This window comes from Tripterygium wilfordii, chromosome 4 (assembly GCF_013401445.1).
Source record: "Tripterygium wilfordii isolate XIE 37 chromosome 4, ASM1340144v1, whole genome shotgun sequence".
Classification (NCBI taxonomy): Eukaryota; Viridiplantae; Streptophyta; class Magnoliopsida; order Celastrales; family Celastraceae; genus Tripterygium; species Tripterygium wilfordii.
This window is the reverse complement of record NC_052235.1, coordinates 8,757,676-8,901,854: the sequence shown is the minus strand read 5'-3', so window position 1 is coordinate 8,901,854 and position 144,179 is coordinate 8,757,676. Positions and strand designations below refer to the sequence as shown.

At 36.1% G+C, this 144,179-nt stretch overlaps 14 protein-coding genes and 1 pseudogene across 29 annotated transcripts; 5 read left to right on the top strand and 10 right to left on the bottom strand.

Moving 5' to 3' along the window:
* Window positions 1-5,237: 5,237 nt before the first annotated feature.
* LOC119997926 (SKP1-interacting partner 15-like) lies at window positions 5,238-8,932 on the bottom strand. Of its 2 annotated transcripts, none has more exons than XM_038845159.1 (2): window positions 7,696-8,932; window positions 5,238-5,664 (listed from the first exon to the last, which is right to left on the bottom strand). In XM_038845159.1, the coding sequence occupies exon 1, from the start codon at window positions 8,827-8,829 to the stop codon at window positions 7,720-7,722; it is 1,110 nt and encodes a 369-aa protein (XP_038701087.1). In that variant the 5' UTR covers window positions 8,830-8,932; the 3' UTR covers window positions 5,238-5,664; window positions 7,696-7,719. The 2 variants fall into 2 exon arrangements, with proteins under 2 accessions (XP_038701087.1, XP_038701088.1); XM_038845160.1 differs by having other exon boundaries at window positions 5,238-5,595.
* Window positions 8,933-16,191: 7,259 nt separating this feature from the next.
* Window positions 16,192-23,205, top strand: LOC119997436. Its single transcript, XM_038844461.1, has 4 exons — window positions 16,192-17,683; window positions 19,786-20,047; window positions 22,012-22,189; window positions 22,377-23,205. The coding sequence occupies exons 1-4, from the start codon at window positions 16,363-16,365 to the stop codon at window positions 22,968-22,970; spliced, it is 2,355 nt and encodes a 784-aa protein (XP_038700389.1). The 5' UTR covers window positions 16,192-16,362; the 3' UTR covers window positions 22,971-23,205.
* A 10,864-nt stretch (window positions 23,206-34,069) lies between these two features.
* Window positions 34,070-39,780, top strand: LOC119995917 (transcription factor VIP1-like). The gene is made up of 4 exons (XM_038842393.1): window positions 34,070-34,709; window positions 35,716-35,848; window positions 38,661-38,745; window positions 39,187-39,780. Exons 1-4 carry the CDS (start codon window positions 34,171-34,173, stop codon window positions 39,426-39,428), a joined length of 999 nt encoding a protein of 332 aa, XP_038698321.1. The 5' UTR covers window positions 34,070-34,170; the 3' UTR covers window positions 39,429-39,780.
* Window positions 39,781-41,169: 1,389 nt separating this feature from the next.
* LOC119997802 (abscisic acid 8'-hydroxylase 3-like) lies at window positions 41,170-43,743 on the top strand. Its single transcript, XM_038844999.1, has 9 exons — window positions 41,170-41,448; window positions 41,524-41,842; window positions 41,917-42,069; window positions 42,157-42,420; window positions 42,501-42,587; window positions 42,683-42,761; window positions 42,846-42,952; window positions 43,041-43,159; window positions 43,326-43,743. The coding sequence occupies exons 1-9, from the start codon at window positions 41,240-41,242 to the stop codon at window positions 43,414-43,416; spliced, it is 1,428 nt and encodes a 475-aa protein (XP_038700927.1). The 5' UTR covers window positions 41,170-41,239; the 3' UTR covers window positions 43,417-43,743.
* A 333-nt stretch (window positions 43,744-44,076) lies between these two features.
* Window positions 44,077-47,409, bottom strand: LOC119996193 (serine decarboxylase-like). The gene is made up of 6 exons (XM_038842736.1): window positions 47,269-47,409; window positions 46,844-47,161; window positions 46,087-46,318; window positions 45,786-45,979; window positions 45,525-45,661; window positions 44,077-44,828 (listed from the first exon to the last, which is right to left on the bottom strand). The coding sequence occupies exons 2-6, from the start codon at window positions 47,142-47,144 to the stop codon at window positions 44,259-44,261; spliced, it is 1,434 nt and encodes a 477-aa protein (XP_038698664.1). The 5' UTR covers window positions 47,145-47,161; window positions 47,269-47,409; the 3' UTR covers window positions 44,077-44,258.
* A 6,195-nt stretch (window positions 47,410-53,604) lies between these two features.
* LOC119997867 (stemmadenine O-acetyltransferase-like) lies at window positions 53,605-55,094 on the bottom strand. Its single transcript, XM_038845090.1, has one exon. The coding sequence runs from the start codon at window positions 55,066-55,068 to the stop codon at window positions 53,719-53,721; it is 1,350 nt and encodes a 449-aa protein (XP_038701018.1). The 5' UTR covers window positions 55,069-55,094; the 3' UTR covers window positions 53,605-53,718.
* A 16,790-nt stretch (window positions 55,095-71,884) lies between these two features.
* Window positions 71,885-72,913, bottom strand: LOC119996912 (stemmadenine O-acetyltransferase-like). The gene has a single exon (XM_038843692.1). The coding sequence runs from the start codon at window positions 72,911-72,913 to the stop codon at window positions 71,885-71,887; it is 1,029 nt and encodes a 342-aa protein (XP_038699620.1).
* Window positions 72,914-76,659: 3,746 nt separating this feature from the next.
* On the bottom strand, window positions 76,660-78,177 carry LOC119997889 (stemmadenine O-acetyltransferase-like; the record flags this gene model as incomplete). Its single annotated transcript, XM_038845115.1, is given in 2 exon segments — window positions 76,660-77,219; window positions 77,221-78,177. Coding segments are annotated over 2 exon segments (1,188 nt in total), but the record flags the coding sequence as incomplete, so codon positions are not given.
* A 10,414-nt stretch (window positions 78,178-88,591) lies between these two features.
* LOC119997741 (eukaryotic translation initiation factor 5B-like) lies at window positions 88,592-95,275 on the bottom strand. Its single transcript, XM_038844926.1, is given in 7 exon segments — window positions 88,592-88,823; window positions 88,908-89,027; window positions 89,142-89,261; window positions 94,342-94,602; window positions 94,604-94,927; window positions 95,052-95,111; window positions 95,265-95,275. Coding segments are annotated over 7 exon segments (954 nt in total). The 5' UTR covers window positions 95,268-95,275; the 3' UTR covers window positions 88,592-88,757.
* Window positions 95,276-96,036: 761 nt separating this feature from the next.
* On the top strand, window positions 96,037-98,094 carry LOC119997400 (glutathione S-transferase T3-like). Of its 5 annotated transcripts, XM_038844389.1 has the most exons (4): window positions 96,037-96,073; window positions 96,197-96,500; window positions 96,600-97,210; window positions 97,466-98,094. In XM_038844389.1, the coding sequence occupies exons 3-4, from the start codon at window positions 96,818-96,820 to the stop codon at window positions 97,955-97,957; spliced, it is 885 nt and encodes a 294-aa protein (XP_038700317.1). In that variant the 5' UTR covers window positions 96,037-96,073; window positions 96,197-96,500; window positions 96,600-96,817; the 3' UTR covers window positions 97,958-98,094. The 5 variants fall into 5 exon arrangements, with proteins under 5 accessions (XP_038700317.1, XP_038700318.1, XP_038700316.1 ...); XM_038844390.1 differs by lacking the exon at window positions 96,037-96,073 and having other exon boundaries at window positions 96,080-96,426; window positions 96,816-97,210; XM_038844388.1 differs by lacking the exon at window positions 96,037-96,073 and having other exon boundaries at window positions 96,080-96,426; window positions 96,810-97,210.
* Window positions 98,095-98,283: 189 nt separating this feature from the next.
* LOC119996911 lies at window positions 98,284-99,576 on the bottom strand. Its single transcript, XM_038843691.1, has 2 exons — window positions 98,991-99,576; window positions 98,284-98,777 (listed from the first exon to the last, which is right to left on the bottom strand). Exons 1-2 carry the CDS (start codon window positions 99,574-99,576, stop codon window positions 98,284-98,286), a joined length of 1,080 nt encoding a protein of 359 aa, XP_038699619.1.
* Window positions 99,577-99,771: 195 nt separating this feature from the next.
* Window positions 99,772-109,201, top strand: LOC119995983 (annotated as a pseudogene).
* Window positions 109,202-110,232: 1,031 nt separating this feature from the next.
* LOC119996378 (cytochrome b-c1 complex subunit 6-like) lies at window positions 110,233-114,251 on the bottom strand. Its single transcript, XM_038842974.1, has 5 exons — window positions 114,126-114,251; window positions 113,900-113,933; window positions 112,830-112,914; window positions 110,589-110,678; window positions 110,233-110,459 (listed from the first exon to the last, which is right to left on the bottom strand). Coding segments are annotated over exons 2-5 (210 nt in total). The 5' UTR covers window positions 113,902-113,933; window positions 114,126-114,251; the 3' UTR covers window positions 110,233-110,426.
* Window positions 114,252-120,193: 5,942 nt separating this feature from the next.
* Window positions 120,194-124,004, bottom strand: LOC119997661 (protein WHAT'S THIS FACTOR 1 homolog, chloroplastic). 10 transcript variants are annotated; one of them, XR_005468056.1, is made up of 6 exons: window positions 123,777-124,004; window positions 122,293-123,607; window positions 121,878-122,155; window positions 121,620-121,778; window positions 120,755-120,822; window positions 120,194-120,652 (listed from the first exon to the last, which is right to left on the bottom strand). XR_005468056.1 is itself a non-coding variant. In XM_038844818.1 (3 exons), the coding sequence occupies exon 2, from the start codon at window positions 123,571-123,573 to the stop codon at window positions 122,305-122,307; it is 1,269 nt and encodes a 422-aa protein (XP_038700746.1). In that variant the 5' UTR covers window positions 123,574-123,607; window positions 123,777-124,004; the 3' UTR covers window positions 121,877-121,970; window positions 122,293-122,304. The 10 variants fall into 10 exon arrangements, 2 of the variants coding, with proteins under 2 accessions (XP_038700746.1, XP_038700744.1); XR_005468057.1 differs by having other exon boundaries at window positions 121,878-122,150; XR_005468058.1 differs by having other exon boundaries at window positions 121,878-121,974.
* A 2,505-nt stretch (window positions 124,005-126,509) lies between these two features.
* On the bottom strand, window positions 126,510-138,640 carry LOC119997322 (ubiquitin carboxyl-terminal hydrolase MINDY-3-like). 2 transcript variants are annotated; one of them, XM_038844253.1, is made up of 7 exons: window positions 138,020-138,640; window positions 135,702-135,780; window positions 131,972-132,123; window positions 130,774-130,882; window positions 129,532-129,717; window positions 127,871-127,942; window positions 126,510-127,710 (listed from the first exon to the last, which is right to left on the bottom strand). In XM_038844253.1, exons 1-7 carry the CDS (start codon window positions 138,427-138,429, stop codon window positions 126,892-126,894), a joined length of 1,827 nt encoding a protein of 608 aa, XP_038700181.1. In that variant the 5' UTR covers window positions 138,430-138,640; the 3' UTR covers window positions 126,510-126,891. The 2 variants fall into 2 exon arrangements, with proteins under 2 accessions (XP_038700181.1, XP_038700182.1); XM_038844254.1 differs by having other exon boundaries at window positions 129,532-129,663.
* Window positions 138,641-144,179: the final 5,539 nt, after the last annotated feature.

The window sequence follows — 144,179 nt, the reverse complement described above, 5'->3', positions numbered from 1 at the left end:
AAGTTTGATTATTATTAAGTGTTTCTTTATAAACCGACAGTTCAACATTCAATCTCAAATATCTTAATTCTTCATTCAAGACGGTTTGATACATCGTTTGGTTTTAAAAACTATGACTATATTTATTGAAATGGTGGCTTTCTGTTTGTATCGAAAATGACCTCTAATCATCTCTTGACACGTGACAGTGTGGAACTCACAATCGACGACGGTCAATCAATCATCAAAGGACACGTGGTAAGGGCAATGAGATTTTAGATTAATATTTGTCGATGTTGCATGTAAATCCGGTGTTAATTAAGCTAAAATCCAGGAGGCAGTTGCTAGTTTTTAGGATGTCTGAAGATTGATGTCCAAAAAGACTACAAACAAGGGATTCGTTGTTATAATTGTTTTAATCATGATTTAAAACAGTTTGTTAAACGTAAACTAAGATTTCAGCTGGATAAGTACAAGAAGGGTTCAGAAGAAATAGGAGTTTGAAGCCTGTACGTTCCTAAAATGTCTCAAAACACGTTTTTAGCAACTGCACATCAACTAGAGACCAGAGGTCCCGAGCCATGATCGTCCTGCACTTTGAAGAACGAAAAACCTTCCCAAGTTCAAGCATACAGGAGCACTGACAATATGATGATTGTTAGCCATTTTCCTTCAATCACAAGCATAAGGCCTACGATCCAGGAAAGGTGAGCATGGTGCATGTTCCTAGTACCCCCCACATCCACCCTAAAGAAGAGGCACAACCAGGGATTCCTGTCATGATGCCCATCACCATGAAGCAGTTGCGATTATCAAGAGTTTTGACTCAACAACAAAGAATAAGGTTGTTTCCCACGTTCTCTCATAATAGAACATGTCAAGGACGTGACAGGGAAACAAGAGATGAAGATCACCATGATCACCATAAAAACTATTAAAGGAAGAAGAATAGAGACTTACACTCACCCCGCGTCAAACACAGACTCCACATCTACAAACTTTTACTGCTTTCTTAGGCAATGACTTTAGTTACTTATATGGGGTTTTTACTCATAAGGACAAAAATTAAAAGTAGTATTCAAACAATGACAACCTAAAAAAAACTTTAGAAAAAAGAACAAAACCTACAAACTTACAAAAATACCCTCCCTCCCTCCTTCTTCCTTCTTTCTTCTTCTTTCTCCTCCTTCCTTGCTCCACCATATCGAAAGTTGATCGTTCGTCCATCGTTTTCAACAAGCCAACTACCGAAATGAAGCTCTAGGTTAGCCCGATCAAAGCCCAACCATCACCCACAGTTGGTTATCATTTGATTTGTCGGAAAAGCTTTATGAAATCACAACCACCGTTTGAAAAAGAGCTAGATCCGGCCTATATGGCCAACATCGGTGACTATCAACACCCCCAATCAACTCCACAGACCAAGATGCATCACCTGTGAGGTTTTATTGCTTTTTCAACCTCTTTTTTTTCTTCTGAAATCATATATGAATTTACATATATAATATTTTTTTCGGATCTGTTTTAATATGTTATTTGTTTCGAAACTTCAAACATATAATATTTCATTAAAGACAGATAATATTTTAACAAGACATAACATTAAGCAAGATAGATAACATTATGACAGATATCAGATTAATCGAAACAGATAACATATCACCTGCAGTTTGCAGATCCTAAAAAACCACGAAAATCACCACGGAAAATGTCGAAAATAATGATGTGATGACAAATCAATGAAAACAACAAGATCTATAGGTCCCGTGAAGAGTATGAGTAGATCTAGTTCGAATACAACAAAAATTATGATGAAAAATCATGTGCAGAAGGCATGTGTCATGTTTGAGGATGAAGATGAGGGTATTTTAGACAATAAAACCATATATTTTAACTTTTTATCTTTTTTTGAATATTAGTTCAAACTACATTGACTTTATGGAATAAAACTTTTAAGAGTGTCATTTTTGGAACAAAACTCTTCAATAAGGGACTAATCTTTAATTTTCCCTACTTATATTTACGATTTGCATGGCTTAGGCCAACTAGTTTTTAGATTAGCCCTTTACCTTTCAAACATCCAAGTTGTTGCCTCTGCGGCTATGTTTGTGTTTTACCTTGTAAAGCACACGCCAATACATTGTAGGATGTATTCTCAGCTAATTAAATTTCTGATATATTTCAATAATGTGTTGTGTTTCATTTCATTTCACTAGGAGTTGCTTATTCCGGTGTCAGTCTTTTATCTCATGTTTTTTCTGCTTGACACTAATTAGATTCTAAGTCTTTTTCTCATAAGGCAACCTCGAACCAGTAGTCTTGTGTTATCGAACTGCACACAACTCATTTGGTGAACAAGTCAGATTTGGTGCAACTCCATATCAAAATCTTTGGAATGACAGCAAGTCCTGACACTACTGAACACACACATCATCCGTAACTCAAAACATGTATATCCCAACAACCGGAAATGACATTTAATCTCCCCTGTTCATTATATTTACGATTCTTGATGGTCAGTAGTTGCGGAACCAAGGGGAAGATTGGACAAGGCCCACCACTGTCCGAGAAGTCCTCCACCATCCGATATTCAAAGGCACGAACATCGGAGCGTTAGGATTCAACGTTGATGATAGTGTAGATGATGATCTATGAGAGAACACCCATTGTTAATATCAAAGAGGGCTTTAGAGTTGCAGAGGATATAAGTATAGGATTTTTAATCCTAGTATGTATGACAGTTGCGTGATCATACAAAATTTTGTCTAGTTTAGGTGAAGGAAGTATGACTGCTTTACCAATAATTGAGACAGGGAAGTAACCTTGTGATAGTTTACTCTGATCGGATCTAAACTAACCAATTTTATTTGATATGTGGGTGATTATTTAGACGCGTGGTTTATGTTTTCGTTGGACATATTCTTATCTCGTATACTCTGTCTAATTACCGTATAATAATAATGTGAATATAGATCAACCTTATCGTAAAAAAATGGATAAATCATGAAACATATTTTTTTAAGATAATTTTCTTCTATTTATCTGTTTTTCTTTTGTTAAAATCTCTGATGCAGTGAGGCTGCAGGTTCCCTTATCCCACATCGGGTAGATGGGAGCTGGAGAAGTGCTTTATATGGGTGGGCAATCCTCAACCTTGCAAGCCGGTTTTCAGGGTGTGAGTTAGGCCCACGCCATCAATGTGGTATCGGAGCCCAGGCCCATGCTAACGATGCGGGTGCATGTGGGTCCGCGGGGTGGTGCTCTACGGGGTGGGGGCCACACGTGGGAAATTGATGCAGTGAGGCTGCAGGTTCCGCCGGTTCGGTTTTCAGGGTGTGAGTTAGGCCCACGCCATCAATCTCTCTAAAGTGACAAGTATAAGAAATAGATCTATCCTAGATAACTTTTTGTTTTATTTATCACTTGGTAACTGAATATAGATAAACATATTTAAAGAGATTTAACTAGCTATTTGATAAGATGGATTTAATTATGATCACATTACTTTAATGATCTTATCTCTTAGTCACAGGTTTGATAAATACACAGCAAAAGCTCTTCAAATAGGTGATCGAAGCAAGTGAAGATTATCTCGAGAGTAATACAGATTCTTTGACTTCTTTTTTGTTTCATGCTCTCTTGTACTTGAGTGAAAAATAGATCAATGTATAAGTAATTAAGGGAGAGTTTCATTGTGAGTGAAAACACCGAATATACTTGTGAAAATTTATGGTGACTCAAATTTCGAAGACGTACACCGTGAAAACTATTGATAGATTCCAAGGTTGGTTTAAGTTTGGTGTATTCTAAACGAGATCGTCTCAACACAAACCCTTGATAGATTCCAAGCTAAAATACAACAAAGATGGATTCCCGATGTGTTGAAACATACACTCGATCAAGATGATTCGTGGATTCGAGCAAATGATTAAAGTGAGTAGGTGTTGAAACTTGAAATCCTTTGTAATCTTTATCAAAGTATAATAAATTGTTTTAAAGGCTAGTCACCATATAAACTCAAGGTTTTCTCTCATTTGAGTTTTTTTTGTAAAAATTACGATGTTCATTTATTATTACATATTCTACACGTTTCCATATCATTTGACTAACGATATTTGTGAGCACACAAACTATCAATAAGGACGAGGGATGTAGTGTTTTTTTTTTTTTTGGCCCAACAAGATGAGGGATGGATGGGCTAACAAACGCCTCTGGGAGCAAATATCTGCCGACAAACACCGACTTTGTGCACCAACAAGTGGAGGGGGGAGGCGGAGGATTAATCCCGATTTTTCCCAAAATATATGTAGTGCTTAGACCACCACCCCCTCCATTTTTATCAAAACGGAACAGGGTAAAATATTAGTTGCTCCATGTGAAGTCCATAGACCTAATGCATTCCCAGAAACTTTTTTTTCCCAACAACATATCATGTACAGTTCAGACATAATTTGCACATGACCTTGTATGCAAACTTAATAGATGCAGAAAAAAATGAAAGAATTCCCTATGCACAATTCAACCATGATTACAACCTTCAAAAAAATTCCGTTTGTATCAAATCTCACAGCTTTGCAAAAACAAGCGATGAATTAGACGAAAGCCTTTCAATGTTGCCCTACATATAAGAAACATGAAGGAAGTAGGAAACATGTCTTTCAATTCCCAGCAAAAGCTTCAATCTTTCATCATAAAATCCAATCTGGTCAGCTATTTTAACACGAACTGCCCGGTTTAGTTTGAGAAATTTTAGAACTTCAATTCGATATCATTTGAAACGTAAAAGAACAAAAATCCTTCCATTTGGTCAGTCAGAAAAGCTAAAATCTGAAATTACTTTCTTTTCATTGAAAAATATTCAAAAATAAAACAGAGAGAACCACACTCGAGGAAAGTAAATCAAAACTCACAGAAAAAGAAGAAATGCATGTGCATAGAGAGGGAGAGGAGCAATAATCAAATTTGGATATAGCACTCTTAAATACCGTCAGCAGCAACGATATAAAACCCAACAGCATCAACTCTGCATCCAAATTACCCTGAATATCTCAAACCTACTTTTGAATACACCATCCACATCCACCCATATACCCATCACAACTTGTAAGACCTAAATCTTTATTTCAGTCCTCACAACTGTATATCCTCCAAAGTCCAAATTGCAAGGATGTAAGAATATGTCATCCATCAGAAGAACAAATTCCTCAACAACCAGATAAAATGCACAAATAAATCGGTTGCTAAGATGCATAAAGGGGTTGAAGAAAATATAACCCTCAAACCCCATGAAAGACCTTCGGTAACCAATATATTATCAGAGAAATTAAAGCAGAGCCAAAAGAAACCTCAAAATCCCAATAAATATAACACCAATTGAAACAGAGCCGCAGAGAAAAAGGAACAAGAGTGGCTTACACTTTGGAGATGATAATCCAATCACTTGAGAACAAACCAGCTATGAACTCAAACAATAGCCTAAACCAGATGTACCTTTGATTGTACGATCGTCCGTGTAAGAATCCTCCGAGCAAACCAGAGTGAAGACAGTGGTGGAAGAGATATGCAGTCCTCCTTAGGATTTTTCACGAACGCGAGTGAAGTAGGCTTTGGCCGGAGCTGAGGCGCAGCGGAAGGAGAGTGTGTGAGTCGAGACAGAGAGTGAGAGTTCAGTTGCCTTTTAGTGCGCTGGAAGTAGCAACAAGATAGTCTAAAGTATACAAACTTAGCTCAGATACTGATGCAGGAAGTAGTTTGTTCAAATCTGTAATTTTCAAGCTCCATTTTACATACTCATCAAGTTTTACAGATATGCGACTGCCCTTCGCCAACACTTTGTACCCAAAAATTACTGAGTACTAATATACAGAATAATAGAATATAATTTAAATAAAAGATCTCCGTGCGAGAGGGGTTTTACTCCCACATGATATGTGCAGACTGTTTACAGGAACCGGACATGTGACCTATAGGTTGGAGAAACTCATTTTCGCATAGACTGTACCAACATAGGTCAAAAACATTATATGACAAACCACATGGACTTTTGTCTTTGACCCTAAAACTGTTGGATCTTTACGTTAACTTTATCAAAGACGGAAAGACCCTGAGGCATGTCCAACCAGTTTAACAATTAACAATGACAGGTTGCTAAAATTTCCTCGGATATACATGTCGATATTTGGAGTGTGTACACAGAAGAGACACCACAAGAATTATTCAACCTCTGTCGTTCCACGATAAAATTAAAAAAAAAAAAATTTCAATAAGTCAAAGTTAAACGGTCTCTTTCCTAGTATTTGAATTCTAGTTTTCTAAAAAGGTTTAAGTTGTAGTGCAGACAAATCACAAAAAATGCACATCTTTTCCAATGTTGCATGCATGACTTTCAAGCTTATATACACACATTCGAACAAGAGCAGCAGCGTATTTACAAAAACAGCTGTCTCAGCAACAAATTATCCCTAGTCACACTCTATTCATACTCACCAGCCTTTACAGCCATCTACTTGCAGAAGATAACCATATTTCCACTTGACATACATACACAAAGATGTCTTTTAGCCAATTTCAACTTCACTGTCATGCCTAGCTCCATAAGTGACAACAATATCAAGTTCAACTAACAATAGCATTAGAAACATAGCTTTATAAGCTACTCATAACATGTTTAAACGTGACTAATACCAATATAAGTCAGGGTACGAAAACATTATCATGTCATGACAATGGTTTAAAAATACATCACCAAAAGAAAAGGAAAAGGAAAAAGAAAAAATAAACTAAGAACAGCAGCTGCTGCTCTCATTTAGCTTTTTTCCTTTTTTAATGCAAACGAAACTATGTTAGAGGCCACAAAAAAGGCAAATGCTACATAAACAGATACAATAAACAAAAAGGAAACAGAAGTCCATAAACAAAGTGCAGCAACTAATTTACAGCAAGGCTAATTGACACAAGGAATTTGTTACAATGTCTAGAAAGCCAGGAATTTGTAGTACTATGAAAATTATCCATGAAAATGTCTGAGTCTATCTCCATTCAAGGAAAAGAAAAAAAAAGGTTTCATCCCCTTTTAAATCTCAAAATTAAAAGTCACAATCCCATAGCACAATGGTCATGAGAACAACTTCATCCATTGGGAGACCAATAGGGTTCCTTTAAAGTAGTCCCAAAGGCTATATAAAAGCAATAACCTAAATCATAAGTTTTTGAGGTCCAGATAAATTCCTTTGATGGATATGTAGAAAGATAAAACCTGAAACAACATATATTGTTTTACTCTCAAGAAAAGACTAAGAGATTGGTTGCAATACTTCGAAGAAAACATTAACAAAAAAATTATAAGGGTACTCATCACACAAACCATGATCAATTGATCATCCTTAAATTAATAAAATCACAAACAATATGTTAACACCACTTTGCCTACTACTTCTAACAAGTCAAATCAATGTGGCAGCCACATGAAAGTGAAACAAGTAGATGAGTATAAAGGAGCCTTACATTACTCCCTCATTCAGACAAGAGACACAAGAAGATCATCAATACTTTCATCTGTCTTAAGTCCTAAATCCTACACGTAGAAACAAAGTTCAAGTATTGCTTGCAGCTAAGTACGTAAAAGAGACATGTTCAGTTCTCTACTTTCATTTATATTGAATGAAATACAGTAAATGACAAATACAACAACAATGACAACATTGTTTGATAGCATACCAACGTCGCGCAATCATCATCATCTCACGGCAAAGCATTAAGCTGTGCTTCAAACACAAAGCCTCTAGAGAGTCCATCACCATTTCCTGGCATCTCATCAATCCACCTCCAACCCTCTCCGCTATCCCAAAGTGCCAATCTTCCAACCCTCTTCGCAGAGAAGCATACCTTATCCCCGCCACCAAACACCTTGAACTTGGTTGACTCCTGAAAACACCTGTACATATCCACAGGCATCCGATCTGCCTCCTCCCACTCCAAGCTATCCAAATCCAACTTCAGTATCAGTAATGTAGAGCATGCTGGGTTTAGTGACAACGTTGATTTCAGGCCTCCGATCATCAGAATTTCGTTACTCCCACTCCCACGAACCAAACGCGGCCGTTTTATGATATCGAATATATCTCCCCACTCGGGTTTTTCAAGACGGACCCAATTGTGATGATGATCGTTCGAGCTGTTAAGACTACAAGTAAATAGCTTCCATCGATTTCTCCACGGAGACCCAACATCGCACAGAGCATACACAGAGTTCGAAATTAACATTGGGCTTCGCGGTTTAGACGGTAAATTCGAGGAGAATTTGAGCCACTTGTTTGAGGAACCTGAGAAGTAGAGGGCAGCGAGTTCGGTCAGAACCATGATCCGGTTCACCGAGTCAACGAGGACAGAACCGTGACGCGACCAGGCGGAACCCAGCTGGGGAAGAACTCTATACTGACGAGTCAACGGGTTACAGACCACGAGCGACTTATTCGACTCGGTAGAGTTCGTCGAATCGCCCCACAAATACACGAGTCCACCCGCCGATGCGACCGGGTGAGGTGATCTGAAAGGCAAGAAATCGAGACTAAATCTGAGCCATTTATTGTGGCAGGAATCGTACACGTGGAGGGAGGGCTGGAAGGACTCGTGGCAACGGTGGCGGTGGCGATGATGATGAGGAGGAGGGCGAAGGGCGAGAAAGTGGAGAGGGGGTCGGGTTGAAATGAGGTCCATGAAGGACGATGACGTGAGCGTCTGATTGAAGGACTTGCAGACCGATCTACAGGCAATAATGTCACGAAGAGGGAGAGAGGAGAAGATTAGCTGCAGCGTGTCCTGCGGAAGTCTGTTCATCTGAGACCCATCCATGTTTCTCCGAGGCGGCTCCGCAGATACAAAGGAAAGAAGAAGATGCAGAGAGGGAGTTAATGGGGTTTTTTTCTAAACTTGGAGGCTTGTTTGGTGACGTTTTTGTTACAACGTGTCATATGCAATTATGCACAGTTTGGATTTGATGTTTTGAAAATTAAGTAAAGTAATGTTAAGTCACTCAAAATAAGAAAGAAATCTATGTAACGTATAAAATTGTCATTGATTACAAAAACATATTAGTCAAAATCTTACGCTATGCATAACTTTTTTTGTTTAACTCATATTTTTTAGATGTTGCATTTTATATTTTATGGTTTGTTTCAATTTTTTTACTCAAAGTGTTTTTATAGGAGAGTAATTATTTTGATTGTCGATTTGATTTTTAGTAATTATTTACAAGAAATTGTATCAAATATAATTGAAGTCATCCAATTGTCCGTTACAAACTCTATTATTTTTTAAAATTTATTTATTTTTTATTAAATCCACTTTGAGTTTTTTATATTTTTAATCACATTTCATTGTCATTTTTTCGTTTTTAGTTGACCAAAAGTTATAGCCCTTCAATATATCTCTTTTGATTTTTATTGATTCTATTATATTTTACATTTTTATTGTTGTTCTATAAAAAGGCTAGTGTTGATTTCATTTTACATTAAAGTAAAATGTTAAAAGTATTCATATCAAAATTGTTATTCTTTTTTTAAATGAGATTTAAAATTTTTATAATACGCATATTTATAAAATTATATAAATATAACTTTACATATTTCATATTTATAGTGTAATTAAAGAGAAATTTATATTATTGGTTTTAAACGGTTTTGTAATTGAATGTGCAAATAAATCTTTTTTAAAAAAATTCAATTTCAATATGAAAATTAATGTATATAGAGCTTTTTTGAAATATGAGAAATAGAGAATTCTTATGAATCCACGTGACAATTAATCTTACAAATAAGTTATTCAAGTGTCAAATAAGATACCAATTGGCTAGAGCCTTCCCTTTTATATATAGTATAGATGTAGCGTCTATGATTTGGAAGCTGCAAATTTTAAAATAGTTATTGATTATAAACATATATATAGCGTCTATGATTTGGAAGTTCCGCAATTCATTTAAAATTGTAGAGTCTACAATTTTAATCCAATGATTTGAGAGATATGTCACATCACATCACATCACATTTTTGTTTTTCTATATTAAAAATATGTATGACTTTTTCCACTCAATTATCTTGAAATCCGTCCTTTTAATTTTTTATAATATATCCAAACAAATGAATTGGAAGGAAAAATGCATTCTTAGAGAGTTAAGTAAAGAGGATTAAGGGAGAAGAGTAATTTCACCTTGTTTGGATTGTAGTAAGTGAGTTGAGTGGAGTGGACAAGGAAGTTCGCACTCACGTAACTCTCGAACGCAACATTTTGTAATCCCCCAATTTAAGGGTTTGTGAGGTAAGAGAATAGTTTGTTTATTATTTTTTAAATCATACATAAAATTTTTTGCTTCTTTCAACTTTAATAAGGATATTTTTGTATCTCATGTCACTTAATTCTTCTTAACTCTCATTAACTTGGGAGTAGGGGTCGACATCGGGCCTAGCCGACCCGATCTGGCCCGGTTTTTTCGGACCGGGCCTGGGCCTGATTTTGAGAACCGGGCTTCGGGCCAGGCTTGGCTCTCAAAATGAGGCACAGGCTGGTTTGGGTTGGACCCGACTTTTGACTATATAATATTTATATATGTATTTTTTTTAGGGAAATGTATTATATATATGCATATGTGTAATATATATGTATATGTATTATGTATATATATATACACATACATTGCAAATATAATATATATGTATATATATATATATATGTATATATATATATATATATGTATATATATATACAGTATGTTGCCTAGTAGGGCTCGAGCGGGGCCAAAATTGGCCCGAGGTGTCAGGATTCGGGTTGGGCCCGATCCCAGAAATGAAGCCCAGACCCAGTATAATTTTGGGCAAGGTCGGGCCTAACCCCGCGAGCCAAATGGTGACCCCTACTTGGGAGGGGGCTGAAATCCATCCCTGAATTTTTTTTTAAATTTCAACCATTTATTTCATTTAATGATCATAGTAAGTGCCACGCAATCAGGAACCCATTTTTCTTCACGTGTTTTACTTCTAAAAACTAAGGGTCTATTTGGAAACAATTTCCAAAACAATTTTCTATTTTCAAAAATTGTTTTGGCTTTGAAAATTCGTTTGGGTGAGTGTTTTTAGAAATTATTTTGTAAAATTGCAAACTATTTTTGGTTTTCAAAAACCAAAATTATTTTTTGATGTTTTGTAAAATTCTTTCATGTTTTCTCTTTCCTCTATCCTCTTTCTCCACACAAAAAATCAAAACTATTTTTAAACGCACCCTAAAATTTCGATTCACTTCATAAACCCTATAAAACATTCAACCAGACAATTGTTTTATTTACCATATAATAGTTGTCAGATATTAATGATGTGTGTCATAACTGGGATTACGACGCAGGTGCGCACTCAGATGTGTCATTACAACTCACCCAAATGTATATGAAGCCGCCACCAATTGATATTTATAGATGCAATTGGACGTATGACAGTCAATACATTATCTACATATATACCTGAGATTCGTAGGGACTCGAGAGTATGATTATGTGTGGGAAAGGTATTAAACACCCTACAACACCTGTCCAAACATGACAATTACCATTTGAGATCTGAGAGTTTCGGGTGCTATCATTGCTATGAAAAATATATATATACACACATGTATATATATATATACATGTATATTCATAGTATAAGATATATAAAAATGGATTGGGGATCGGTCGGACCAAATGTTCTACTAGCAGTCTGTGCAACCTTATAGAGAAAGCACATAAAACTTATAAGTGGTGGCGTAAAGCCTTGCTGTCGGATGAACAATATAGTGTGTAAAGGGATAGCAAAGAAAAAGATGCATGGTATGTGAATGATGTAAGGGACACTAGTGAGTGCAGTATGCATAAGACTCTGCCTATTTTCAAATGGATAAATACGGGACACACATGAATAACTACGTGTGAAATGCTACCTACTATGATATGGATGGATAGGGAACATGAACAAATACATTACGTGTGAGACACTACTTATCGTGATGTGGATGAATATTATATGAGTACTCCCATCACCGTTCTCATGTAAAGGTTGCAATGGCTACGTGGAGGTCTCATGAGTGATGACTACAAAGAATATTGAAAAATGATTTTTGTGACCCCCGAAATGATATCAAGAAAAAATTTCCATGGGGTCTCAAAAGATGAGGGTTTGATCTCATGATGATTCCTAAGATGCATGACCAAGAAGTTTCACCCGACTCTGACTTTCATGGTATTATCCAATGGTCGTCGAGGTATGGTCCCTCTTACTAGAGAGGTCCATGCCTTATTGTTTTAGAAAATATACCTGAATGTGAGGACAGATGGTTGCAAGCTCAAGGTCTCGTTGTCGGCTTCCTTCTATTTCCTTCGAGTTTTTTCCTGATTCTCTATCTCATCCTCTTTTCTCGTATGCCCTATTTTCTTATTCGTCCCCTCCTCTATGTCGAATTGCTGGTCTGCCTTTTCACATTTTCCTTTTCCTATCTTTTCAACTCATTGTCCTCCATTTGCCTCATTTTGGCCTCCTATATCATGACCCCCCCTTTTGCGTTTGAGCTCGAGGACATCCATTTTGCTCTCTACTATCACACTTATATCAGATAGCCTTCATGTGGTCCAGCTTGCTCCCATGAATTGGTAATAAACTTTACTTTCTTCGGAAAGAATGGAAATCGGTTAGGCATGATTCTTATTGGGCCGAATCTGGATTTGATGAGCAATTGGCCAGACATAATCAAGAGGCTTGGGTCTAGTTGTTTGGCTCAGTCGAAGAGTCAGTGAGGACCATTATCGTCTTTCCCAATTTTATTCAAAAGTCTCATTCATCCAGAAGCGCGGAGAAGGTAAATAGATGCCTCATCGATTCCCCGACGTCTGACGACTCTTCATTCTGTTGGATTTCGTTAATGTTGGCCAGCCTATAAGAGGAGGGTTTTTGCTTGATTACTCAAAACACCAGAGGTATGACAGAGATAAAAAGAAAGCGACCAGACTCTATATGGCGCCAATGAAGAATGTCTTATGTTTCTCTTCTAACGACATTCCAATTCCTCTAATCTGATAGCGTCACGCTGATTCCTCCAACTCTTAGCCATGGACAGAGGGTCATCTTATCAATCCCAAGACCTTACCTTTGACTCTAGTCGGGCACTGGCATTGGCGATCAATTGGAATAGTGTGTATATGCGTCTCCCTTTTTGAGCAAGACAAAGAGTTATTGTTAGTATTTTTTGATGAAAAATTGATAAAGATATGGGACTCATGGAAGAAATTGTAGTTGAATGGGACAAACATATATATATATGTGTGTGTGTATGTGTATGTATATGTTGTGGTGTTCAAAATCAAATTGAACATAGAATATAGAAGTCCTATTTACTTTATGAAAGGAGACGGCACACGCAAGGTTTGTATGAGTGGTGAAGATCACGGTAGAGAGAAATCAAAGGTTTATGAGAAAGAGCAAATGGTGATAACTTTGTGGTGTATCTTTCGGGTTTAGTCTAGGTTTCTGTCAATAAGAGATTAAGATGTAGGGTGTTAGAGATATAGGCTAGATTGGGGCTTATGTAATCTCTTGGACTCTTGAGTATTCTTAGGTTTCTTGGTGAGAGAAATTATCGGTTTACGGTTGTACAAATTTTCTACATAGTGAAGTTTTCTCTTGATTGTCTTTTGACAACGGCCGTGGTTTTTGCTCCGGGCTTGGAGATTTTCCACATAAATCTTGTGTGTTGATTGTTGCTTTTCTCAATTTCCATTTCTCTATTCTCGTGTTGATTTATCTGTCAAGGAGGAGAGTGAGTCTAATTTCCCAACAGTTATAAGGAGATCTTCTACTATTCAAATATGGGGCACATGGCGACACCTTCCTAGTCTTTGCTTTTGTCGGACAAGGCATCATTAGGATTTAGGTTTGTTAGTGGTGAGCAGATGAATATCAGATCTTCGAACACCATCTCTGAGACCAGAGAATCATATGGGTTCTCATCAAGAGGACCGATCGACCGAGCGCTTCCTTGTAATCAGTTTCGCAGAAGAATGTAATTATAACATTATTTCAAAATTAATAAAAATTTCAATTTGAATATATCTTTTACTTCTACTTAACTTCATTGATTTGGGTATGAACTACTAACTCTCTGACTATGTCCTGACCATGAAGATAGGAGTTGGCTTATTCAAGATCACGTCTATACGACTTTGCTCATGATAAGTCAAGTTCAATGCTCCAAGGATTCGGAGTAGGCACCACCCAAAGTAAGGTCTCTACTCATATAGATGTAATTCGGGCCAAACCGAAATGGGGTACAACAACGTGACAATTCATATGATCAGTATATGAAATAAATGGTTGAGATTATAAATATTTCACGAATTTCAACTAAAAGAGATTTTTACCCCCATCCCCATTAACTCTACCTTCTAGTTAAGTAAGGGTGAGTAAAGGTAGTCCCCTCTCATAACTCCCCATCCCACAACTCTCCCTCCTTTAACTCTACCTAGCGCTTCATTTTTCAATCCAAGAAAGCCTAAGTTTTTCCTTAGTTAACTCAATCTCAATGTTTTATAAACCCTCTTTGGCACTTAGTGAGATGAGAAAAAAAAATTTATTTGTTATTTCTAAATTGTTCATAAGATCCTGCTTGGATTGAATTTTTTTTTTAATGAAGTTAAGTGAGGGGAAGTGAAATAGAGCAAGTGAAGGGAGAGTTTGAGAGAGTAGTAATCTTACTTTGGAATAAACTCAAGAAGTATAGTTAATAAGAGTTAATAGATATGTGACTTACAAAAATATACTTAAAATTGAAATGAGTTAAAAACTTTTATGGAGATTTAGGAAATAATAAATAAATTTTTCTTCCACCTTAGAAAACTCCAAATCGAAGGTTATAAAATCTTAAGTTTGAGACTTAAATGAGTGGAGACTTTCCTACTCCTTCACCCTACTTTACTCTATCTTCTACATACTAAATAAAATGAAGTTTTTTTTTAACCATTGGGGAGCCACCACAAGATCCGGTCCTTTGGGCCAAGCCCTATATTGTAAACCCTAAGGGGGGAGTCTAGTTACCCCCACCGAATCTCCGGACAAGTCACTTGTTGATCGTAGAGGACCAAGATCCAGCAGGCCACTAATCCACACCTATCTGAGCGTCCACGACGCATTAATACGAATGTTTCGACTCGAACCTAAGGTGGACGGGTATCCCGTTAGTCCTCAAACCACTGGACCAAACAAGCGGGATTAAATAAAATGAAGTTACTACTTAATCATTAATGCTGCTCAATTAACTTTCAAAATCATCAATCCAAACAAAGCCTAAGCATATGCTTGGTTAGATTGGCCTTTATGGTTTTGGTTGGTGGACGACTTGCTGACCGGCTCAAGTGGGCAGTAAATCTAGCTTCCATTTATGTTCATGGTTCATGTAGGTTATGTCTAATGTCGTTGTCCTTTTTTTTCCTTTCCAACTCTCTTTTTGGGTGGTTGTTCTTTTTCTTATTTTGGTGGTAATATGAAACTTGCACAACCCACTCCAACATATGGTAGAAGCAATTTTCAGTGAAGTTGTATTACTTGAAAGGAAAAATGAGGAAGTAGTAAATTTTCACCAATAAATTTGTACAAATACTTTCTCATTTTTTCCTACCATTACTTAGCTTTTTTTTTATTTGATAATAAAAACACACATACAACACAAATGTATCCCTCAAACTCACACATGTAACCCTATATACACTCAAACAAATACACACAACACACTGTTCGTAGGGGTCGAACCCCACATATCGGACATATATTACTAGCTAGTAGGAGAGTCAAACGGTCGGTTCAGTCAGGTTTTTTTCTTCTGTTTTTGACATAAATTTAACCGACTGTTCGATCATTTATTGACGATTTGATTGATTTTTTCGGGTTTTCGATCGGTGCTCACTAACATATATTTTATAATAATTGACCAATTGATTGGTTTGACGGTCGATTTGGTTTGCTTAGTTTTTTGCACAACCCTGCTAACTAGCTTTTGTATGTGTTAGTGTTACCATTTACTATTTACTAAGCATATTTAATTATTTTTTTTTAAATTTTTGCGTACTATATGAGAAATGTTTATATAAAATCCTAACAATGGCATGTCTATACAACTATACTCTATATATATATCTTCTGCAGTATTCACTATTCACTGTTGAAGTCCCTTTTTTAGGTTTTTTGGTCTCTCATCAAACCGCTCAGAAAAAAGAAGAAAAGAAAGTTCTCAATTAAGCTCTCTCCTCGGTCGGCTAATCAATCTTTCGTTTTCGGAATTAGCACGAATCTCACTCCATTTTCCGTGACAACACAATCGAAGATGGCTGATGCTGCGGACTCTGATACCTTCGTTGTTCTCAAACGAAGAATCACAGAGATCGAGGAAACTGTCCAGCAACAACCAGAGTCTTCCTCCGACTCCCTCTATTCTATTATCGTACCGGCAGAATCGCAACCATCGCCCGTGGTTGTTTCTCCTCCAAAAGAAGAGCAAGAAAGCATGCGCAGTTCCCCCAATTTCTTAAAGAAGGTCAAGTGTTCTTCTAGTGCGTCTGAGTGCACTACTGGGGGAGCTCAAGAACTGGGTTTTGAAGAAAACGAAGAGAGAGTCGATTCTGTGAGGAGCAGGATCACTGGTTGTGATACCGAGTGTGGGTCTGGCGGAAGTCAAAGGAATAGTGATAGCTTTGCAAGAAAGATCGAAAATCTCGGTTCTGATGTTGAAAAAAAGGACAATTTTAATATGGGTTTAGTTTCTGATGGTGGGCTAAAGATAGAAGAAGTTGAAGACAGTGCCAATGGTATGAAAAGAGAGAAAGGTTTTGTGGAAACTGAAGTGGGTTTCTGTGGAATTCAAGAATTTTGCAATAAAGTCGTGTCAAGAGAGCTGAAAATCGAGGAAAATGAGAAATGTGAAGGAAAAGTTGAGATGGATTATTCAATGGAAGGTGACAATGTGGGGGGCTGTGCTACTTCTTCATTGGCTCATCTTGCTGAAGAGGAGGAGTTGTTGGTAGGGACTGGAGCAGAATCAGGGGGTATTTTGGAAGCCAAAAAGAGGCAACTGTTGGCAGAACTCAAAGGAGGATTAATCTTTGAAAACAGAAACAATGTGAATAACGTTACTGGTTCTGAGAATACCAGTGTCAAGAATGATGTATACAAAGCAATTGATGGTACTGCTGTATGTTCCATCAAGATTGATGGTACAGCATTGATTGAAGCAGTTCAAATCCCAAAAAGTGGTAATGGCAATGGAAAGAATGTGGAGAGGAATGGGAAGAAGAATGAGAAACAAGATGGAGCTTCCAAGAAGCCAAGAAGGACACGAAAGAAGGCAAAAGATGTCAAAATGGGTTCAGACATGAGTGTGAGGCAAAGGAACATGACTCAGTTCGTGGTACCTCAGAAAGATGGGAATGGAATTAAAATAATGTACTCCAGAGAGGAGATGGAGGCCTTAAGGTTTGCTAATATCATGGAACAACACCTGGTGTGGAGAGATATATACACTGGGTTTGCACCTGATCTGGTGAAGGAATATGATGAGTTGGCAAGAATGAAGCATCCGAAGAATATCCACTCCAATTTTAATCCTGACAGACACTTTGGAAGGAAGACAGAAGTCCCTGTGTTCCGTCGTAAGTACATGATCCTTATTTGGTGTTTAAATTTTATGTGACTTTTGCTGTTATTTTTGAATCTCATGCTTTCTAACATATTGCAAGAAAAATATGGAAAAAGACACATGGACTGTAATAATTCATGCCATAATGGCCAATGAGGATCATCTGCACAGTTGGAATTTTCTTTGATGTAGATTGGCTTCATCATGTGGTAATGAATATTAAGGTGCTCCCTGACCTGTATAAATTTTGACGGTTCTTAAATAATTAGATGGGATTTAAGTATAGGAGTTTGCTAATAAATTCTTATTTATCCAAGACTAATATTTTGTTTTAATGGTCATGTATAAGATATTTGAAAGTATCTCTGCAGGATAGGATATGCTGGAGAAATCATTTCTTGGAATTGAATGTTCACGTTCTTTTATGTCATCAAAATTCTTAGTCTTGCAGAGTCAAGCTAGAATAGCACGACATGAAATTAAAACTATTGTTGGGTCCTGGAAAATTTTATTATGCTCTTTAGTTTTGTGGGAATGTTTGATGTTTGTGATACAGTCTATAATTAGTTATAAATGAGCGTCAAACATAAGAGGAGTGATATTAGCAAATGTTGATATGAGATGTTTTGGGGGGTCAAATGTAACACACAGAATAAAAGGGTCATGGTTGGGATCTTATTCAGCATTCCCTTTCATTTCCTTCTTGTTTTTATTTTTTTAATGTTTATATATTTTTTTCTCTGAACAATGCAAAAGAAACATGAAAGGTTTTCATTTTTCAATCTCTCTCTCCCTGTTCCAGCCCTGGATATTGGGTCACGGTGGGTGGCTGACGAATGGGGAAGCAACCTGATACGAATCCCACATGGCTCTGTCTTACTTTTTCTTTCTGACCTTTAGTTTGTTTTTGAAGAAACCCTGGTCCTACCGTCATTCTTCAGTTATCCTTCTTCCTCATCTTTGAGGTTGGTTCTGAATCTTTTGATTATATAGTATAAAAATCTGACTATGGTGGTTTTCTTCTCTTGGGAACCAACATGGGATGGGGGATTATTTTAACATAGTTTATAGATGTTTGAGTGTTTCCTTTTGACAGACAAACATTTGACCCAGTGGTAGAGTTGCAAGGGTGCAACCTAGAGGTCACAAAAGTTCAATTCCGGGAAACCACCTCTCCACATGTTATGTGAGAGTGAGTCTACATACATCATGTTTTTCCCTGACCTCGCCCACTGCAGTGCACGAGAGTTGTGCTTTTTTTTTTTTAAAATTATAAATGTTTCCTTTGCAAAGACATTTGAGCCACATCCTGTTGCGCTCCCTCTGGGTACATTTTCTCTGGTATTCTGCCATTTAGCTCACGAGGATAAGATGAATCGATTGCTTGGAGCTTCTGCAAGCGAATCTGGGGCAATAAGCACCTTATTTCTGCTGTTCCACGCCCATCCTTCTCCACGTGATTCCTGTCCGAGTTCCGAGATATTTTCCAGAATTATAATCTTCGTCACTTATTTCTCTTTCATCCTCTACTGTAACTACTTTTCCTTTTATTTTTGGCCCCTTTTCCAGTTTTGCTCCTAACTCCTACGTTTTCAGTTGCTCCTAACTCCTAAGTTAAGTTAAAGTGTTCTGAAATCCTTCTCTTTTTCTTTTTGTCAATTTGATTGGCTCATTTTGTGTTGTGTACAGGTGTTTTGGCTGCAAACTGAAGAGGGATTGAATTGTATTTCATCAGAGAATGGACTAAAGCAATCTGCAAAGTACCTTTTGTGCAAACATATTCACCACATCTCTTGAGCCATATACTTAGGCAGATGTTGTTGTTACTTGTATATTGCCCTTGTAAATGGAAACTCTTCCTGCTAGCTAGTTCAAATTCTAATTTTTTTTACAGTCGCGGTTTCATAGAAATGATGAAATGATGCTTTTTGTGATTAATAAAGTGGTCATACCCATTCATGTTACTGAATGCTTTGTTCATGAAATGGAAAGAGATTCTTGGACCTTTTCACTGTTGACCGTGTAGATGTCTGATTTTCACTTTTGTTTTCCTGGTTAGAACTTCTATGCTTATAATTTGGTACAAGAATTTATAAATTTTATGACTACTTTCAGGAGAAACAGGTCCTCAAAACGTGGATAATGAATTAAAAAACACTGAGGAAGATGAACTGGAAAATTTAAATGCCTTGGATGCAAGTGGTGGTCTCAGCTTTGAAGTTGAAGATGCCTACAATTATGTTGAGGAATACACTGAAGATGAAGACAGTGATGAAGATTATGCTAGCATACAGAGACCGGCTTTCCTCGTAGAAGGAGAACCTGATTTTGATTCGGGGCCTCCAGAAGATGGATTAGAATATCTAAGGCGTGTCAGGTACTATCCTTAAAATTTGTTATTCCTTCTTTGGAACTTCCTAATTAATAATCTACTTTGACCAACAAATCAAATTATTTATTTATTTTTACTTCTCTATGATCTTCACAAAGCTTTTATTATGATCTTTAACTTCTTTCTTTGGCTGGTGAGCTTAAGTGTGGTTGGTAACTATTTTAGGCAAATATTTTACATCTTATTGTTCTACGTCCCAAGGATATATAAATAACTTTTAAAGTGCTTTATTTTCAATTGGTTCTGTATTTGGTTTGACAAGTCACAGATTTTTATGAAGAAATGAAATTTCAATGTCAGATTAAGATAGGTATTGAATTTCTCTAGTTTTGGAAGCAACCTTGGTTGATCATTTTCTTTTTAATCCGCAAAAGTAAATGATTGGAATAATACTGTACTGTTGTTGGGAAAAAAATAACGAAGGAGGTGCCACATGTACAAAAACTCGGTAATAAGGGTGGTACAAGCCCATTTTGGTCAATTGCAGATCTATATACTAAACCTCTCCTTGATCTTTAATCAGCATAAACAATCAGAGCCCTTTCCTAGTAGTGCTTCATTAAAAGATACGGATGATTTGATCCATAGCCCTCCCACATTAATGTTATCCTTCTGTCATCCTTCATTTTCATCGATAGGTAGATGAACACCCAACTGGGTTCGAGATTATCGATATGCATAAAATGGGGAGATTGAGGAGGCTACTCATTATGAGAGTATCTTTCCCCTGCCTCTGCTGTATTAAGAAAAGGCAAGATTTTATCATATAAAAGAATGTATACTTTACTATTATTGTCACTATTAAGTCACAATGAGCGTCCTGCCTCTGCTGTATTAATTTTTTGTTTTATTGCATTGGGCTTTAACAATTTTTTTTTTTTGAGCTTATAATAATACATGGACGGTCTTATGAACACCCAACTGGGTTCGAGATTATCGATATGCATTAAATGGGGAGATTGAGGAGGCTGCTCATTATGAGAGTATCTTTCCCCTGCCTCTTCTGTATTAAAGAAGACCAAGATTTTATAACGTAAAAGAATATATACTTTACTATTATTGTCACTATTAAGTCACAGTGAGCGTCCTGTATCTGCCGTATTAATTTTTTGTTTTATTGCATTGGTCTTTAACATTATTTTGTGTTTTTGAGCTATAATAATACATAGACGGTTTTGCTGCTTAGCATCTTAAACTGTTAGCAATGAAAGGAATTCATTTTCCGTTAGTTCCACCAACTAAGGAAATTTATTTGTTGATGATTGCTGGAATTTAAGTTTCTTTCGCAGCTTGGGTGGTGCTCATATGTTCTTTTTATGATTATTATGGTTTTTCGTTGAGCATACTAGTGTGAATGAAGTATATGTTTGTTGCATGTTTCAGAAGATGAAATAGTGAACTTTCGGGGTTTTTGGTTCTTGTAGTTCGGGGGATTTTGAAATGGAACGAATTGTAGTTGATTTGAATTTTGAAACTTTAATGAGAAAAAGCAATACTGAATATGTTCGTAAACTGTACGAAAGAAATCAAATTATGAGGGAGATGTGTTTCTCAGACTACCACTCTGAGTAACATTGATGTAAAGGAACATCAAAACATCAAAAATGATGTAAACAAATAGCACATCCTCCCACTCAAATTGGTTTTTTGTTTTAGTAGTTTAAGTTGCTTCATAAAACTTAATGTCTTCGAGCGTATACATTATGGGGATATCCCTGTTTTTCTTGTGTTGTAGAATATCATGGAGCTAGAGAGTGTATATCCTCTTTGGATCTTTCTATTTAAGTTTGTCTTTCAGCTCTGATGATACGAACTTTATTTTGTCTTATCATCAATTTCAGATTTTACCTCTGACATGGGCATGTGACTTTTCTTTAAAGGACTGGGTCATTTTACCACTGAGCATTGTAATCTGAGTATTAAACTGAACGTTCTTTCTTCTATTTTAGGTGGGAAGCTGCAAACATTCCAAAAGTAAAGGTGGCCAAACTTGACGGGAGTAAACTTACTAAGGAGCAAAGTGTTTATATGCCCCAGATTCCTGATATTGCCAACTGTGCTGAACACCTGCTGCCCTCAAAACACTGGGAGGATTCATTTCTTGCTGATTTTAGCAATCTACGACTGGTACGTTCTTGGCACCAATCTTACATTATGTACTGTTTTAATTTGATATGAAAACAGGGGCTCTACAAGAAACGTGAGGGCCCGAGGATGGTTCTTTTTATTTGAAAGTGTTGTCCTCATATTGCACGATTCCATATTCAAGCAAAATAACTATATTTTCTTCCATCTCCTGTTTACTTTTTCTCAGACTCTGTCGAGTCTCGACGGTTCTAGTGCTAAAGTTTCTGGTAACCTGCAATCTATTATTGAAGTCCAGAAGCAGCAACAATCTGTTCAGCTCCCCGAGGATATTACTTTCACAAAATTGAAGGACCTTGGAACCGATGATGCCGATTCTTATCAGCATATAGATAGCTCAAGTCGCAATAACTCTGTTACCCAGCCACCTAGATTGCCTAATGAAGATGTTGAAATTAAAACCACTCCATCTCTGAGCATTTCAGCTCCTAGTAAATATCCCATTGTTAATTTATCTGGAAACGACCCGACATTATCCACAATCCTAGGAATGGACTATGTTTCTCGTGCTTCAACGCTGAGGAAACGTATAAGCTTGATAGAGAGCATGGACGAACTGTCAAGGAATGATTGTTCCTGGCTCTTTGCTCTATGTGCAGCGGTCGACACTCCACTGCATGCCGACACCTCTGCTGCTCTCCGTTCTCTGCTTCGGAAGTGTGCGAACTTGCGAGCAGGGAAGTCTGAACTTGATGATGAGGTTGCCATGCTGAATATCCTGGCCACAATTTCTGGCAAGTATTTTGGGCAGTCTGAAAGATGAAATCTGGATGTTTGCTCAACATTTTTGCTTTTATGACAATTACAGTATAACTTGAAGACGATGTATGGAATTTTGACTAAACTTTTACCGCTTGTATTTACAAGGTTTCTGTTGATTTTCATGTTCCTTTCGTTGCTGTTGAAGCATTAAGGTTTCCCATCCTTACAAATGCTGATGGACCAATATACTTTGTGCGTGTTCCTTTGTGTTTGAATTATACTGTTAATATTGTTCCATTTTCTTCTTTAATATTCGAAGTCTAGTATGTTATGATATGAGTTTTGATGATGAAATGTGTATTCTATATGTTGATCAAAACATGTGTTCTATGTTTGCTATGCATTCTTAATTATATTCTGAACTTGTTTCTATCCTTTAATACTTTAATTTTCAAGGCTAACAAAGATCAAGACATGAAGCTTTTAATCAAGCTTACAAGTCACTAAGTTTCAGGTTCCAGATTTCACTATGAATTGTCTTGTTGTTTTGGCCTTTGCTACTCTTACACAAGTTAGCATATAACAAGTTGTCATCCTATAAAGTCAAAGCTTGCTGAAATTCAATGAATGAGTGCAGAAAAGAAAGATTAGCAGCTAATTTGAAATAACAGCTAACAAAGCATGCTAAAAATTAAATTATGAAGACTTTCCTTGCACCTACAGACATCACATGATCAAAGAGTTAAAGATAGCTGGAATTGTTGAAAAGAAAAGCAATGAAGTAGGTGAAAGAGATAAGAAGTCAAAGGTGGTTGTAAAAGAAATAAAAGAGATGACATAAGTTGTTTGAATTATTGAAGAGATAAGAAGAAGAAATAAATGGAGAAGACAAAAAGTAAAAGACAGCTGCAAAAGAAATAAATGGGAGCTGAAATCTTTCATATCACAGAGCTTTAAAGGTCAAAAAGGTATAGCTCAATGCAACGGACATATTTAGGAATTCTAGTGCATATAAATGCTCATACATACTTCATAGAAAAATACAGAACTTCATTCCAATTCTCTGAGAGTTTTACAAGCATTCAAGCCTTCATTCTTACTCAGAAAATACTCAAGCTTCATTGTACACTCCTTGATCATTATAGGGTCACTTTGTACACACAATTAAGAGTCTAAGTGTTTGTGGTTAGCTTACAAAATCACAAGAAAGTGAGGCTGGCACTTGGTAAGCTAAAACAGCCATTGTAAAGTGAAGTTGACACTTTAAACAACAGCTTGTGTAAAGAGAGAGGCTTGGTTCTTCAACAAGCAAATCATAGTGGATTCAAAATCTCAAGGAGGAGCCTTGAGGAGTGGATGTAGGACTATACAAAGCCGAACCACTATAAATCTGTTTGCACTCTCTTACCCTACTCTTTACTAATTTATTTGTGTGTGTGCTTGTTGTATTTAATTCTAGTACTTGATTCCTACTTGAACTAACCTAGACCTCAAGCTTATATTCACTAATATCAACTTTCTATAAGATTTAAAGTAATATGAAATCAGCAGGTTTAAACTCAAATTTGACATATTTTTAAAGGGTAAAACAATTCACCCCCCCTCTTGTGTTACCTAGAGTCTTTCAATTGGTATCGGAGCAAGGTTTTAAATTCTCATAAGAACTAACATTCTAGAGAATTAGATGGCTGAAGAGTTTGGAATGTCAATCAATAAACCACCATTCTTTAAAGGAAAAGACTATGCTTTTTGGAAAAATAGAATGAAGATTTTTCTACAATCAAATGACATTGAGTTATGGGAAATTGTAGCAAATGGACCATATAAACCAACAAAGCAGATCAAGAAAGGTGAAGAAGAATCAGAGATTGATAAACCTAGAAGTGAATGGAGTGAAAATGACAAGAAGTTAGTGTCCTATAATGCAAAAGCTAAAAACATATTACACTGTGGACTAAGTAGACAAGAATATAATCATATTTCTACATGTGTAACAGCTAGAGATATATGGAAGAAATTAGAAATTAAGCATGAAGGGACAAGTCAAGTTAAAGACTCTAAAATAAATATTCTTGTTCATAAGTATGAGTTGTTCAAAATGGAACCTCATGAGTCAATATCTGATATGTATGGAAGGCTTACTGGTTTAGTAAATGATTTAACTGCTCTTGGTAAAGTGTTTTCAGATGCAGATCAAGTACAAAAGATCCTAAGATCTCTACCTAAAAAGTGGGATGCCAAGGTGACAACAATTCAAGAATCAAAGAACTTGAAGACATTACCTCTTGAGGAACTCATTGGTTCTCTAATGACTCATGAGCTAAAATTGAAGGATAGAGAAGTGGAGGAAGAAGAGGACAGCAAGAAAAGAACTACTGCACTTGTTGTACAAAGTTCCCACGAAGATAGTGAAGATGATAGTGATACTGATACAGCTTTGTTGGTTAAAAATTTCAAAAAATTTATGAAGTACAGGAAGAAGTTTCCTAACGGAAGCAAAAGAAATGAAAAAGGTAAAACAATTGATGAAGTTGTTTGCTTTAATTGTGGCAAAGCAGGACATGTTAAAAATGAATGTCCAAGGAAGAAAAGAGCACACTACAGAGATAAGAAGAAAGAAGATAAGAAAGCACTTAAATCTACTTGGGATCCAGATTCTTCAGAGTCAGACCAATCTGATAATGAAGATATCAGGGCAAACTTTTGCCTAGTGGCTAAGGAAGAAGTTCATTCTTCTGCAGAGGTTAGTGAATCTGATTTGGACTCTGATTATGATGATATTTCTGTTGATGAATTATTTAAATCTTTCCAGGAAATGTGCAATCAGAATGAAAAACTTATCTTTGTAAACAAGAATTTGAAAAAGGAAAATGCTAGCTTGAAAGATAAAGAGAAAGCATGTCTAGAAGAAATAAGTAAATTACAAAGCAAGCTTAACAACTTAAATATAGAACTAGAGGAGCTGAAAAATTTTAAGGACATTATTATGCCTGATAATTCAGATTTGCTAGAAGAACTTAGATGTCTAAAAGAAAAGAACAAATGCTTAGAAGAATCTTTTAAAAATTTTTATGCTAGTTCAGACAAGCTTGATAACATCCTATCTATGCAAAAACCATACATAGATAAAACAGGGATAGGATACAATCCTACTAAATTGAAGGAAACATTATTAGAAAGAAGCAAATTTGATTTTAATGCCTCCACCAGCTCAGTAATTAAAAATTCCAGATTCAGGTCAAGAACTACAAATAAAAAAATTGTCCAAATTTGGGTTCCTAAAGGAACATATGTTGTTGATACTAACCACCAAGGACCCCACAAAGTGTGGGTACCTAAATGAACACAAATTCTCTGCAGGTTTGTCTAAAATCAAGCCTTAAAGCTTGTGAATGGTTTCTGGACAACGGGTGTTCTAGACATATGACTGGAAATCCAAAATTGTTTTCATCCTTCACAATGAAAGAAAATGGAGGATATGTAACTTTTGGAGACAATGCAAAGGGTAAGATCCTAGGTATAGGGTCTATAGGTAATCTCTCTTCATTTTGCATTGAAAATGTGCTCTTGGTAGATGGTTTATCTTACAATCTATTAAGTATTAGTCAATTAACAGATAGAGATCTTAATGTGTGTTTTTCTAAGAAAAAATGTCTTATAACAAGTGTTGAAAATGTCACTGCCCTAACTGGTTTCAGAAAAGGTAACGTTTATAAAATTGACTTGAAAATGTTACATGCAAGTCCTGTAAAATGCTTAGTTGCATCTGAATTAGTAATTGAAAATTGGCATAGAAGACTTGGACATATAGGTATAAGCACCTTAGCTAAATTGACTAAAAGAGGGCTAGTTAAAGGAGTTCCAAATCTGAATTTTGTCAATAATGGTGTCTGTGATACTTGCACAAGAGGCAAGCAAGTGAAATGCTCTTTTAAACCTAAAGATGTAGTTTCTACTTCAAGGCCATTACAACTATTGCATTTGGACCTTTTTGGTCCAAGTAGAGTCAAAAGTCTTGGTGGAAAATCTTATGCTTTTGTTCTAGTTGATGACTATACAAGATTTACATTGGTTCTATTTTTAGCACATAAAAATGAGGCCTTAACTGAATTTTCAAAACTAGTAAAGAAATTGCAAAATGAAAAGAGTTGTTGCATATCTAGAATAAGAAGTGACCATGGAGGTGAGTTTGAGAACAATGAATTTGTAAAATATTGTGATGAACAAGGTATTTCACATAATTTTTCAGTTTCTAGAACACCACAGCAAAATGGTGTGGTGGAAAGGAAAAATAGAACTTTACAAGAAATTGGAAGAACTATGATGCTTAAAAACAATTCACCTAAGTATTTTTGGGCTGAAGCAATAAATACAGCTTGTTATGTCTCAAATAGGTTAACAATAAGACCTATTCTTAAGAAAACCCCTTATGAGTTGTGGAATGGAAGACCTCCTAGAGTTGACTATTTTAAAGTTTTTGGATGTAAATGTTTTATTCTAAATACCAAGGATAATCTAGACAAATTTGATTCCAAATCTGATTTAGGTATCTTTTTAGGCTACTCACTGGTTAGTAAAGCCTATAGGGTGTTTAATAAAAGAACTAAATGTGTTGAAGAAGCAATACATGTTAAATTAGATGAATTATCTACTCTAACACCTTCTTGTGAGAAAAATGTGGATATAGTAACAGAAATTGCAGATTTAACAAACAAGGAAAAAGCTGGTACAATTTCTCCAGAGAAGGAAGATGACTCTGAAGAGGAAGTTGACATTTTTGGAACAAAGAAACAAGAAGAGAAAAATGAGTATGAAACTCATGAAAGCACAACTTCAATACCAACCATAGTAGTGGATCCAAAGAAACCAAGGTACACAACATATCATTCACCAAAAGAAATAATTGGTGATGTACATGAAGGAATTCAGACCAGAAATTCCAGGTTATCATCTCTTAATGTTTTCAATTTTGTTGCACTCATTTCTAAGATTGAACCTAGGAATATAAGTGAAGCTATAGATGACAATGATTGGGTTATTGCCATGCAGGAAGAATTAGATCAATTTCAAAAATGTAATGTATGGGAACTAGTTCCAAAACCAGAAAATAAATCAATCATAGGTACTAGATGGATTTATAGAAATAAAATGGATGAAAGTGGAATAGTTACAAGGAATAAAGCCAGGTTAGTTGCACAAGGTTATAATCAACAAGAAGGCATTGATTTTGGTGAAACCTATGCACCCGTAGCTAGAATGGAAGCCATAAGACTATTAATTGCATTTGCATGTTACAAAGGAATAAAATTATTTCAAATGGATGTTAAAAATGCTTTCTTAAATGGAAAAATTAATGAAGAAGTGTATGTTAAACAACCACCAGGGTTTGAAGACTTGAAACATCCAGATTATGTTTTCAAATTAAATAAAGCTCTTTATGGATTAAAACAAGCTCCTAGAGCCTGGTATGAGAAGCTGTTCAGCTTCTTAATTCAATGTGGTTTTAGCCGTGGGAAAATTGATAACACTTTGTTTATTAAGATTAAAGATCAAGATATACTACTAGTACAAATATATGTTGATGATGTGATTTTTGGAGCTACTAATGAATGTATGTGCAAGGAATTTGCTGCAAGAATGCAGGGGGAGTTTGAGATGAGCATGATGGGTGAACTTACCTATTTTCTTGGCTTACAAGTGAAACAAACGCCTAAGGGAACACACATCAATCAAACCAAATACATAAAGGATCTTCAGATCAAATTTGGAATGGACAAAGCTAAACCTTCTCCAACTCCTATGGCAACTACAACTAAACTTGACATAGACTCAGAAGGCAATGAGGTAAATTCAAAACTCTATAGATCCATGATTGGATCTTTGCTATATTTAACTGCCAGTAGACCAGATATCATGTTTAGTGTATGTATGTGTGCTAGATTTCAATCAAATCCTAAGGAATCACATCTAAAAGTTGTCAAAAGAATTTTTAGATACTTAAATGGTACCCCTACTTTAGGACTATGGTATTCTAGAGAATCAAACTTTGATTTGTTTGGTTTCTCTGATGCTGATTATGCAGGCAGCATAATTGATAGGAAAAGTACCTCTGGCACATGTCAATTTCTAGGAAGAATGTTAGTTTCCTGGTATTCTAAAAAGCAATACAGTGTGGCTCTATCAACCACAGAGGCAGAATATGTAGCTTTAGCGGGCTGTTGTAGTCAACTATTATGGATAAGACAACAACTAAGTGATTTTGGACTCACATATTCAAAAATCCCAATTATGTGTGATAACACAAGTTCAATCAATCTATCAAACAACCCTGTGCATCATTCCAAAGCCAAACACATAGATGTTAGGCACCATTTTATCAGGGACCATGTCATAAAGGGTAATGTTAGCATAGAATACATTGACACTACTCACCAACTTGCTGACATTTTTACAAAACCCTTGAATTCTGAGAGATTTAAATTCTTAAGACATGAACTAGGATTAACTCCAACATCTTAGTTTCTACCATGCATCATTTCAGGGGGAGCATTCAATATTATTCTTTTTGATTATTCCAAAAAGGGGGAGAAACATTGACAAACATCAAGACTTAAATCTGATTTAAGTCATACATATTTTGGCATCATCAAAAAGGGGGAGAATGTTATGATATGAGTTTTGATGATGAAATGTGCATTCTATATGTTGATCAAAATATGTGTTCTATGTTTGCTATGCATTCTTAATTATATTCTGAACTTGTTTCTATCCTTTAATACTTTAATTTTCAAGGCTAACAAAGATCAAGACATGAAGCTTTTAATCAAGCTTACAAGTCACTAAGTTTCAGGTTCCAGATTTCACTATGAATTGTCTTGTTGTTTTGGCCTTTGCTACTCTTACACAAGTTAGCATATCACAAGTTGTCATCCTATAAAGTCAAAGCTTGCTGAAATTCAATGAATGAGTGCAGAAAAGAAAGATTAGCAGCTGATTTGAAATAACAGCTAGCAAAGCATGCTAAAAATTAAATTATGCAGACTTTCCTTGCACCTACAGACATCACATGATCAAAGAGTTAAAGATAGCTGGAATTGTTGAAAAGAAAAGCAATGAAGTAGGTGAAAGAGATAAGAAGTCAAAGGTGGCTGTAAAAGAAATAAAAGAGATGACATAAGTTGTTTGAATTATTGAAGAGATAAGAAGAAGAAATAAATGGAGAAGACAAGAAGTAAAAGACAGCTGCAAAAGAAATAAATGGGAGCTGAAATCTTTCATATCACAAAGCTTTAAAGGTCAAAAAGGTATAGCTCAATGCAACGGACATATTTAGGAATTCTAGTGCATATAAATGCTCATACATACTTCATAGAAAAATACAGAACTTCATTCCAATTCTCTGAGAGTTTTACAAGCATTCAAGCCTTCATTCTTACTCAGAAAATACTCAAGCTTCATTGTACACTCCTTGATCATTATAGGGTCACTTTGTACACACAATTAAGAGTCTAAGTGTTTGTGGTTAGCTTACAAAATCACAAGAAAGTGAGGCTGGCACTTGGTAAGCTAAAACAGCCATTGTAAAGTGAAGTTGGCACTTTAAACAACAGCTGGTGTAAAGAGAGAGGCTTGGCTATTCAACAAGCAAATCATAGTGGATTCAAAATCTCAAGGAGGAGCCTTGAGGAGTGGATGTAGGACTATACAAAGCCGAACCACTATAAATCTGTTTGCACTCTCTTACCCTACTCTTTACTAATTTATTTGTGTGTGTGCTTGTTGTATTTAATTCTAGTACTTGATTCCTACTTGAACTAACCTAGACCTCAAGCTTATATTCACTAATATCAAGTTTCTATAAGATTTAAAGTAATCTGAAATCAGCAGGTTTAAACTCAAATTTGACATATTTTTAAAGGGTAAAACAATTCACCCCCCTCTTGTGTTACCTAGAGTCTTTCATAGTAGTGTAGAAATCTACCTCAAGAGATCATAGCCGGTAGAGAGAGGGGGGATCGTGAAGGCAACACGGCCTTCTTTGAGAGATTTCTCACCTTAAAGAGTGGACACCGTGCTGATGAAGCTTCTGGATATTTGGAGATGACGGAATAAAGAGAGGGAGGGGGAGAGGGTAGAGAGATAATGAGGGGATGGGTGGGGATCAGAGACAATGTTGGAGTGAGAACAAAAAGAGAGAAAAAAATTGAAGAAGAAAATGAATGATGCGAGAGAAGCGGTAAACTAATTGCAAGGTTTTTTGATTTTTTTCCCCTTATATAATCTATGTGGCATGTTGAGTTGACATGTCATATAAATTATGTAAAATTATGGCGGTCACTCACTGGCTATGCAATCGTCTTCTATGATATTAGATATATCTTGGTTTGCTAGATATATCTTGGCTTGTTTTATGGACACCATAGGTGGATGGCTAGGTAAAATTGAATGTTGATGGGGCTTTGTTCAAGGAGTGTAATGCTCTAGGGTAGGGGCGGTGCATAGGAATGCTAGTGGGGAGGTTAGAATGGTCATGGCTGAGAGTATAGCTGGTTCGGTAGAGCCATTATTCTGTGAACATAATGTTATTACCGTGGCGCTCCTTGTTACAATGGATAAGGGTGTGTCAAAATTTTTTTTGGAGGTGTACTCAATTATGGTATTAACAAGCGAGAAGTATGACGAATCACCTATGACACACTTTATTCAACAAAGCCAAATAGTTAATACGCATGTTGGGGTGATAGGATGCCAACAGGTGCGACGAGAGGGGAACTCGGTTACTCACACCTTCGCCTATTTATCATGAAATTTACGTGGTTTAAGAGTTTGGTCACATGACTACCCAACGAAGATTCACTCTCTAGTAGAGAAGGAATTCATCCACGGATTGTAACATTTTTTTATGAATGAAAATTAATTTTTATTCAAAAAATCATTGTTATTTATCATTTATTATCTTTTGGAAATTTTTAGAAAATATTGATATTAAAATGTAAGGAAAGTGAGGGCCTCAATTTTGTTATTAGTCGTCGGATATATCAAGAAAAAAATGTTGCACATCGAAAAATTGAGGGAAAGTAAAGTGTTTTATAAGTTAAGATATAACACCTCTCATTTGCAGAGAGCCTACAAAATTGTGTGGGCCTTGCAAGCCCAAAGTAAACAATACTTCAACAAGATATTTAAGTACTCATAAAATTAACCTATTTTTTGATTTTTTAAAGGGTAAAAGAGTAATCAATCAAAAATATAAATCCAACGGAGCATCCATGTTTTTTTATAGGCAACAGAGTAAATTATATTGAAACAGAACAAAAGGACATACAATAGGGCATCGGAGGATGGCCTATGATAAAGTACATAAAGATGGCATAGGATGAGGCCAAGCATACAATAGAGCATCCACGTTTTAATCTTCACTCCATCGACTAGACCAGAATTCTCACTCGCCCCCATTTTCCGTTCATAGTTTGACCAAATAAATAAGGCTTAATAGAATATGTGGTCACAAAAGATTGATCATGTTCCATTTTGATCGTTGATTGTCAAAACATTCCAATTCAGTCACTTAAAAGTCAAATTTGTATCAATTTGATCACTTGCGTAGAATTTATCAATTTCAGTGATGTGGCAAGTTGATTGTTAAATCAACGTTATATTTCGATGATGTGTCAAGCGGCGTTTCTTAGGTGGCAAACGTTGCTGACATCTTAATAGGTTGACATGTCAATAGTTATTTCCACTTTGAGAATTATTTTCGACATATAACAATTGTTTAATGGTTAACCTGCCACATCAATATATTGATAGACCGAAATTGATAAATTATGCCCGAGTGATCAAATTAGCACAAATTTGATTTTAGATGATTGAACTGAAACATTTTGAATGTCAGTGATTAAAATAAAATATTACCAATTTTTCAATGACCACATATTCTAATAACCCAAATTTATAACGAAGAAACACACATCGATTTGATCCAATACTCAGATTCATAATGATTGCATCACAGATATCAGGACTGCCTTTTGCGGCATCGTCCCCCAAGAGCATGGTCAAATTCCTCTATAGTTACGGTAAAAAGATAATGCCACGCCACGCAGATTGCCACCTCAAGTATGTGGGCGAAGAAACCCGCGTCATCGCTATTCTCCACAACATCAAGTTCTCTGGTACATCATTCTTATTCGTTTCATTAGTTATCCAATCCCCAATTTTCAAGCCCTAATCATTGAGTTGATAATGTCATTTATTCTTGTTTTATGCCCACTGAAATTGGCAAGTCCTGGTATCTAAACAATATGAATTGTTTTGAGCTGTTTGTGGTAAAATCTAAATTTTGGAATGAATGGCGCTTTAGTTTCGATTGGAGCACATGCTAGATGTAACTAATTAAAATCCGATTGCTTGCTTTCAGTATTGACTTGTAGTGAAACTATTGATATTTGTAATTGCTTTAATTTCATTTCTGTTAAGTTTTTTTTAGATCTTTTAAACTTTTCAGGTTTTGTTTGTTTTGATTAATTTTGACTAAAAAATATCTTTAATGGTGGATTCGCTATAAAAAAATCACAGAGAGTATTCAGATTTGGGTTTCAGAAGCAGCTTGATGGAACTCATAACCGACACTGACGGCCAGTCCGAAAGATGGGGAGAGACTGATGAGGTTGCCTAAAATGGCATGTGTACTTTTTAGAAAAAGTTCTTATAAAATTTATACGTATACACTTGTTAGTTAAAAAATAATTTTTTCCTTATTTTTTGTTGTCTTGGTAGCACATTGACTTATTGAACTAATAAAAAAACTTACGGTAAAATGATTCAATAAAGTCAATAATCAATTTACAACATTTGGAATGTGAGTCGTCAGGCACTCCGCACTCAGTTGTAACAAGGTTTAATTGTCAATTACTAAAAGTAACATTTACTCCAAATAAAATTCTATTCAAAATTAGATATTATGTAAATTGTATGTAAGATTTCTCTGCTTTTAATTTAGGATCTTATTATTTTATTAAATATTTTATAAATAATTAATCAATAATTTGCATTAAAGGATAAATTTATAATTTCATAATAAACGAACACTAACTAACTACAAACAAAGAAAGTAGGAGAGTTTACTCTCACCGACTAATTTATATATTTCTCATGCCCCCTTAACTAATGAATCATCTCCACCAAAACACACCCCCGGTGACTGTGAGTGGTGATTCTCTCTCCCTTTGTCAACACCGGCCACAACCACCACCTCCGAAATGGATCCAAACAAGTACTTGGAGAAGCAGCCGAGTGCGATGGACGTAGAGCAGATGCCGGAAACCCCAAACCACCAAAGAGGGACCCACCACCGTCGGGCCCACTCCGACACCTCATTCCGATTCGACGACTTCCTCCTCTTCGACCCTTCCGAGCTCGACCTCTCCTTGCTCGACCTTCCCTCCAATCCCTCCAATACTACTCCACCTACCGCTCCTGTTGTGCTCGGTAACTCTTCCGATGACTCTTCCTCCAATAACGCCCCCAAACCCAAACCCATCAACCATTTCCGGAGCTTGTCCGTGGATTCTGACTTCTTTAATGGGTTGGGCCTCAATTCTGGAGCCGGAGATGATAAATTTGGCGGGAAACCTGCTACTGCGGCTCAAGGGGAGAAGAGAGGGTATCATCACAGGCATAGTTATTCGATGGACGGATCGTTTGATGTTGACTCAGTTTTGGGTGATGAGACTAAGAAAGCTATGGCAGCTGACAAACTCGCTGAACTTTCTTTGATTGATCCCAAGAGAGCTAAAAGGTTAAGTATTTCTTACTTTATTTTGTTTGTTTTATTAGTTCTTAATTTTTGTTTGTTGTTGCAAGTTTTTGAGCTTGGTAGTTTTTTGTTTGATGTATAGTTGATTTTATGATAAGTGTGATATGTGGTTTTTGTAGATATTGTTGCTTGAATTCTTGAATTCGTGAATTTTTTGACCCAACAGAAAGAAAATAAATAGGAATTTCTGTTTAGATTATGAATTTCTCATACTCTGGTTCGGATAATTGTTGTTTGAGCTATTGAACCATAAAATGAATAAACCACTCCTTTAAGAAGCTAATCTTCTTGGAAAACAAAAATGTATGCTAAAAACGAGCCCCAGTATAAAAATCTATCAACTGCACTATATTTAGGGTTTTTCCTGGGAGAGAAACCCTTAAAAACGCGTATAATATATATAAAAGAAAATCAATGGGAAGTTTGAATGAAATAGATTGTTTCAAATTCAAACTAGTAATTGAGGTTACACAAAATCTTAGTAAAAAAAAGAAGATACTTTCTAGTAAGGTACCCTATCAAAGTTATTATGTTAAATTCATTTTGTATTGTACAAATTCCATTTATATACGTGTTTCCGACAAACATACGGTACTCTATTTTACATTACAAGACGTTGGAGTAATTGAAAATGCCAGATCCCCAGTATGGTATTATTTTGCAATGCAGGGATATATTTGTTTGTTTCTGTGGATTCTCTGCAGAGCATGTGTTTGAATTCACGAGTTAATCATTTCAAGTGAACACACTGAATTCTGGGGAGAATTGTTGGTTTTGGATTCAAATTGTTATTCATGATTTCGTTCTCTTGGCTGTTTAATTTCTCGGCCTTTTTTATTTGTTATCTATGTACATGTTTCTATGATAATATTTTTGCCTAATAGTGGGAGACGTTGATTTTGTTCAGTGAAGGAAATTGGGTGTATATGGATGAAATAGAAAGTAATTTTTTTCCTCTCATGTATTATCTTTCCTTTTTTTGTTGCAGGGTTCTTGCTAATAGACAGTCTGCTGCACGTTCTAAGGAGAGGAAGATAAAATACACTAATGAACTGGAGAGAAAGGTGCAAACACTTCAGACAGAAGCAACCACCCTCTCTGCACAGGTCACGCTGCTCCAGGTACTAACTTGCTTCAATGCAGCATGGAGACCAATTAATTCTTGAAGGTAGATTAATATCTAGTTCATTGGGAAATCTATATATGTGATTTTCTTATTGGAATTGATGACTCAAGGTGCATTTGGTGTATGCTTTTATAAATCCTTCTTGCATTTCTTTGGCTGGCCTTACCTTTTGCTTTCTTCTAAGATGTTAGTAAGTCCTTTATCAGCTTTGCTACAGGATACCAGAAGAAACATGACCTTCTAAATATTTGTGGATTGGTCCAAACTTCACGTTAATCATTTGTATCTCACCCATTATGGGAACTTTTAATGAATGTGGTTGTAATTTCTTGTCATATTTTATATTTGTCGAGGCTCAGAAATATATTTATTTCAATTGAAGCTGGTGAAGCTTCTTTAGTGGTGCCACACCAACCATGCCTATACTATATCAAAACATTTAGATGTAACTCTAGACCATAGTTATTCAGACATCTTAAATGCAATTTGGATGACATTGAAGGTTGTGATTTGACAACGCTGTCTAAGCTCAACCTAATTTCTTCTCCAATGCAGCCTAGTATTTGGAATGATACATCTAACATCTGACATGTTTGTATATATCTTGTGTGCGTATAGGCACTTGCGTGGGCACATTTATATATCAATCCAACTAACTTCCTCTGTATTACGTAAGCATAAGAGGATGGTTCCGTATTCCTGTAACCTTTTCGTGGACCAAAGTCTCAAACCCTGTTATATTTTTGGTAATCTCAATTTAAATTGTTGGGCCTGTTGCATTCAACCAAAATTGTTGTGCCTGTGTATCTTTATTCATTTTACAGTCTGGAACTCTCCAGCCACAGTTTTTCGGGATTTCCAATTGTAATTGGTTTTTGGTGTAAGCGTCGCAGCATTTATTAAGCCCATCCACATTTGAAATGCGAGAAACTTGACTGTAAATCAATATTTGAAAGTTCATAATTGCATTCTGATCTCTCTCTCTCTCTCATATATCTTTATATATAGACACATATTTCTTAATGTTTTGGTCTCTTGTGATTATAGACTCATGAGACTATATGGTTCTCCCCACAAATGCCTTGAATCCCCTGGAAGATTTCATAAGCACTGGAACAAGCCTCTCTAAACTTTTCTAATAGACTAGCTTGACGCTCACGAATGTTTGTAAAACACTCCAGAGTTGGCAAGGTTGTGAAACATCCTGGAGTCCCTATGGAGCCATCAGCAGTTAAGATCCAATAATTTATGTGACAATCATAGGCTGTTTCAAAACCTTGAATTTGAATGGGTATGTTAGATTAGGTGCCTAGGTTTACTGGCTTCCTTGAAATACCTCTGGATTAACTTCTACATTTGACAACTGACCAAGTTGCTTTGAGATTTTCAAATTTCCTCGTCAGTCTATTCTTTCATTGCTTGTATAACATCTGTTTGTGCTAGGATTTTCTGTAAGAACTGTTCACGTGTCAGCTATTTTTTGCTTTGTTGTCTAATACTAATGCAGATTCTAGATGCACCCAACTCATAAATGCATGGGGAATAGTGGACAAATTTTTTTTTTTGATCTAGTATTTTTCATTTCAAAAATTTCATAACCTTTTGTATGTTACTGATTTAGTACATGTCATGTGCCATATATACTATGGGTTATATCTTTTTTTCTTGACACTACGTGAATATTTATCATGGGGGATGTGTATCTTATTCGCACATACAAGGGTTCAAATCTTCCCCTCCCCCAAGATTTCGTAAGGAAAAATTGGCCTACCATAGTCTACTGTGCTCATCCCTATGTGAAATTACTTCTTGATGACTGTCAATGCTTCAAGTAAATGTTCCCAATCTAATCTTGTTTCGACTTTGACTATCTTACTTATTCTGTATAATTTTTCTCTCAGTACTTGTATGCCTTTGTTGGGACTTTCTAAGTATGGTGGAACATTGGGAAAGACTGTGCAACACAAACATTCTCTCTTAAAGCACAAGAGAGGAAGTATCTACCTACATAGGAATGTCACACACCATTCATTGCTTATACGAGTCTAAGACACTTTTAGATGCACTAATGCAGTAATGCCAATATACGTGTCAAGTTCTGTCAACAAAGATAACTTCAGTGGTTGACCAGTGTAATCCTATGCCTTCTAATAATTCCTCGTATCTACCTAATAAATCCTTGACTGGCGAGCATGTGGCCGAATGGTAGAGTTGTAGCGGTGTAACCTAGAGGTCACTGGTTCAATTCTTTGAAATAGTCTCTCCACATATTATGTGATGGTAAGATCTACATGCATCCAGCCTATCCCCGACCTCGCCACTGCGGGAGCTTTTTGCACGGGAGTTGTTTACCTTTTTTTGCCTACCTAATAAATCCTTGAATTATCAACTTTTTTTTCAAAATCATTTTCCAACTTTTAATTGGTTTTCCCATTTTGCATAAGTTTTTGCTTTTGCTTTTCCCTTCCTTTGGTCATTTTTCTGCTCCCTTGCTTGAAATACTTCGAATTTTTTCCCCACATTTCTTTTCTGTGGCTGCTGCTCTTCTTTGGGTTGGACCCTGGCCACCCAATTTCTTTTGCCTCACTGAATTTTAGCTCACTCTGGTTTTAGAGGTTGAAACACTGGTGAGAAATTTTCCCATCTTGATGCTTTATGCCCCCAAAGTTCAAACATTTGATATCTAGTTACTTTAGAATATGGGGGTTATACTGTGATGCATGTTACTGGCTCCTACTTGAATTCCACTGCGTAGAACTGCATAGTCAAATACAAACTATTTACATATAACATTTCATGTGATGCAGAGAGACGCCACTGGGTTGACTGCTGAGAATAAGGAACTCAAATTGCGGTTAGAGGCTATGGAGCAACAAGAACAACTTAGAAATGGTATGTTGGTGATGGGAATGCTTATGCTATTTTATTTATAGTCTTTGGAATCATGTGATTGAATTTAATTTATTATTATCACTCATCATTTCAAACGGGGTAATTATCTACTTTATTAACTTTTAGCAATTAGAAATCTCAACACTTTTAGGCACAGATCATGTAGTACATCAAAGAGCAGAAGATTGTTTCTCTGCCATAAATTACCGATATTTAATTCTCATTAGTGAACATTAATTTTAATGACCAAAGGGCAGGAGTACATATGATGTATGAGCAATAGGTAAAGATTGTAGTGGTTTTCTTTTGTATATGATTTTGATTTGCTTGTCTGAGTACCGACATCCAACTGTGCGATTGCTTCTTATTTCTTTGCAAATGTTCTAGGAAATGGAATTTTGTTTCAGGGATTCTTAATAATATTTGCTCTACCACCCACAGCTTTGGATGAAGCGCTGAGGGAAGAGGTGCAGCGTCTCAGGATGGCAACTGGCAAAATTACAGCTATGAGTAACAGAGCATTACCTCCTCAGTTTCCTGCCCAGCCAGGCTTGCAGCACTTTGGCAGCCACCAAATGCAGCAACACCAACAGCAGCTTCACGTTTCTCACAGATCCACCAACGGTCAGAAAGTAAATGGTCAGCCCCACCCCAGCTTCTTGGACATTAACCACCGGACCTAGTGAGGCTCTGAGAAATTTACATTGTCACGCCATGAATCCAGTGGTGGGAAATACAAGGTAATTCAGTCTAGTAACATCTTTGTAAATATAAAATATTTACACGTAGCAGGTGGAATGTTATGAAGAGTGTTGTTCAGATATCTTCTGTGTATCATCTATACATAAGGCTGTGTTAGTCGTAGGACAAAAACTGATAGTAACATGTGCCGGAGGTTATTAGAATCTCTCATTGAACAATTGATTGACAACTTATTGTTATAGTGGTTGTATGTATAGAACAAATAGCTCTGTAGCTAGTTTCAGTAAACTTAAGACATATGTTTCCCGGCAAACGATCTCCCTTGTAGAGTTCGGAAGTTTCTTCTTTTTTTTTTGGCCAGTGCTTGATTTACCATGGTTAGAATCTACAGTTATAGGGACAGGGAAACAAAGATTCTCTCCCCATAACTAGAAACTTAAATATCTAATCTTATACTTGATCATAATTCATGATGAGGAGTACTTCCGTTGCATTTTCCTTGCGTGCGTTTGATGAGGATGAAGATGACGCTGTGGCTTGGGCATAATTGTATAAAGCATGATTTTGCTCTCAATTGTTCTTGTTTCTAGTTTATACAGTTGCTAGACTTTTGCATCTGCCAGAGGTGGTACTTGCCAAAGTTGTCGTAATCTGTACGAATTATGGAGTACTTGCCAAAGTGTTGTGCATTGTTGTCAATTTTAATCACAAGAAACTCTTTTCCTGCCATGTTTGATTTAACGTCTTTTTGGTTGGGGATCAACCCTTGAGACAAAGGGAGATTGTTACATCAAGGATTACTTACTGGTGACTAGTCATATTGCAAAAATACCCATTTTTCTACATACGTGAGTGAAGCTCGGCTCATTTAGTAGACCGAGAACTCCCTTAGAGTTCCCTTCGATATCATGTTAAAAAAAGTTCAGTTCAAATATTATAAATCAATATTATATCGAAGGGACACATGACTTTGTTCTTTTTGAGCCATCATCATTGGTTATTAGGCCTAGAAAATACGTTTATGTGAAAGGAGCTAGTCTTGACACAAACATAATCACATTTCCATGAGAACATATCTCAAAAGGTCTATTTATAAAAATGGATTGACCGAGTATATATTTGTTTTTACTTGTGTAAGCAATTTGAACCATTCCACACCTAGAACTTATAGTGTTCCCTACCCGTGTTTCCAATATGATCTGATCTTCTCACCACATCCACATCAAGAAAGACCTCTCATTCCTCTTTCATTTCTCGGGTTTTCAGTATTCTGTGTATATCCAAAGACTCTTGGGACATATAAATACATTAAATAAGACAGGATATATACTCTAAATAAGACATTTTGCAACTCCCCTTTTGTCGGCAACAAAGTTCTCATCGTCATCAACGAAACTGACCATGACTATACTTGGAATTTTCATTTCTGGATTTAATAAAAAAAACCAGAAACTTAGGACGGCAAGGAAATGATGAATATATCAACCCTTTGAATCCAAGAACTTACACCAATTAAGTTTAGATTCTGCCATTTGTTTACTACATTTACATAAACAGACAATCATAAGATGGTTGATTTTGCAGAACGAATCACCATAGGTATATATGTATACATAAACAAATCCTTTATAAATTAGTTGGAGATGAATCTTAAGAACAAAACACATACATACATACATACTTATACATACATACATACATATATATAAATAGGTGCTGATACTTTGTTAAGGACACCATCACTTCTGGTTACATAGACATTGAGTTCTTCATTCGGAGTTGGTGATTAGTGATGGAGATAAGCATATCATTGCTAAGCTTAGTCCTCTTCTGCATTTTTATGCTTTCAGTCTTCTTCTTGCTGTATTGGGCATCCCCAAAACCAATGGATGACATCCCAGGCAGCCTTGGTTGGCCTGTAATCGGTGAAAGCATTGCATTCATCTACGAGTTTTCTAGCCCATCCGGGATTTTCAGCTTCATGAATAAAAGACAGCAGAGGTAATTAATTCATCACCTTAACTGTCTCTGTGCGTAAAATCGTCGTTGGTTTTATATTCATGAATTGAGTTGTAGGTATGGAAAGGTGTTCAAGTCCTTTGTGTTGGGAAGATTCACTGTTTTCTTGACTGGGAGAGAAGCAAGCAAGATCTTGTTAACAGGAAAAGATGGTATGGTGAGCTTGAATTTGTTCTATACAGGACAGCAAGTACTTGGTCCAACCAGTTTGCTCCAGACCAGTGGAGAAGCACACAAGAGACTCCGACGACTGATCGGGGAACCACTATCAGTTGATGGCCTCAAAAAGTATTTTCAGTTCATCAACACTCTTGCAATTGAGACATTAGATCGCTGGTCTGGACGAAATGTCAATGTTCTTGAAGAAGTCTCTACAGTAAGTATCTATTCTTCTGTCAAAAGAAATTAAGTCTCTGACGATTTAACCGATAAGTTTTCGGTATTCAACAGTTCACTCTTCAAGTCATAGGAAATATGATAATGAGCTTAGAGCCTTCTGGGAGGGAGCAGGAAGAGTTCAGGGCGAATTTCAAACTCATTTCATCCTCTTTTGCATCCTTGCCCTTCAAAGTTCCCGGAACAGCCTTTTATCGTGGTATTAAGGTAAGCTCATTTGCTATTCAGATTTGCTTCAACGATAGTCGAGTGCATACCAACAAGATTTATGATTGATTTGGGTGTGTTTACCAGGCTCGGGATAGGATGTATGCCATGTTAGATGTTGTAATATCTAGGAGAAGACAAGGAGAAGTCAGACAAGATTTCTTGGAATCACTGATAATGAAACAAGCTAAAACAGCAGGCGGAGAAGAGAACGATGACAAACTCACCGATGCACAGTTGAAGGACAACATACTGACATTGCTAGTTGCAGGTCATGACACCACAACTGCTGCTCTCACTTGGCTCATCAAATTCCTCGAAGAGAATCCGCCTGTTCTGGAGCAACTCAGAGTACTATTTTAACACATACTATCTCAGCGCAATATCGCAACCAGAAAAATCATAAATGGTGTCTGATGTTGGATTTGCAGGATGAGCATAGACAAATTCAAGTGCAAAGAACAGAGGGAACATCTCTCACTTGGTCTGAAGTTAATAACATGCCTTATACAGCTAAGGTGAGCACTGTAATTTGCATAATCACTCCATTTTTCAGCATAATCCGTCAGTGACAGCTTCTGAACTATTTTATTGTTTTCGCATAAACTTTAAGGTAATAAGTGAGACTCTCCGAAGAGCCACGATACTACCATGGTACTCAAGAAAAGCAGCACAAGACTTTGAGATCAATGGTACTTATCAGCAAAGCCAGAGATAATTAACCCCCAATAGATATAAATATATGTGGCACTGAAACTTCATGTTTTACATCTCAGGATACAAAATCAACAAAGGCTGGTCCGTCAACTTAGATGTTGTCTCCATTCACCATGATCCAGAAGTCTTCACTAATCCATATAAGTTCGATCCTACAAGATTTGATGTAAGTTCTTTCCAAGATAGTGAATTATCAATTAGATTCTCCATCCTAAAATTATCTGCAGGTATATAATACGAAAAATCTATTGCAGACACCTTTAAGGCCTTTCAGCTTTCTTGGATTTGGTAGCGGGCCACGAATGTGCCCTGGAATGAACCTAGCGAAACTGGAAATCTGCATATTCATTCATCACCTTGTTTGCAGATATAGGTAAGACGTATATCTAACAATCTCAGTACATCTAATGAAATAATTATGGAACCACTACAGAGTGCTAAAGACTAGACTGTTTGTGCATAAATATGGTCAGCTTGTTAAAACTTCAATTAGACAGAAGCTACATTTCTAAAAAATAACATTGTAATTACCAAAACAGGTGGAAACCTCTGGAGAAGGATGATTCTGTACAGCCAACGCTCGTCAGGATGCCAAAAAACAAGTATCCAGTTGCAGTCGAACCACTCTGAGAGAACTTGCTAATCATACAAATATCTGAGAAAGGAAGGAAATATCAAAGCGTTCACAGAAACACAAATAAAAGAGATAACAGATGCTATGCCACAGAAACTAAGTTTTACACAGCGTGAATAATGTAGACATGTAGTTATGCAGTTCTGAGTTACTATTTCTTCCACACATGATGCGCCGCCAAGTATTTTGTAATAGTATGTTAACTAGGGAACTTCAATCCTTCAATTTCAATAGCATCCTGCATCGCAGTACTAAGCTAGCATATAACATTTGCTTATGTTTCGCTATATTATGAAGGTATCATACCGAAAATAAACAAAAAAGATATTCTTGTTCAAGGGTGGGGGGACCTGTCCAATGAGTAGTCAAAAGAGAGTCAATTAGATTTGCATTATAGGGGGGAAAAAAGACAGGACAACCAAGTTTATGACTTCATTGCATGATTTGCAAGCTACCTGATGACTTCGACTATCATCATCAAAGATTTGAGTTCTGATTGTTCTAAACATTCCAAAACATTTCAGCCAAACACCAATCCACACACATCAACTGGGACAAGGGTTCTCCTGCAGTTCTGGAAACAACAGACACCTCTATGTCAATACCATTTAGGAGAGGCATCTGAGTGCATAAGACAGACACCAAAGCAACTCAAGTATTCAAAAAATGCTGAAACTTTTATTGAACAAGAATGTATAAGCGAGCGTACACATGCCTGCGTGTTTTTGTGTGCAGAATGATGCAGAAACAAGAAAATCCTCGTAAACAAATCTAGATTCTACCGAACTTTATTCTGATACAATTAAGACAACAGACTGAAAAGATTCACCGATGAAATTTATGACTTGTGCAACGGGCATACACAATTCTCACTTCCTACATCTTCTGCGAGACAGGGAGGCTGTGCTTTCCCATCCTCATACCAAGTGAGGCGATTTTCAATCAGCTCGTTCAAAAAATCATCCAGCTTCTCAATGGTAACATTGGGCATCACAATGACATGAGCCATGTTTCCTTGGCAAGCTAGCTGCCACCTACGAACAAACTCCTCATCTGCGGGCCTTTCAAACACGACCGTGCTACTGAGCTCATTCAACATTGCACTAATCCCAGCACTACGTAGGCAGTCCTTCAAGTAGTGAGCATTTCTAAGACACTTCTGAACTTCTTTCTGAAACCCTTTGTAACCCTTCCTGTTGAGGGTGTACCAGAGGAAGACAGGAGCATGACCATTTCGGCTTCCCATGATAGTGGCATCCCTTGAAGCTAGGTACTCGACATTCCTTGATAGGACATTAATGTGCTCCATTCTTGTTATCTGAACACCACAAGGCATCGGACATCCCACGAACTTGTGGCCAGAAACACTGACACTTCCAATTGGCTTCTTAAATGTAACCTTTGGTGCCTGCTCACCCCCAAAAACAAAGAAGAAAAAAAAAATATTCAGGGAGGAGAAGGATTTATAATATTTATTTAAAAATGTCTATACATGAAAAAATCAAGCCGACATAACTGAGGACAATTAAACCACTCATCAGGTGAATGTCAAATAAATTTGGCCAAGGCAAGACGTAGAAGCTGTTTAAATTACTCAACACAATCCACATATGAGAGTTAAAATCTAGGGGAATTGCTTCCGCTATATATGTCCTCAACTCAAGCTAAGGGTTTCATACTTTCATGTGAAGATTACATATACTTCCATAAAAGCATCAGAGAGTTTCAAATTAAATGGCCATAAAAGGAACAAGGAGACTTCCAAGTGGACAACCCTGCAGAGGGTTAAAACCAATATGGCATTTCTGTTTAAGAGTGCAGCAAATCAATCACAATGCACAAAGCAGTATAGATGATTCAGTCTTTCAGTTCTCCATCCTCAGCTGCATAAATAAATAAATATATATATATATATATTTTAATGGAGTATATATGCATCCTTTTTCTTTACTATAATGCATCACAAGATGACTAGTCTCTCTAGCACAAGAAACCAAACCAATCAAGATCGTGCAGGATGAGAACATTAATGGTGTGCAACAGAATCTAAATCTTCCTAAAGTTCTTACTTCTAACCAGGGGTCTAGGAAATGGTATGACTTACACATTTCACAAAAGGCATCATAAGTCCAAACAGAGCGCCGTCACAATGAATGTAGAACCGATCATGATTAAATCCACAGTATTCAAGGGTTTGTATAACAAGATCAAGGTCATCAACAGCCCCTTTCACTGTAGTGCCTGCAACCCATATAACAAACTGCATGAATTTCACAAGGTAAAATGCCAAAAACGATTAAGCCTACAACTATTTGTGCAGCCAAGGGAATGTAACGCGCACACACAATGAGAGAGAGAGAGAGACCTATGTTAACATTGAGGATGGCTGGTTTGTCCTTGTTAGCAAGAAGTTTAATCCTGAGGTCGGCACAATCAATCTCCCCAGAGAGAAGAGTGTCAACCTTCACACATTCCATTCTATACATGCGTGCTGCTTTAAAGACAGAATAATGTGAATCTCGTGAACCATAAAGAATTCCATCAGGAAACACTTCCCTCCTGCAAAAGAAAGTCATTGTCATCCCCTTTTCCTTTCCCAGCTGAAAATATTAACTCATTGAAAACTAACAAAAAAGTATCACATGGCCAGGTCAAACATAACTAACCCAACTAAAATCCCGTGAAGATTCCCCTCAGTACCGCAATTTGTCATGTAACCCCAGTACTCATCTTTCTCAAGTTCCCATAGACGGGCAAACCAATCTAACACGCCAACCTCAAATTGTCTAGAATGGACACCATAATTACTCTCAATAAAGGGGTCTCCAAGATTATTGATGGAGAAGTGCTGCAGTTGTCCCAGAGCACCATAATCGAAGTCCAAGTTATAAGGATAACCTGTAACAGATGATCCATTCAAAAGTAAGAAGAACAAAAACATTTGGAAACCAAGAACATACGGCATCATTAGGGCATGCTCCAATAAACGAAAAATGCATCAATGTACAAGTAAACTTTTATGCCTCATATTATTCCATCAATTTAAACTCAGAACTCAGAAGTATCAACCTAATAGTCAACTCCACTGATTACAGAATCTTTTGAGTTCCATGAAATGAGAGTTAAAAGAGTGCAAGCACTAAAGTAAGGAATAAGTCAGTTCCGAGGAACCAAAAAGAAGGTAATCCCAGCCTCCATACTGTAAATAAACCTTCACTTTCCTCTATATCTTCCAGCATTTTCTTGACTGCTACCTTCTCGAAATGAATTATTTATGCACAATTATTCCCTGGGCTAATATTGACGTATTAAGTAACCAGAAACCTCAAGCTTTTTGGATAAGATAACACCTTTGACATTAAACTAATAAGTTTAACATGAGATCAGCAATATAAAATGAGACCAAACAGCTTTCAAGTGTACCTAAATGGTGCTTAGTCCGTTCCATAAGATTCTTCCTGTACCTAGCTAGGACGCTAGCTAGGTAAGCCTCTTTATCTCCAGTGAAATCATCATCGGACTCTGGCTCCGTAACCTCCAGGCACATGGTGTGCACGTTCTTCCCTAAAATGATCTCCTTTTCTTCCTTCTGCTCATGTCCTGCACCTCCTAATAACTTCCCATTCTCAGCCACAAGAGGCGGCAGAGGCTCGGAGGCCACCACAGCCGTCGGATCGATGTCCTTCGCCACCCCGTTTGCCTCCGCTTCAATGCTTGCTACCATGATTTCTCTCGTCACACCTTCAAATCCAAACAAAAACGGCTCAGAACAACAACTCGAAAATGCGTTCGTGATTGTGGTTCTAAAGTATGATTGAAATCACAGATCAGGAATGGGAGGGAAGTACCTGAATTGTCGGCGGAATGATAATGGGAGGTCAGTGATGCTACGATCGACGGTGGAGATCGTTTGAGGAGATTCTCCGAAAGAATTGGTTCGGTATTTATAGGGGCCTCTGCTGTCAATTATGATAAGTTCACGATTTTTTTTGTCACCTACCATCCCTACAACTATTATTTCTCAATTTAACATCCGATTCTAAATATTTCTCAATCTATTATTCCAAACCTACGTACCATCCCTACAATTATTATTTCTCAATCTAGCATCCAATTCTATATATTTCTCAATCTATCATTCCAAACCTACGTGACAAACCAACCCTGGACACTTGTTTACTTTTCAAGATTGATTTGGAGTGATAGATTAGGAAATATTTGGAATCGGATTCTAGATTGGGAAATAATAATTGTAGGAGTGGTACATAAGAAAAAAAAAATCTAAGTTGACATGTAAGAAAAATGATTCACCTGCGAACGATGTCGTATGGTATTCTGCATAAACTAAGCAAATTTCACACTGTCCACGTGGTCACGTCAAAGTTAATCACGTCACAGGTGATTAATTAGATGATGAATCTTTTGGTATAAAGGAAGAGCCAAATCCAAATCTAGATCCTTCATTGTCCATATCAGCATTTAAGCAGGTCACATGGCGGGACAACAAGTTTGTCTCTTACTTATCGCCACATGTCATGTTTTTCTGTCGTTTTAAAGTTTTTAAAATAAGAAACGTGGAAAATGGAGGTCGTGTTTTTTTTTTTTTTTTTCCCTTCTTGTTTTCTTCCTCGCGGGGCCCCAAAAGATTCCTCTGCCCATTTAGAACCAAAACAAGTCGAGTAATAAATGGTCCGTTCCGAGTGTGATGTGTTTTCATTTCTTGTAATTGGATGAGTTGGGCAGTCATTAAAAATATTATAGTGAGTAGTGACGGATCCACCTTAAGGTTGGGGCCACGGCCCCCTAGATTTGTGAAAAACTTTATATATATATATTTTTTTATGAATTAATTTTAGTAGAAAATCTAAAAAAATTAATCGAGGGGAAAAAAATTAAAAATCATATTTTGATGCCGAAATGCGGTCAACTGTGTTGTTGAGAGTATAAACAGATCTATGTGATAATCCCATAACCCATAACTCTGTCAAACTCTTTTTGTTCGAAAACGGTACATTTGAGCCAAAAACAATACTTTTGGTGTGTTCAAAACACTACCAAAAACACCTTACATAGCCCGAGATTGAACGTTATACATTTGTTGGTTTAGGTGATACTATCTATATCCAACTTTTTGAGTAATCCAAAGATCATATATGAATATAGGATTAAAATCATCCATCTGGTGGTGGAGCCAAGAATTAATATTGGTATGGACTAATTCTAAAATGCTATCAAATTAATCCATTCAAAAGATTTTTACAGGGTTCAATAACAGAGCTCCCGAAAAAAAAAATTTACGACTATTTACAATAGCACAACAACTTAAATGTAAACAATTTTAACTATCAAATTAAATATAATGGAATGTCACTAGCACGTATGAGATTAACACAAATTATTTATGAAATTAAAATGCAATGACAGACTATCAAATTTAAGGACTTGGACATAAAAGCCCATTCGTTGGACCCATGTACATTAGGACCTTAATGAATAGAAACATGTGTTAGTTTATAGTTAAGGACTTAAACGTAATTATATAAGTCTTAATCATCAAAAGAGATAGACTTGAGACCAAATTAGAGTATGTATCTAGAGTATTGGGCTCCATATCAAGTAAGATAAGCTTATATCATAAATAATGTTAGTGTATTTAAAAAAAATTATATTAAGTATATTTTTTAAAAAAAACTGCACTGGGTTGTAGCCCAATGCAGTCCCCCTCCCTCCGCCATGCATCCATCTGTAGTAGGCAAGCTATTTAGTGATATAAAAGGCCAAAAGACAGGGAGATAGAAAGGTAAGCAACACACAAATCCTATCATCTTCTTTTTTGTGGTAAGTCCCTAGTCATCTTTATCTTATCCTATAACACAGACATGTCTTTTAGTTAATGTAATCCGACTTTTCAGAAATAAGAGTTTTCCTTTTGCCAATGATTCCTATGTTTGATAGGGAAATTCTTGAAATCTAAAATTTCAAGGAAAGTTGGATTCCTTCTATAAAGGATGAATTCTCCTTCTCCTTCGTCTTCATCTTCTCCTATCACACAGAGGTGTCGTTTAGTTCATCGAATCCAATTTTTTAGAAATAAGAGTTTTTCTCTTGCCAATGATTCCTATTGTTTGATAGGTGAAATTCTTAAAATGTAAAATTTCAAGAAAAGTTGGATTCCTCCCAAAGGAGGAATTCTCATTTTCTCCCAAAAAGAGAGTAATAATTGGAATTCATACTTATTTTTAATTAAGTACCTATAATGTCATTTTGGAAAACACGTAATTTGGACAATGTCTCACAATTATGTATTTTAAATGTCATTTAATATTATTTCATTTCTCATTGATTAAATCTCATATAAAATATTTTTTTATTTTTACAATTTTAATTTGGATTTTCAAATTAAAGTGCTTCTTATTTAAATTTGTTATAAAATGTGAAATAATTATAATTTTTACTCTAAACAAACATAATTAAGGAAATCAAACATGCCACGAAAATAGTATAGCAGTATGATCCAAACATGTCATCTCCAAATCTGCGAACCAAATGAGCCAAAAAATTTCTCATAGTTTCTCAAGAAACAAGAAAAAATCACGAAAAACTTGTGCATTATTGCATACATCAAGGCTTATTTATAAGCCTATAGCCTAAACTTAGTGCATGTTAGTTTCCTTTGCTTACATGGACAACTTGAATATATATTGCACATCAGCTTTTGTAAGCAGCGTAAGAGCGTTACGGCAATTCACAAAAGTTTTAAGAGAATCATTTTTAACATTATTAGGGCGATATTTATTCTTTAGTTGTGTTAAAATTCACGTCTCCTTATTAAAAATAAAAATAATAAAATACAGAGAATCTAAACGTGATGGATTTGGTGTCGTCTAGTAGAGCCTATTTTTGAATTTTCAACGCTACCTTATAAATCGTGAAAAATAAAATAGTTTATAAACAGTTTTTAATTTGAAAAAAGAAAATAAATCGAAAAATTGATTGAAACTATTGAAAACACAATTACAAAAAAGAAAAAAGAAAAAAGAAAGAAGAAAAAAGAAATAGTGTACACTCATAACCTTTAACACAATTTCGTAGGCGAAATTGAATGAATACATAGCAGCTCTCTTGAGATATGTTCATGAAAAAAAAACAATAAAATTATGTCTGTACTCATTGTAATTGGAATATGTATGAATATAAATACAGTGTAAAGTCACAATCAAATCAAAAGCAATTGAGCTAAACAAAGGTATGTTGGATAACCATAACCAGGTCGCTTTATGTAACGACCAGGTGTTTTGTGTAACTTAAACCCATTTGGAAAGCCATTTTGAGTTTGTCAATTGCACATTTAAACTAGCATTTCAAGTAGAATAAAGGTAGTATTTTTCGAATTGTTTATAAAATATAAAGAAAACCCCTTCAATTATTTGTCCCCCACTATGCTATTAACTTCGTAACTATTTATATATTTAGAGAAATTATAATATGTAATATATACATATGTAATAAATTAATAATATGTAAAAATTTATTATTTTAATTTTTAGTGTTGAATATGTCCCTAATTCGTTTGAGATGTGTAACAATTTAATAATTAATTGCTTCTTTTTTATAATTGATAATGGCCTTGTATATAATTTGTCACGGCATTTAAAACAACATATATGTTACCATAAAAATTGAACCAAACAACCATGATATTTGAAACAGCATATATGTTAATTCTCAAATTGTTTCCCAAATGTACCCTTATAACTGACACTAGCTTATAAACTATGCAAAAGTATGTTATGTTTAGTGTTTAGTTTAAAAGATAGAATAAAACTTAAACAAAAATATGATAACTATATATATTATTGTAGTTTGTTATTTTTAGTAAATTTTGTTTATTTTTATTATTAAATTTAATTTTAAGTTCAAACTTATAAATTACAAAATATTTTAATTTAAATAAAATTGAAATTAATATTCTAAAATTTTTATAATATTATCTTAGAAAAAAGTGAAAAAAAAAGAGAGAAGAAAAAAAAACTAACAAACACTTTGAAACAAGTTTCAACTTGAAGTTCATTCTTGGAACATTTTGGAATTTATAAGCTAGTGTTTATAGGATTTTGTTATAGTTCCTATTTTTTTATTGATCAAAGTACCCTTAACCCTTGCTTTACTTATAAATTTGTACAATCAAATATCTTTTCTAACGTCAATATGATCAGACAGCCATAACTCACTTGTTTCAGTTTCGATTAAGATGATTGTTATGACGTTCTAAATAAGACTCGAAGACCCAAAGAATTATATGTAATATATTTTTTTTGATATTCGAACATTTTAAAGGTCAAAAAATTTATACTAAAAGTTTGAGCATCGGAGTTGTGTTCTAACATCAATGTTTTTGGATAGTCATAACTCAGTCGTTTGAGCTATGATAAGACGATATTGGTGGCGTTAGAAATAAGACTCTAAGAACCACATAATTGTGTCTAATACATATTTGGATAATCGAACATTTTAGAGATCAAATAGAGATTAAAAGTTTGCACATTAGATATATGTTTCTAATATCGGTGTGTTCGAACAATCATAACGCACTCATATGAGCTCCGATCAAGAAGGCATTGGAAAGATATTTGAACAAATGTGCATTGAAAATGATGCTTTTATGTCATGTTTCATTTAGTGATGGTACACTTTTTCAGATTGATTGTGCATCGATGGAACGATTTCATTGGAAGTACATGGATAAATAGAATTCGATTATTATTGAAAACACTCTTCGGACTTTGCATCCACATGTCCAAGGAACTACATCTGTGCACGACAACGTAACTGAGTAACTTTAAGTCAAGACAGCTACCTTAGAACTCAAACCATGTGTAGGAGGTTGAGTTTTCTTGTCATTCTTCACCATTTTGTCAATACAGGAGTGTGAAATTTTAATATGAGCACTAAAATTTTTAACATTTTTCTTATTTAATGAAACATTAACCGTGGACTAAACCAGTAACTTAAAATCGAAAGAAGACTCTAATATCCATCAAATTCTATCGAATATATTTTTGAAAATTCGAATATTTTAGAGTTCCAATCAAGACTTAAAATTTGTGCATTGAAACTATGAATCGTATGACGCAATTCTGCATTAAATTTATCTGTATTATCTGTTTTGATTTTGTTATTATTAGTATATATTAAAACTTATCTAAACTAAATTTACCTGCATTATCTATTATGGTTTTATTATATTGAAATTTATCTACACTAAATTTATTTGCGTTAATTTATCTACATTTTCTGTTGTGATTTTGTTATGGTTATTATATATTGAAATTTATGTACACGGAAGATAAATTATATGCACTACACTAAATTTATATGCAAGATTTTTTTAATCTTATAATATATCGACAATTGATCTTTTTTGAAAGAGATTTCTACGCTTGTTTAGAATAAATAATTTCTTTCATATATTTTGTGAGATCGTTTTGAAATTTCATTTAATAAAAGGAAAAAAAAGTCAAAACTGATAATGTTATGTGTGTGGAGACAAAGTGGGAGAGAAAATGCATCGATTGTTCTGCAATTTTATTAAATGAAAAGGGTTATATAGGTAATTTAATGAATTGCGTACTTAATAATATTTTTTTTGAAAGATTAAATTGTGTACTTATTGGTTATTGTCCCACGATTATATTAGTTTAAAGAAATTAAAGAAATTATCCTTTTTGTCGCTTGTCCCTCCATTCCTCCTTCACTTCCAACACCAGAACACACACTTCATGACTTGAAGAAACCTTTTTCAGGACTCAAAACTCTGCCAACCCTTGCCTTTTGCAGGAAATTTGGGGAGGAGAATTTGCAGTAGAATTGGTGGAAATTGGACTGGGTTTGGGTCATCCATAATGGGCTTGGCCCGGCCCGGCCCACCTTAACTTTCCAATGTTTGAACTGGAGAGGTATGGATCATCAAATATCCCCAGTATTTTCCATTAATCCATTTGAGACATCAGGACAAGTAAACTTCTACTACAACTTTATTGAAAAACCAACTCAATTTCTAAACAGACCAAATATCAAACACTTGCTGTGCATCTACTGACACCACACAAACTTTTTTCTGTTGACGAGGGAACCCACCACCGAGAGCACAACCCACCGGACTCCACCCCAGATGGACACCAACATACAATAACGGTAGAATCACTTCTTCAAGTCTTCAAACAAACCATACAAGACTACAAATTCAGAGCATATAAATAGAGTAAAACCAGAATTCATAGAGAGAACATGAACATCACCTAGAACTGTATATCAGGATTCAAGGTAGCATATTCTAACAGTTCAGGGTCTTTCTCCAATATCTCCATTTCATGATCCTCTAACAGAATCAACACTTCAATTCCATCACCACATCTGCTGCCCATAATGTATATCGCATTAATTTGTGCTTCTTGAATAATTGGTCCAATAGTCATCCACACAGGCCTTCCCCACCCGAAATCCGCTTCATAGAATCCCATCTTACCAAGACTAGATGCCACAAAAGTTTTTCCTGACTTGGAAAAAATCTCTCTCTCTTCTTCAAGTAAATTGCAGATTTTCTTGAATCCTTCCTCACCTTGCAAATCTTGTAAGTAATCAGAATTGACTTCCTCTATAGACCTTCTAAGGAGTTTTACTAAGCAAGGAAGAAGTTCTTTGGTTATTTCATTCATTGGGTCATAATTTGCCACTGCTCTCCAGAGAATATTCCCTATACAGAACTCCGGCAAAGGAGGATTCATTCTTGGCCTTAAATTGATTAAGTGTACAAAAGAATTTGGGTTCTGGGTGCCTGATATTATTGAAGAAACACTGATCAGGCATTTCCATACAAGTCCAGTGACCGCCTCGACGCGAGATGGGTTCGGAACATTTTCACTTCTTGCTTTGACCTTGAGAGAAGATATCGCAGTTGCATCAAACACAAACCTCCTCATCTTCCTCCTCTCCGGCTCCACCTTCGGCGTGATTTCGTCGAAAAATGGCATTTGCGCTGAAAAAAGTTCGTCCGGTGGAAAAAGTGACGCTGCCACGCTATGCGGACACACTTCTTTATCGATGTTTTCACGAGCAGTCGTCGCCGCCCAAGCTTTGAAGAATGAACTAATGGTGGTACCATCAACAAATTTGTGGTTGAAAGATACACCAAAAGCTATACCACCACAAGTGAATATATTGGCCCTAATGCCTATCTGCACAGCCTTATCAGGGGAATCAAGAAAAACAGGTTTGAATGGAAGAAGCTTTTTGGCCAACTCAAGATTTGGTGGTTTAAGGCAATCAACCATGTCACAACTTACTTTGGCTACCATAAACAGAACTCCCTCATCATTACAATCAATGGTGGTGGAGTCTTTTTCCTGTCCGGCTAACGGGTAGAACCGAGTTAGGGTTTTCGATAGCGAGTCTTTGAGTTTATCCAATTTGTCTTCGACGGATGTATTGAGACTACTGGAGGAGTAAAATGAAAGAACTGATTGATAAAATGTGGGGTAAAGTTGATCAAAAATGCAGATTTTGAAGGATTTTAGGTGAGGAGGTGTTGGTGAAGATGGTTTTATGAGTTCTTGTGAAGTGACATGAACTATTATTTCTGCCCCTGCCATTGTTTCTGCAGCACAAGGTCTTTGTTGATTGCTAATGGTTGTGTGTTCTTTATCATCTTTACACCATGATTAATATATATAATCCTCAACTTCAAAACTAAATATAAAATAAAAATAAAAAAAACTTCAAATGTACTTTTACTTTTAACACCATAAATTAGGTTCTGAAGATGAATCCTTCTAATTAGGAGAGATATTGAAACGATCAAAAATTTACGCAACATGAAAACAATAAAATATATAATGGACCTAGTATGTTATGTGTAGAAGTGGTACCAATGAAAGGTGGTTTGGTTGGTCATCGATTGAGTTAGGCATATGTGTGCCTAAAATTCAATTCCAATGAAAAATATATTTCTTAATGGTATTTCTAAAAAAAAAGTGTTGAGGTGGTATATTGGGACGACTAGAATAATGTCAATCCATGAGATTAAAAAAAAGGTAAATAACTCTCTTAGCATAAAGCTCTCGTAGTGAGGAGGTCGGCGACAGGCAGAGTACACGCAGACCTTAGTCCTCAAATATGTGAAAGAGACTATTTCCAAATATGATGATATTAATTCTTGAGCAGTTGAAATTTTTTTTAAAATTCTGAATTGTAACTACATGCTTAATTTCCAACCATCCATGAATTATCGTTATTGTTATGAATTGTTAGACATGTGAGTGTACAGTACGTCACATCAGGCCATGACATGTGAGTGTACGAGACTACCAGTACCACTTATTTTTTTCTCAAATGAAAATGCTAGTCATCTCCATTAAATATGATGATAGATACCACTTGTCCAGTAGATGGCACACATATAAATTTGTGTATCAGCCAAAATTTTGGAAGAACGCCGGCCCTACGCCAAAACATCTATAGATAGGGCTTTAGGCACCACAATTATATTATTAAAATAAATTTAGTATACCCAAAAATCAACCCAGTCAAAGAAGGACATGTGCTTTGTTGCAGGATAGATATTTTAAGTTCTTCAACCCTCTCTTTTCTTATAGAAAAGCCTTTAAAAAGGTGGCAGAAAGTTTCAACATGGAGAATTTAGATATGTATTTACATATTAACATAAGCTGATAGGGGGATTAATAGGTAAGATATGAGGACATAGAACTCTGATCATGCATTACATAATATAGATGTCACTTGCAATCTTGCATATTAGTTCAAAATTGTGACAGCTCGGGGATATTATTCTTATTTTCCACGACACATGCTACCGTTCTTATACAATTATGGTTTTGATACTTAGGGAGATGTAGTTGCAAGATTCATAATTTAACTACGGTTCCACTAAATTATATGAAGCACTAGCCTAATATTCTGATATTGGGACTTTCTAGAATGATATAGTTGCTATTTGTTTTGGTAATAGGACACTATTATATCGTTCTATTTTAGACACCGAAATAATTAGGGCAAGCAAAAAGAAGTTTGGCACCACATCTATTTATATTATAATAATGATGAAATGAAATTGCCAATATAATAATGATGAAATGAAATTTCCAAAAACGGTGGAATGGTGGCGGGTTGAACGATGACAAAATTATATTTATTTTTTATTTCTCGAAGGAGTAGTGCTTGGTATCTCAAGTTGAGACAGATTTTGGTGTCTCAAAAGGGGTGTCCAATGGAAAGTTAAAAGTATTTTTGTATTAGTATATCGAAAATGTTAATCTTCCATAGATATTTTTGTTCATAAAACTCCATAATCTACTTGGTTGTACACATCGGCTGCCAGTTAGATATTTTTTCATACAAAACCCTTATCGCTTCTTTTATCTCCCGCTTCTTCCGTTCCTCCCGCTTTTTTGTGAGACATGACCACTTTCTCTGTCTTCTACCACTTTCTCTCTCTTATGTATTGTGACGGAAAATAAATTTCCGTCACTATATTTTGGAACGGAAATGATTTTTCGTCGCAAAAAAACTACTCCTCTGACACCCTTTGGGCAGGCTGTCTTTTCAAAATATTCGTGACGGATTCAGTGATGAAAATTTTTGTGTCACTAATATTAGTGACGGAATTACGCTACCGTCACGTATCCGTCACTAAATTACGTCACTAATCCATCACTAAATTTGATGGGATTTCGAGCTAAAATTTGTCACAGAATTAGTAATGAAATATTTTAGTGACGGAAATTTTCGTCACTAAATCCATCCCAAATTGATCATTAATAACATCATCACTAATTCCGTCACTAACAAAAAATATCAATGATGGAATGAAATCCGTCACTAATTTCCGTGACAAAATTAATAGTTTCTTGTAGTGTGAGTAACTTAAGTCAGACAGTGACTGAGTTTTCTTGTCATTCTTCATCATTTTGTCAATACATGAGTGTGAAATTTTAATATGAGCACTAAATTTTTAACATTTTTTTTATTTAATAAAACATTAACCTTGGACTAAACCAGCAACTTAAAATCGAAAGAAGACTCTAATATCCATCAAATTCTATCTAATAGATTTTTGGAAATTCGAATATTTTAGAGTTCCAATCAAGGCTCAAAATTTGTGCATTGAAGCTATGAATCGTATAGACACAATTCTGTTCTAAATTTATCTGTATTATCTGTTTTTATTTTGTTATTATTAGTATAAATTGAAAATTATATAAACAAAATTTACCTTCATTATCTGTTATGGTTTTATTGTATTGAAATTTATCTACACTAATTTATTTGAGTCAATTTATCTGTATTTTCTGTTGTGATTTTGTTATGGTTATTATATATTGAAATCTATCTACACCGCAGATAAATTATATGCAAGATTTTTTTTATCTTAGAATATATCGACAGTGGATATTTTTTGAAAGAGATTTCTACGCTTGTTTAGAATACATAATTTTTTCATATATTTTGTGAGATCGTTTTGAAATTTCATTTAATAAAAGAAAAAAATTAAAACTGATGATGTCATGTGTGTGGAGAATAAGCGGGAGAGAAAATGCGTCGATTGTTCTGTAATTTTATTAAATAAAAGGGGTATATAGGTAATTTAATGAATTGTGTACTTAATAATATTTTTTTTAAGATTAAATTGTGTACTTATTGGTCATCGTCCCAAGATTTTTTTTTTTTGAAATTGGGTTTTCGAATCCATAACCTAATGGGTGGGTGATCATTTACATGCAATGTGATTGCCGTTCAACCAACGGCTCACTTGCGTCCCATGATTATATTAGTTTAAATTTAATCACTCTAATAGATTAGCTTATCTTTTAGTTATCAAAATTAAAGAAATTATCCCTTTTGTCGCTTGTCCCTCCATTCCTCCTTCACTTCCAACACCAGAACACACACTTCATGACTTGAAGAAACCTTTTTCATGACTCAAAACTCTGCCAACCCTTGCCTTTTGCAGGAAATTTGGGGAGGAGAATTTGCAGGGGAACTGGTGGAAATTGGACTGGGTTTGGGTCATCCATAATGGGCTTGGCCCGGCCCGGCCCACCTTAACTTTCCAATGTTTGAACTGGAGAGGTATGAATCATCAACTATCCCCAGTATTTTACATTAATCCATATGAGAATCCATTGACGAAATCGAGTCATCAGGACAAGTAAACTTCTACTACAACTTTATTGAAAAACCACAGAAAAACTCACTCAATTTCTAAAGAGATCAAATATCAAACACTTGGTGTGCATCTACTTACACCATACATACTTTTTCCTATTGACGAGGGAATCCACCGAAAGCACAACCCACCGAATTTCACCCCCAATTGGACACCAACATACAATAACAGTAGAATCACTTCTTTTAAGTCTTCAAACAAACCCATGACACATTATGAAAAGACTGATTCAGGTTTCTTCTCACAACCCACAAATCAATTTCACAACTACAAGGTCAGAGCATAGAAACAGAGTAAAACCAGAATTCCTAGAGAGAACATGAACATCACCTAGAACTATATATCGGGATTCAATGTAGCATATTCTAACAATTCTGGGTCATTCTCCAATATCTCCATTTCATGATCTTCCAACAGAATCAACACTTCAATACCATCACCACTTCTGCTGTCCATAATGTATATCATATTAATTTGTGCTTCTTGAATAATTGGTCCTACAGTCATCCACACAGGCCTTCCTCACCCGAAATCCGCTTCATAGAATCCCATCTTACTAAGACTAGATGCCACAAAAGTTTTTCCTGACTTGGAAAAAATCTCTCCCCCTTCTTCAAGTAAATTGCAGATTTTCTTGAATCCTTCCTCACCTTGCAAATCTTTTAAGTAATCAGAATTGACTTCCTCTATAGATCTTCTTAGGAGTTCTACTAAGCAAGGAAGAAGTTTTTCTTCGGTTCTCTCATTCATTGGGTAGTAATTTGCAACTGCTCTCCAGAGAATATTCCCTATAGAGAACTCTGGCAATGGAGGATTCAATCTTGGCCTTAAATTGATTAAGTGTACCAAAGAAATTGGGTTTTGGGTACCTGATATCACTGAACAAACACTGATTAGACATTTCCATATAAGTCCAGTGACTGCCTCGACCCGAGTTGGGTTCGGAACATTTTCACTTCTTGCCTTGGCCTTGAGAGAAGATATCGCGGCTGCATCGAACACAAACCTCCTTATCTTCCTTCTCTCCGGATCCACCTTCGGCGTGATTTCATCGAAAAATGGCATTTGCGCTGAAAAAAGTTCATCCGGTGGAAAAAGTGACGCTGCCATGCTATGCGGACACACTTCTTTATCGACGTTTTCACGAGCAGTAGCCGCCCAAGCTTTGAAGAATGAACTAATGGTGGTACCATCAACAAATTTGTGGTTGAAAGATACACCAAAAGCTATACCACCACAAGTGAATATATTGGCCTTAATGCCTACCTGCACAGCCTTATCAGGGGAATCAAGAAAAACGGGTTTGAAAGGAAGAAGCTTTTTGGCCAACTCAAGATTTGGTGGTTTAAGGCAATCAACCATGTCACAACTTACTTTGGCTACCATAAACAGAACTCCCTCATCATTACAATCAATGGTGGTGGAGTCCTTTTGCCGTCCAGCGAACGGGTAGAACAGAGTTAGGGTTTTCGATTGCGAGTCTTTGAGTTTATCCAATTTGTCTTCGACGGATGTATCAACTCAAATTTGTCTTCCACGGATGTATCGAGACTACTGGAGGAGTAAAATGAAAGAACTGATTGATAAAATGTGGGGTAAAGTTGATAAAAAATGCAGATTTTGAAGGATTTTAGGTGAGGAGGTGTTGGTGAAGATGGTTTTATGAGTTCTTATGAAGTGACATGAACTACTATTTCTGCCCCCACCATTGTTTTTGCAGCTCAAGTTCTTTGTTGATTGCTAATGGTTGTGTGTTCTTTGCCATCTTTACACCATGATTAATATAGGGTTTTTTGGAAATGTAACACTTTTTAAAACCCAATTTTGAAAACTAACCCACTTTTTTAAAAACATGAAATCTAACACTTTTTTGCTTTTTTCTGACTGAAATACCCTCATCCTTTCCCTCGTCATCCTTTTCACCCTCACCCTCACCCTCATTCTCATCCTTTTCATCCTGATTTCCATCCTTGTCCTCCTTTTTCTCTCAATTTGCATTTAACATTGCCAGACCTTCGTAAATTGTCTTGGTAGTCTCAAAAAAACCAACAATGCTTTCAGCAATTTCCTTTTTCATGTCCAAAAGTTGACCACCATGCTCTGCCAACTTCTGCTCTATGGCATCAAACTTGGCCATCAATATCAAATTCCCTCCAGCTTTATGTGCATGTGCATGCTCGATGTGATCATCCCTTCTCTTTGTTCTTTTCTCTTTTCTCCTTTTTTCTTCAACATTAACATTGTAATCCCTCCTTCTCTTGGTTCTTCTCTCTTTTCTCTGTTTCTCTTCTTCATCTTCTTCAGACTTATCTCTGCTTCTTTTAATTTCTCTTTTCTTAATTTTCTTCATAACCTCCCTAACATAATCCTTCTCCAGCTCAGCCTCCGTTGGCATTAGAGCATCATAAACCTCAATCTGAGAAGATTAAAACAAAGTGATGAGTGAAATTGGAACACCAAAATACAAATACTCGAACATCAAACTACAACTACTCGAACATGTTACTCGACTATAAAACTACAAATACTCGAACATGTTAACTATAAATACTCGAACATCAACCTACAACTACTCGAACATGTTACTAGAAATACTCGAACATCAACCCACAACTACTCGAACATGTTACCATAAATACTCGAACATCAACCCACAACTACTCGAACATGTTACTACAAATACTCGAACATGTTAACTATAAATACTCGAACATCAACCTACAACAACTCAAACATGTTACTATAAATACTCGACTCTAAAACTACAAATACTCGAACATAAGACTAAAACTACCCGAACAACAAATATTATTAAACATTTTAACTTCACTAACCTTTATCAGTTCAAATATATCTGACACGATGTCATCTGAAGTAGGGGTTTGATTCCCTGAGTACTTGAGTATTCTGGGGTGTGTTTCACCACATTTGGTGGCATACCTCTGGGCTATAATGGGTACAATTTCATACGCCCAAATCTTCAAATAATCAAAAAAAAATGGTAAACTATTATTACAATAAATAATAAATAGAACACAAATAGAATGATCTATTTTTTTTTACCTGGAGTACTATTGGCATTCCATAAAGGCTATATGTCTCCTTTGCCTTACCCTTACTCAAGTATTTTTCAGCCCTTCCAATCATGGCAGATGCAAGAGAGGTAGCAGTACGTTGGTAGCAAACGCTTCCCCATGGATATTAGTTAAAGGCATCCAAATCATCCACAAGTTGGAGCCACTGAATATTAATGGCATTTCTTCTCTCTCTAGGCATCAAGACAGACTCAACAAAATACACCAAAGCTAACTTCAAAGCATCATGAGCATTATCACATTTATCGAATGCCTCTTCCAGCTCAGCTCTGCTTACATTGGTCCCCTTCCCCTTACCCTTGCCCTTTCCACATTTTTCTTCAAAATAAAGGGATTTTAGCCTATTAACAGATGTATCAACCAGACTTGACACATCGGGCATAGATTCAGTACATAATAGTCTGGTGATAATCGCAAAATCTTCAATACCAAATGTGCACTTCTTTCCACCAATATTGAAATGCAATCTTTCTCCAAAATCACCCTGGGGAGAAACAATTTGACGTAGTAGAAGCTGATGTATCAGTTGTGAAGAACAACTGATGTCATGTACATCCAGCATCATGCCAAAGCATGATTGCCTAAAAACCTCAAGTTGCTCCTCATTCAACTTCAATTTAATTGAAGTGGTAACAACTGATATGTTTGAAAAGGTGGTTACCCGGGTGGGGAAATGTTGCTCCTCACTTATCAGATAGTCTGCATGAGACAATTAATTAAAACACAAAATTAATAATACTCGAACAGGAACCCATATTTACTCGAACAGTCAAACTAAAATACTCGAACAGGAAATCATATTTACTCGAACAGTCAAACTCAAATACTCGAACATCAAACCATATTTACTCAAACAATCAAACTCAAATACTCAAATAGGATAATCTATTTACCCGAACAGTCAACCCAGAAAACTCGAACATCAACCAATAAAACTCGAACATCAACCCATAAAACTCGAACACCAACCTATCATACCCAAATCCACTAACAACATACTGGAACCCTAAACCCATAAACGCTAATGAAATATGGAAACCCTATAGCAGGAAAAACTAAAACCCTAAGCACCCACCACTGCTAAAATCAAAAACACAAACCGTGATCATTGCTTACTGGAACGAACCACAAATACAACATTAAATAATACATAACATACCCATGCTGTTCCAGGTCGAATGTGGCAGAAATCGTATATAACAGTGTATTCGAGAATGGAGACTATCGGAAATCGTCGAAAAAGAACGTGAAAAAAGAAAGAATAAGGTGAAGGATGTCGCGGGAAGTGAAGGCCGGCTTTTGAACCAAAACGATGTCGTTCCAATGTCTTGAGGGTATTTGTGTCAATTCATTTGGAAAAAGTGTTAGATTTCATGTTTTTAAAAAAGTGGGTTAGTTTTCCAAATGTGTTATTGAGAGGTGCTACTTTTCCAAAAAACCCATTACTATATATAATCCTCAACTTCAAAAGTAATTATAAAATAAAAATAAAAAAATTTCAAGGGTACTTTTATTTTTAACACCATAAATTAGGTCCTGAAGATGAATCCTTCTAATTATGAGAGAGATTGAAACAGTCAAAAATTTACCTGACATGAAAACAATAAAATATGTAATGGACCTACTATGTCATGTGCAGAAGTGGTACCAGTGAAAGGTGGTTTGGTTGGCCATCGACTGGGTTAAGCATATGTGTGTCCAAAATTCAATTCTAATGAGAAAATATTTCTTAGTGGTTAATATAATCCTCAACTTCAAAGGTAACTATAAAATAAAATAAAAAAACTTCAAAGGTAATTGTATTTTAAGTGTTAACACCTATAATTTAAGTTGCATTTCACTTTCATAACTGAGGAAGAATCCTTCTAGTTACGAGAGATGTTGAAACAGTCGAAAATTTACGCAACATGAAAATGATACTCCCTCTGTCCCATTTTTTTAGTCCTCCTTTCTATTTTGGGTTGTCCCAAAACTAGTGTCACTTTTCTTCATTAATTAATAATTTTGTTGTTGTATTTCAAAATTACCCTTATAACTTTAATGACCCTTATTTCAGGAAAAAAAAAAGTACCACCATAAATAAGGATAAATTTGAAATAACATGATTATTTGTGTAGTTGAATTGTATTAAATCATGTCTCCTTAGAAACTTAGATTTCCAAAGAATGACAAACAAATTGGGACAAACGGAGTAAAATATTTAATGGCTTTAGTATGTTATGTCATGTGCTGAGGTGGTGTATTAGAACCACTAGACTGAAGTCAATCCATGAGGGAAAAAGAGATAAACAACTCTTGGGCATAATGCTCTTACTGTAGATGGAGTTGTGATGAGACCCTTTTCAGGCAGTATGATGTTAACTCACAAGTAGTTGATAAATTAATAAAATTTTGAATTCTAAACTACATACTTCAATTTTTAACTACGATGAATTGTCACCATTCACTTATGAATTGTTATCATTACATTCGTCTTAGTACACCACATCAGTCCATGACATACGTATCAACACCACTTTTTTTTATGAACATTATTTGCACCCCGTTTTTTACTAAGCACCCTATTAACCCTTTAAAAACACGGTGTACTTAGTAAAAAATGGGGTGCAAATAATGTTCATCTTTTTTTTTTGCCTCAAATGAAAATACATTAGTTATCTCGATTAAAAAAAATGAAGATTGGTGCACATAGCACCAGTCAATAATCCAGTTACTCAAATTATTAATTAATTTGACATCTCTTTATATTATAATAATGATGAAATGAGATTTCCAAAATTATATTTATTATTTATTTATTCCTCGAAATAGATGTTTTTGTTTTTATTTTCTTTTGGTTTTGTATGAAAGATTCCATTCAGATTAGGTTGGAAATAATAAAAAGATGGTGGGAATGGGATCATAAAATAAAAATAAAAATCTTTTTTGGTCCCTACAAATAAGATTTCATATCAACACTAACGTGCATGTATTTTATTATGGAATAATCTCTTCTTCTTCTTTTTTTGATGTAAAATAAGAACGATTAAGATATTATTATAATATTACTGACAGAATGGTTTATGCTAACTTTGACTTTGATGGGGTTATGGTCAGGGGCGGAGGGAGGAGACCGCTTGAAATGATGTGCCTGTTTGGTAAGGCGGCGGCGTTAGCGGTTCCGCGGTGTAGGCCGTTGACGTCGAATGCCTTACCAAACGGGTTAGCGTCTTCAGTGAAATCACAGCTCAAATGAGAGCGGTTTCATTAGCTTTAAATAAGCTCCATCTAAGAGCTTATTTCCTCTGTATATATATATATATATTTAAAAATTGTGAGACCCACACAATTATTATATTTCCTTCGTCTTTTCTTAAAAATTATCAGGCGGACCCCACTTTTATATCTAAATAATATTTTTTTAAAATCATAGGCTCCCTTATAATACTTTTTTTACTAATATATTACATTAAAAAAATTTCTTTATTAATTTCTTTATACATTTATTACATATATTAATTTTACTTAAAAGAATTTATATTATTATTTTACTTAACAATTTTTTATTAACATTTCCTTATCAATTTTACTTAAAAAATATTTATATTATTTTTTTTACTTAACAATTTTTAATCTCATATTACATAAAAATCATATTTTTAATTTTAATATATTTATTAATAATAAATTATATTTGTTGGATTAAATTTAATAACAAAATGATTAAAAAATTATGAAGATAATATTTTTACTCAATAACTTTTTCGCTAACGTTTGCTTTTAGTTTACCAAACATCTCACAGTATATTTTACAGCTTTAAACTCAATTTTTTTCATAACTTTTCCGCTAGTATCGAAAATCAATATAACCGCTCTACCAAACGGACCCGATATTTTAATGAACACATCTTTCATACATGATATTACAACATTTGTTGGTCATGGACTCAAAAAGGGTTTCAATAGAGTCAATTTGTTGGCTCGATTTTGCTTGCACCAACATGGGGGAATGGCAAAGTCCATGCCCCATGTTTGCTCTACATGTGGATCCCGCCACTAGCACGCTCACATTTTTACATAAAAATAAATATCGACCCCACCTCTATCACACAAATTAAGTTAACAAATTTACACCATTGTACTAATACATTTTGTTGGCTCAACCACATCAGCAAAACGCATCCCTCAATACAACCACATCAACAAAACACAAATCCCCATATATTACTCATGCCATATCAAAAAACCACCGTTGTGGTTGCGATAGAAATATAACCCACATTTTTCATACATGATACGCTACCCCCGAATCCCTATAAAAATGTTTTCGGTTGGATTAATGATATCAATCATCAATTTATATATATAAAATGGAAGCCTCAAGGATGTCTCTCCTTGAATTGTGGAGAATAGCTAAAAGAGGGGTAAAAAGCTTCCCCTTAATTATAGGAAAACCATCAATACTAATAATAAAGACCCACCAAAAATTAAATAAACATAATATTAAATATGTTAATTATTGGAAAATCATTGTTATTTCAATGATAACCAATTAAATGTGCATAAATACTATTAGGAACAACAAAAAATGATAAAAGATGTAAAATAATGAAAAGTAACGGCCAAACACCAATTAAATGTACATAAATACTAATAGGAACAACAAAAACTCATTAAAAATGGTAAAATAATGAAAAGTTACAGTTAAGCAATTGACCAATCATAATCATAATCATATAATTAAGATAAATGTATTACAAAATACTTAAGTGCTTTAGAAGCTGCCACATTTGCTTCTGTATGGCTCAAACTCTTGCCACATGTAAAAAAATTAAATTAAATTAAATTGAAATTGTATTAAGAAACGCTTTCAATAATCATGTCTTTTCTATCTCATGTGATAAACCATATGTTACAATTCAATAATGTCATGTTATATATAGCAGTGTTATTATCTTACTACTGAATGTACTCACATTATAATTAAAATCTTTGTGAAGTGAGTTGTACTTCAAACTTTGTCACTTTTAAAAACCTTTGAAAATATTTTAAAAGGTATTGTAGTTATTTGTTCATCTCACAATTATCTCCATTTTCTATAATTCAAGCTCTGTTATTTATTATGTTAACAAAATATAGAAAAATTATCAAAAATCTTTATTTTTCAAATTAACTATGGGTCGCGCGAAGCGCGAACATGCAACTAGTTATTATAGAATAACCCACCTCCAATATTAATTTCTTGCTCTGCCCTTAGGTATGGCGATGGGCTGGCCTTTCAGGCAATAATTATGTAGTATAGTTAATTAAGAAGAAAATTCAGAAATGGAATACCGGAACACCATATTCTTTTCTTCGGTCTTTGTATTTCCTTTTGCTTTTGGAGTCTCGGTTGAACTCTGTGCGATTCTAAGTCTATTAGCGTGTTTCTGTGGCATCCCCAATTCTGCATTGAGTTTCTCTTTTCTATGTATGTTCTATCAAATTGACACTTATATTCTATTTGCGGGATGTTAACATTTGACACTGCAAAATTGGCGAAACAGATGATCCTGCAATGTATAGAAATCAAAAGGATGATCTGGTTATACTTCTAAAAATTCTTGCCTCTTAAAATTATCTGCCAATTAAACAGCTATATGTAAGTAAAAGTGAAAATTTGGTTCTCATCTTCTGTATTTTGTATGTATTTTGTGCTATTGTAGGAATTTTCCTTCAAGATATATGAATGGTCTGGAAAGAGCTGGGAGCCATATGTGACCAATGATGTTTAGACCAATATCGATAACTCCATTGATAATGAGAAACTGTTTTGTCGGATGGATAGCCAAATATATCTATTATCTATTATCTATCTATCTATTATTACTATATCTAAAATTGTAAGTGTAGGCGTGATTTGGCGGCGAGTTCCCTCCTCACTTTGTACTCTCGCGTGTGGATGTATATATCTTCAAACGTACCGTTGGATTACTGTCTTTCTTCTAATAGATGGCTATGATGGGCAGTTGCTTTTCATTTGTTTGTGTATATAGTTTTGTCTTTTTTGGTCCCAGTTTGTGCACATGTCAACGCAAGGGCAGTAAACATCTGAAATCTGGTGCATGCACCTGCTCTTTACTTCGCTAAGGCCTTGTTTTTCTTGGGTTCATGCACGGGTATTGGAGTCTTGCTTTCTTCTCCCCTCCCAATACAACTCAGCGACCCATCGTTGATCTTTCTTGGGTTCATCGTTCATCTTTGCAAGGGTTTTTTTGAAAAATAACCCTCGCTAATAAACAATTTTTAAATCTAACCATTCTTTTCAAAACACTTAAATATAACTCATTTGACAAAGGAAAAGACATTCATATTCTTTCACGTCTTTTCATGCATCACCTCTCTCTTAAACCCTAAAAATGGTTTTCCCTCCCAAAAACACTCCTCTCCCTCTGCGAAACCACTCTCTCTCTCTCCTTCAAACCCAGTAAAACCGGCCATGTATACCCCTTTCATTCAAAATTTGTCACAGATCTAGTGAAACCCATAAGCCAAAGCTCAAATCTTCAAGGTTGAAGTATCGGGATGTCTAAGCACCGTAAGCTGCCATAGAGACGTCGTCGAAGACGCAAACAAGCCTAAAGTCGGCAACGCAATCTCCGTATTCGTTCCCCTAGAACATATAAGTGCTCACCGTGGTCGCTAAGTGTCCAACCCTTCGTCTCATACTTCACCGAGTCTGCATTTTACCGTACAACATCTTGTGCTAAAAAATCTTGTCATTTAAGTCGAGAAGGAAGATAGCACCAAACTAAGGTTAGTGTAGTGCATTTTATGAGTTAATATACCAGTACAAATATTTCATTGATAAATGATTTTTCGTTGATGTGAGACAAATTTTTCGTTGGTTACTGCGTTAGTTTTCGTTTAACTCAGGCAATTTATCGTTGATAAAACATTTATATGGTTGATAATATCACGATTTCAATGAAGTGGGTTTCTCACACAACAACTTTAATCATGGCTAGATGTATAGCGCAGAAGATGGTTCGACCAATCGTAAATGGCAGAAAGTGTACACTTACACTTCACTATTCTGTTAGTGTATTAAAAACACCAGTAAATATATTTCGTTGCTAAACTTGTGTATTTTCGTTGCTAAACATGTATATTTTGGTTGCTAAACGTGTGTAATCTCGTTGCCAAATGACTGTATTATCGTTGATATAGATAGCTTTTTTAGTTGATAACTGTTTTACTTTTCTTATATCATACCAATTGCAGGTATTTCGTTGATAACTGGTTTACTTTTCGTTGCTATACGTGTATAATTTGTGCTTGTTTCGTTGACAAATTGCATGTTTTTGGTTTTTAATATTTCAGATGCAAGTTTTGGTTAATAACTCTGTTACTTTTCGTTGATTTTTTTGGTTGAATACTCACTTATTTTGTGATTCAGAAATGGAAGAGGTTAGCATATTGGTTCGTTATTGTGGGTCTTGGGAAAAGGTTGGTCTCAGTTATGCATATAAGGGTGGGAAGAGTAAGGGCATGATCATTCCAAATGACATTTCCTACAACCAATTATTGGATATGGTGTACGAATTGACCAATATCGATCGTCGGACACATAACATCCAATTGAAGTATATTTTCAATGTCCATGGTCCAACTGAACCTGTTGAGATTGAAGGTGACAGGGATGTTCATTTTTTTGTACGATGCAACAGCGACAAGAACATACATGGGACATCGCTATGCATTTCAAACACTGATAGAGAGGTATATGATGATGATACTGAGGTAAATTTTGAGTTAAATGATGATCGATATGATATTGCAGATACAGAATTGTTTGATGAACCTGACATAGTTGGATTCAACCGGAACATTGATGATCTTAACGAACCTCAGATAAATATATCAGAAGTTAACGCCAATGATCATACAACTGCCCAGGAAAATTTTTCTTCTGAGGGTAATGCTGGATTTGCCGGTTCTAATTCAATTGGTGCGTCACAAAGCTGTGGTAATATGATCTCACCTGTTGTACATGATGATTCATATGCTGTTTTGAAAGTCGGAGAAATATTTCCAGACAAAAAGAGCTTGTTTAAAAAGCTATGCATGCATGCGCTTCATTTGCACTTCGAATTCAAAGTGGCAAAATCAACAAAAACTCTTTTTGTTGTTCGATGCAAAGTAGGTGAATGCAAGTGGTGGCTTCGAGCAACAAGAGTTGAGGACACTTGTTTTTTCGTCATAAAGGTATATCGTGACGAACATTTGTCTTCTTCTTGTTTTGAATTTCATGAAGCTCGTCAAGCAACAGGTTGGGTTGTGGGGGAATGCATTAAGTCTAAATATGAGGGGGTTAGTTGCATTTATAGACCAAATGACATTGTCAAGGATTTTCAGAGAGTGCATGGAGTTTCAATCACTTATGGGAAAGCTTGGAGAGCTAGAGAAAGTGCCCTACATTCATTACATGGTACGCCAGAACAATCTTTTGTTGAACTTCCCTCTTTTTTTGCACAATTGGAATCAAACAATCCAGGAACGGTTACACATATTGAGTTAGATTCTATCAATTGATTCAAATACTGTTTCATGGCCATTGGACCATCATTAAGAGGTTTTCGTACTTGTATAAGACCTGTAATTTGTGTTGATGGAACTCATTTGAAAGGTAAGTATCTTGGAACATTATTTGTTGCCACATGTTTGGATGGAAACAACCAGGTTTATCCTTTGGCTTTTGGAGTAGGGGATTCAGAAAATGATGATGCGTGGACATGGTTCTTTGAAAAATTGAATGGAGCTATCGGAAGCATGGATTCACTTGTTTTTATATCGGACAGGAATGCAAGTATTGAAAAAAGTATCTGGAGAGTTTTTCCAGAGGCCATACATGATGTTTGCATGTATCACCTTGGTCAGAATTTGAAGTCCAAAAAGTTTAGTGATTCCGTCATCCCTGTATTCTACAAGGCAGCAAAGTCATACAATAAGGTGGAGTTTCACCATATCATGAATCAAATACGCAGATTCGATGCAGGTAATGTTTTCAAGTATTTAAGTGAAGCTGGTTTTGAGAAATGGTCTAGGGCTTATTTTCCTGGACAACGGTATAACATCATGACAACAAATATTGCTGAATGCTTAAATGGAATATTGAGGGATGCTCGAACCTTACCTATTACTAAGTTGATGGATCATCTGCAATCTTTATTACAACGATGGTTTCATGAGAGACGATCAATAGCTCTTGAAATGAAAGGTGAACTGACCGACTACTACGATAAAGTTACAGAAGAAAGAAGGAATAGGTATTTAAAGTAATTTAATTCTCGTTGATAACCTTTCGAAATTTCGTTGATGATTTGTTTATTTCGTTTAGAATTTATTTATTTTGGTTGATAAAACTTTGAGAATTTTCGTTGATGATTTAAATATTTCGTTTATAATTTTGTTGTTCTAGTGGATAAAATGTATCGTTGATAACTTTGATGATTTTGGTTGATGATTTATATATTTCGTTGAGAATTTTTTTATTTTCGTTGACTAAATGTTTCGTTGATAACTATTTTTTTCTCGTTGACTACTATAATTTTATCATTGATAATTAAAAATTTGAAATTTTTCAGGTCTAGGGTCATGACTGTGGAGCGTATTAGTATAAATACTTTTCTTGTTAAAGATGGTGATGATGGAGAACAAGTGGATTTGGCCAGCAAGACTTGCTCCTGCAGAGTTTTTGATATTGACCATATACCTTGCGTCCACGCTTTTGCAGCATGTAGAGTTAGAAAATTACCAATAATTTCATTGTGTTCGTAATATTATCGTACTGACAGGCTGCTACTGACATACGCAGAACCAATCAACCCTGTTTTGAACACAGACACTAATGTTCTGACTGAGGAAGTGAGGGTTGTCTTACCTCCAGAAACCAGGAGAAAAAGTGGACGACCAAAGAAACGTCGAATTCCATCATCCGGTGAGCAAATACAAAAAAGAAAATGTAGTCGTTGCAAACAAGATGGTCACAACCATCAAACTTGTAGTGAGCCCATTTGTTTACACCCTAGCACGTCAGCACAATAAGAGTTATGATTGAACTTGGTCATTGGTTTTTATTTGTTAGGCTATCTCATGTTTCGTTGACAACTAGTATGCGTAACGTTCAGGGTCTTTCTCCAGTATCTCCATTTCATGATCCTCTAACATAATCAACACTTCAATACCATCAACACATCTGCTGCCCATAATGTATATCGCATTAACTTGTGCTTCTTGAATAATTGGTCCAATAGTCATCCACACAGGCCTGCCCCACCCAAAATCCGCTTCATAGAATCCCATCTTACCAAGACTAGATGCCGCAAAAGTTTTTCCTGACTTGGAAAAAATCTCTCTCCCTTCTTCAAGTAAATTGCAGATTTTCTTGAATCCTTTCTCACCTTGCAAATCTTGCAAGTAATCAGAATTGACTTCCTCTATAGACCTTCTAAGGAGTTTTACTAAGGAAGGAAGAAGTTCTTTGGTTATTTCCTTCATTGGGTCATAATTTGCCACTGCTCTCCAGAGAATATTCCCTATAGAGAACTCCGGCAATGGAGGATTCAATCTTGGCCTTAAATTGATTAAGTGTACAAAAGAATTTGGGTTCTGGGTGGCTGATATTATTGAAGAAACACTGATCAGGCATTTCCATACAAGTCCAGTGACCGCCTCGACGCGAGATGGGTTTGGAACATTTTCACTTCTTGCTTTGGCCTTGAGAGAAGATATCGCAGTTGCATCAAACACAAACCTCCTCATCTTCCTCCTCTTCGGTTCCACCTTCGGCGTGATTTCATCGAAAAATGGCATTTGCGCTGAAAAAAGTTCATCCGGTGGAAAAAGTGACGCTGCCACGCTATGCGGACACACTTCTTTATCGATGTTTTCACGAGCAGTCGTCGCCGCCCAAGCTTTGAAGAATGAACTAATGGTGGTACCGTCAACAAATTTGTGGTTGAAAGATACACCAAAAGCTATACCACCACAAGTGAATATATTGGCCTTAATGCCTATCTGCACAGCCTTATCAGGGGAATCAAGAAAAACAGGTTTGAATGGAAGAAGCTTTTTGGCCAACTCAAGATTTGGTGGTTTAAGGCAATCAACCATGTCACAACTTCCTTTGGCTACCATAAACAGAACTCCCTCATCATTACAATCAATGGTGGTGGAGTCTTTTTGCTGTCCGGCTAACGGGTAGAACCGAGTTAGGGTTTTCGATAGCGAGTCTTTGAGTTTATCCAATTTGTCTTCGACGGATGTATCGAGACTACTGGAGGAGTAAAATAAAAGAACTTATTGATAAAATGTGGGGTAAAGTTGATCAAAAATGCAGATTTTGAAGGATTTTAGGTGAGGAGGTGTTGGTGAAGATGGTTTTATGAGTTCTTGTGAAGTGACATGAACTACTATTTCTACCCCCGCCATTGTTTCTGCAGCACAAGGTCTTTGTTGATTGTTAATGGTTGTGTGTTCTTTATCATCTTTACACCATGATTAATATATATAATCCTCAACTTCAAAACTAAATATAAAATAAAAATAAAAAAACTTCAAAGGTACTTTTACTTTTAGCACCATAAATTAGGTTCTGAAGATGAATCATTCTAATTAGGAGAGATATTGAAACGATCAAAAATTTACGCAACATGAAAACAATAAAATATATAATGGACCTAGTATGTCATGTGTAGAAATGGTACCAATGAAAGGTGGTTTGGTTGGTCATCGACTGGGTTAGGCATTTGTGTTCCCAAAATTCAATGCCAATGAAAAATATATTTCTTAATGGTATTTCTAAAAAAAGAATTGTTGAGGTGGTATATTGGGATGACTAGAATAATGTCAATCCATGAGATTAAAAAAGGTAAACAACTCTCTGAGCATAAAGCTCTCATAGTGAGGGGGTCGGCGATAGATAGAATACACGCAGACCTTAATCCTCAAATATGTGAAAGAGACTATTTCCAAATATGATGATATTAATTCATGAGCAGTTGAAAATTTTTTAAAATTCTGAATTGTAACTACATGCTTAATTTCCAACCATCCATGAATTATCGTTATTCTTATGAATTGTTAGACATGTGAGTGTACAGTACGTCACATCAGGCCATGACATGTGAGTGTACGAGACTACCAGTACCACTTATTTTTTTCTCAAATGAAAATGCTAGTCATCTCCATTAAATATGATGATAGATACCACTTGTCCAGTAGATGGCACACATATAAATCTGTGTATCAGCCAAAATTTTGGAAGAACGCCGGCCCTACGCCAAAACATCTATAAATAGGGCTTTAGGCACCACAATTATATTATTAAAATAAATTTAGTATACCCAAAAATCAACCCAGTCAAAGAAGGACATGTGCTTTGTTGCAGGATAGATGTTTTAAGTTCTTCAACCCTCTCTTTTCTTATAGAAAAGCCTTTAAAAAGGTGGCAGAAAGTTTCAACATGGAGAATTTAGATATGTATTTACATATTAACATACGCTGATAGGGGGATTAATAGGTAAGATTTGAGGACATAGAACTCTGATCATGCATTAATCTTGCATATTAGTTCAAAATTGTGAAAGCTCGTGGATATTATTCTTATTTTCCACGACACATGCTACCGTTCTTATACAATTATGGTTTTGATACTTAGGGAGATGTAGTTGCAAGATTCATAATTTTAACTACGGTTCCACTAAATTATATGAAGCACTAGCCTAATATTGTGATATTGGGACTTTCTAGAATGATATAGTTGCTATTTGTTTTGGTAATAGGACACTATTATATCGTTCTATTTTAGACACCGAAATAATTAGGGCAAGCAAAAAGAAGTTTGGCACCACATCTATTTATATTATAATAATGATGAAATGAAATTTCCAAAAACGGTGGAATGGTGGTGGGTTGAACGATGACAAAATTATATTTATTTTTTATTTCTCGAAGGAGTAGTGCTTGGTATCTCAAGTTGAGACAGATTTTGGTGTCTCAAAAAGGGTGTCCAATGGAAAGTTAAAAGTATTTTTGTATTAGTATATCGAAAATGTTAATCTTCCATAGATATTTTTGTCCATAAAACTCCATAATCTACTTGGTTGTACACATCGGCTGGCAGTTAGATATTTTTTCATACAAAACCCTAGTCGCTTCTTTTATCTCCCGCTTCTTCCGTTCCTCCCAGTTTTTTGTGAGACATGACCACTTTCTCTCTCTTCTACCACTTTCTCTCTCTTATGTATTGTGACGGAAAATAAATTTCCGTCACTATATTTTGGAACGGAAATGATTTTTCGTCGCAAACAAACTAGTCCTCTGACACCCTTTGGGCAGGCTATCTTTTTAGAATATTCGTGACGGATTCAGTGATGAAAATTTTTGTGTCACTAATATTAGTGACGGAATTACGCTACCGTCACGTATCCGTCACTAAATTACGTCACTAATCCATCACTAAATTTGATGGGATTTCGCGCTAAAATTTGTCACGGAATTAGTGATGAAATATTTTAGTAACGGAAATTTTCGTCACTAAATCCATCCCAAATTGATCATTAATAACACCATCACTAATTCCGTCACTAACAAAAAATATCAGTGACGGAATGAAATCCGTCACTAATTTTCGTGATAAAATTAACAGTTTCTTGTAGTGTGAGTAACTTAAGTCAGACAGTGACTGAGTTTTCTTGTCATTCTTCATCATTTTGTCAATACATCAGTGTGAAATTTTAATATGAGCACTAAATTTTTAACATTTTTCTTATTTAATAAAACATTAACCTTGGACTAAACGAGTAACTTAAAATCAAAAGAAGACTATAATATCCATCAAATTCTATCTAATATATTTTTGGAAATTCGAATATTTTAGAGTTCCAATCAAGGCTCAAAATTTGTGCATTGAAGCTATGAATCGTATAGACACAATTCTGTTCTAAATTTATCTGTATTATCTGTTTTTATTTTGTTATTATTAGTATAAATTGAAAATTATATAAACCAAATTTACCTTCATTATCTGTTATGGTTTTATTGTATTGAAATTTATCTGCATTTTCTGTTGGGATTTTGTTATGGTTATTATATATTGAAATCTATCTACACTGCAGATAAATTATATGCAAGATTTTTTTTATCTTAGAATATATCGACATTGGATATTTTTTGAAAGAGATTTCTACGCTTGTTTAGAATACATAATTTTTTCATATATTTTGAGAGATCGTTTTGAAATTTCATTTAATAGAAGGAAAAAATTAAAACTGATGATGTCATGTGTGTGGAGAATAAGTGGGAGAGAAAATGCGTAGATTGTTCTGTAATTTTATTAAATAAAAGGGGTATGTAGGTAATTTAATGAATTGTGTACTTAATAATATTTTTTTAAGATTAAATTGTGTACTTATTGGTCATTGTCCCAAGATTTTTTTTTTTGAAATAGGGGTTTTCGAACCCATAACCTAATGGGTGGGTGATCATTTACATGCAATGTGATTGCCGTTCAACCAACGGCTCACTTGCGTCCCATGATTATATTAGTTTAAATTTAATCACTATAATAGATTAGCTTATCTTTTAGTTATCAAATTAAAGAAATTATCCTTTTTGTCGCTTGTCCCTCCATTCCTCCTTCACTTCCAACACCAGAACACACACTTCATGACTTGAAGAAACCTTTTTCATGACTCAAAACTCTGCCAACCCTTGCCTTTTGCAGGAAATTTGGGGAGGAGAATTTGCATGGGAACTGGTGGAAATTGGACTGGGTTTGGGTCATCCATAATGGGCTTGGCCCGGCCCGGCCCACCTTAACTTTCCAATGTTTGAACTGGAGAGGTATGAATCATCAGGACAAGTAGACTTCTACTACAACTTTATTGAAAAACCACAGAAAAACTAACTCAATTTCTAAACAGACCAAATATCAAACACTTGGTGTGCATCTACTTACACCATACATACTTTTTCCTATTGACGAGGGAATCCACTGAAAGCACAACCCACCGAATTCCACCCCCAATTGGACACCAACATACAATAACAGTAGAATCACTTCTTTTAAGTCTTCAAACAAACCCATGACACATTATGAAAAGACTGATTCAGGTTTCTTCTCACAACCCACAAATCAATTTCACAACTACAAGTTCAGAGCATAGAAACAGAGTAAAACCAGAATTCCTAGAGAGAACATGAACATCACCTAGAACTGTATATCGGGATTCAATGTAGCATATTGTAACAATTCTGGGTCATTCTCCAATATCTCCATTTCATGATCTTCCAACAGAATCAACACTTCAATACCATCACCACTTCTGCTATCCATAATGTATATCATATTAATTTGTGCTTCTTGAATAATTGGTCCTACAGTCATCCACACAGGCCTTCCCCACCCGAAATCCGCTTCATAGAATCCCATCTTACTAAGACTAGATGCCACAAAAGTTTTTCCTGACTTGGAAAAAATCTCTCCCTTCTTCAAGTAAATTGCAGATTTTCTTGAATCCTTCCTCACCTTGCAAATCTTGTAAGTAATCAGAATTGACTTCCTCTATAGATCTTCTTAGGAGTTCTACTAAGCAAGGAAGAAGTTTTTCTTCGGTTCTCTCATTCATTGGGTCGTAATTTGCAGCTGCTCTCCCGAGAATATTCCCTATAGAGAACTCTGGCAATGGAGGATTCAATCTTGGCCTTAAATTGATTAAGTGTACCAAAGAATTTGGGTTCTGGGTACCTGATATCACTGAACAAACACTGATTAGGCATTTCCATATAAGTCCAGTGACTGCCTCAACCCAAGTTGGGTTCGGAACATTTTCACTTCTTGCCTTGGCCTTGAGAGAAGATATCGCGGCTGCATCGAACACAAACCTCCTCATCTTCCTTCTCTCCGGATCCACCTTCGGCGTGATTTCGTCGAAAAATGGCATTTGCGCTGAAAAAAGTTCATCCGGTGGAAAAAGTGACGCTGCCATGCTATGCGGACACACTTCTTTATCGACGTTTTCACGAGCAGTAGCCGCCCAAGCTTTGAAGAATGAACTAATGGTGGTACCATCAACAAATTTGTGGTTGAAAGATACACCAAAAGCTATACCACCACAAGTGAATATATTGACCTTAATGCCTACCTGCACAGCCTTATCAGGGGAATCAAGAAAAACAGGTTTGAATGGAAGAAGCTTTTTGGGCAACTCAAGATTTGGTGGTTTAAGGCAATCAACCATGTCACAACTTACTTTGGCTACCATAAACAGAACTCCCTCATCATTACAATCAATGGTGTTGGAGTCCTTTTGCCGTCCAGCGAACGGGTAGAACTGAGTTAGGGTTTTCGATAGCGAGTCTTTGAGTTTATCCAATTTGTCTTCGACAGATGTATCAACTCAAATTTGTCTTCGACGGATGTATCGAGACTACTGGAGGAGTAAAATGAAAGAACTGATTGATAAAATGTGGGGTAAAGTTGATCAAAAATGCAAATTTTGAAGGATTTTAGGTGAGGAGGTGTTGGTGAAGATGGTTTTATGAGTTCTTGTGAAGTGACATCAACTACTATTTCTGCCCCCACCATTGTTTTTGCAGCTCAAGTTCTTTGTTGATTGCTAATGGTTGTGTGTTCTTTGTCATCTTTACACCATGATTAATATATATAATCCTCAACTTCAAAAGTAATTATAAAATAAAAATAAAAAAACTTCAAAGGTACTTTTATTTTTAACACCATAAATTAGGTCTTGAAGATGAATCCTTCTAATTATGAGAGAGATTGAAACAGCCAAAAATTTACCTAACATGAAAACAATAAAATATGTAATGGACCTACTATGTCATGTGCAGAAGTGGTACCAGTGAGAGGTGGTTTGGTTGGCTATCGACTGAGTTAAGCATATGTGTGTCCAAAATTCAATTATAATGAGAAAAATATTTCTTAGTGGTTAATATAATCCTCAACTTCAAAGGTAACTATAAAATAAAATAAAAAAAACTTCCAAGGTAATTGTATTTTAAGTTTTAACACCTATAATTTAAGTTGCATTTCACTTTCATAACTGAGGAAGAATCCTTCTAGTTACGAGAGATGTTGAAACAGCCGAAAATTTACGCAACATGAAAATGATACTCCCTCTGTCCCATTTTTTTAGTCCTCCTTTCTATTTTGGGATGTCCCAAAATTAGTGTCACTTTTCTTTATTAATTAATAATTTTGTTGTTGTATTTCAAAATTACCCTTATAACTTTAATGACCTTTATTTCAAGGAAAAAAAAGTATCACCATAAATAAGGGTAAATTTGAAATAACATGATTATTTGTGTAGTTGAATTGTATTAAATCATGTCTCCTTATAAACTTAGATTTCCAAAGAATGACAAACAAATTGGGACAAACAGAGTAAAATATTTAATGGCTTTAGTATGTTATGTCATGTGCTGAGGTGGTGTATTAGAACCACTAGACTGAAGTCAATCCATGAGGGAAAAATAGCTAAACAACTCTCGGGCATAATGCTCCTACTGTAGATGGAGTTGTGATGAGACCCTTTTTCAGGCAAGATGATGTTAACTCATAAGTAGTTGATAAATTAATAAAATTTTGAATTGTAAACTACATACTTCAATTTTTAACTACGATGAATTGTCACCATTCACTTATGAATTGTTATCATTACACCACATCAGTCTTAGTACACCACATCAGTCCATGACATACGTACCAACACCACTTTTTTTTTTATGAACATTATTTGCACCCCGTTTTTTACTAAGCACCACATTAACCCTTTTAAAACACACTAGAGTGGGGTGTACTTAGTAAAAAATAGGGTGTAAATAATGTTATCTTTTTTTTTTCTCAAATGAAAATACATTAGTTATCTCGATTAAAAAAAACGAAGATTGGTGCACATAGCACCAGTCAATAATCCAGTTACTCAAATTATTAATTTGACATCTCTTTATATTATAATAATGATGAAATGAGATTTCCAAAATTATATTTATTATTTATTTATTCCTCGAAATAGATGTTTTTGTTTTTATTTTCTTTTGGTTTTGTATGAAAGATTCCAATCAGATTAGGTTGGAAATGATAAAAAGATGGTGGGAATGGGATCATAAAATAAAAATAAAAATCTTTTTTGGTCCCTACAAATAAGATTTCATATCAACACTAACGTGCATGTATTTTATTATGGAATAATCTCTTCTTCTTCTTATTCTTATTTTTTTTTTTGTAAAATAAGAACGATTAAGATATTATTAAAATATTACCGACAGAATGGTTTATGCTAACTTTGACTTTGATGGGTTATGGTCAGGGGCGGAGGGAGGAGACCGCTTGAAATGATGTGCCTGTTTGGTAAGACGGCGGCGTTAGCGGTTCCGCGGTGTAGGCCATTGGCGTCGAACGCCTTACCAAACGGGTTAGCGTCTTCATTGAAACCACTGCTCAAATGACAACGGTTTCATTGGCTTTAAATAAGCTCCATCTAGGAGCTTATTCACTCCGTTGTATATATATATTTTTTTTAAAATTGTGAGACCCACACAATTATTATATTTCCTTTCTCTTTTCTTATAAATTATCAGGCAGACCCCACTTTTATATCTAAATAATATTTTTTTTAAATCATAGGCTCCCTTATAATACTTTCTTTACTAATATATTACATTAAAAAAATTTCTTTATTAATTTCTTTATACATTTATTACATACATTAATTTCTTTATTAATTTTACTTAAAAGAATTTATATTATTATTTTACTTAACAATTTTTTATTAACATTTCCTTATCAATTTTACTTAAAAAATATTTATATTATTTTTTTTACTTAACAATTTTTAATCTCATATTACATAAAAATCATATTTTTAATTTTAGTATATTTATTAATAATAAATTATATTTATTAGATTAAACTTAATAACAAAATGATTAAAAAATTATGAAGATAATATTTTTACTTAATAACTTTTTCGCTAACATTTGCTTTTAGTTTACCAAACATCTCACAGCATATTTTATAGCTTTAAACTCAATTTTTTTTCATAATTTTTCCGCTAGTATCGAAAATCAATATAACCGCTCTACCAAACGGACCCGATATTTTAATGAACACATCTTTCATACATGATATTAGAACATTTGTTGGTCATGGACTCAAAAAGGGTTTCAATAGAGTCAATTTGTTGGCTCGATTTTGCTTGCACCAACATGGGGGAATGGCAAAGCCCATGCCCCATGTTTGCTCTGCATGTGGGTCCCGCCACTAACACGCTCACATTTTTACATAAAAATAAATATCGGCCCCACCTCTATTATATAAATTAAGTTAACAAATTTACATCATTGCACTAATACCTTTTGTTGGCTCAACCACATCAGCAAAACGCATCCCTCAATACAGCCACATCAACAAGACACAAATCCCCATACATTACCCATGCCGCATCAAAAAACCACTATTGTGGTTGCGATAGAAATATAACCCACATTTTTCATACATGATACGCTACCCCCGAATCCCTATAAAAATGTTTTCGGTTGGATTAATGATATTATTATAGAATAACCCACCTCCAATATTAATTTCTTGCTCGGCCCTTAGTTATGGTGATGGGCTGGCCTTTCAGGCAATAATTATGTAGTATAGTTAATTAAGAAGAAAATTCAGAAATGGAATACCGGAACACCATATTCTTTTCTTCGGTCTTTGTATTTCCTTTTGCTTTTGGAGTCTCGGTTGAACTCTGTACGATTCTAAGTCTATTAGCGTGTTTCTGTGGCATCCCCAATTCTGCATTGAGTCTCTCTTTTCTATGTATGTTCTATCATATTGACACTTATATTCTATTAGCGGGATGTTAATATTTGACACTGCAAAATTGGCGAAACAGATGATCCTGCAATGTATAGAATCAAAAGGATGATCTGGTTATACTTCTAAAAATTCTTGCCTCTTAAAATTATCTGCCAATTAAACAGCTATATGTAAGTAAAAGTGAAAATTTGGTTCTCATCTTCTGTATTTTGTATGTATTTTGTGCTATTGTAGGAATTTTCCTTCAAGATATATGAATGGTCTGGAAAGAGCTGGGAGCCATATGTGACCAATGATGTTCAGACCAATATCGATAACTCCATTGATAATGAGAAACTGTTTTGTTGGATGGATAGCCAAATATATATATACTGTTACACATGTTCTAATCTTACATTACAGTAAAGCTGTTATCATTATATATATTTTGGCCTGTATTTTTCTTAGTATCAAAATAGTGCCAAGCCAAGCTAGCAGCTATACTTGTAGGGTGTATTTACCTTTCAAAAAGGCACATGGAAAATCTATCTTGCAAATGTTGTTTAATTATCGTTAATTATCACATGCATTACTCTCATTTTGCAGCTTTCTTCTCTTTTTTTTGGTTGGGTAATTAGGTCTACTCAGCTGTCTGCATTTTTATGGTTGTTTCAGGTGCTGATGCCGTCTCTAGAGTAAGGTTATGCGACTCATTCCTGTTTTTTGAACGTTCACAGTTGTGATAAGGAGCTGCCTCAGTGGTTTAAAATTTTAAGGAATTTTTTTTTTATCTATGTACGTCCAGGTTTAGCTTCACTTTTTTGCTTGACTGCTTCTTCTGCCTTGCCAGCCCTCTTCTTCTGTCTTTCTTTTTTTGCTTGATAGTTGTTAATGCTTGAATGTTGACTGAGATGATCTAAATAGTGCTTATTGTGATGAAGCAGCTATCAACAACTATCTTTACAAGGGTGGTGATACTGACAAGGGATGTCCTTTACAGTAACTTTTGTGCAGATGGTTTTCTTTTTAAATAAACACAATTTTTGATTTTCATATCGCTAGCTAACGCTGCCAATTTAGTTTCCCTTTCATCTCTATAAGTTTTTTTTTTTTTTCCCCCAGGGAAACAAACAGAGACTATTATAGTGTAAGTTGTTTGAAATGTTTCTCAAGACTAAGTTCCTAGGAAGATAATAAGGGTGTTAACAGAGAGGAAATCGTGTATTGTCTCTTATTCAATACGAAAGAAGAATACAAGAGTGTATAGACAAGTCCAACACATGAAAAAGACCAAACTACCCTTCTAGACTACAATAAACAAATACACATCTCTAACACCCCCTCAAACTCAAGGTGGGTCAAATATCGAGAGTTTGCCAATGAGAAGCTGATGACGAGAAACAATGTGAGACTTTGTGAAGAAATCCGCTAACTGTGCAGTAGAATAAGTGAAAGGTAGGGAGAGAACATCTGACAGAAACTGCTCACGAACAAAGTGACAATCAATCTCAATGTGTTTGGTCCGCTCGTGAAAAACAAGATTGCTGGCAATATGAATAGCACTCCTGTTGTCACAATGCATTGGTGTTGGTCCAGAAATATGAACACCCAAGTGACTAAGAAGACGACGGAGATGAACAATCTCCTTAGCTTGGTGGCCATAGCACGATATTCTGCCTCAGTGCTTGAAAGAGACACTACATTATGTTTCTTGCTGCGCCAAGAAATAAGAGAGTCACCAAGAAACACACAGTAGCCTGTAATAGAGCGACGAGAAGTAGGATAACCTGCCCAATCAGCATCTGAGTAGGTTTGAAGAGTGAGGGGCGAAGATGACGATAAAAACAGGGACCGAGTCATAGTCCCACTGAGATACCTGAGAATCTGGAGGAGAGCACCATAGTGAACTGAGCTGGGAGCAGACATAAACTGACTCATAATACTCACAGCATGAGCAATATCCGGACGAGTGATGCATAGGTACACAACCTGACCAACAATCTGCCTGTAGCGAGTCGGATCAGGAAGAAGCTGACCATCAGTCGGACGGAGCTTCACATTAAGCTCAAGAGGAGTGTCAACACTGCGAGTATCTGAGAGAGCAGCCCGACTGAGGATGTCGGAGAGATACTTCTGCTGGGAGAGCAGAATGCCATGATCAGAATGAGTAATCTCAAGACCAAGAAAATACCTGAGAGATCCAAGATCTTTCATCCGGAACTGAGACTGAAGGTGTCACTGAAGATACTGAATGGCAGCGGTATCATCAAGTGTAATGATCATATCATCCACATACAACAACATAATTGCCCACCCCTGAGGGGATGACCGAACAAATAGAGAGTGATCCTAAGAACTCTCAATAAATCCAGCCTGAGTCACCACCTGACGAAACCGCTCAAACCAAGCCCGAGGGGCTTGTTTGAGACCATAAATAGCCCGACGAAGGCGACAAACATGTTGAGGAGGAGTCCGAAGACCAAGAGGGGGCTGCATGTAGACAATCTCTGAAAGATCACCATTGAGAAAGACATTCTTCACATCCATCTGAAGAAGAGGCCACTGACTAACTACTGCAACTGCCAATAAAGTGCGAACTATAGTCATCTGAGCAACTGGAGCAAAAGTCTCATCATAATCAATACCATGCACCTGAGAGAAACCTCTAGCAACAAGACGAGCCTTATAGCTCTCAATGGACCCATCAGGGCGACGTTTGACCCGGTAAATCCATTTGCAGCCAATAGGCCTAACACTAGCAGGAAGAGGAACCACATCCCAAGTCCTAGTCTCCTTAAAAGCCTCAAACTCCTCTGCCATAGCCTGCTGCCATTGAACTGACTGAGATGCCTCACTGTATGAGCTAGGCTCAGACTCCGAATGAATAGCAATAAGAAAAGCAGTAAACTGTGGAGCATAAGTAGAAACAGAACTATAACCATACCTCTCCACAGGGCGTCGCTCGCGCTGAGGATAGTGAGGTGCAGGAGGATCCATACTAGCAGGGGATGTACAGGTGGTCAAGGAGGATGAGGTAGTATCAATACTAGCAGAGGGGACGTAGTCAAGATCACGAGTGTAGTGAAGAGGATAAGGAGTAATAGCAGAGGAAGGAGGAGGAGGATCAAGTGCAGTAAGAATGGGATCAGGTGCAACAGAGGATGAGGAAGATGGAGGATCAGGCTCAGAGGGAGCAGAATCTGAAGGAGTGAAAGAAATGGGAATATCTAGAATGGAGGTAGAGGAAACAGGAGGAGAGGAAGGAGAAATGTCAGGAGTGGGTGAGGGCGAAAGCGTAAGAAAGGTATGATCCTGAGATGTCAAGGAGAAATAAGGAACATCCTCAAGAAAGGAGACATGACGAGAGATACAGACGCGCTTAGTCAAGGGATCGTAAAAATGATAACCCTTGTGTTCAGCACTGATACCTAGGAGAACACATTTGGCAGAAACAGGGGACAATTTGGAACGTTCAGGAGGAGATAATAGGACAAAACAAGTGTAGCCAAATGTGCGAAGACGAGAGTAGTCAGGTGGGGAGCTAAATAGTCGCTCATGAAGAGAGATACGACCAGGAAGAACTGAAGAGGGAGTAATGTTGATGAGATTGACGGAAGTGAGAACAGCCTCAGCCCAGTAAGAACGAGGCACAGAAGCCGAAATGAGAAGCGCCTGATTAGTCTCTAGAATGTGTCGATGCTTCCTCTCAGCAACACCATTCTGCTCATGTGTGTGAGGACATGAGTGCTGAAAAATGGTACCGTGAGAGGAGAGCAACGCGCGCATACTAGAAGAAAAGTACTCGAGAGCACAATCAGAGCGGAGCGTCTTGATGCGACGACCGAACTGAGTGAAAATCATAGTGGTAAAGCGCTCATACACAGCGAGAATCTCATAGCAATGCTGTAAGAGATAGACCCAAGTATAGCGAGTAAAGTCATCAATAAAGGAAACATAATAATGATAATCACAAATAGAAGGGAGAGGTGTAGGGCCCCAAATATCTGAATGTAATAGAACAAAAATACTAGAAGTCTGGGATACACTGGGGGAAAAGGGAAGTGTTGTAGCTTTAGCAAGCTTACAACCAAGACAAGGACTCAAAGCAGAAAAAGGACTACGACCGAGAGCTCCAGACAGGGAGAGACTCTTCAGTCACGACTCAGAAATATGACCTAATCGTCTATGCCAGATATCAGGAGTAGGAGAGGCAAGACCATAAAAACTGGGATGCAAGGAGGGAATGTGGAGAGACTGGAGATGATATAGGTCACCCACTCTACGACCACTGCCAATCACCCGGCTGGTAGACGAATCCTGCACACGACAAGAAGAGGGTGTGAATAAAACATCATAGCCAAAATCACATATACCACCAACGGAAATAAGATTCATGCTCAACTGAGGAGCATGAAGAACAGAGGGGTAGAGAGAGATGGCCTGAGGGCTCTGAGGTGGTAGTAATGGAGCCAGCCTGAGAGACTCTCAATGGAGAACCATCAGCAGTGTAAATAGAGGGAATAGGAGGTGCGGGACTACAATCAGTCAATAGTGAGGCATCCGAGGTCATATGATGAGAGGCCTCAGAGTAAAAAATCCAAGTACGAGACATACCAGTGGCTGAGAAAGCAGAGGATGCAGGAGTGCTACCAGTGCTGGAGGGAGCAATCATCTGCTCAAGACGCTGTTGAAGCTGCTGGAACTGCTGAAACTGCTGAATATCAATAGGAGGCATAGCAGGAGCAGGAGAAGGAAGTGCAGGAGTAACAGCCGCAGCAATGGAAGTGGAGGCACGGCGGCCACGACCACAAGGTCCAACACGACGCTCGGGGTGAAGCTCCAACAGTCATCCACAGTATGACCTGGCCGCATGCAATGAGTGCAAGTAGGACGACCAGATGAAGGTGAAGGGGCTGTGGAAATACCAGAGGGTGCCACAGCAAGAACACCAGAGAAATTAGAGGGTGCGGTAGGTGGCCTAACACCACCTAGTAGACGAAGACGAGTCTCCTCGGCAACTAACTCTGCGACAGCAGTCTCGAGACTGGGAGGTGGATCACAATGGATAAGCTGACCAACCAGAGGACCAAACTCAGGGCGGAGAGCCATCAGAAACTCATACATGTGACGCATATCCCAAAAGGCCACATGAGTAGCAATATGACTGCCAATAGGAAGAAAGACCTCCAACTCATGCCAAAAACCACGCATGTGCTGGTAGAACTGCTGGATAGACCGATCATCCTGACGAGCACCGGCAGCCTGAGTAAGAAGAGAATACTGACGAGCCCCACTGCGTTCAACAAAATGGGCAGTAAGAGACGTCCAAACAACATGAGCAGATCGAGTAACCAGATCAGGTTGGAGAGCCGGGTCGAGAGACTCAATCATATAACTAGAGACTCGGTTAGTCCGAAGACTCGAAGCAGCTAAAACATCATCATAACAATCAACGGATGGACCATCCGTGAGATATGATAAGAGCCCACGGCCAAACAAGGTATTACGAACCGTGGCACTCCAAGTAGGCCAGTCACCGGCGGAGCTAAGCTGAAAATCAATCGAAGTGGGAAGAAAATCCCGAGGAAGATCAAAGGTGGTTAAACCAACTGCCGTCGATGAGGATGAAAGTGTCGGAGCAACAGCCGAAGTCGACAAGGACTGAGTGGCGGAGGAACCAATCCCCGGCAAGGGAGGAAAATCACTGCCCATAGTGGTCATAGTCTCAAACTCACAAGGATATACCAAAAATACACTAAACCAGGTCACAACAAACACAAAACCAATATCACCAGAGGAGTCAAAGAGTGGCTGAGGTGCACCCAGATCAGTGCTGGTGGTGCAGCACAATGTGAGTGAGGGGCAGAAGGCGCGCGGGGCAGAGAGCAGAGTTCTGGGCCGAGAGAACTGAGCTGGTAGAGAGGACCAAAAAAAGGGCAGAGAGCACCGAAACCTGGAGTGCCGCACAGTAGGAATCTCGCCGGAGAAAAAAACAGAGAGTACAGTGGTGCACACTAGAAGCTGGGCCGAGAGAACTGGTGGCAAAGAGAGCAGCGAAACTAGGGCAAAGAACTGGGCAGAGAGAGCTGAGAGCAGTGGCGCAGGGTAGGGAGCTCTCCAGAGAAGGAGAGTGCAGTGGCACACGGCAGAGAGCTCGCCGAAGAAGAAGAAGAGCGCAGCACGAGAAAAAAAAATTTGTAGGAAAAAAAAAACTAGCTCGATACCATGTTAACAGAGAGGAAATCGTGTATTGTCTCTTATTCAATACGAAAGAAGAATACAAGAGTAAATAGACAAGTCCAACACATGAAAAAGACCAAACTACCCTTCTAGACTACAATATACAAATACACATCTCTAACAAAGGGAGCTCTTATCAATGGCTAGGATCTCACTAAAACGCACACTCTTTTTAAGTTGAATCTTTGCAGCTGCTTCTATGTTTACACTATAAGAAACAGATAAGAGCTCTGGTTAGATAATCTAAGAATTAAAATTTCTACAAAATATACTGTTTTCAACATAGCTGGCCAATATAATAATGACTGCCTGTCACAATTCATTACAAGTAAATATTGAAGATTATGTTTTGCAGGATCCACACCACAAAGACCAAAAGGCATCAATTACACAACAGAGACAGAAGCAGAGCTGTTTCAGCAATGGAGAGAGACTCAGGGGAATCATGCTTAGAAGGAACAATGCCAATCAGGAGAACCACAAAGAAGGAAAGATTTTGCAAGCACACAAACTTAAGTTTCTCTATGTTAAAGTTTAGTTTAAGAAAGTTACTCATGTTTTTCTTTCACCTTTTTGAAAGCACACGTAATACAAAACCCACCTCTGATTAAATAGAGTGGTTTGCTTCTTTTATGGATGCTCCATCTGTCATTTTTTGTACGAACAGGCATTATATTATTAGTGCTTACGTTGCTTGCAACTTGCTTTTTGTGTAAATATGTACAAAACAAATATAAATCCTCTCAATGATCTGAGCATAACCACAAATGACAATGTCAAAGGTCAGTATTGAAACATCCACAGCAATGCGCAGTCAACCACCTTGTAGTTCTCTATAAGTGAAAATCAATTCAAGATTCAAAGGAAGAAAACACCAAACCAAGAAAATTTATCAAGCACATGAACCGAATTTGTCGATGCAATTCACGGTATGTTGAAAAGATGCTTCAGTCTCACAAGCAAGATCCGCTCCTCTTTAATCAGATCATTCTGTATACGTTGAAGATTACAGTAAGTAAAACACAGTTGATGCTATCACAGAAGAAAACTTTACACTGAATCAAAACAACTTGCCTTGTAATAAGCTTTAAGACTATCAATTGATCTTCTTGAGATGCGGCTCACAAGCTCATCATCAACCCCAAAATGCCTGCCAAACATTTTCTGTTGCTCCTCGAGATTTGTACCAACTATCTACAATGCCAGAAGAGAAGTATCAAGGTTGAAAATTTTATGGAAACCATTCGCGAAGTCGACTTTTGTGGTAATGCATTATTCAACATCTTTATTGAAGGAAAAACCTAATACCTTAATGGACACTGCTTGCCCTTTCCTAGCATAATCAACTGGCTTATGGTTATTCTCAATAGAAGCAATCCGTCCAATGTCAATAAAATTTTGTTGTGGAACACAAATTGGAGTCCCAACCTACAAAAATACAGATAACATCACTCCTGCTTAGAGCTTAAGAGCCAGCAAAGCTAATATATATCATATGCATGCCTAAACTAAACTATATACTGTAGAAAAACAGAAGCAATTGTAGAAAAATAGAAGCAATATTTCGTGTGTATATTGATGATCAAACATGACAACCTCATATATAGAGGGACTATTACATCAGACAAACTAGAATTTAGGAGATAATACAGCTATCACTTCCTAAAGTTTAGCAACAAATTGATGCAGCTAATAGTTAGGAGATAATATCATATACAATTAATATTTACAGCAAATCTGGTTCCATAATTTGAGGATATAATGTCAATTACGTCAATAACGTCAATACTCCCCCTCAAGCTGGATCAAGGGGATTGATTGAGCCAAGCTTGGACAATAATCGATGAAAATGACCAGAAGACAAAACCTTTGTAAAAACATTAGCAAGTTGATCATGGCTTCGAGTGTAAACTGTTTGAATAACATGATTCTGAACTTGATGACGAATAAAATGACAATCGACTTCAATATGTTTTGTGCGTTCATGAAACACGGGATTAGCAGCAATATGCATAGCAACCTGATTATCACAAAAAAGAATCATAGGAACACTACTTGGAAAACCCAAATCGGCGAGCAAACCCTTAAGCCATATTAGTTCACATGCACCTGATGCCATTGCATGATATTCAGCTTCAGCACTAGAACGAGCAACCACATGTTGTTTTTTGCTACGCCAAGAAACAAGATTTCCACCAACAAACATACAATAGCCAGTAGTGGACTTTCGATCAAGGGCGTTTCCAGCCCAATCAGAATCACTATATCCTGTAATCCGTAGGTGACCATGCTTAGCTAGAACTATGCCACGACCAATAGAACCCTTGAGGTAACGTAAGATTCGTTTGACAATGCCCAAATGGAAAAGAGTTGGAGCATGCATGAATTGGCTAACAAGACTTACACCATAAGCAATGTCAGGCCGAGTAATAGTGAGATAAATGAGCTTAACAACCAACCGTTGATAATCACTAACTCCTTGTAAAGGTTCACCGGCTGTATCAAGATTTAATTTGCTATCCAATGGAGTGGATGCTGGTTTTGAATTCATCATTTCGGTTTCCTCTAGCAAATCAAGAATATACTTCCTTTGATTTAGAAATAAACCTTTGCTCGAAACTGCCATTTCAATGCCAAGAAAATAATTTAAGGAACCAAGATCCTTAATAGGAAATCGAGATTGAAGAGTGGTTTTGAGTTCAGAAATAATATCAATACTATTCCCAACAATAATAAGATCATCAACATAAATTAGGATCACCATTATAGCATTGGAAGAATGGCGAATGAACACAGAAGAATCAGTTGTACTGCGAGAGAAACCAACCTCTTGAAGAACAGTACTTAACTTGGTGTGCTAAGCACGCGAAGATTGTTTCAACCCATAGATTGATTTGTGTAGGCGACAAACCAAGGAAGAATCTAAACTCTGTGGATGTCCTGGAGGTAGTTTCATATAGACTTCTTCTTCAAGGTCCCCATGGAGGAAAGCATTTTTGACTTCCATTTGACTCGTAGACCATCCACAATTCACGGCAACTGAGAGGAGAGTATGCACTGTATTCATCTTAGCAACAGGAGCAAAGGTCTCTTTGTAATCCACACCAAAGGCTTGAGTAAATCCCTGGGCCACAAGTCGAGCTTTATGCCTGTCAATGGTACCATCCGAGTGAAATTTAGTTTTATATACCCAGCGGCTCCCCACTGGTTGTTTTCCGGGAGGAAGTTTAACAACACTCCAAGTCTGATTTTCAGCAAGAGCTTGAAGCTCTTCACTCATAGCTTGTCACCATATTTCCTGAGAATTTGCTTCCTTGAAATTCTTAGGTTCATGAACAGTAGAAATAGCGGTGAGAAATGCCACATGAGCTGAGGAAAGACGATGATAAGTGACATACTTGGAGAGAGGATGACAAGCAGAAAAAGTGACGTAATCTTAAAGTTTTGTTGGAGGAACGTGGTTTCGAGTGGGATTCCGTCGAACCAATGATGGTGAAACCTCAGAATTATTAGTGGAAGCAAGCACATGCACATCTTGGAGATTCTTGGGCTGTCTAGCTGGAGGATTCTCAGCCAGATTTTCAGCTTGCACATTTGAAAGGAGTTCAGCCTGTCTAGCTGGAGGATTTTCGGCCTGCACATCTGGAGGATACTCAGCCTGGTGTGGAACAAACTCAGCATTATTAGGCTTGAGAGGAACCCCGTCAGAAATAATCTCGGATATAGGCAAGGGAAACACGTCCTCTAAATCATCTTGAGAATTTGTATAATAAGGTGTTGCTTCTTCAAACGTAACATCTCTGGAAACAAATAATCCTCGAGAATCAGGATGATAACATTTATACCCTTTCTGGGTCGAAGAATACCCCAAAAAAATACACTTAGCAGCTCGGGCATCAAGCTTATCACGATGAGCTGCTTGTATATGCACAAAGCAAGTGCAACCAAATACTTTCAAGTGAGACACATCAATTTTTTTCTCCTGCAAAACTTCAAGGGGAGATTTAAAAGACAACACTCGGCTCGGAAGCCGATTAATGATATAAACTGCTGCTAATATGCCATGAGACCAAAAAACTTTGGGAACATGCATGTGAAGCATCAAAGCACGAGTTTTTTCCAACAAGTCTCTATTTTTGCGTTTGGCTACTCCGTTCTATTGAGGAGTACCAACACATCTAGTCTGATGCACAATACCATGAGAATATAAATACCGTGTCATATTTTTAAACATGAATTCTGTGCCATTATCAGAATGAAGTGTTTGAATTTGAGAGGAAAATTGAGTTTGAACAAGCATATGAAAATCTTTGAAGATATTCATAACTTCACTTTTTGATGTTAACAAGTACACCCAAGTAACACGTGAGAAATCGTCAATAAACATAACAAAATATTTAAAACCATCAATTGATTCAAGAGTAGGTCCCCAAACATCGGAGTGAACAAGTTCAAACATTCTAGTAGTTCTAGATGAAGAAGGCATAAAAGGTAATCTAGTAGACTTTGACAAATGGCAAGTATCACAAGATGAATAATTGGTATCAACATTTGGCAACAATTTAGTGAGAATATTATTTGAAGGATGTGCGAAACGTTGATGCCAGAGAACATGATCTGCCGAGGAAGAAGGAAAAACCGAGACTTGAGTACTTTTGCTAGGTTGAAAATTTTCGGAGATGTAGTAGAGGCCTTGTAGAAAAAATCCTCTACCAATGATCTTCTTGGTGACAAGGTCCTGAAAAAGTACCGCATGAGGAAGAATATAGCACAACAATTTAAAGCCTGAGTGAGTTTGCTAACCGAAAGTAACTTGACTGGAAAAGATGGAACATATAAAGCTATTGAAGTCACATCTTTAGATAACAATTTAAGTTTACCTTCACCAAGAACAGGAACACCATTCCCATTGGCAATTGACACATGAGATGGAGTAGAAAATTTTTTGAAGTCACACAAATTGGTTAATTTATTTGTCATATGATTGGTGGCACCAGAATCAACAATCCAAAAATCATGCATAGTATTAAATTCTATAGCAGTAGAGAGTGCACTGAAAATACCTTCAAAGTTGTCATTTGATTGATGTCCCGAGTCTGATAAGAATCCAGCAAACTTACCAAGGAGGGCTGTGGAATTAGAGTGTCCTGTACCAGAAGCTCCATGCCCTCCCTTCTCCTGAAGATAGGTTGCAAACTCATTTATAAGGGAAATTGGATTTGAGGTGTAATTAACCATATCTCCCTGTAATGTTTCCGCAACATGAGCTCTTGGTTTAGAAAATCCCTTATCCTTAGCAAACTTTGGTTTCAATTCTGGATGGAGAACCCAACACCGTTAAACTAGATGTCCCAGATGATGACAATGTTGGCATTTTAAATCCGGGCGCTTGCCTTTGTAGGATGCATAAGCATGAGACTCAGAGAAGTTAGGCTTAGCTTCCACATGCTTGCCTTTGTAGGATGCATAAGCACGAGACTCAGAGAGGTTAGGCCTAGTTTCCACATTCATAACTTTCCTTCTTAATTCTTCTCTCTGAATCATGGAGATGACAGAAGCAAGCGATGGAAGTTCTGGAGACATGAGAACTCGACTACGGAGATCTTCATATTCAGGTCCAAGACTTGCTAACAACTGGAATATTTTGTCCTCTATTACACGATTACGAAGAATCGTGGCATCAACTGTGTGAGGACGATACAACTCAAGTTCATTCCACATCTTTTTAAGGCAGCCAAGCAATTGAACAAAAGGTTTTCCAGCTTGTTGGAGGTTCACAATATCGCGTTGAAGTTCAAAAATTCTGGCAGAGTTATTTTGTTGGCCGTACATATCACGAATTGCCGACCACAAGATAGAAGCAGACTCTGAGTAACTAAAGATCTCTGCAAGAGAAGAATCCATGGAATTAAGAATCCATGACCCCACCAATTGGTCTTTTGATAACCATGCTCCATAATCTGGAGATTTTTCATTAGGAGAAGGAATCTTTTCATCAATGAAATTGAGTTTAGATCTTCCACCAAGAGCCAGTGTAATAGCTCTGGACCATGGAAGATAATTAAACTCATTAAGAAGCACAGAGCACAACCGTTGATTTGGATTGGACTCTAACTCAGGAGCACTTGAAGCACCTGTAGAAGACGACTTTGCGCCAGAGAAGATAGATTAGTCGTTTGCCATAATTGATGAGCAAACAAGAACTTAAACAGGACAAAAAAACTCATCTGATACCATGTAGAAAAACAGAAGCAATTGTAGAAAAATAGAAGCAGTATTTCGTGTGTATATTTATGATCAAACATGACAACCTCATATATAGAGGGACTATTACATCAGACAAATTAGAATTTAGGAGATAATACAGCTATCACATCCTAAAGTTTAGCAACAAATTGATACAGCTAATAGTTAGGAGATAATATCACAAACAACTAATATTTACAGCAAATCTTGTTCCATAATTTGAGGATATAATGTCAATTATGTCAATAACGTCAATATATACCTTAGCAATTCCTGCAAGAACATCAACTCCCAACAGAATTGGATCCTTCTTGTTGAAAATGCAGTTTGGTAATATCTTAAGAAGACATGGAAAGACCGCTTCATCAGCAGCTTCCTTCTTCTTTTCCTCCTTGATACTGTCAATATATGCTTTGAATTGTTCAAAATATGCTTTGAATTGTTCAAATAAGTGATAAATGATATCAGCAATGAAAATTCTCACATCCAGTTCATCAGCAAGTTCCTGAGCCTCAGCCCTCAGGTGTCACCTTCACATCAAATGCCAAGATAGTAGCGTACTCCCTTTTCTTCTCAAGCAGTACGCTGGCCTTCATGACATTTTTTTTATGAACAGGACCTATGCCTATACCACTGACCGGAATCTTCACTGCATCGCTCTTCAAAAACTCCAGAAGTGTCGCTAGTGAACCAAGTGTGGATGCTTGTACATAAACACCCTCACCACTTTTGTCAATCTGGCTCATGACTGACTGCATGTCTTCCATGGCTGCTTCGGTCACAGTTTCCAAATCATCACCAGGTCCTACAACATATAATCCAGTACCTGCAATAGCATGTTCAAGACCCTGCATGCAAGTAGGGAAAACATTACTAATCTACATCTGGACTGGATTATAATAGCAAGCTGAATATAGGACAGTAAACGCGAAAACATAGTGTTCATAGCTACATCCTGCCAATAACAAGCACCTTTGCAGTTATCTTGATAGCCTGTGCAGCCTTAATTTCTTTGTGATGCAAGTATGTTCCCTGAAATAAGAAGGGGAAAAAATAATCAACAAGAAGATACCAAATACATTGCGAAATCACTCTTGGAAAATTGACGGTGTTATCAAACCCAGAATCAAAGAAAATTTTCCATTCAAAAGCATTCAGTAAAATAACATGAGGCTTGATTTGTACCATGAGGCTTGATGAATTCCTTTGATATCAGGAATTGTGGATTTCAGGGTTGGACTCCAGAATCCACAATTCCAGCTGGAATGGAATTCACAGTGTAAAAGACAATAATGGCCCTTGGAGTGAAATAATATTGGGTTTAAAATATGAAAAAGAAAATCATTTAACCGCACTTGATTAATCGGCTTACTCATATAGTGGCTGTAATGTGTTTGATACTACTCTGATTTATGTTGTTAACTGCTCGATAAACTTTATTTTGACACTAAATTATATCATTTGGTCATCAGTTGGTGAATGAAACAAACAATATGCTACACATAAACAGTTCAATTTATTGACTTTGAGGATTAAATACATATGCATATATTAATTACTAATACAAATATCCAACAATCACAAGAGCTAATTAACAAAGAGTGTCGGCTATACCATAATGGATAATATGGTCTTTTGTTAATTAATATCCTTTTTATTCTTGTCATAATTCCTTCACCAACCAAACATCGGAATCTAAGAAATTTTCATTCCTGTTCCCATTCGCGTTCTTGTTCCCATTCTCCTTTCCACAACCAACCACTAATTTTTATATTAATTTTTTTCAAAATTAAAACTAAAAGGGGTGTCCTTGAAACCGCCTAAAACCTTTGGGGTCCATTTACCATTTTTCCATTAATTTCCCGGTAAAGTGACGTGGCAGTCAACTTCGTCTTCCCCTCTCTTTTTTGACCCTTCTTCTTCCGACCCACAAAGTGGCACTAACGCTTTCCCCTCCATATCTAAGGGCATCTCCAACACTGGTATGCAAACAGGTATGCATATCCATAACCGTTGATTTACATACCCGTTTCGTACTTTTTGTGAAGCCAACAGCGTTCGTATATGAAGTCGAAAATATGCGACCTCAATTTGGATTCCCAAATTTGCGATCTCAGAGAGGAGAGAGAAAGGAGACGCAAAAGGACGCGGGAGGGAGAAAGTCGTTCAACGACTTTGAACAGTGATGAGAAACCTCTGCCAAATCATCCGAATCCACCATAAAAGCAGAGACGAGATTGCTGCAATCATCCCAACTTCATCGCAACCATTCAACCTTCGTCGCAATTATTCCGAACTTTGCCGCAATCATCCTCCTCTCCTCAATTACCTCTTCCAACGTTGATAGGTACCATTCTTCATCACTCAGTCTTCAACCGTTGTCTATATGTCTGCATATGAAGATATAATTGAGATTTTGGGGTGAGTTTGGGTATTATTTTGAGGCCAAATTGAAATCTGAAACTGGGTATTTATCTCTAAATTGGTATGAATTGGGTGATTTTTTGCATGTATATGAAGGTGTTCTTTCATAGGAATTTGGGGCTCCTCTAATCTGCAAGGTCATTTGGGGCGAGCTCTTTGTAGAAGATGAAGCTTTAAATGATATCGCTTTAAATGATATCGCTTTTTCAAGTTTATGTTCCCTTTTGTGTTTATTCTCATCAAGTGCAAGTGCAAGTGCTATGTTCTGGTCCTACTTTATTTAATTACTAATGTTTTCTTGACTAGTTGTAGATATGGATTCCATGTACAATTCATATGCATCGTTGCTCATGAGCGATGAATTAAACGATGATCATAATATTGATCAATTGGAGTCACAAATTCCATCCGAGATTGTGCCTTTAACAGGCACTAGTCGAAGAAGTCAGAATTTCTCAATTGACGATGACAAACTCCTTGTCTCCGCTTGGCTAAATACTAGTAAAGATTCAACTCATGGGAATGCTCAAAATGCTAATAGATATTGGCAAAGAATTAGTGAATTCTTCAACACCCATGGAGGTCCCCGTACCCAAGCATCTCTAAAGCAAAGGTGGAATGATATTAACAAGAAGTGTCAAAAATTTTCTGGTTATTTAAGTCAAATTGAAGGAAGACATCCTAGCGGACAAACCGAACAAGGAATGGTAATTTTTTCCTACTTAACTATGTGACTAACTTTGTATTGTTGATGCTGGAATTTGAGTTCATGTATTAAGTCTTAGATTCTAAATATTTTGTTCATATTGCAGTGCACATGCTTTAGACATTTGTAGATAATGTTGAACTTTAATCATTCCTTTATTGAATAAATGATATTTGACAATCATTATTGAACTTTAATCATTTCTATCTTGACTGAATAATATTTGACCATGTTTATTTTTCTATTTCTTATACAGGTAGATGATGCAAAATCTATGTACGCTGACTTAGAGCATAAACCATTTCTACTTGAGCATTGTTGGATTATATTGAAGGATGAAGCTAAATGGCAAGAAACTCTCTCAAACAAGAGGCATAAGACTTCTAGTGTCTCCGTACATGACCTTAGTGAGTCTCCCATTGGCGGAGATAATGATGAACGTTCCATTAATCAAGATAGACCACTAGGCACAAAAGCCGCAAAAAAACTTGCTGCAAGTGGATCGAAGTCCTCAATTTCGGATGAGATTTTGAAAGAGAAACTTAATATCGAACGCGCAAAATATGAACAACGTGATAGAGCTCTACTTGAACAGCAACGAGATAGAGAGCTAAAGGAAAGGGAGATGGAGAGGAGTTGGGAAATAGAAGTTATGTCCAAAGACCTTAGAGGCATGGATCCCATGGTGGCTGAGTATTGGAAGAATGCTAGGATAGAGATAATGGCAAAAAAGGGTTATAATTTTTAATGTTTTCTTATTTTGTTAAATGATTGTCTAAACTTTCTTTAATCTCCTGTGTTTTGGCACTACGTTTGAGCTACATGTTGTGGATTTCTAATTGGATAGTGATTGAGCTGAAGGAAACAAAGTAACATTTATTATCATGCATGGACACGCATAAAACCAAAATAAACATTACTTTCAAGATATAACCTAACTCACTGACGCAGGAATCGCGGTTGCATTTAGCACATGCAACAAGCCTTTGAACCCCTAAGGAAACCTTAGTGGACGAGTTTTAGTCTTGTGAGGGTTTTTTCAGATCTACCTACAAACTGTGACTTATAGTGGACTCAATCGGATGACCCTAAGCGAGCCCATAAGTGCTCTACAAGGTCATCTTGCAACTGGGAATGGGTTGAAGAATCTCTAATTTGACGATGTGTTTGGATGAAACTTCGAAACTCAGCAGTTTGAGTATGTGACATTGTTGGTGGAGTTGTGAGTCCATCGAAGTCTATGTGGTCAGAGCCCCCGTTTTCCTCAACGATCATATTATGTAATATTATGCAAGCTGTCATAATATCGTCAAGCGTATCGACGTCCCAAAATCTTGCAGATCCACGTGTTATGGCAAAACGAGCTTGTAAGACCCCAAAAGCACGCTCTACATCCTTCCGAGTAGCTTCTTGCATTTTGGCAAAGTGTTTCCGTTTTGGGCATTGTGGGCATGGAATTGTTTTCACAAATGTAGACCAACGAGGATATATGCCATCTGCGAGATAATATCCCATATTGTATTGATGACCATTAATCGTGTAATTTGCTTCGGGCGCACGACCATTAGCTAGTGCGCCAAATACAGGAGATCTTTGTAGCACATTGATATCATTTAGAGACCCTGGCATTCCAAAAAATGCATGCCAAATCCACAGATCACGCGATGCCACAGCTTCCAAAATAATGGTCGGCGAACGACAATGTCCGGTGTACATCCCTTGCCAAGCGGTTGGGCAATTCCTCCATTGCCAGTGCATGCAATCAATACTTCCAAGCATACCAGGAAAACCACGTTCCTCATTTTGTGCTAATAAACGATGAACGTCGTCTTGATCGGGTGCCCTCAGGTACCTTTCTCCGAATACTGTAACAACTCCTTTGACAAACCTTCTTAAACTTGCAATTGCAGTACTCTCGCCGATCTGTATGTACTCGTCCAAAGTATCTGCTGGACTCCCGTATGCCAGGATCCTAAGCGCTGCGGTGATCTTTTGAAGAGCAGATAGCCCTAAAACTCCAATTGCATTTCGTCTCTGGGTAAAATACGTATCATTCGCGACCACAGCATTTGCAATGTGGAGAAAAAGATTTCGACTCATTCGAAATCTTCTCCTGAATAGACCTTCATGGTAAACAGGATCTGGCTTGAAATAGTCATTCCACAATCTGGAGTGACCGTCATTGTGATTGCGTTGAATAATTCTATGGCCGGGAACGGAACCACGGTGGCCAGTTCGTCTCCTCCCATTAGCTTGTTGATCGTCATTCTCTCGGGCATTAAAAAGTTGTTCCAACTCATCTTCAGAATTAGAGTCGAAAGCAATGAATTCTCTCAAAATCTCAGAACTAGCATTTGGGTGATCCATGTTGATGTTTTTGAAAGATTTGACATAAAGTGATGAGTGAGAGGCTACACATTTATAGAATTATTAAAAAAATAAAAAAATGTGATAAATTAAATGAAAACCCATTTTACATACTCATTGTTAGAATGAAATTTCATTAAAGTATGCATATGAATATGCATATAACTATTCAAATATGCAAAGTACACTTATGCATCCCCATTTTGCATGCCAGTGTTGGAGATGCCCTAACCCCTTTTACGCCGCTGTTTACACATACGACGTTTGGCGATCTCCCTCCTCCTCCTCCTCCTCCTCCTCCTCCTTCTCTCTCTCTCTTCAGGTACCTTCTCTCATCCTCTCTAATTTACTCATCTTTTACGATTTCATTTTCCTACTTCTCCCTCGGGCTCTGTGCATTAGCGTGACAGTGACAACACTCATCGAGTCAAATTGCCATTTCTAGATGAAATGGGAATCAATGTAGCCGGAAATGCTGCATTCGTGTAGTTTTCTTGAAACTCTTAAGAGTTTTGGCTAGGTCAAGCCAATTTTACGTACGTAACTTATGATACGCTGTTGACATCTGTTTTCTTTCAGTCTTTGTGTAATTTTTTCAATCATAAACATCATGTAGAATAGGTCAGGGGTTGTAATTATGTCAATTAATCTTGTTCTGCTCAAAATGTGATTTTATGCCTCTCTATATTTGTTTATGTCAGCTTACAGTTTACTTGCTGAAGATATGGCTGGTGATGACGCAAAAAAGCCCAAGGCTAAAGCTAGTGGTGAGTGTTTCTATCCCATATGTATTTAGTGTTGGATTGAGCTGCTGAGTCATTTTGTCAATGTTCTAGGGGGCAAAAAGAAGGAGGTGAAGAAAGAGACTGGATTAGGGCTTTCCTTTAAGAAGGAGGAGAACTTTGGAGAATGGTACTCAGAGGTATTTTATGAACATTCAACTATTTTTTATGAGTTCCGCTTTGTGATCTTATGTTTATATGCTTCTACTTGTTTTACAACCTTGATGTTTTCGTCACAGTTGAAGATACTGTGTATACTGTATACATACTCTCGTTGAGTAATTTGCACTCATTTTAATGGTGTAATCAGTTATGGTAGGAGTGAATGATGTGAATTATTGTGATATGTTTGTTGGAGAGAGTATAAATATGGGGTTATTTTTGAGTTTCAGTGACTTGACACAAATACAAGAAGGAAATAAATAAATAATATAAATGAAGAAAGCAAATGATATTCAGATTATTAATTGAAGTCAACAAACAAAAGACTATTGACTTGAAATTCGAATGAATATTGATTATGCGTAATATCCTTGTTTCTGTGTGTGTGTGTGTGTGTGTTTATGTGTGTGTTTTAATACTCACCAGACTCACCATCAAAAGGATTAGATTTGTCAGATTCCATTATTCAAATGGGAGGGAGAGAGGGGGTGGATGTTGTTAATCTGTATATAGAATAGGAATCCGAATATCTGCCAAAAACTAGTACAACCTCCTTCCGGTAAGGGAAATTTTTTTTCTTCAGGTAATAAGTAAGAATGGAAAGCAGCTATTGACTGGATTTTAACATTTTCCTTGTTTTCTTAAGATACACCAGCTGTTTAACACCTGATGAAAAGTTACTTACACCGACACAAGTGAACATGCAATTCATTGAAATTGCTCGGTTACACTCCCGCTAATTTAATTTATCTTGGCACAATGTATGACGTTTTGGAAAGAAATAAAAAAGGGTTTTTGTGAGGGGTGGCCCCCTTGTACACTATTAATATGATTTCATTACCATTCAGAAAATGGTGGTGGTTGCTGCTTAATTTCTCCTTTGTTTTGTATAGGTGGTTGTCAATGCTGAAATGATTGAGTATTATGATATCTCTGGGTGTTATATTTTAAGGCCATGGACGATGTCAATATGGGAGATCATGCAAGTAAGTGTGCACTTTTTCTGAGTCAGCTAAACTTTTTTTCGCACATTGTCTTCTGAAATGGTTTGCTGAATGCAGGCCTTTTTTGATGCAGAAATTAAAAAAATGAAAATCAAGAACTGTTACTTCCCTCTTTTTGTTTCTCCTGGTGTTCTTGAGAAGGAGAAGGATCACATAGAAGGTTTTGCTCCAGAGGTTAGATTTTGATTTCTGTTGGACGAGAAATATATTGTTTACTGTCTCTTTAGAAGATAATGTTCAAGTTGACAGAGATCTTTTCTTTTCTGTTTTTCATTTTTTTTTTTAATTTTGAGCAAATTCATGTAGGGGTAAGGTCTGCGTACATCTTGTATGTCCCCAACTTTGTCCACTGCAGAGCCTTGTGCACGAGCGTTGTTTATCTTTTTTGAGCGAATTCATTTCACCCCTTGAGAATTTTATTGTTTCCTTTGAGAAAAACTGGGTATTGCTGGAGAACACTGAGAGCTAATGTTAGAACCTCACAAATAATTTTTTATTCTTAATAATGAAGCAATATTAGACTTTTGTACTATATGCTGAGTCCAAATAATAACAATATTACAATTATATATTTCGACTTGTTAATTCCACTTTCCAACTTCGTTCAATTGGTTAATGATTTGAGTTTAGTTTGTGCCTTTTATCGAAATCAAAATTCAAGTCAAGCTTGAGCTCTGATTGGCTGACTTTAAATGAATAGGCAATTGGGCAAATGCATAAATCTATACAACTCATAAGAAGCTTGGCTACGGGCTCAATTGATTTTAAATAAACAGGACTTGAGCATAGGAAGCTCTGCTTGTCTTGGTTTGTTTACACCCATAATTGAAACCTCGAGCTTGCTTTTTGATGATGCCATTTAGATCAACATTTAAGAGTCGACAGATAATGCTTTCAAGTGGGATTATACTAATGACCTTGATATCCACCCGACTTCATTGGGAGAAAAAAAAAATGACATTGTGTTTGTAGGTGGATACTGGATAGTCTAGCAGATGCACTTGTTCACTTGAATGTGATTGAATTTGCAACATTACCCTCCACCCCACTTCCTTATTTTTGGCAAGTCGTCCACCCCACTTCTATGGAAGAGGAATGCAGTATGTAGTAAGTAAATGCATTGGGCATTCTTGTGAGCATTTGATACTTATCTTTGAGAGTGCTTAGTTTGTAAAGCCGTTTTTAGCTTGTTGAATCTATGTTAAACAAGCTTTTGGGCCGTATCTTCCTATTGTATTTATTCCTTACTGGAAAAAAAGAAAAAAGAAAAGCAAATTGAGGGGAAGAAAGAGAGGTGCATACTGGTCACCTCCTGAATCTTGTTACTTTTCAGGTAGCGTGGGTAACGAAATCTGGTAAATCTGAGTTGGAAGTGCCTATTGCAATTCGTCCAACTAGTGAGACTGTTATGTATCCCTACTACTCAAAGTGGATTAGGGGACACCGTGACTTACCTTTGAAACTTAACCAGTGGTGCAATGTTGTTCGATGGGAGTTTAGCAATCCGACACCATTTATCAGGTCTTCTTCTCCTCTAAAAAACATCTCTCCTATAAAACACAATTTTCCTTCTTGTGTATGGAAGGCATTGTTTTGAAAAATGTTGCCTTTTGAGATGTCCTCTTAAAAACCTCACTCCACTGAAATACGATTTTCTTTCGGGTATATGGAAGAAATTGTTTTGAAAAATGTTTTCAGATATCCTTTTTTTGTTGTTGATAGATGGATATTTACATGAATTCTAATCCATGTCTGCTCATACCATTCCCATGACTTGAAGTTTCAAGTTTTAATGATTACAATCCAATCATTGATTTTCATCTCCATTTACTGAATTACTGAAAGTTCCTGTTTTTTTAATTAATAGTTGCAATTTAAATGAATGCATCCTTACAATATATGAAAAGCATTTCATGTAAATTAATCTATGGGATTTAGATAATGACGCAGTCAACTGCAAAGCTATAATGGCGAGAAACGACACTAGTACATGGTTGCTACCTATTTTTTCACGGTATCCAAATGGATGAAAATATTGTTCATTTATGTTCCTTACGGAGGAAAATGTCATCACTTCTTTGTCTACATATGAGAATATCATCCACTGTCGATTAACAATGGAAGGTGAATTGTTTTCCTCGATAATAATTTGCAGAAAAAGTTTCTTTTCAGCATTTTGCAGGAAAAAAGTTTCTTGTCAGCAGGTGATTATGTCATAAAACAAACAAAATGTGAATCATCAAGTCAAATTATGCTATAAAAGCTATAGTTTTGCTCTTGCTGAAGATTAGAGTAATTGGGTTATGCTTTCGATGTTGTTTGCTGTATTGCTTTTTGATAAAGCTATTGTCTTTTTAGATCTAAAATTTTTGTCAGTCATTTCGTTTACTGATTGATATTGACAGTTTCGTGGCTTTTCTTTTATTCATCAATTGGCATATCCTCATCTTTCAATCTTATTTCCTATTATACAGTATGTCTAATGAAGTCTGATGGCATGGCTCATCAATTCAACATATCAAGAATCTGGATTGATAAGTGTGTGCTCTTGCTAACATGTTTTTCTGACTTTAGGAGCCGTGAGTTTCTTTGACAAGAAGGGCATACTGCGTTCGCAACAAAGGAAGAGGCAGACACGGAGGTATGATAATCACGAGTTAAAAAATTATGACTAATTACCAAAGAATAAATTTCTTTGCTGAAATATAGTTGAAATGGTAAAGCAACGAGTTATGGAATTTTTTGGTGCTCTGCGTCTGCTTTTATTTTGTTGCTTGAATCATGGTGTGAAACTGCATAGTAGTGTTACTGTTGTAAGGAACTTTCAAATGACTTCTGATTTTGTCCTTCGAGGTGCTTATATGGTGGCTCTCAGTGCATTTGTTTCAAAAAGTAGTTGTGACCACGATAGAAGTGCCCATTTGCCATTTGTTCTTTTTTATTATTTTCAACCTTTTTTTTCCATTTTGTGATACATCATGATTCTGTGGCCTGATTAGATGATTTTGTTAGTGCCTCTTGTGAAATTATTCTGGATAAAAACAATCATGCATCTGCGGCACTCTCTTACACTAGTCAAGTGGCGCATGAGTGCACGTTAAGTCGTTTATTTCTGGATAGCTTTCTTGGTGATAGGTCATCTAAATTTTTTTGAACTCACGCAAATTTGACACGTACTTCCTTCTTGTTTACCTTGAAGACCCAGCCTCAGCAGTACAATTGAGTGGGAGTGAAATTTAGAAGTAAAAAAAAAAACTAATATCATTGGGGCTTGGTAAGAATCTCTATATGGACTCAAAGAATTGTCGAGGATTTAATTGTGGTTACTAGTGGTTGCCTTCGCAATCTCAAAGAGTTACATAATCTAGTTAACAAGAATAAGTTCATCAATTTAAACAATTCTTCCAAGGTCTCTGGCTTTCATTATGTGAGTAGGAACTCGGTACGCTCCGGGTCGGGGTAGGGGTATGGGAACGGGGTACGCTACTTGATTAATTTGTGGTACGCTTGGGGGTAGGATTAGTTGGTACGCTAGTTGGGAACGTGGTACGGTTTGAAGAGTTATTTGGGTGACCACCCTCTTCTCCTTCCATGACTGCCTCCGAAATAGCTTGAAATTTGTATGTTTTGTATGGAAGTTAGAGCATGACAGATTGACAGCAGCGAAGTAAAGAAGAGGAGGTACAATTTAAAAGTTGAGTAAAATACTGCATTGACCAACCCTGTTGAAGCTTTGGGTGAAGAGGAGGCCAAAAGCTATGTTGTTGATTATGATAAAACTAATATGATTGAATCCACAAAAAATGATGGCAGACTTTTGGGACACTAATTTGAGCGTCCTAGGTCGCTAATGTACCCGTTCCGGTACGTTTGTCCCAATTCAAGGTATGAGGGGGGATTGACCGTTCCCAGTAACTATGAGTAGGACAAAGTAGCTCTGTTGTAAGGTCCAAGTAGGATGGATGGATCTTGCAAGTTATTACATAATAAAGACTTCTGTTTGTGCTTAAATTTGTTTTGTGAAATCCAATACTTTTAAGAAGCATAACAATTCAAGCTAACAAGTTATGAGAAGACCTTGTGTCCCGCTATGATATTGAACAGTCTAGTATGTTGAAATTTTGAACAATACACCCCATCTGGAACTTGCACACAACTATTTAGTATCTGGCACAGTAGATATACTATTTCTGTGTAATTAGTCGGGTGGTGACTTAGTGTTATGGTCTGAATTCTTAGATTTTCAACATGAATATTGCACTATCAAGTTTTGATAAAGTTAATTGAAGGCAGAATTATTTGAAGACATATTGATGAATTTAATCATGTTAAAGATGTGAAATTATCAAATTATAGATGTTCTTTTGGAAAAGGCGCCTTGCTCTGTGATTCTTAAGTTGAAGAACTAAGAAGTCTAATGTGTTATTATCAGCAAGCTTGGTATTTTATTCTTGTTATTGTTGTTGAGATATTTATCTGGCTTTTCTTGTCTAATGATTTTTATTGTAATTTGCTCAGATTTATAATTAACTAATTATAGTTGTGTTACATGTTTAATTGTTATGAATCAGGTCCTCGAAATATTGGAACTATACAGGCGTATATATGAAGAGTTCTTGGCAGTTCCTGTTATAAAAGGCAAAAAAAGTGAAATGGAAAAATTTGCTGGTGGACTTTACACAACAAGTGTCGAGGTACATGATGACTAATATCTTGGCATGCATGATCCTATTCCTACAACTATAATGACATTATGATATTTCCGCTGACACTTTAATGATGTTAGAGCTATTTTCACTGATAATTTTTTTTGGCTGAATATAAATTCCTCCTTCCATTTCATCATATATTATATCGTAGGCATTTATTCCGAACACGGGTCGTGGTATACAAGGTGCAACGTCTCATTGTTTGGGCCAAAATTTCGCAAAAATGTTTGAGATTAACTTTGAAAATGAGAAGGGGGAGAAGGCCATGGTCTGGCAGAACTCTTGGGCATATAGTACTCGCACGGTATTCGTTTGTTGCTTAGCATTTTTTTTGAGTTGAATAATTTCCACTTGCTCGAATACTTTGCCATGTCATTTTGGTAGGAAGAACAATATCTTCCTGACTGTATTTTCTTTTTGTTATGTATAATTTTTTGTTGTACTCCTCATACTTGTCCGGTTATTTCTTGTTGCTTTCTTTGTTAATAATAGTACTCTTTATTTCCTTTTCTATCTTATCTAATACTTGGCAAATATGTCCAGATAGGGGTAATGGTGATGGTTCATGGGGATGATAAAGGCTTGGTGCTACCACCTAAAGTGGCCTCTGTTCAAGTTATTGTAATTCCAGTGCCTTATAAAGATGCTGATACTAAGGGAATCTTTGATGCATGTGTTGCAACCATTGAAACCTTGTGTGAAGCAGGTATCCGCGCTGAGACTGACTTCAGAGATAATTATTCTCCTGGCTGGAAATATTCGCACTGGGAAATGAAAGGGGTTCCTTTAAGGATTGAAATAGGTCCTAAAGACTTGGCAAACAATCAAGTGAGTGAGCAAGTCCAATGTTCTTACTTTGTTTTTTAATTTTTGTCTTCTGCATTGTTCCATGATATAACTGGAAGAATGTTTAATTTTATCTTATACCAGGTACGTGCTGTTCGCCGTGACAATGGAACAAAATTAGATATAAGCCGGGACAGTTTGGTTGACCAAGTGAAGACTATGCTTGACAACATTCATCAAAGCCTGTTCAATGCTGCAAAACAAAAGCGGGATGCCTGTGTCCAAGTAGTCAAAACTTGGGATGAATTTAAGGAGGCTCTCAGCCAAAAGAAACTGATATTAGCTCCTTGGTGCGATGAGGAGGTATGCTATTAATGTTTACAACTTCTGCAATGTCTTTTTTTTATCATTTTTTGAGGATATGGAACCTCTCCATGGTTGGGCTGTGTAAACTGCAGATATGCAACATTGTTTATCCATAATCTGAATCCGATGTTTGTGGTTATGTTACTTCTAAAATTATTTATTTAGATTAACTTTATTTGCCCTTTTTGTGTGAAAAGTGTCTTGTGCAGCTTTGGTTCGACCACTGTATCAATATTTATATTTATTTATATTTTATTATTACGACATAAAGCACTCGTCTAGGTTCCCAAATGAGTCGAAGTTCTGTCCTCTCCGCTTAATTGCCTTGAGTGTTGGTTCTTGTACTTAGAAATTTGAAACACATGTTCATCATTGTATCACTAACTATTGTCAAGGATGTTAATCTCGCATAACCGGACTCTGCGCTCAGTTTTGTTTTATCTGGCTAAATATTTTGATTTAGCTTCTCCACAATCTAACTTGAGGCTTACTTGTAATGATTGCCATTCTGTAGTAAAGGTCACTCATTGGTTGGCTGGATATCTAATGTGTTTTTCATCCTTTAATTGTTATATATTTCTTTTAAAGACAAGCTTTGTGTCCCTCTGCAGGAGGTGGAACAAGATGTTAAAGCTCGAACGAAGGGTGAGATGGGAGCGGCAAAGACCCTTTGTTCCCCATTTGATCAGCCAGAACTCCCAGAAGGTATGATCTCTCTTTTGGTGAATCAACATATATGCAACCTAGAAATCCAAGTTTTAGTGGAAGCCTACTGTCAATGTTTCACCAATCCTAGCTCTTGTTGCCTGTGAAATTTCTTGAACTGACCAGAACTTACATTGTAACTATGCCATCTCGAACAAAGGCTTAGATCAAGATTGAAGTATGCTTTATTCTTTCTACTTACCATGATTGCTATGCATACTGGTAATATGAAAGTGTAACCGGATGACTGCTGTGAGTCTAATCTTTTTTTTACATACAAATTGGCAAGTAAGTTTTCATAGAACATAGATTACTTAGCTTCTGTTCCGCCCAAGCTATACAAAATCTAGATCCCATTCATTATATTAAATTGAGCATTAAAGTTCAATCTTGCAAGTTTCTCTTCAAGATTGCTGAACCAAACTGCAAAAATTGATTGTATTTGGAGGATCATAGATACAGTCCTATAATTCTTGATTCAGTATCTGGGCACTTTACATTCAAACTAATTCAGTAGTTTCTCTTGTGTTTCTTTGGTGGTATTTTTTGATAATGTCAACCCTCCCTCCTGGGGCCCCACTCTCTGAATATGGGGCTACCTTTCACTAGAATTTCCTACTCATAATTGAAACAAGAAATGATTACTAGTATTCATGCCAAGCCTCTCTTCTTGAATGGACCCGAATGATTTCAGTTTCGATGATGGAATGCATATTTTGATTACTGTTAATTATAGTTTCTTGATTATCATTTCACTCAGGTTGTGATGACTTCAATGCAGGTACCAAATGCTTTGCCTCGGGGAAGCCTGCAAAGAAATGGACCTACTGGGGAAGGAGTTACTAGATTATGAGGAGGTAATCTTGCAAAGTTGCTTGAATACACACAGTAGGGAATTGGAGGTGAGAAGATATCTCGATTAACACTGCATTGAATGATGGGGAGACACCGAGTTCAGTCGATTGCATTTTATTTTGGGTTTTCTTTACCTGAAAAGATGTGCTCAATACATTTTTCCTCTTTTACACATGATTACTTGGTGTCTTCCCCAACTATTACTCATTCAATCTTTCCCATCGCATTGGGATAATCATAGAATTTTCATTTACCTTTTTGGTTCTTCCTTAACATAACAGTTTCTAGGTGGAATAGGCCCAGCAAAGTGAGATGGGAGCAGCAAACATGATTTACTGGCAAGTCATCCGAGAAGAAAATTACTTTTTTAATTTGCAGTTTGAGGCCCATGTGTGTGAATGCAAAGTGCGACTTGATTGGCTTTTTTGTTAAATTAGTTTTATTATTAGCAAACGGAAAGATGAAGCAAATACGCTACATTACCATACTGAAAGTCTGGAGATATTCGCTAGTTATAAAGGTAATGGAAGTAAATCTAATTTTTGGTAACCACAACTAATATAGTGCAGTCTGCAGTTGCATATGGTAAGAACTAAGAAGGGACGAGTCGTTAAGCAGTAGCTCTCTCAGTACAAGTTGCGTATAAATGCATTCAAATTGCTTGCAATTATGTTTTATGGAGTAGCTAGCGTACAACTGGAAAAAAGAAGGAAAAGTAACATATAGAATTTAATATATGTTGGTTATTTAAGAATTATTATTATTCTGGAGCATATATTCGGTAGGTACTTAAATCTCAGCGGAGATAAAAAGTTTGCCACTCAGAAGAAAGAGAAAAAGTTGATATTACTTGTTTGATCATTTATTATGAAATTTTAGATGAAAATTATAAGATGCTTAATATGATATATCATAAAAAAATTGTAAATGTTCAATTTTTTTAAAGTTATTTCAATTAAATTAAAATTGTTTTCATAAATTAATTTTTTTATATTTAAATAGTTATTTTTAAGTCCACATGTCAGAATAAGACTTTTAGAAAAGTCTCTACTTCTAGAGATCAAACTTAAAAGAGAGATTCTATATTTTACGTAATAAAATCCTAATTAAACAACTTTTTATTTGGTGCCATGTGGCTTAACCTATAGACCCTAAATTATTTTGCTTTTTAGTAGTTGTAAAAATTTACGCAGATTTTTTTTATGCATATTTGTAAAATGGAAACTCCATCTTATTCGATCTCACCATGAGGCATGGAAAATAGTAATATACAAATGAAAAACCACGACCAACTCAAAAAGGTCTCCCTTTATTGCGAAAGGCTATTAGCCCCCTAAATGAAACATCCAACCACGATAATGTATCAATGTGGTGAATTGAATAGCAGCAGATAAAAACATTTGGCAAATGCCATTGACAGACATTAAGAAGGAAAAAAGAAAAGCACAAAATGGAAACGAGTTACTCCCAAGGACTCCATGCTACTTCAGTTTAGTAAACAGCTTTGGGGCGACCTGCATTGACATTCCAAAGTTCCAAAATTGTTCAGAGAATCAGAAGTCAGAGTAAACCCCAGAGCGTTAACTAGTTGACGAGCAAAGCAAATAATCAAAATGAACATAGATACCAAAAAAACAACTTACACATTTATCCACACAAAACATGTAGTCAAAATACTGTCCTGTGCAGTGCTTGCTACCAGTATCGTCATCTTCAATCCTCTTCACACAGGCCTGAAATCAGTGGAATAGTTTTGACACTTTTAATAACAGTAAAAAGAAGCTCTGATGCTCAAAACTCAAAAGAAAAAAAAAACAAACATATTTCCCACTCTTCAAATGAGTCCAAGTACCCATCTTCATGGCATTGAAATAAAAATCCGTTACCCAATCCCACCAAGAAGCATATAATCGCAACAATGCACCAATATTTCCCCAACCATCACTTTCACAAAAAATAAAATAAATTCCTCGCTCTGAAAACTATGTTTATTGAATAAGAATTCAGCTGATAATGGTAGAAAGAGGGAATGAGGGGTAAAACAAAATTTAAAATAATGCGCCACATGCTTTGGATCTTCTGATTTTATTTCGAGCGGATAGGAAAAACAATAATTATTGTGCATAACCATTTTCAGTCATCTATGAAATATTTTAATTCTACATCAGTCAATGGTCCGACACAGAGTTTTCCAGCTATGAATTACAAGGCAGAGAGAAAGAGAGGATTGAATTTGTAAGACCATTGTTCCAATACCCAATTCTAGGATACAAATTATGGGGAGTAAAACATTAAGGAAGTAGCCTATCAGAATAGTAACTAATAAGTAATAAGAATCCAAGCAGAGAAGTTTCGGTTTAAGGTATCTGAAAAATCACAAGGGATAGGTGTGTTGGGGTTATTGACAAGACAAGATACTGAATCATCATCTAATTTATGCTAAACGAAACCTATATTAAATAAACAGCATAACTAGCCACAACCCTGAAGAGAGGATTAGCATTAAGGAGTAGCAAGAACCAAAGCAAGCCTATACTGGACTGAATATATGCACTATGCCAAGACCAGGGTATCGTCAGAGACTAACAGATTAGAAGTACTAAACTAACCATGTCCCACATGGACCATATGGGAGTCTTGGGAATCCAGATCTTAGGATTCGATGGAGTGATAATTGTGAGCAAATATTAGAATTTTTTTGAGATTTTCTAACAGGCCTGAAAAACAGAGCAATGCAGATAATAGTAATATCTGCTGAACAGACAAGACAACGCATGGCCTATCAGATGCATTTAATCAAACCCTATCAACATTCTTTAATCCCTCCGCTCTACTGTCAAAACCCTAGTCCTAAAGAGCTTATCATATGTTTCTTATAACTACTTTCTTCACACAGTATCTCAATCTTTTCAATCACCCCTGGACAAGAGTCACGGTTGATTAAAACGTCCAAGAATCAAGAGAAGGAATCCATCTATTTGTAACTAGTTTCCAACTAAGTCAACAAGGTTCCAGTTCCCTTCAAAGCCAGCCAGAACAATGAGTTTGTAAATTCTAGCCACATCATTGTGCGTGATGGAAAGTCAGCTATGTCGTATGGGGCAACAAGGTGGTACTCATTTCGTAGAAGACGGTTAAAAGAGCGGCTCAACCAAGCTTGAGAAAGAAGTGAACATTCAGCCATGCAATAATATGTAAGGTTGTCATACTGAATGTAAAACAATGCATAATGCATTATGCATGATGTCTGGTGTAATGTTGTAGTACATGTATCTATCGGAACTAACCATAGTGCCACTTCATTTGGTGTACGCTTTGATAATAATTTTTGTGTAGCTTCAATCCCTTCTTTAGTACGATAAACCAAGATATTGTAACTAGAATCCAATTAATGTGTTCCACAAATGATGCAAACAGTATAGTAGTATTTCAAATGTTATAGTGACACCTTATAGTCTACTAATCTCACTTAAAGCACCTAATCAAGACAAAATCTTTCCCCCACTTTTCTTTCGATTGAACCACATTAAAGAAAGCAAGATTATTTTTTTTTTTTTTGAAATTGCCGATAGCCAAAAACTATTACATAATGTTATATGGATTGCAGAGTGCCTTTGGAAACTAAAATACAAATGTAGAGTTAATATGCCATCTGAGAGAAGCCAGCAGAAAGAACAAAAGGTGCACATAGGAAACATGTCACTCAATGGCTTCCTGAGTGAATGGTTGTATATTTGAAACATGTCACCCATTGGCTTCCCTATATATATTTTTTCGCAGAAAACATTCAAGACCAAACATATTTTAGAGTATAAACAACAATAGGTTAGAATAAAATCACAAGCGCATCTGCGAACATATTATAAGTTAAAATAATGTTTCACCTGATATTCAATTAAGGGTTTCACACATCTAGGCTTGCAAGAGTCCTCAAGATACTTCTTTTGATCAGCAAGTTCCTCCTCTGCCCTGAATTTAATTAAAAGAGAGACAATTAGCGAGGGATTAGTAACATATAACCTCAGAATGCAAGCAATAACATCTACTTGCACATCAGAAAATAAACTCAAGATACATATATGCATATATCTATATCTATATAACTATAGAGACACAAGCACACACATCTGCATGCATACTAGTGTCATCATAATAACAAGCACACAAATTTAAAAAAAAAAAAAGCAATCAAAATCAATTTGAAAATTTTCAAGATAAAGTTTATATTGCTTTCCATCAAATGACTATTATCTGCCAAACATGAAAAGTTGAGCTTCGGCTAGAGTTCACAAGCAGAAAGTAAATGGAAAGGTTATGATGTGGAGGCTGCAAAGACCCTAAACCCAGTCGACCTTAAAGCAGGGCTCCCACTGATCAAGGAAATCCAAATTGCAACAACCTTTTTCCCTCTAATATCAACCATAGGCACCAAGAACTGAAATCATTACTCATTTGAAAGAGCATATCACCTCAAAAACTCAACTTTTATTCCAAGGCTCCATGCATTAGATTTTAAAAGCCATCTCTTGGATGTGATTTTTCCAACCTTCGGTCATTCATCCCCAATTACAGCTAAAATTGTCACTACTCCTTCACAAGGGGATTGCCAGTTTTTATCATACATGCCCACGCTATATCTAGAATCTAACAATTCATCCAATATTACACTCACTATGATAATATGGACTAGATTTATCTTTGTTTCATCCCTATAATCATCGTAAAGTGAAAAACCAGACTGAAAAAACTTCAATTTAAATGTCTTCAAACATTCAAGTATTCTTGAGATTCATTAAACAATACGTATCAGGCAGTGATACATATATGTGTATATATACCATCAGAAATGCTGCAAGTATAAACAAAACAACGAATTTCAGTAGTCCAAAGAATATTAGTGTCAAACCAAAACAATTTCACAAATGCAATTTTATGACGACCGGTCAAAACTCACATGGCGATTTCACGATGAATCAGTGAATAAGAACCTGCATGTCAGGACATGATCGGTAATTAATTAGTTACACAGACCCACAGAATTCGTAAATCATGTCAAAATTTTATCAAAAAGAAAAACAGAATATGAAATCTGATTGCTCATTCTATCAAATTTTACGAAATGATTGTTTTTCCTAATGGAATTCTGGAACTGAAAATAAGAATTGAGAGAACAATGGTACCGAGATTTCTCTCTTCGCTTTGAAGGGGTCGGGAATCGTGATTGCAGCAGTTTGGGAACTCAGAGTGAGGAGAGGACGTTTTAGAACTTAGATGGATGGGCCGGGCCTTTTCTGGGCTGTTCACAAAGGCCCATTACTAATTCCTGGCTATGGTACTTGACTAATTGGTGGTATCATTTACCAAGATTTAAGAAACTTTACTTTCGTTGACAAAGTTACAAAATTCGTGAATTGGAGAATTAAATAATTTCTTGATAAAATTAGTCCGGTGTAATACGGTGTCGTCCGAGATCCGGCAATGGTCTTTTTTAGTGTTTGTAAAAATAAATATGTTTAAATCAAATTATTGAACCCTTGACACTATCAATATACACATGGTGTCTTGTCATTGGTCATCAAATTTTGGAATGTTAAATGGTTCACCACGTTCGTAAAAGAACACACATGCACAAAATTTAGGTTAATACTTAGTTTTGATGGAATTTAAGCATATGACCAAATGTAAGTCTAATGCACTTAATTTCAATCAATTTTTGATCTAGAACACATATTAGTTGGTTAAATAGTGATTAACCAAATATTGAAGCCCTAACTTGATCCATTCTTGTTCTATTTCAAAACTGATTTTTCAGCACACATTCAAGCATGTATGTATGTCAAATTCGCATAGAAATAGGGATAAGCCTCACTTAGTGCATGTGGCCTTTGGTCATACTTCACTTAAGTGTATAAAAGTCAATAACTTAAAACATGTAAACGTTTAAGCATAAACATTTAACACATGGGTCATTTTTATAAGATATGGTTCACATATACGATCATAAATCCAAAGCATATTATATACAATTTAGATTAAACAATCAACATGTAGTTTGGCAAACTACCATTTAAGCATATTTTCTAACATTTTAGGATGTGTTCAAGTCAAATATGCTCATACACATTTTGGTATACAATCATACACAATCATCAAAAACACAATGTTGACTTAGACACTAAGTCTTGGTCCAACATGTATCTGATAAATTGTTGCATTGCTCTTGAATAAAATAACTTTTTTCCCTGTCTAATAAAAAGAAAGGATGCTTGTTTTATGTAGGAGAAGCATGATAAAAAAGATGATCACAAAAAGTATCATCAGTACATGAGAAGTGGAAGAAAAAATACGAGTCTTTCACAAAACTGTGAAAGAAAAGAATATTGCAGGCAATTTATCCACGAATGGTAAAGATTTTATTTAAATCCTCATTTTTCTTTGATATATATCTTCTCTAACATTAAATACAGTGTTTTGACAGAATTGCGATTTTTTGCTCTATTTTGACATGTAGGTGTATCCTCATATGTATGTAAAAGACATATCGAAGCTATGTCCATTTTGTTGTAGAAATTACAACTGCAATATGTGTTTACACTCCAGTGAGTTGATTAAGATACGTTGTCTTTCACCTCCTCACATATGGTTTATTAGGATAATTGAGAACCGAAAACTACAAACTTACATAAGTTGCCTACCCTAAACTACCATAAAATTAATAAGTACATGAAGAACCAAACATTGGTGATTCCAATTGTACTTTTATATTAGCAACACTCCTAATCAGTTGCTAATGTTAGTGGCATCAGGAAAACTCATTTAGTGAAAGTGCCACTATAATTTATTCATTCTCTTAACTGTATGATTTTTTAATAATTTTATAGTATCAAATCACAACTACATGTACTTCAGACATTGAAGACGGATGTTAGTTGTAATGAACATTTGCATCACTTCCTCATGTCATTGCTTCCATTTCTAAAACAAATATGTGAAGAGCAAGCTATGGAGACACATACAGAGTACTCTACCATTGAAGGTATTTATCTTCCCAACTTTGGTTTTGAGATTTTATATTGTCTTAGTTTGTTGTTGATGAAAGTTGTGTGTTTAGGGATTACAAAAACAAAAACAAAAGTTGTGAAATTGAGTAACAGTCAAACTCACATGTCATTGATGTTAGTTACCTAATCAATTCTTAATCTTACCAAATACAAAACTGGCTCACAAATTTTATTAAATACAAAACTGGTTCACAAATATTAAAGTGTCAAATTACTAACTAATTAGGTTGTTTAAGTAATAAATTGGAATCTCTCATTTAATTTTGTATAATTATTGGTGGTATTGTTAATTGGTATAAATACTCTAAAATTCATGCATGACTAGGTGCATGATGATGTGTACATAAAATTATAAATATAATAATGGAAATTATAAATTTATTCTATTCAACTTAATTTTATAGCTTCATCATTATTTAGTTAATCTTGCCTAAATAGGCCTAGCTACGCAAGATGAAAGGCAACTCCTGATCATATATCATGAAATGTCGCATTGCTCTAGACAGTCGATGATTATGTCATGCTTGTCAAAACAAATTCTTATCTGGAACATGTGTTACTCTTTCGTTAATACACAACCATATACTTTGAGAAACTAAGAGGAAAAGAAAAAGAGACTCCACTCCATAGCGGCCCCCGCTCCATAGCGGCTTTCACTCCAGTTCGGCCTCTTTGTGCTAGGGCATAAAGGAAGTCAGTTTTCTTGATGTAGTCCAAACCAGCTTCGTAGTAGCGGATTGACTAATTGGGGTATGTCCAGCACATCCCATTAGCGGTCCATTCATGCTTCCAAACCTTGAAATTAGCATTATCGTCTCTGTACTTTGTTGGATCAGGCCAATAAATATCCAAATCTAACTTGATTCGCAGCAACAAGGTAATCCGCATAAGCAATTTGGAGATCAAATATACAAATTAATATCAAAGTTTTGCAAGTACTAGCTGGTACCAATCATAATAACAAATTAATAATAAAAGACAAATAAATATGTACTATACTATCTTTTTCTTATTTAGGATTTGGAACAATGGTGCAACCATTATTCTTCTTGTAGGGAGGGAGAGGTGAGAAAGGATTGTCATAATTTGATCAGAGGTCGTGCACTGTGAAATAATTAAGTATAGGAGTATGACATTTTTCGCCTTCATACAGAAGGTGGGGGCCAGCTTAAGCTAATGAGGTATAAATCATGGGATTGTTTTACTTGAACTTGGTGTTTTTTGTGCATTGCACTTGGCCACCATATCATGCAAGATGAACATCAACATGGAGGAGGAGATCGATCATAAACAACATTATCACCACAACGATGAAGAGCATGCTTGTCATGATTTATGTCTTACAAAGTGTTGTCTGTTTTTACTTAATGCTCAAGAATGAAATGCTATGTGATCTATTTATATAAGAGAACCGTCATGGGGCTTTGAGGTTAATTTGTTTGTACCTATCACCTCTTCACCTGCCAGCATAAAGATCTTTAGATTCTCACTTTGTTGAAGCTCATGATGTGAAGCTATCCTGTCTGCAAATACATCTAATGACTAACACCTCATCTAAATAAACTCAGTACTGAAAGGAATCTTCTCTTCATCAGGGAGGCTGAAATTAGCGCATGGACAACAAAATATGCTTCATACTCACTCACACCACACCAAATTCCATCGGTGGGCTTTTGAATAAATTCTTTTTCATTCAAAAATGTAAAAAAAAAAAATATGTAAACTTGAACCAATGCGCACAAACTACATAACCATATACCAGCTGCAATATCAATACAGCTGGCTACACAACATAGTGATCACTCCATCCTTCTGCAAGCTTAAGCTCTGACCTTGTCCATGAACTCCAAGCCTAACACCAAGGGTAGTCGTCCATAGGTATGATGGAGAAGTCCACCTTACCAATTCATCCTTCGATGCGTAGCTCCACTCCACGAGCTATTCCAAAGGCAACTGCTACTAGTTTAGTTGCCGACAGTCATGATGAAGACAGAAGGCATGTCTATGTTCTTGGAATAATGACCACTTTCATATATCAGTGCTTCCATAATGTAATTCTTCACATATGAATAAATATAAAATGGGTATGTAGATGAACCTTTAAGTGGAATATCTATGCAAACACAAACACCTCAACGGAGTGATTCAATAAGTAGCTGCCTAATGGAGTAGTACCAGCATAGAGGACCAAAAGCATTACCAGCATGAGGTCCGGAAGCAGTACCAACATAGGGTTCGAAGCAGTACCAGCATGAGGTCTTGGCATCATGTTAAAGAGATAAAAGTTTTCCTATTTTTTCATCGGTTCAAAAGGAAGAAAAGTAAAAATTAAATTTGTTTCATATAGATTAGAATTAAAATCTAGCAGGATGCTAAAGATCATATATTGGTACGAATTCTAAAAAGAGATTAGAACAACATGGACGAAGAAAGAGGAAAAGTAAATAAGAGCACAGGTGAAAAGATGAAACTTACATGAGACATCGCAGCACCCAACAGCACCGTTGTAACCGCGATAGGTGTCGAGGCGTTCGCCGTTGTCGGCGAACCAGACAGTAGGGTCGTGATTTTGCACAGGTGAACAGAAGATCTCCCTCTATGTTGTACTCGAGAAAAGTTAACGGCCGTTCATGGCCATTCATCAATATCGACCCCATTATTCTGACTCTTGTTCATCATTCTCTCCCCACATGTTCAATCTCAGGCTTGTTCAAGTTTGCAATCGTCGAATTGAGATATCTGCAATTCGCAACAGGTCTTTTTGCTTCTTTTCTCTCCTTCCGGATGCTTTATCTTTCTCTCTACCGCTTCCATGTGAAGGTGAATCGACGGAGATGAATCTGGACTACTATGGAACCGAGAGGGAGAATCGTAACAGGAGTCAACTAAATTTAATCGAATTTGCTCTCTTTTTTTCGTTCGAGATTATCCTACGTGGCACCGTAAATCAAGGTGAAGCATTCTCGTGCTCTCCGTTTTATATATAGAATATGATGTAGATTATCTGTTTTCTAATTTCTTTTCACCTATCATGTGCTCTCTGACAAGAAAGAGTTAAAAAAAAATTAAGAGTAGTTGAAATTAATGCAGATTATCTACAATTATGAAATTCTTTAGAACTGAGGATTTGTTTGTTCTATCTTCTGGTTCCAAGGAAAGCCCATCTTTGGTATTATCCACCTACCTAGCTTCTTTCATGATGATTTGCATGCATAGGTAACAACGCGTATCACATGCTAATGACCCAAATAACATTAAAAAGGTTATATGATACCCTCAATTACTTGTGTTTTTCATAATTTGGTGTTCAACTGCTACATCCCAAAATAAATAGTAATTAAACATCACCATAATAAGTCATAACATCACATTATTCTCTTTCCTAAATCCATTTTTAATATCAACATTAAAGAATTCACAATAGCATATAACTCAACAAGCTTTCATGATTTTTTTTAATGAACATAGTCTTAAGAGTTGGTCAAAAAGACCATTATTATAATGTGATAGATCACATGTTTTATGTCAGACCAATCACAAAAAGAAACATTCATTTTTTTATAAAGAAATTTATGATCTCCATTTGATGAAAATACAAATATATTTTTTTCAAATTTTTTTAAAAAAATTTTGAACCCTAAATTAAGGCCTCACAGGAGAATTTCTATATATATATATATATGTATGTCATCTATATATATATGTATGCGTCGGAAATGTTGGAACTATAAACAAAACAATAAATTTCAGAGGTCTCAAGAATATTAGTGTCAAACCAAAACAATTTCACATGGGCGATTTCACGATGAATCGGTGAATAAGAACTTGTATGCCAGGACATGATCGTCAATTAATTGGTTACACAGGCCCCCAGAATTCGTAAACTGATCATGTCAAAATTTTATCCAAAAAGAAAAAGAAAATGAAATCTGATGCTCATTATAGCAAATCTTACGAAATGATTGTTTTTCCTAACCGAATTCTGGAACTGAAAATAAAATTTCAGACAACAATCGTACCGAGATTTCTTCCTATTCAATTTCTAGGTGTCAGGAATCGTGAATTGCAGCAGTTTTGAGTTTGAGAGCGCAGAGGAGAGGACGTTCCATCGGGCCTTTTCTGGGCTGTTTACAGAGGCCCATGACTAATTCCTGACTATGCTCATTGATTAATTGATAGATAGTATCTTACTAAGATCTAAGAAACTTTGTTTTCATAGACGGACAAGTTACAAAATTCGTTAATTGGAGAATTAAACCATTTCTAGATAATGTCCTGTGTAATACGGTGTCTGCAATACAGTGTCATCCGGGATCTGGTGATGGCCGTTTTGAGTGTTTGTGTTCTTCTGTTTTTTCTTGTTTCTCGTTTAATCCTCTTGGTTAATGATCAGAATTGGGTAGCCATGGCATACTGATTGCAGTTCACATCACCATTACTGAAGGCTTCAAAGCTTGAAGGCAGCCTTATTTCTCACTCCAAACTCCAGTTCAGTACAATAAGAACTTCAAAATGTCGTCCAATGACACAGTTTCCGGAATTACTCCCTCGATATCAGCACTTCAGCAGCCCTGCAGACATGAAAACTGAATTTTGCTTCAACTCCCTAAAGCCAGCCATCTCTGCTTAATTTTATATACCAGTTTCTGCAGAGAACTAAAAATTGTTAGAATTTTCAGATCAGCAATGATATATCCTCATACTTCTCAAATTATTATTTTCTTTGAAGCATCAAATTGGAAACTCACCCTTCCCCAAACCAAGGTTGAATACCATTTGATATTCTTGCCTCATAACTAAATCTATAATGGAACACCTACATCACACAAAGAGCAAAAGCAGAATAATTGTAATTAGTAACTTACTGCTCCAAGCTTGAACATTTTGAAACGAGAGAGAAGTAGAACTTCAAACTCATAGTAAAACAGAACATCCAATTAACTGCTGCAAATACTAGTCAACAATCTGCAAAATACATAACCACAGAACTTTGAAAACTCTTAGTAAAGATCTTGATGGATTAAATATTGCTTCAGTATAGGCATGAATGCATGATAATTGTGATAATTCATCTCCATAGTATTGCCACTGATGTGGGCAATCATGTTATTTGCCAGTGTTCTTCGGGTGAAACATAGTAAATTCAAGCTCACTGCTAAATTTGCCTAAGTTCTACAGAAGTCCCACTCCTTAAAACAATCCTAGAGACTCTTAATCTTTATGTGGATTTCTTTTTCTCGATAAGCAGTAACATTTAATAAAGTTTAAACCTCCCTCTCTCCTTCCTTCTCTCTTCTAGTTTTATATGTTGCCACTTTATTACGAACATTCTCGTAAAAGGGTACACAGCTCCCACTATTTAAGTATCCATACACCATTCAAGTACTAACTAGTTTGAAATTTCTTCACAATAATCATGGAGAGAACTTTTACAACATGAGACAAGTAAGAGCGTCCAAGTCTAGGATTTTACATACAAAGTTTGGAGGGTAAATATTTACTCTTTTTATTTCTTGGAATTTTTTTGACCGATCAGAGAAATACTTGAAAAATACAACCACAATCTTTTTTGTTCGTACAGGATTTAAACCAGAGATGGAATATAACACTTACAATGCTTTGGTCTCAATTGGATAACTCGGCCAAATTTGTTTCACAATCTTTCACATATCGATTTTCAGCAAGATGATCCAGAAGATAGACAGTTGTATGTGCTGACATTCCTTCTGTACAATGATGAGTTTCAGAGAAAGTCCTCCTTTGAACTTTTTCCTGTAGTCACATTTCGGATGATGAAGTAAGTAAAATCAAAAGGGCATAACTGCCGAAAGTGTTGTTAAGAGATATAATATAAGGTGCTATGGGAGCAACCTGACTTTTCCTAAAAACAGCCGTTGGAAGTGTTGCTCACCTCCTCAACTTCTTCAAAGCCCAATATCTTTCAAGAACGTATTTCAATCAAATCTTTCTTAGAGGAGTGGTAATTCAAGCCATTGTAAATTAACACCACATATTTCTACATTCATATTATTGATTACATATTAAAAAGATCCGTTAAACAAAAAAGCGTCCATCCTGGCCTTAGAGAAGGGGAAATTGAGAATCAATACATCGACCTCCAGCTATTTAGGAAACCATCGTCATCTTCATTGTAAATGGGTGATGGAATTTCAGGAATTAAGTCGAAAAACTGAATATGCATCAGACATGAATGAGGGGGAAAATAGACGTAGAAGCATCAATCTATGTAGCTAAAAGCACATTAATGTGAAAATGAAAAGGATACCTCCGATTAAGACTAGGGGCTCTTGCCATCATCAAAGAGGACTTTATAAAACCGTTTTCTTTCTTCTGGGTCAAACAGGCCACCAACTTTATCACTGCTATCATCTTGATCAGATGTTTCCATCCTTCCATATTTAACTTTCTCTGATCTTCCCAAAACCATGCCTTTCTTCCTTTTCTTTTCTAAATTCAGTAGATGATGCCTCTTATTGTATTCATGCAGTCCCTCTTGCATTAGTTCCCCAAACTTATCCTTCGCCAGAACTAGTGGATCCTTATCTATCAATTCTGGCCCATTATAACCCTCTCTAAGCAGAACGGTGTAAATCTGATACTTATTTGAAACATAGAATATACCAGGATGTTTGAGCAACAAAACATTCAGTTTCTCGGGTAAACCAAACTCCCTCTTAAAGTGTCCTAGTTTCACAATTGAGACCTTCTTCCATAATGTCAGCGACAACAACTCATGCACCAAACACACTACTCGCTTCTCCATCTCCCTTGATCCTTCTTCTAAACCCGCTAGACCCCAATAAGGTGAAATGTAAGGACTGGAATTAAATTCATGAAATCTCTCCTGTGATTTAACCCAACTCGAGGGCAAAAAACAGGAAAAGCGTGGCTTAACGCCCTGCTTTCGAGCTGAGGCTTCAATTGCAGAAACTGCTAGGTCGGGGTTCCACGCCACAAGCTCAATCTCCATTGCACTCTTTCTTCCACTATGATTGACCAGTCGAAACATGTCTGGGTACTTCGGTAAGATTCTAATCAAATAATCATCCGGGAACCCAAAATTCCGCTTTAGCTCATTAAGTTTGACAACATTAAGACTTTGATTTGTACTCATCATCAAAAGCTTTGCAAGACGCTCTGCAAACACTGGCTCTTGCATATCTTTCACAGATTCCTCTTCTTCAACCAAACACATCATCCGCTTCGTTAATCGAAAATAGTACTCATCGTTCTCAAGAAATACTTCAAAGCAACAAGGATATTTCTTAAGCCAATTGAGTGCCTTCCCTTGAAGATCCATGGTTTTGAACTTCTTTTGGAGATGCTTAACAGATGCCACTTGATTTGGGCACCTAAGTATCATGTTTTTTATCTGATTATTGGCTATCCATCTACGGTTACGTGAGAGGGCGGATTCCAGATCTGGCTCCTTTTTCATTGACCAAAGAGAAAAGCTTCTATTTAAAATGTAATGAGCAGATGGAAGAAAGTAGAGCCCAGGACTCAACTGGCTCAGGTTATGAAGAGCACTGTTGCTGAACACCATAACATACACCTCTTCTGCGCCCTAATAGAAAATCCTGTAAAAAAAAACAGAAATTTATACCAATGAAAAGAACAAAATTTCTAAAGTAAAAATCATATTAACATGGAAAAAAATGACTTCGCAGAAGGCGAGTTCCCAATAACCACAGAATCAGAGCAGAGAACACGGGAAGAGTGAAGACAGCGATCGAACCAACGACAGACCTTTATGCGTGAGACCACAATGGGCTGTGAGATTCGCGGACAGAGTGAAAGGAAGAGACTAAGAGGAGGCGCAGTGGATAAAACGGGTATGATTCGTAAGGATGAAGAGGCGTCTTCACATGAGTGTGAATCGTACAGATGAAAGGGCGAAGTGTCGAAGAGGCATCTCGATAAGGTAAACATAAGAGAGGAGAAGGTTAATGAACACTCGCATCAGGAAGCGCAAAAGGTCGTGTTGTTGACTTGTTGTTAATGGGGACCCAAATTCAGCCCTAAAATGAATTTAATTAAATTTATTTTTTAACAAAATACATATGGCATACCTCATAACCTCAGTTTCTATGAAGCCACGTCAGATCTAACGTCTCTGCAAGACTACCATGTCATCAAGAACATAACCTATTATTGTGTAACACGTGTCACCTTGGCTTTTATCCTTTTCCCGATGTTTATTCATTTACTCCCGTCGCTTCATCTTCGCTGATACCAGTCTAGGTTCATTCATATCCCCCGGTTCATCAATTGTCAAGTTTTCCTCAATTCATAGATTCTTTCATTTACTTTTGTCGATTCGTCTTTGATGATATCAGTCCAGGTTCTTCTTCCTCAAATCACGCGTGTATTTACTTTACTTCGTCGATTCATTTTTATTTGGTTCCTATAATTTATTGGAAATCATTTTATTTTAATTAAGTATACCCCATTTTCAACCAAAAAAATATTTAATATGCCCTTTTGAGCATTATATGCACCCCACGTTTTACTAAATGTGCCCAAAATATTGTAAAAAAACACAATTTTCAACCTAAAATCTCCTCCTTCCATGAAACCCTAAAAAGTTCTCAGCTTTAACAACTTTTCCCAATTTTCATGGCTTCCTTTCACATACTCAAATCCTCCTCCGCCACTTCCTCTTCTTCCTCCTTCGTTGTCAATTTTACTTCTTTGTTTCATCTCCAATTTCTCTCAAAACACATACCAAAGTTCATTTTCTTCTCACAACTCTCAACACCCACTACTCAAATGGCAACAACTGTTAAAGGGATAAAAATTTTCTACAACAACCGCCCCCTCTCAACATGGGCGGAACCATGTGGAACTAAAAAAAATTAAAGTAACAATATATGTACATATATATTAAAAATAATTAGATAAGAGAATTTGTCCCCCCTTAATTTAATTTGGTGGACGGAAACACACATGAACTAACCAATATCAATACATGGCCCATAATTCTAGCAGCCCACTAACTCTAACAGACCAAGGTAACAGCCCGCAACTCTTAACAGGCCACGAACTAATATCAAAAAGGGAATTTTGGAGGTCGATACGTTAGATTGTATTTAATTGTAAAAATATGCAATCACTAAAACATCATTTTAAAAAAGTACACTGGGATCAGCTTTTACCAAACTAACTTGAAATTTGATTTTCTCTCTCCTCGAACTGCGATACGATAGTGATACTTTTAAACAGAAGATACAATAGTGATACTTTTGAGAAAACATACAAAGATCTACTTGTTCAAATTTACACCATTGTATCGTGTATATTTCCATTTCCATGCCGCATCATCCATCCACACTTTCCAATGAATTCTAACGTGCCCAACAACATTTCACCATTGCGAATGCTCTGACGTTTATTTGGTTTGAACATTGAAGTTAAAAATTCAAGTAGTCGGTTTGCATTGAAACTTAGGTCCAACATTATTCATATGCTAGGCTAGATGGGTTCGGGTTCGGATTGAAACTTGACCTATTGTTATTCCATTTGCAATGGGCATCATTTGATGCCCCATGGATGATCAATTTTCTAAATTTGTTGACCCATGGAGACCAAATTGGGCACAACAAGACCATTTTATTTTCTCATTTTTTATGGGCCAAGCATGAGGGCATGATGTTTGTCTTGCCCTCATGTTGGCTTGTTTTTGCTAAAAGTTGGCCCATAATTCTTCTTCAAAGACGCTGCAACACCACTAAACCTTGGATCTTTGGGATAGAGAAGTTATCAAATAAACATCAGTGTAAAGTGCTAAACTCGATTACCATGCCACATTCAATTTCTATTGTCCCCAAACCACTAAACCATTGCAAATGCTTGCAACAATACCATTTTGATGGCCCATAAATGGTATTTTTCACAAATTTGTTGGGCTATGGATACCATTTCGGTTACAACAATATCATTTTATTGTCTCTCTTTTAGTGGGCCAAGAATGGGGGCATGGGACATGATTAGCTCCAAAAATGAGCCCCACTTAAATCACCTACACCAAAAATAAATATTGGATTCACCTCTATTATACCAAAAATAAACCAACAAAACAAATTTACACCGTTGTATTCAATACATATAACTATTTCATTCTCATTCCGAACAACAACAAAATACTCTCCCAATACATTTTGTTATCCTAACAAATACTCGCCATTGCAAAGTGCTTACATTTTGTGACTTGGTGTCTCTTTGTTTAATCCAATCTTGATGTTCTCTTCTTTTTCTTTCTTTTTTTTTACTTTCCTCTTTAAAGAAAAAGAAAAAATATTGACATCACATGCACTTTCTAGAAAAAAATGCAACAACAAAAGCCAAAAGGGACGCTGCTCACCTAACTCCCAACACTCCATGCCTACCCAACTTGAACCACACAGAGGCCAACACATGAGATATCAACCCCTAAACCATGTTGACATCACAAAGAATAATTAACAGGTACTGCAATGTTACTGCAATAGAACAGCAAGAAATAATTCGATATTCATTATTGACATTTCTCAAGCCGCAATCAACTAAGGTAAACATGAATGTATTTTACATATGGGAATTGCCAATCAACTCGACACAACCCTTTCGTTTCCCATCAACCTTTTTTATGCCGAAATCGAATCAGGACCAAGAAAGCTACAATAATACACATAATCAAATGGTGTTGCACAAAGTCTACAAGTAAAACTTGAGGGGCTGGGGGAAACAACTCATACGCGCAGAGGTATATTTTCAAACACCAGAAGCTTGTGTTTTGCTGCTTAAATAAGATTTGCTTTTCGCCAAATGATTTACTCCTCTCCAAAACTTGAACAGAATCACAATAAATATAGTTGACAACCATTCAGACTATACTAGGGGGATCCCCCGTCCAGTTGCAGATGGCACGTGGCCAGCGTGTTCTAACGCAGTCCACTAAAGGCGCATGCTGAGAAGGCTCAGGTTTAGATACTTCAGTGTCTTTACCAGTTGATTCATCCGCACAAGGACCAGAGGGCACAGTCGCCAAGTACTCCTCAGGAGTCCACCTTGGGGGAACAGAAACCCTCAATTTTGTAAGCCTAGGTCTTTGTACAGGGGTCTCTCCCCCAGATATTGCCTGGCCACCATTCAAATCTGACTTTGCAATTCCATTAAAATGGTAAAGATCAAAAACCTTCCTGCCCATCGAACTACTTGAATCCTTTAGACCTCCCAGGGTTTTGTCCAAATCCAAAATAACTTGCCAAAATTCACTCCAGACAATAAAGCCTGTACTGCAAAGCTGCTCAACTTTCTCAGGTGGGAGTCTAATCTCTGCATCTCTGAGGACCTGATGGAAACCTTCAACACTAATAAAACCACCACCTCCACTCTGATCTTGGACATCAAAAGCTTTCCGGATTTGCGATTCCCTTTCTTCCAGTTCATTCTCCTCTTGAACACTAGTATCAAGAGCAAACAAGACTGTATAATGGGATTCACTCCCAACAACCCATATCGGCCATTTCGGGCATTTCAAATGCTGCCCCACCTTACAAAAATTGAGAGATTCTAGCAGAGTGAGAAATCCTACTTCCACATTTGTTGATATGCCTTTCAAAAACAGACCACCGCCTAGATCCATCCTCCCGTCAAATACATTAGGCACAGCCTGTCCGCAGAGTAATAGATTTACAATTTCCTGTTTTGCACCATTTAACAGCGATTATAGAAGATCGACATAAAAATAAAAAGATCCACCACTCATGAAAGCACAGAAAGAAGGAAAGAAAAGGCAATAAAAGGAAAAGGAAAAGAAAAGGATAGTTGTTTCATTCATCCGTGGGTAGACGTTTATATACCTGTGAGGCATGGCCAAATGGTGCAGTAACTAGGGGCAGGCTTGGATCATCCCTGTCGGCTTGAATGAAGTCCTATTTGAAAGGAAAAACTATAGCTTAATTAAAAAACTTGTTCCAAAGAGGAGAATAAATTAAGTAGTTAATGCTCAAACTTAAGATCTAGCAGACTTATAATTGCGATGGAAAGATAGAAGGAAACGAATGACAAGCATAGTGGCTGACAAATATTCAACCACCATCTACAAAAAGCTTAAAATATTATCGACAGTACACAAGGACAATAGGCGTGCAAACTTTGATTTATAAAAAATGTGGCTACGAAATTCTCCTTCCCCGACCTTCCCAAATATAAGTCAGCTCTACCCATGTATGCATGAGAACCAAAAAGCATCATCTAGTTTTCGTCTTCCAAAATAAACTTTACCAGCCCTTTGTTGTTTTTATAACGTAGGATCTTCCTACGACTAGACTGCATTTTCAACCTCCATCTTTTCACCAGCATGCCACATTGGGTTTTATCTCAACAGCATTAGATGCTACCTATCACATAATGTTTCCCTCTAGCAATGCTATCTAACATTCAAAGACATTTATTAGATGACCACATCTCTCATCTATTTTCCATCCCTTCCAGTGATTGCCATTGTTTATATTAAAAATGTTACAAAATATTATACCGAGTCATTCCTTCAAGGGCCATCAATGGAGGTAATGCAAAAATGAGATTCATAGTTAACATATAGCCAGATTAAAGGGAACAACTCAAGGCATAACTTGAGCCTTTGGTAACCTAAAGATCACCTGAGGCATTATGCAACAAAATAGGAACTCAGTAATTTTCAAAAATAACAGAGAAATTGAATAGCCTGTTGGCTCTCTCTTCAGCTGCACCTTCATGTTGCTTCATTAAAATATATCTCATTCAAACAACAACAAAAGAACTCATATTTGATGCTTCTGCTTCATGTTAAACAGGGAGAAAAACCTCCCCCGCATCTCAAATACAAAGATAACCTATCAATTTACGCTCATAATTCAGTAATACATCACTAGTAGATACAAATTAATGATGTTATTTAAATGGTGTTGAGTAGCAAAAACAAGCAAACCAGAGAAAAGGCCCTTGAAGATCAGAGCCATCAGAATTACAGATATGAGTTCAGATTGAACTCAAGAGGAGTTTCAAAATTCAAGCCACAGAGTTGAGTTATTTTCAAGTGTGTGTCTATTTCAAACGATTATCCCTAGGTAATGAGGGATATGTAACAAAAAAAAATTATCATTTTGTTCCAGTGTCTGTTGGTATTCAAGAAAATCGTTGACCATTAAGAAAGAGCATTACATAGAAAATTTTTCTATACAAAATTGTCCCATTCCAATATTTTAAAATACTTTCCACACATGGCGAGTGCGAAAGCCCAAAGCAGTCATCGCTCAGGTTCTGTAGTGAAAAATCCATTATCAGGGTTCAAATTTGGCTCATTAGTTAATCAAGCATGCCATATGAAATGAAACCCAGAATGCTCATAACAGGTTTAGATATTTTGAGCCCAGTACACAATACACATTAGATATTTAGACGAGGATGCTGCATAAGTGCATAGACAAAAGGGAAATGATTAAAAAATTTAAAGGGAGAGCTTTCAAGAAAACAAGCATACCAGTCCTCGGGAAAGTAATGCAGAAATAAGAAATAACATTGCCCCCATACGGCTTTGGAAAACAGGAATCATGTCTTCGAGCCTCTGAAATGCACTTGCTTGCGAAGCATATTCATCAACCCTCAAGAACTTCTGTAAATCAGAAGCTGATTCAATTGCAAGACCTTCAAGCGCTTTTGCAATTATCTGAAAAATGTAAAATGTTACTTATCTAATGCAGGAGGACCATTAATATAGTATTTTATAAGTTAGTCTATTATCGGGTCTATTTTAACTAAGTTTCTTTTAGTTTTCATATTAAGGGTATTGTCGGAATTTCTAGGTGTGCTGGAATTTCGAATTTAGTATTAATTATTTGTTTTATGAGTCTTTTATTAGGTTATTTTCCTAAGTCAAGTCATAGTTATAATTGGAGTCATATTAGTTTACTTTTAGGAATCCTAGTTTTATTTGAAGGAAGTTTCTTATGTAATTAGGATTACTAGGAGACTATATATAAGGATGCAAGTCAAGAATAAATAATAATAAGAGTTTTTATACAAATTTGCTATAGGAGAGATTCCTTTAGACACGTTCGGTGAGAGACTAAGAAGGTGAGTTTATCCAACCCTACCTGAGACATTCACGATTTCAACTTAGAAGTTTAAGTTTCTACTCTTCTTGTTTGCTGAAAGTATGTTCCAGTTTCAAGAAATCAAGGAATTGGGAATTTCTGTCCTAGGATTCTTAATTTTTTTGAGTTTAATTTGGGGGTTAGGGTTTTGGTTGCTCAATCCCAAACAATTCTACATCGGTAGTCCAAAAACTACATCAGTTGGTATCAGAGCATGGTTCTGAGCAACCTACAATTTTTCTAACCGTTTATGCCAACAAGGAGTGGTATCAACTACGATCGTGAACTCGAGAAGATGACTAACCCTACTTTAGAGGGGAAGAAACAATCCTCTGAAGTTACACTAAAAAACTCATAAAACAAATAATTAATACTAAATTCGAAATTCCAGCACACTTGGAAATTCCGACAATACCTTTAATATGAAAACTAAAAGAAACTTAGTTAAAATAGACCCGATAATAGACTAACTTATAAAAGACTAATGGTCCTCCTGCATCATTATCAGTAAATGAGATTACACAACTGAACTCATACAACAGCGGTATGCATTATCACAACATTCCCAATTCACGACTCGCAACTTAATGTTGCAGAGGCACATTAACATCAGTGTCAATTCAACTTACCTCATCCTTTGAAATGTCTTCTGGGGCGAAAGAACTCAGAGTTGCAATCACCGCTCTTTTGTAACCTCCACAGAGGAATAATATCTCACCCATACTTCTAACTAGAGCTCTGCGAACAGACAAACGGAAAAAAAAAAGGCTTCAGCAAGCATGGCCTTTTGACACAGAAAGTAAGCCCTAACTATGTTGCCAAGAAAATGCTGAAAATTCCAAGAAAAAAATGTTATATCCTAACGTACTTTAAACTAAAATTCAAAAACACAAAGTAGCAGATATTACTGCAACTCCACATGATGTGTTATGAAATTCAATCGAGCAGAAACATTTTATAACTGTGATACTTTATCCATACAAGAAAGCCCCTTAAAGCTAGGAGAAACCATAAACTATAACTTTTTTTCTCAAAAAATTACAAAATGAAGATAGGGAGGAAAAAAAGTCTCATGTTAAATTGAGCAACATAAAAGAAAAGGGACAGCCAACCATGGTCAGTGTAGAGATGACAAGGGAATCATGATTCAATAAGTTAACAACAACACAGATAAAAAAATTATGCTTCGCTGCTTGGACCAACTTTGCATAAAATGCACAACAAGGAACAAACAATATGCAACAAAATGCGTCATGCTGAAGATACCATTGGTCTCAAGCATTCCATCCCCCACCCGCCCTCTTTTTTTCCCCTTGGTCAGGCCTTGTACTTTTTCAAGGTTTCAAGTCTCGAGAGGATTTCATATCTCTTTTAGCTATAGAAATCTTTGTCTATCTATCAACAAATACATCACTAGAAAATAAAAATAAAAATAAAAAGAGGGTAGGTAAACAACACCCATGCATAAGGCTCCCAACATGGACGTGGGTGGGGGACGGGGACAGACAATATGCACGCAGATCTTACTTCCATATAATATGTGGCGAGACCGTTTCCAATAATTGATCCACTGAGGTTGTGACCACTAGGTTGCACCTCTGCAACTCTATCATTGAGCCACATGTTCGCCTACAACAAATACATTACTAGAAAGTCCCAAAAAACGAGGCTTTAATCAACATAGACACACCAAAGCAACGCTCGAGAACAAGTAAAATGTAGTAATACATCTAGAAACTAAACGAAGAATATGAAACACGAATAATTTCTTATGAAATAGCAACACTTCGATTAGTACATAAAATCCATTGTGCAGAAATTCATCACCTTGCTTTTGCTTCTTCAGTAAGAGAAGCAAAATTAGTTGATGCAACGCACAGACCTTTGGACAAGCTCCTTGCACCGAGATTTTGTGATGTGTTGGATGTAACTTTACCTAAGTCATCTGGAGAGAAAAGTAGGTATTTGAGAACAAATGCCTGCACAACCAAATAGAAAATCTTTTAAGCGCATGATTATGTAGGCTAACATAGATCTACAAGTATATATGTCTCCAGAAAACTAAATCCAAAGAAACCCAATAAGACATAAATAATTTGAAGTAAACCACAAAGAAGCATCTTTCAAACTGAGTTTCTAATATGAATGACTGAACCATAATCAATAAAAATTCAATAATGACATCATACATTGTCAACTATCACCTAGCAATCTTAAGACCTCCCGGACACATCACATAAACTAAAAGAATGATGAGAACAAAAGTTGGACCACTATGAACCACAAACACTGTCATTGACTTCGTAATTAAAATGTCAGATTTCAAAAAGAAACCTAAGCAAGAGGAAATAAAGGCCTCAAAACTTCCAAAGAATTATCTTCAAAGAAGATGAAAAATAAACGAAGAAAACCTCTCCCAAGAGTTGACTGTTAAGCATGACAAAGGATAAGGGAAGGATTTGGACTTGTTGCCACACAATGTCAACAGTGGCAGATCCAGCATCCGAACTCATTGGGGGCATAATTAAGTAGCAGAGCGAAATTTTTTTTGGGGTTACTATATAGCATGAAGATAATCACTAGTAATAGTTTCAAGCAATAAATGTTACATCTTTATTCATCACAATAGTCAATTTCGAAAACCGATATACCAAAGAAAAATAGAGATGCTTCTTTGTTTGCACTGGCAATCCATAAAGATCACCAAGTCCAAGAGAGGGAAGAGAGTCCAAATACGCTGAGGATTGTAGACCAAAAGAGGAATCCAGAACGAAGCCAAGCAACTTCAGATCTTTGAGCACATATGGATTATAGGAATCAAAACCCTAGATAAAGAGAGTGAAAGACACGGAGGCCAGAAGGTAGAGTTGAGTGAGAGGGAGAGCCGGAAAGGAAGAGTCAAAAGACACACACGGGCTTGGGAAGTTGGGGTTATCAATGTGTGTAAGGCTTGGGCTTGTCTTTTTTATTTTCATTGGAGGCCTTATATATTTTTTAGGGACTTTTAGAGGTCGGTGCACTAGATTATACTTAATTGTAAAAAAGTGCAATCACTAAAACATCATTTTAAAAAAGTACGTTGGGGATCATCTTTTACCAAAATAACCTCAAATTTGATTTTCTATCTCCACGAATTGTGATACAATAGTGATACTTTTAAATAGAAGATCCAATTTAGTGTTCAATTTATATCTTTTGCTCATAAAATGATGATATAAATGTTAGAATGTAAATTCGATTGCATTACATGTCTTTCTTATTCAATTATGTCATTTTAATGGATTTTTGGTGTTGGTGATATTATAATGATACATCTCTGCAGCTGTAAATGTTTTTCCAAAACAAGCAAGAGATGTACAAACCAAGAAAAGAAAACCAAGAAAGGAAAAGTAATTAGGAAGAAGAACTATGTATACTGGTTCAATTGTATCATTTTAATGAATTTTTGGTGTTCGTGATACTATAGTGATACATCTCTGCACTTGTAAATGTTTTTCCAAAACGAACAAGAGAAATAACCAAGAAAAGAAAATCAAAAAAGGAAAAGTAATTAGGAAGATAAAGTATGCATACTGATTTAATTGTATCATTTTAGTGGTTTTTTGGTGTTGGTGATACTATATTGATACTATAGTGATACATCTCTGCAAAAAACGAATCAGAATCCAGATCTGCAAAAAAACGAAGCGCAGCCCAGATTGAACAACGAAGCATAGTCCAGATCTGTCAAAAACGAAGCAGAGCAACTCGACACAGTCCAGATTGAGCAACGACGAAGAAGGCGATGAAGAGAGGAGAAACTTGGCGAAAAACGGAGAAGAAGGCAACGAAGAACAAATTCAGATCGAGAACCAGAAGAAAAAGAAGAAGAAGAAGAAGAATGAGAGAAAAAAGGAGATAACTTTTAGTAGAGAAGAAGAAGAGAAAGAGAGGATACACTAGAGTTGGATAGTTGGAGGGAGAAGAAGAAGAAGAAGGGTATTGTAGGTATAAACTAAAAAATATCTTAAGTCAAATGACCACATTACCCTTAAATTGCACTTTTTTACAATTTTAGAAATGTCCATGACCTTTGTACAATTAAGTTGTCCAAAGTGTTCTTACTCCCAATTGTCCGTATTTTTTATTGGGAACTTGGTGTATTTTTAATGGGGGGATGATATTTTTTACCCTATACTGCTAATGGGTTTTACGTAATTTCACTGGGGGCCATGCCCCCAGTGAAAACAAATGCATTCACCACTGAATGAAAACATGACAAATTATCAAGCCACCAAACTTTTGTCAGATCAGAAACGACCTTAGATATTTTGTCATTTATTCTCAACAACATTTGTTGATGGGCATGACTACATACCAACGCCATGGTCCTGTTACGGTCCCCTTTTACTTAATTTCTAGACATCGTTACTGAAATTTTAGTGACAAGCAAATGAATTTTGTGAACGATTAAATGTTCGACTTACCAATTTCATATATGCACTTAATCGGGAATATAATTTATTTACTGAAAAATGTGATCAATGGGACCAATCCAGTTTGACAAGAAAGTGACTGAAGTGAAGCTCTTCACGGATACAACAGTGGCCAGAAATTCACAAAATCATATGATCACAAAGCAGAGGTACAATGTAATTTTAAGCCATCCCAGCACATCCAGATACGAAATGAGCTAAACAATAATGAAAATGACAAGATAAACCATAATGCAAAGCCTAGTCCATTCCCCAACATTTCCACACAGCTAAGACAACACAACGACAGATGTTGCACCCAATACAAGCCCTGACATTAGTTTATAATCGTAGAATTTGTGAACAAAAGTTACAACAAATGCCTCCGTAAATTTAAACCATATAATGTTCAAAACAAATAAAAAAAATCTTCAACAAATCAATCAAATCCATGCGTCAATTGTCAATTAAAACTTCCACAAAGACCTCTATGTAACACCCAAGCCCATTCAAGCATTCTCTCCCAAGCATCAGATGGTCTTTGCTATTCATCTTTTTAACTTGCTATTTATCTTCTTAACTAAGTCCAAGAACACAATGTTATTCAGTGCTTGCAGATGCAAGTGGACTTTGGTTCAACGAGGGAGGTGCTGTGGCAGCAGTTCAGATGTTAACACTTCAAATATGAAGGGGGGACAGCAGTTTTAGTGGATAACTAATTCTTATTACTATACTAGTTTTGGATCTTCAGCATGTGAATGCACAAGTTTGGGCTGCGATAAATGGAAATATTAGCAGTAATTGCTGAGACGCTGACCATGTAGCTGTGGGGTTATAACATGCTGCAGTTCTTGAATCCCCACAGTGAAATCACCATGCATATTAGAATATAATCTCCCAAAACCAGCTGGAGTTGGGATTTCGAAGAATTGGAGGTAGGGGTATGATGTGGAAGAAATTACATAGTATATGACGAACAGGAGAATTTAGTTAAAGCTTGAAGGTTGTTATTTGTTAAAGCACTACGCTAAGCTTAAATACTTAGTTAAAGCTTCGGCACGCAACAAAAACTCAAATACAATGCGTTTAGAATAAAAAATTACTTGGATAGTCGCCAAGACGCCACAGGGGCCACCTTCATGCTGCACCAGGCCCATAGCTGTCTCCAGATTAGGGCTAAACCTATAGGAATGTCCGAAATGACATTAGCAAGCATGTAGGGGGAAAAAATGAAAACATGTCATACAATTTTCCAGGAAAATATGACATTTAGGAACCCATACAAACCAAATCTCAATTTGAAAGGGACAAAACCTCAAAACAGAGTAAAAAAAATAAACAAAGAAAAGCAAGTCTAGTAAAGTGCTTCCCAAAAGGAAACTATTGTCCAAAGTTTCAAAAATATAGTCATGTAAGGAACAGGATAAGACAAAAAAGCAGCATTTCTTGGTACAGTGCATATTCAACAAAAGCATGCTAAGAGGAGCCAATTGTAAAACACAATAAAAAAATACAAGAATAAACAAAACAGCTACAATATGTTTAAATTAAAGTTCATGAAGCAATCCTCAACCGCATATAAAAATGGAAAAGATTGGGAAGTGCATGCAGAAGCTATAAATAACAAGCTGAATTATTCAGAGAATTGGGATAGCATAATTCGCCAATAGCATAATAAGTTAACCCCAAATTAAAATAACAAAGCAAAAAGGTACAAGAAATTTAACAAGCATGACAACCACAATATCCTTGTAACACGGCAACAAATACTGTTTCTATGAATTATTTAGGTCTTTCTTTCTAGCTAAGAGAATTTATATCTTTTCTTAAATCTTACTCTGAAATATCTTCACTAACAAAAGTAAAAACCCACTTCAAATGATTTCCAAATTACTTTCACTCACATATAACAAATGGAACATTTTCCTTTAGAACCAACACATCACGCTAATATTGCTCTTTACATTGCTGAAAGCCTGAAACCATTCATTGAATCCTTGTGACATAACAGTCATGAAGAAAGGGGGGAAAAGTTTCAAACTTTGTTGCAGTGAAGAGAGACCCAAGATTACTTTAGCAAGAAAGAAAGAGGAGAGTAGCGTAGCGTAGAGTAGAGTAGAAGGAAATAGACAAGAAAAGAGAATAATCTTAAGCACGCACTCTCTATGATAAACTAAACTCTCAACATGCTATTACCAAAAAAGTTTATAAAAGAAGAGAAAAAAGTTGTCTTTTAAAAACTATTGGAATATTCCAAATATTAATGAAAGACAATAACTTTCTAAGAAGTTTCTTGTAAGGATGAAGGAAATACTCTGATTGCACAAGGATTTTTCTAATTGCACAAGCTGTAGATCTGCAGGGTTCAAGTCTCACCTTTGGCATCTTTAATAAAATCAATACTCGTACATAAAAAAAAAATGATGAAGGAAATACTATTAAGTAAAGATTCTGCGAAGGTGGCACTGGTTCACAAAAGAGAATGGCACTGGTTCACAAAAGAGAAGATGATACTAACATAAAAAAAAATGCTCTGATTTAGAAAAGTTTTCCCTAAAATACCAAAGGAAGAGAGAAGGGGAAGAAAGATACACACTAAACTAACATCTTAAGAATCTCCTCTTACAATCCCTCAACAAGCCATAAAGAATACCATTACAAATAAACTAAACCAACGACTTTATACCCATCAAATTCCCTTGAATTTCTTCTTACTAAAAGGTCTCCAACCCCTAATGAAGACCGTCAGTTAAAGGTGCAAAAGCTCGAGATTCACTAAATGGACTATTATAGAGGCAGAAAAATTTCTCCCTTTGCAAGACTTCTCTCCTCCCAAAGCGTACAATTAATTCCAATCTTCTTCATGTGATTAAGCCTAAATGATCAGTTGTTGTTTGGAAAATCATGTATTTTAACTCAATTGTTCTTCTGGCAATTACCTTCTTTATTTCTCAATTTGTAAATTATAACCTCCACTATGCATACAGTTACACCAGATATGACATAGAAACTAATACTTGATTATACACACACCTAGAAGAAGAAAATGCAGATTTGTGAACAACTTCACAGTGTTAATCATTATATGGACACAAGTTTATAGCCATCTACAGCTTCTAATCAATGTTTATGCAGCATTATTAATTGCAAAATCAATTAAGAAATATACAAATTATACTGAATTGACATGACCAGAATTCTTTGGAAGTCCTATGCCGCAAAAGCTTGGTAGATAATTGTCTTGAGTGCCAAATAAGCGCAGCTCCAATGAAAACACCTTATTATTATCCCTCCAAGTAATGATCACAAGTAGAGCATAAATTTGAGTTACATTATCATTTCCAAATCACATCAACAAAATCCGATACAGCATTGCGAAGCAAAAAGACTTCAAATCCTATCAATTCAGCGTCAAGCATACCTTATTCCTTGATTACTCCACTGAGCCAGAATATCCTTCGACACTCCAGTACCAAAAACCATGGAAAACAACTGGTTTGCTTCTTCAGGCGATAACTCCTTCCCTGAAGTGGCACCTTTCCTGCCCAAATCATTCTCACTCTTCGCAGAATGGGCTCTTGTATTCGAGATGGCTTTTGAAGGCGAGCCCGAGGGCGAGGTAATTCTTGCGGCCAGCATCCTCTTCTCCGCAGCCGCAGCCATGAGCTCGCGCTGTAACCTCCGGTTTTTGGCCTCTGGTGATTCCTCCGGACAATCCACCAGGGCTCCAGTGACGGCGTCTCTGGGCTTGCTCCGCTTGGGCTCTGGTGACTCGTGCTGCATGCTCATTCGTAACGCCATTCTCAAATCCTCCTCCTCTTGATCCGCCATTGGAAACTCACAGATCGCGAAAGCAACGAAATTTTTGGCCAATTTAGGGTTTTATTCAATTGCACAATCAATAGAATTAAACACTGATTCAATTCGAACATCAACGCCCAATCAAATTCGATTGGGATTTTGAATTCCCGATTTATTTAGTTCGATACGTTAGAAATCGATCACAAACACGGAGAATACAATTTTTGGTCACGGAAAATATTTTAAATTTTGTTACGTTCAAATGTTTAATATCACACTAAAAATAATAACATATTTTATTTTAATCATTTTTAATGATCATATTTTAAATACTGTAATAATAATGATATTAAAACATATTATCATTTTTAGAGATCATATTGAAACATTTGAACATATTTAATGACCAAAATGGAAAATTTAAAATCTTTCAATAACCAAAAATTATATTAACCCCAATAAAGAAGCATTTCGAGTAGAAGAACAAAACAAAATTGAGATTTATTTTGAAGAGAAAGAGTTTGAGGTATGTTCCGTGTTTGTCGGCTAAGGATGAAAAACGACGTCGCATCAGTCTTTTGAATTTATTATTTTTTTTCCTGATCTCTTATTTAAGATATGCGAATAAAAGTGTGAACTCGAAAAGGAAGATGAGAGTCTTTTGGGGATAATGTATTTTCTCTGTACTATCCACTAACGGCATATGTTTTCCCATAACGAAGAGTAAAGTGTGTTGTTTTACGGTGCTCAGGAGGTGGTGCTATTGGTGGAGTGGGAAGAAGGTGGTGTGTTGCATGGTGACAAGTTCGTTGTTTTTATGGTACGTGCATGACACATTTATTTTTTTCATTTCTCTTTTTTACGAACAAAAATATAATCTTGATATATCAATCACGCAAGAGAGACATTGATTTTATACAAATTCTCTCTAAATACAATGATTTGTTCTCTTAACGACTATCATTTTCATTAAGAAAAACCAGCAAATATAAAAATATGAATATTGATATTGAATTGAGTGTTTACGAAGAACAACCAAAATATCCTTAGTAGTGAGGGTTGTTTAAAACATTCTCTACCTGGTACTAAACTTCCTTAAAAGTTCCATCGACAATAATCTTGTATCACTGCCGCCACCAGCATCTCGAAGGTACTCACACATATAGAACATTAATCAAGTTCACGCAACGCTTAAACTTGATCGTCGGTACCACATTCGTCATTATATCACTTGATTGTCCTTTGTATCACTACAAGAATTTGGGCATATAGCTCCCAATTTATACCTACGGTTTTTTGTAACCACAGCTAAAAAAATTATAGCTACGATTTATAAACCACAACTGATTGTCTTACTTTTGTTAGCGGTTTTTAGTGGCCGTAGGAATAAGGTTAAATTTACCTATGATTGCATGAGCGCGGTGATAATGTTTTTCTAAACGTCATTATTTTCTTCACTTGTGATAAAAACACGCACAAAACTTACATAGATCGACATGTTTGGCTTGGGATCAAAACATGCGAATCAAGTGGGAACGAAATTGAGACGCAAGAACCTGCTAGGCCTCCAAACATGCGTACCTGCTAGGACTCCTATATAGATCGGTTGTTCTCCATCTAGTAGCTAACTGTGGCCTCCTTCGTCCGAGTAATAGACAACGGCATCCTCTATCCATTTTCATAATGTTGCCTCCTCCGACCGTCGTCACTTCACCATTAACATTTTCACCAATCACAATATGATAAGTACGTAATCGATCTTTCTGACTGGTAGCTTCTCTGCGTAAAACAAGCATGATTTTGATTTTGACATTCTAATGGAGCAATTTCTAGTTGATGATTGTTTGGGGTTTAGGTTAATCTTACGAATTCACTGAATGTGTTTTGCATCAATACATTGTGTTTATCACTATGAGGTACAATTGGTACTGTCCATGAATGAAATTGAATAAGGACACATTCTTTTTGTGTGACCAATTTGTATATAGATATAAAAATAGATTGAGATGATGTTTTAGATTTTTTTTTCACTAGCCTTTTGTTATGTTATTTTGTTTGTCTGCTTATGATTTGAATAAAATTAATTGTTGTTATCATATATTTATAGGAAAAAACTTGATTCGCACGAGGCTTATGTACCTGCTCAGTTAGATTTTAATGAACAACTAATATTGGATATGTGTTGCTATAGGTTCACATATGAAGATTGGCTCGATGAAGGGAATTAACGATTTGGGTTGATTGTTGAAATTCATGAGAGTGTAATGCTTCCTGAAATTGTTGTTTGATGATGAGTTCAATGTTTTTCCTGGTGATGTTGCAACGTTGATGAATGGATTTACCATGCTAAATTAATAATTTTAATAACTATTTATCAATATGTAATGCCTAAACTATGGAATATCATAATGTTGTTTATGTGTTTTATAAGTCTAGGCTATTTGGATTTAAGAACTATAATTTCTGAATTGGATTGTATAGCATATGTTTAGTGTTGTGAACACTAGCAGCTATTTTGTTATATATAGAGATTTGTATTTTGAAAATTCCTTGTTATTGTCCTGTGTAGTTATTAAGGTAATTACTATGTATTGTTTAGGCTTTCAAGAGCATTGATAGTTATTATATTTCATATCAGACAGGGAGACTTTTGACATTGTTTGTTTGCATAATGGGTTTATCCACAATTAATTGTTAGGTCGTTATTTGATCCAACCATATCAGAAAAAAAGCATGTCAAATCCATAAGTAATAAAAAGTCACAACTTTTAAAATCAAAGTAGGCTTACTAACGTGACCAAAAAATAGTCTTCGTCATCCCATTGGACATCCTCACCATTCCCAATGCCTGCAATCGAGGGACCCCAACATTTCTGGGAAATCATGTTGTGCATTTTTATACATAAGTTATTGAGTGTCACTCATGTTTGGTATTCTTAAATACTACTTATTGTATAATTGTATAACATTCTTCCAAAATTTAATCAGTGTTTCCCTAACAGTATACGCCCCAATCTTTATGAGTTCATCCATTGAACCATCGTATGTCAATAGGCGAAAGAGTACTGTCATTTTTTGAAGAGATAAGAAACCAAGACGTCCCGTGCAATTAGGTAGACATTGGAAATATGTGTCATTTCTTTTTAGATCACCTTCAATCCTTAGGAATAACTCCCGACGCATACGAAATCTTCGTCTAAAAAATGAGACGGATAAATGTAATTAGGTGCAAAGTAATTATGGACAAAGATCTTTATGAGATGTTTCATGGTTTCTGTTGATTTGATACAACAATGGCATTTTAATGGTATTTTTTTGTTGTTGCATATAGAGAGGAGATTTTGGTTGACCTATATGTTGGCCTCCTTTGTCTTGATTGGGTCCCATTTAATACTACAATCAACAACAAATCTCTCATTCTCTCAACCATATCTCTATTATCATTGCAGCATGTCACATATCCCTTCTCTAATGGGCCAACAACATATTACCATTGCAAATAGTTTTACGTACTCAACATCTTATGATACTTATTGGCTTTACATTGCGAACATTAGTGGTTTGTTTCTTTAATATTTTCTTATTTTGATATTTAGAATCTTATATTTAAAAGTGAGAGATTGTTGGGCAATTGACATATGTCTCCAAAGCTTTAGAGTATTTTATCAAGAGTTGTGAGTACACCGCTTGAAAATGGTCTTGCCTCAATGGTCAAAGCTGAAGCAATGTTGTTGGTCCATGTTCGAATCCCTTCAAAGGGTTTTTAACTCTATAGTTTCGAGGGTCAAGTTGGTTACTTAGGCATGATATAGGTTTAAATTATGAGAATGTCCACATATTTGGTAAGATTGAAGTTCTATATATGAGGGTCTTTTTTGTCTTTTCTTGACCAACTTACTTAATTCTTCTTCACGGATGAACATCTTTATTGGTTTGTCTTTTTTCCCTTTCATGTTTGTTAGCTCTTCCTCTTCCTCTTCTGGAGTTTTAGAACCGAGCGCATGAGAGAACAATCCACTTGTCTTGGGCGATTTTCCTATTTCGGAGTTTTCGATTTCCTACGAGGATGCCTTCAACTAGCTTACAATTGCAGCAAAATATGATAGTATTTTTTTCCTCTTGCATGTTAGCTGATCTTTGTATCTTGGCTTTTACATTCTTTGTGGTTGAATTTTATTTTTGTGAATCCAAGTTTCTTTTGTAATATTGGTCATCTAAATTTTTTGAATTTTCTTTCTATTTCAATTTATTTTATTTTATTTTGATTGCATGCAAAGATGGAAAGTGTTTCTATGTTGGTAGTTTTTCAATTCATTTTATTCATTGATATCTTTTTTTAGTGTGTTGATTAACTGAATTTGGTCAGTTCGCTTTGAATTCGATCTTATTTTTTGTTTTGTTTTGATTGCTTGCAAGGATGTAACATTTTTGTGAATGTGTAAAAAGAAGAGAGTTGCAGGTGGAAGGAGCGAAGTAAAGAAGAGTCACTAAGAAATTTTAGAAATCCAATATCACTATAATCAAATAATTCAACTTGTAGAGTATGACATGTGAAGTCAATCATACACAAAGTCATACACACCAATTCACATAGTCATATAAAATCCACAACACCACTTATCAACTTGGGATCATCACACACATCCACACAAATTCCCCTCATACAAAAATATTAATGGAAGGGATAGTACGAGTGATAAGGGACTTAGGTATCCAAAAATTCCACCGTGAGAGTAATAAAGAGAAAGAAAGTAAAGAAATTCAAAGGTAGAAGAAAGAAACCCTAAAGGAAAAAATGTAGAAGATGTGTCATTGTTGTTTTTGTTTTAATTAAACAGTTGTATAAAAAAACTTTTTTTTGGTATTTTCACATGTTCTAATCAATATAATTGTAATAAAGATCGCAAACTGTGTCGAACTTTCATGGAAACTGTTAGGTTATGATTTATCGATCATGATGTGTATTTGTGGTAGTATTTTCTTTTTATGTCAATCTATCTTTTTTTTGGCAGCTTGATTGTTTTTTGGTGGGAATGTTGTTGTTTGTGTAATACCCCGAACTTCTTTTCTTTTAGAAATTAGGTAAGACCAACACGTGTTGAGTATATATATATAATCATTAGAAATTAATACCGAGTGATTTCGGGGGTGTACGAGTGGTTTTAAAACTAGAAATTTTGACTATAGGGGTAACCGTCCGGACAGTTTTTAAAAGTAGTCCGGACAGATATAGAAGAAACTGAAATAGATGATTTTTTAACATAGGTGTCCGGACACTTCCTTAAATTTTTCACCCGAAATTTGTTTAAAACACCCATTTTCGCGATTTCTTTCAAAACACCCGACCTAAACAAACCCTAAACCTCATTTTCTCTCAAATTTCCTCCCTCCCATCAATCTAAGATCATCAACCAAGGTAAGATTACCCTCTTTCAAGTTGTTTCGAGTTGGATTCCTAACTTCTCTCTCTAGCTTACATATTCTTAAATTCCTCTCTTTGTTCTAATCTTTCAAGGTTTGAACCCAAACTCAAATCCATGGGTTCCTACATCATTTGAGGCCTAAAGGAAGCTTGAATCCCTTCCCTCTACTTGTTTCTACAACCTTGGTAAGTTTCTTAAACCTAAAAGCTAGTATTTAAAGATTGGGTGATTTGGGATTCTATGGTTTTATGGGTTTTGTAGATTTGAGGGAAATTCTTTAAATTAGATGAAATTAGTGATCTAATAGGTTGATTTAGACTTGTTTATGGTTGTATTGCTAGGTTCTATTGTTGATTG

Coding starts and splice junctions, on each gene's coding strand:
- LOC119997926 (XM_038845159.1), bottom strand. CDS start 8,829: ATGGATGGGTCTCAGATGAACAGACTTCCGCAGGACACGCTGCAGCTA.
- LOC119997436 (XM_038844461.1), top strand. CDS start 16,363: ATGGCTGATGCTGCGGACTCTGATACCTTCGTTGTTCTCAAACGAAGA. Junction 17,684..19,785: donor AGAAGTCCCTGTGTTCCGTC/GTAAGTACATGA, acceptor GACTACTTTCAG/GAGAAACAGGTCCTCAAAAC. Junction 20,048..22,011: donor GAATATCTAAGGCGTGTCAG/GTACTATCCTTA, acceptor CTTCTATTTTAG/GTGGGAAGCTGCAAACATTC.
- LOC119995917 (XM_038842393.1), top strand. CDS start 34,171: ATGGATCCAAACAAGTACTTGGAGAAGCAGCCGAGTGCGATGGACGTA. Junction 35,849..38,660: donor CACAGGTCACGCTGCTCCAG/GTACTAACTTGC, acceptor CATGTGATGCAG/AGAGACGCCACTGGGTTGAC. Junction 38,746..39,186: donor ACAAGAACAACTTAGAAATG/GTATGTTGGTGA, acceptor TACCACCCACAG/CTTTGGATGAAGCGCTGAGG.
- LOC119997802 (XM_038844999.1), top strand. CDS start 41,240: ATGGAGATAAGCATATCATTGCTAAGCTTAGTCCTCTTCTGCATTTTT. Junction 42,762..42,845: donor ACAAGACTTTGAGATCAATG/GTACTTATCAGC, acceptor TTTACATCTCAG/GATACAAAATCAACAAAGGC. Junction 42,953..43,040: donor TCGATCCTACAAGATTTGAT/GTAAGTTCTTTC, acceptor AATCTATTGCAG/ACACCTTTAAGGCCTTTCAG.
- LOC119996193 (XM_038842736.1), bottom strand. CDS start 47,144: ATGGTAGCAAGCATTGAAGCGGAGGCAAACGGGGTGGCGAAGGACATC. Junction 45,662..45,785: donor CATCCTCAATGTTAACATAG/GTCTCTCTCTCT, acceptor TATGGGTTGCAG/GCACTACAGTGAAAGGGGCT. Junction 44,829..45,524: donor TGATGCCTTTTGTGAAATGT/GTAAGTCATACC, acceptor GGGGGTGAGCAG/GCACCAAAGGTTACATTTAA.
- LOC119997867 (XM_038845090.1), bottom strand. CDS start 55,068: ATGGCAGGGGCAGAAATAATAGTTCATGTCACTTCACAAGAACTCATA.
- LOC119996912 (XM_038843692.1), bottom strand. CDS start 72,913: ATGGTAGCCAAAGGAAGTTGTGACATGGTTGATTGCCTTAAACCACCA.
- LOC119997400 (XM_038844389.1), top strand. CDS start 96,818: ATGGATTCCATGTACAATTCATATGCATCGTTGCTCATGAGCGATGAA. Junction 97,211..97,465: donor GACAAACCGAACAAGGAATG/GTAATTTTTTCC, acceptor TTTCTTATACAG/GTAGATGATGCAAAATCTAT.
- LOC119996911 (XM_038843691.1), bottom strand. CDS start 99,576: ATGGATCACCCAAATGCTAGTTCTGAGATTTTGAGAGAATTCATTGCT. Junction 98,778..98,990: donor TGAGGAACGTGGTTTTCCTG/GTATGCTTGGAA, acceptor TTGGCGCACTAG/CTAATGGTCGTGCGCCCGAA.
- LOC119996378 (XM_038842974.1), bottom strand. Junction 110,679..112,829: donor AACCCTTAATTGAATATCAG/GTGAAACATTAT, acceptor CACTGATTTCAG/GCCTGTGTGAAGAGGATTGA. Junction 110,460..110,588: donor TGTTTTGTGTGGATAAATGT/GTAAGTTGTTTT, acceptor ATGTCAATGCAG/GTCGCCCCAAAGCTGTTTAC.
- LOC119997661 (XM_038844816.1), bottom strand. CDS start 123,573: ATGGTGTTCAGCAACAGTGCTCTTCATAACCTGAGCCAGTTGAGTCCT.
- LOC119997322 (XM_038844253.1), bottom strand. CDS start 138,429: ATGGCGGATCAAGAGGAGGAGGATTTGAGAATGGCGTTACGAATGAGC. Junction 130,883..131,971: donor ACTGAAGAAGCAAAAGCAAG/GTGATGAATTTC, acceptor GTCTGTTCGCAG/AGCTCTAGTTAGAAGTATGG. Junction 127,711..127,870: donor CATTTGGCCATGCCTCACAG/GTATATAAACGT, acceptor GGTGCAAAACAG/GAAATTGTAAATCTATTACT.